The sequence below is a fragment of the Salvelinus fontinalis genome, chromosome 12 (assembly GCF_029448725.1).
Source record: "Salvelinus fontinalis isolate EN_2023a chromosome 12, ASM2944872v1, whole genome shotgun sequence".
Classification (NCBI taxonomy): domain Eukaryota; kingdom Metazoa; phylum Chordata; class Actinopteri; order Salmoniformes; family Salmonidae; genus Salvelinus; species Salvelinus fontinalis.
In genome coordinates, this window is record NC_074676.1 from 34,998,282 (window position 1) to 35,142,460 (window position 144,179).

General features: G+C 43.0%; 5 protein-coding genes across 8 annotated transcripts; 3 read left to right on the forward strand and 2 right to left on the reverse strand.

Moving 5' to 3' along the window:
* Positions 1-2,640: 2,640 nt before the first annotated feature.
* Positions 2,641-16,383, forward strand: LOC129867240 (transmembrane protein 161A-like). Its single transcript, XM_055940516.1, has 12 exons — positions 2,641-2,976; positions 3,635-3,738; positions 3,963-4,049; positions 4,165-4,256; positions 4,375-4,531; positions 5,159-5,310; positions 8,387-8,450; positions 8,621-8,764; positions 8,863-8,976; positions 13,014-13,188; positions 13,651-13,747; positions 14,902-16,383. The coding sequence occupies exons 1-12, from the start codon at positions 2,974-2,976 to the stop codon at positions 15,198-15,200; spliced, it is 1,488 nt and encodes a 495-aa protein (XP_055796491.1). The 5' UTR covers positions 2,641-2,973; the 3' UTR covers positions 15,201-16,383.
* Positions 16,384-18,002: 1,619 nt separating this feature from the next.
* Positions 18,003-42,711, reverse strand: mef2b (myocyte enhancer factor 2b). Its single transcript, XM_055940517.1, has 9 exons — positions 42,434-42,711; positions 29,676-29,759; positions 29,357-29,560; positions 28,909-29,043; positions 28,458-28,647; positions 27,443-27,588; positions 22,453-22,564; positions 22,265-22,373; positions 18,003-21,909 (listed from the first exon to the last, which is right to left on the reverse strand). The coding sequence occupies exons 2-9, from the start codon at positions 29,727-29,729 to the stop codon at positions 21,582-21,584; spliced, it is 1,278 nt and encodes a 425-aa protein (XP_055796492.1). The 5' UTR covers positions 29,730-29,759; positions 42,434-42,711; the 3' UTR covers positions 18,003-21,581.
* Positions 42,712-54,495: 11,784 nt separating this feature from the next.
* LOC129867242 (transmembrane protein 221-like) lies at positions 54,496-59,076 on the forward strand. Its single transcript, XM_055940518.1, has 3 exons — positions 54,496-55,184; positions 55,739-55,824; positions 57,038-59,076. The coding sequence occupies exons 1-3, from the start codon at positions 54,892-54,894 to the stop codon at positions 57,556-57,558; spliced, it is 900 nt and encodes a 299-aa protein (XP_055796493.1). The 5' UTR covers positions 54,496-54,891; the 3' UTR covers positions 57,559-59,076.
* Positions 55,628-63,333, reverse strand: borcs8 (BLOC-1 related complex subunit 8). Of its 4 annotated transcripts, none has more exons than XM_055940521.1 (6): positions 63,165-63,333; positions 62,898-63,010; positions 62,643-62,707; positions 58,657-58,764; positions 58,207-58,298; positions 55,628-56,834 (listed from the first exon to the last, which is right to left on the reverse strand). In XM_055940521.1, exons 1-5 carry the CDS (start codon positions 63,199-63,201, stop codon positions 58,229-58,231), a joined length of 393 nt encoding a protein of 130 aa, XP_055796496.1. In that variant the 5' UTR covers positions 63,202-63,333; the 3' UTR covers positions 55,628-56,834; positions 58,207-58,228. The 4 variants fall into 4 exon arrangements, with proteins under 4 accessions (XP_055796496.1, XP_055796495.1, XP_055796498.1 ...); XM_055940520.1 differs by having other exon boundaries at positions 55,628-56,837; XM_055940523.1 differs by lacking the exon at positions 58,207-58,298.
* A 103-nt stretch (positions 63,334-63,436) lies between these two features.
* rfxank (regulatory factor X-associated ankyrin-containing protein) lies at positions 63,437-66,994 on the forward strand. The gene is made up of 9 exons (XM_055940519.1): positions 63,437-63,671; positions 63,875-64,003; positions 64,197-64,319; positions 64,601-64,666; positions 64,801-64,901; positions 65,013-65,138; positions 65,241-65,307; positions 65,429-65,509; positions 65,638-66,994. The coding sequence occupies exons 2-9, from the start codon at positions 63,880-63,882 to the stop codon at positions 65,688-65,690; spliced, it is 741 nt and encodes a 246-aa protein (XP_055796494.1). The 5' UTR covers positions 63,437-63,671; positions 63,875-63,879; the 3' UTR covers positions 65,691-66,994.
* Positions 66,995-144,179: the final 77,185 nt, after the last annotated feature.

Consider the following 144,179-nt stretch of genomic DNA (forward strand, 5'->3'; position numbering starts at 1 on the left):
ACACTTGAATAAACAAACACATACCTTTGAGTAGAATTGACCACACCCCAAACATTGGGGGTCCTCAAATGGCTTTCAAACAAATTACTAGCACAGCAACAACACATCCATAAACACACAAATAACCCTTAAGTATACTGAACAAAAATATAAACGTAACATGCAAAGATTACAGTTCATACAAGGAAATCAGTTTATTGAAATTAATTAGTTTGGCCCTAATCTATTGATTTTACATGACTGGGAATGCAGATATGCATCTGTTGGTCACAGATACCTTACAAAAAAGGTTGGGGTGTGGATCGGAAAACCAGTCAGTTTCTGGTATGACCACCATTTGCCTCATGCAGCGTTACACATCACCTTCGTATAGAGTTGATCAGGTTGATGTTGTCCCACTTCTCTTCAATGGCTGTGCGAAGTTGTTGGATTTTGGCGGGAACTGGAACATGCTGTCGTACACGTCAGTCCAGAGCATCCCAAACATGCTCAACGGGTGACTTGTCTATTGAGTATTTGTATTTCTTATGGATCCCCATTAGCTGCTGCCAAAGCAGCAGCTACTCTTCCTGGGGTTCAGCAAAATTAAGGCAGTTAGCAGGCCATGGAGGAACTGGGACATTTTCAGCTTTCAGAAATTGTGTACAGATCCTTGTGACATGGGGCCATGCATTATCATGCTGAAACATGAGTTGATGGTGGTGGATGAATGGCACTACAATGGGCCTCAGGATCTCGTCACAGTAACTCTGTGCATTCAAATGGCCATCGATAATGCAATAGTGTTCCTTGTCTGTAGGTTACGCCTGCCTATACCATAACTCCACCGCCACCATGGGGCCCTCTGTTCATAACATTGACATCAGCAAACCGCTTGCCCACACGACACCATACACGTGGTCTGCGGTTGTGAGGCCGATTGGACGTAAGGACAAATTCTCTAAAACGAATTTGGAGGTGGCTTATGGTAGAGAAATTAAACATTCCAATCTCTGGCAACAGCTCTGGTGGACATTCCTGCAGTCAGCATGCCAACTGCACACTCCCTAAAAAATGTAGACATCTGTGGCATTGTGTTGTGTGACAAGACAGCACATTTTAGAGTGGCCTTTAGAGTGGCCTATGCATACAGCCCATCATGTCCAAACCGATGCTGACATAAGGGAGGCACCTGAAAATGTAGCCAAACTTTAATGAGACGTTTTATTACATAAACTCAACATGCAATAATTTCAACGATTTTACTGAGTTACAATTCATATAAGTAAATCAGTCAATTTAAATAAATTCATTAGGCCCTAATCTATGCATTTCACATGACTGGGAAGATGCACAGCCATGGGTGGGCCTGGGAGGGCATAGGCCCACCCACTTGGGTGCCAGGCCCAGCCAATCAGAATGAGTTTCTCCCCACAAAAGGGCTTTATTACAGACAGAAATACTGTCCAGTTTCATCAGCTGTCCGGGTGGCTGGTTTCAGACGATCCCGCAGGTGAAGAAGCCAGATGTGAAGTTCCTCGGCTGGCGTGATTACACGTGGTCTGCGGTTGTGAGGCCAAATTAGCTAAAATGACATTGGAGGTGGCTTATGCTAGAGAAATGAACATTCAATTACCTGGCAATAGCTCTGGTGGACATTCCTGCAGTCAACATGCCGATTGCATGCTACCTCAAAACTTGAGACATCTGTGGCATTGTGTTGTGTGACAAAACAGCACATTTTAGAGTGGCTATTTATTGTCCCCAGCACAAGGTGAACCTGTGTAATGAGCATGTTGTTTAATCAGCTTCTTGATATGCCACACCTGTCAGGTGGATGGATTATCTTGACAAAGGATAAATGCTCACCAACAGGGATGTAAACAAATTTGTGCATACAATTTGAGAGAAATACACTTTTGGTGCTTATGAAACATTTCTGGGATCGTTTATTGCAGCTCATAAAACATGGGACACAATTTACACGTTGCGTTTATATTTTTGTTCAGTGTTCATAAGTCTCACCTGCAGTACTAGCAAATATGGTTTAGTATGGGTACTAGCTGGTCATGTCTAGAAGCGATACAGCTTCGGTCAAATTGATGTCAAAAGTAGATTTTTTTTTCTTCTTGCATTTTAGCTAACCCTTTTATTAACTTTAATCTCATTCACCTAACTTGATACGTTCATTTTCATAACCTGCTGCATATGTTCAATTTTGACAAGTGTTGCGCTTTCTAGATAAAGTCGTACTAGATGTATTTATACATTGTCAATGTTCATCCCTAAATTAGGATCCACTGAGAAACACTGACACACACTTTGGTTCCGGTCACCTTAAAACCAAAGTTTGTAAATTATCTTTGCTAAAACATAGCGAACAGACTAAGCGTCTTGTCACTTTGTATAAGAAAATACAACTCCCACAATAATAAGCCCAGTTACAGTGTGATTGGTTTGGACAACTGTGAAAGTCGTCTACGTGTACTTAGCTTTATGATACAGTATCTATAAAAGTATGATTTTATTGCTAAGCAGGTGCAACTATTTATTTTCTACATTAGAAAATACATTATTGCGATTAAGGTATATTTTTACTAGGCGTCTTCCACCACTTTTGGCATAGTTTGTAACGGGATCCCAAGAAATCGTATACAGACATCTATTCGAGCCAATGAAACCGCTTGTTTTCTGCGGTTTGTGGAACCCAAATCCAGGCCTGCCTACAGTAGCATAATGTCATCAGCTCAGAGACGGAAAAGGAAGCGTTTTCCCCCCTAGTTAAATGAAAGTCAATGAATTAAGAAGACCAGACCCATCTGCTATTGCATTGGTGTCAGTTAAGTAGACCTGAACTTACAATTGATGTTCAATGGTAAACGGACAGAGTGAACAGTCTTAATTTATCTGCCATCTTTGATCAGCTGTCAAGACACTTAAACTACACGCGTGTGTCGTTAACGCTACGAAAATAGACTTCAGTTCGTTGAAAAGATGGTGAGTAGTTAGATGTTTCATCTGTGCCCACTTGCAACCAGAATGTAGAGCTTCGCTAGCTAATTCAAATGCCTGTAGCTATAGCGTTTAGCCTCTACCGCAGGTACATTTTGGCTACAAAATAGCTAGGTAGCTAGCTTAGAAATGTCAGCTACCGGTAAAATGTCGTTAGTGGTCACAGTTACTGCTTCAGGTTCTCTTCAAATTGAGAGCTGGCTATATGTCAGTTTGAAGTTAGCATAAATTGCCCTTGCATTCTATTAGCCATGGACACGTTGCACACCGTTAGCTAGCTTACTTGGGCTGCTAGCATGGATGGTAACCTTCACAGCCAGCACTTCCCCCCCATGTCATGGCTATCTTGGGTAATTTCTTTCCTTGGCTTAAGAGGACTTCGTTCCTTCCTTGAAAAGTTGAATGGCGGACAGTTGTAGGAGGGCAACTGTCCGCCCCCACCCCACCCACCCACCCACCCACCCACCCACCCACTCTCGACACGTGTAGTAGCGACACCTTTGAGATACGCAGCAGTTGTGTCGGTTGAAACAATTCTCAGGAAACTCCATGTTGGTTGTCTACAAACGTTGGGTTGACCCCTTTTTGTACTGTAGCTACTTTGATTAACCAGGTGTGTGTCTCTGTCTGTCTGTCTGAACAGGCGCTAATTGGAGTGCAGCTGGTGGTCAGCTTGCTGGTTGCTAGCGTCATGCAGAGAATGACTCCACACTGTTCTTTTGCTCGCTGGCTTCTATGCAATGGCAGGTAAAGTAATGTACACAAATGTCATGCAGAAGTGGATTTGGAGGTTGGGTGTAGAGACATCCTGATAGTGGTTAGGGTTTGGAGTTATTCCTTGTCAGATCATGAGGGCAGGAGAAACTGCCTAATCATAGTGAATAGATTTGAGTTAAACAACAGTCATACTACTAGCCAACTACTTGCAATGTGTATATATGTTTAAAACAAATATAAATTGATCCTTTCAGTCTATTCCGGTTCAAACACCCCTCTGAAGGAGAGCTGTGTGCCCTGGCAGGCAAACAGATGCCCAGCAAGCCCAGCAGGAGAGACAGGTGTGAGCTGAGGGAGCATGATGATACAGTACAACTGGTGTCTTTTCTTTTGTATCACTGTTATGATAGTAGACTGTGCTGTTACAGGGAAGGTTTGCTGACTTCTTCTTTGTAGGAGACAGAATGGGGACAGCAAGCCTCTCACAGTGCCGAAGGACATCGACCTTAACTTGGAAAAAGCTCCAATTGGCCTCCTTGATGCCCTTGGTAAATAAAACAAAAGCATGACCACTACTGCTGACTGAAATGCCCTCCAAGCCCTTGCATTTAGGCCTTATCTTTTCCTTACAATATTTTTGCTTTGTCTCTCCTTTCCCATTCTCAGTTCTTCGATTCTTCCTGGAGTACCAGTGGTTGATTGACTTTGCAGTGTATGCGATGGGCATATACCTTTTCACCGAGGGCTACTTCTGTGTAGTTGACCCTGCCATGGAGGTCCACATTGGGGCCTTCTGGTGTGTGCTGACTGTTCTCTGCTGCCTGTATCCTTCAGTTCACCTTCTCTGAGATCCCATAGTTGTATTACAATTTTAACTTGAAAATGGAATTGAACTTATTCCTAAGAAGACTGAAGTTGTACTCACTGTACTTGTCAATGTTATCATCATGTAAAAACTGTTAGTGTCAATTTCTACAAAGTGGGCCCCTTGTATACATCAATAACCCTATGAAAGTCCCGCCTACTTCCTGTTGCAAGTCCCATACTGTTTTTGAATGGGCTTCAAGCTTATAATCAAAATCATGAAAACGTGGTCATTTTAACATAAAATGATATTTGTATTTTTGAATTAATTTGCTTCAACCTAATGCCTTTCGTGAAGGTTTTCGATTATGGAAAAAAAATCTAAATTCTGTCAAACCTTCATGAAAAGCATCAGGTAGAAATTAATCCACAAATATAATTTTACATATATCTTAAGTGACTACGTTTTCATGAATTTGATGATATAAGCTTGGGGCCTTCCCATTCAAAAACAGTATGAAACACCCAAACATGCACTGTTGCCAAAAAAACACTCAGATGCACCTGTTGTGCTCCTCCTTGATTGGAGTTGTTTGTTGAGGGACTGCCCGATTGTCCCTGTGTTGCCCTTAACCCTCTCTCACAGGAAAACCCTCCACTCCCTGATGGGCCACTATTTCCGGTCTGATGAGGGGGGTGAGCGTTCGGTGTGCTTGGCCTTTGGTTTCCTATCTCTGCTGGTGGCCATGTTGGTGCTAGTGGTCAGAGAAGACTACCTGGAGTTTGGCCTGGAGCCTGGTATGTTCACTACACTAACCCCTACATTTACATTTACATTTAAGTCATTTAGCAGACGCTCTTATCCAGAGCGACTTACAAATTGGAAAGTTCATACATATTCACCCTGGTCCCCCCGTGGACCAATTGAACCCACAACCCTGGCGTTGCAAGCGCCATGCTCTACCAACTGAGCCACACGGGACTACAGTAGTCCCGTGGGGATGTACACTGTGTGTACTAAACATGAAACACTTTCATAATATTGAGTTACACCCCCCTTTCCCCCTCAAAACAGCTTCAATTCGTCAGGGCATGAACTCTACAAGGTGTCGAAAGCGTTCCACAGGGATGTTGGCCCATGTTGACTCCAATGCTTCCCACAGTTGTCAAGTTGGCTGGATGTCCTTTGGGTGGTGGACCATTCTTGATACACAGGAAACTGTTGAGTGTGAAAAACCCAGCATCGTTGCCGTTCTTGACACACTCAAACTGGCGTACCTACTACCATACCCGGTTCAAAGGCACTTAAATCTTGTCTTGCCCATTCACCCTCTGAATGGCACACGTACCGTTGAAGTCGGAAGTTTACATACACTTAGGTTGGAGTCATTGAAACTCGTTTTTCAACCACTCAACACATTTCTTGTTAACAGACTATAGTTTTGGCAAGTCGGTTAGGACATCTACTTTGTGCATGACACAAGTCATTTTTCCAACAATTGTTTACAGAAAGATTATTTCACATATAATTCACTGTATCACAATTCCAGTGGGTCAGAAGTTTACATACACGAAGTTGACTGTGCCTTTAAACAGCTTGGACAATTCCAGAAAATTATGTCATGGCTTTAGAAGCATCTGATAGGCTAATTGACATCATTTGAGTCAATTGGAGGTGTACCTGTGGATGTATTTCAATGCCTTCCTTCAAACTCAGTGCCTCTTTGCTTGACATCATTGGAAAATCAAAAAAAATCAGCCAAGACCTCAGAATTTATTTTAGACCTCCACAAGTCTGGTTCATCCTTGGGAGCAATTTCCAAACGCCTGAAGGTACCATGTTCATCTGTACAAACAATAGTACGCAAGTATAAACACCATGGGACCACGCAGCTGTCATACCCCTCAGGAAGGAGACGCGTTCTGTCTCCTAGAGATGAACGTACTTTGGTGTGAAAAGTGCAAATCAATCCCAGAACAACAGCAAAGGACTTCTTGAATGTGCTGGAGGAAACGGGTACAAAAGTATCTATATTCACAGTAAAACGAGTCCTATATCGACATAACCTGAAAGGCCACTCAGCTAAGAAGAAGCCATTGCTCCAAAACCGCCATTAAAAAAAGCCAGACTACGGTTTGCAACTGCACATGGGGACAAAGATTGTACTTTTTGGAGAAATGTTCTCTGGTCTGATGAAACAAAAATAGAACTGTTTGGCCACAATGACCATCGTTATGTTTGGAGGAAAAGGGAAGGGTTGCAAGCAGAAGAACACCATCCCAACCGTGAAGCACGGGGGTGGCAGCATTATGTTGTGGGGGTGCTTTGCTGCAGGAGGGACTGGTGCACCTCACAAAATAGATGGCATCACGAGGGAGGAAAATTATGTGGATATGTTGAAGCAACATCTCAAGACATCAGTCACTAAGTTAAAGCTTGGTTGCAAATGGGTCTTTCAAATGGACAATGACCCCAAGCATACTTCCAAAGTTGTGTCAAAATGGCTTAAGGAGAACAAAGTCAAGGAATTGGAGTGGCCATCACAAAGCCCTGACCTCAATCCTATAGAAAATTTGTCGGTAGAACTGAAAAAGCGTGTGTGAGCAAGGAGGCCTACAAACCTGACTCAGTTACACCAGCTCTGTCAGGAGGAATGGGCCAAAATTCACCCAATTTATTGTGGGGAACTTGTTGAAGTCTACCTGAAATGTTTGACTCAAGTGAAACAATTTAAAGGCAATGCTACCAAATACTAATTGAGTGTATGTCGACTTCTGACCCACTGGGAATGTGATGGAAGAAGTAAAAGCTGAACTAAATCATTCTCTCTAAAATAAAGTGGTGATTCTAACTGACCTAAGACAAATTTTTAATCGGATTAAATGTCAGGAATTGTGAAAAACCTGAGATTAAATGTATTTGGCTGAGGTATATGTAAACTTCTGACTTCAACTGTACACAATCCATGTCTCAAGGCTTAAAATGTATTCTTTAACCTGTCTACTCTGATTTGAAGTGGAATTGTGGCATCAATAAGGGATCATAGACTGACCAGGTGAATCTGTCATGGAAAGAGCAGGTGTATGGGATCAGTAATATGCCAAATGTATTGTGTATACCCGTTCATCGCCCAAATAAGGCATTGACTACTTTTGCGGTGAGCTTTACGAACGGGTGTACACCGCAATAGTGTTGCAAATATAGAGTAATCTAGGGTTTCGATTCTTTACATTGGACATACTATGGTTACACATATGGTTAACATTATGGTTACCATACTATAATTTCTAAAGCCTTGAAAGGCAGGCGTCAACATGGCCGAATGAGAGGCTGCCAGCGATTTATAGAAATCGCTTCCTACGGATACAAACACTTTTTTCCCCTACGACTACAAATCGCTTTCTAAGTTTGATAACTTTTTGTATTTTTCTTGTCAAATCCCTGACAAAATTCAGGTGACCTAAGCTCTTCCAAATATGGAGTTGCAGGTTTGCCGTATCTGTCAAGTTTGCGCATATCTCTATGTGCAAATCTTTATGGCAGTCATTTCCTTAAGGTTCTTGGAAATAACCTGCATATCTGCTGTTCTAAAAAAATTCTAATCCCATATATCGATATACATTTCAAAAGTTGTTTGTTTTTGGATAGTGATTTACATTTGTGCGTTGGTACTTATTTGTACAGATCATGATACACAAATACAAAATGCATGCTGTGTGTTCACAATACATTTGGCATGATATTGATCCCATACATGTGTTCCTAATGTTCTGTACAGTGTGTTTGAAATAAATAATATATATATATATATATATATAACTTAACAGTGAGTTGTTTAGTTAATTTGATCATTTTTATGCTTTTGTATTGCAGGTTTTAACAGTCTTTTTAACAACCTTGAGGTTTTCGCAAAACGGCAAGGCTTTGCTGAGTGGTCGTAAGTATCTCTTCATTGGACAGTTTAAATGTATTTAAAATAAATATGTAAATCACAACTTGGGTCCATAGAATAGTAGCCAGTCATTCATGGACTGATGATATGCTTTTAGTGATCTGTGTGTCGGCAAATGTTCTCCCTAATGTTTATTATATTTGGGCTCCCATCAGAGTCCCGGTGACCAAGCTGACTGTGAAGTTGGGTCTGGCTGCCATCTGTGCTTTTATTGGTGCTTTGCTGGCCTTCCCTGGCCTCCGCCTAGCCCAGACCCACCTGGACGCAGTTCAGATGAACTCAGACCGCCCATTCATCCAGTAAGAACACTAACACAGATTTAGCTGTGAAACCAAATAACCACTTGGCTCCACTAGTAATGTCTTCCTGTTCGGGTGTTGTTTTCTGCTCCCTGTAGGATTCTGTTGCACATTAGTTTTCTGGCTCCAGTGGTGGTGATCGTGTTGTGGATCAAACCCATCGCTAGGGACTTCCTGGGGAACGCTCCAATGGGGAAGACCTCAGTCACGCTGTAAGTGTGTGTCTTGGTACTCTATATGTACAAAAGTGTGTGGACACCCCTTCAAATTAGTGGATTCGGCTGTTTCAGTCGCACCCGTTGCTGACGTGTATAAAATCGAGCACAAAGCATGCAATATCCATAGCTAAACATTGGCCTTACTGAAGAGCTCAGTGACTTTTAACGTGGCACCGCCAAAGAATGCCACTCTTCCAACAAGTCAGTTCGGTCAACTGTACGTTCTTTTATTGTGAAGTGGAAACGTCTAGGAGCAACAACAGCTCAGCCGCGAAGTCGTAGGCCACACAAGCTGACGGAACAGGACCACCGAGTGCTGAAGCGCTTAATTGTCTGTCCTCGGTTGCAACACTCGCTACCAAGTTCCAAATTGCCTCTGGAAGCAACGTCAGCGCAATAACTGTTTCTCTGGAGCTTTATGAAATGGGTTTCCATGGCTGAGCAGCTGCACACAAACCTAAGATCACCATGCGTAATGGCAAGCATCAGCAGGAGTAGTGTAAAGCTCGCCGCCATTGGACTCTGGAGCAGTGGAAACTGCCAACTGTAATGTCTGGGGCTGTTTTTCAAAGTTCGGGCTACGCGCCTTAGTTCCAGTGAACGGAAATCATATGGCTGTAGCATACAATGACATTCTAGACGATTCTGTGCTTTCAACTTTGTGGCAACAGTTTGGGAAGGCCCTTTCCTGTTTCAGCATTACAATGTCCCCATGCATAAAGCAATGTCCGTACAGAAATGGTTTGTCGATCGGTGTGGAAGAACTTGACTGGTCTGCACAAAGCCCGGACCTTAACCCCATCGAACACCTTTGGAATTAATTGGAACGCCGACTACAAGCCAGGCCTAATCGCCCAACATCAGTGCCCGACCTCACTAATGATCTTGTGGCTGAATGGAAGCCAGTCCCCGCAGCAATGTTCTAACATCTAGTGGAAAGCCTTCCCAGAAGAGTGGAGGCTGTTATTGCCGCAAAGGGGGACCAACTCCATGTTAATGCCCATGATTGTGGAATGAGATGTTTGACGAGCAGGTGTTCACATATTTTTGGTCATGTAGTGTATGTATATACTTGCTGTATTCCACTCTTGTGCATCCCCTGATTTCCTATACTTCAATGATGAAATATTACAATTATGACTGTTTGGCACCCTTGTGCTCATTCCTTGTTAGGGCTGTGGCGGTCATGAAACTTAGTCAGCTGGTTATTGACATGTAATTGACTGGCGGTCTCACGGTAATTAACATCAGCACGTTTAGCGTCTCCACACATACAAACCGCTGATGCTAGCCTTTGGAACATTTCAGTACATTTTAAAGAAGTTTAACAAATCCATTTAATATACACCATCTTAATAAATTAATTATTTATTTTAGGTAGGTCTAAAGAAACATATTAAGAAAATGTACAGTATTTCAGAAGAACCGATTATGAGTGGGCCTACTGTATGTTTTCTGTCCATGCATAGGTTCTAGGATAGTTAATTTAGCAGACAAGATATGCTTTTTAGTCCTGTGCCATTTTATATTAAATGATTTTATATTAAAAAATGATATAATAGAAAGGATATTTTTCCCATTCCGGAGCTGAGTGTTCATATGGAGTGTACAAGTGATAATTTGAAAGGTCCTATACTTTGATTTTAGAGTTAATCTAGTTTTGAATGATACAAACCTTTAGAATGTCTAACATTTATGGGCTGCATGATGCAACTATAGACTATTGATGATTTGAGAAAGTCACAAAAAAAGCTTGTGCTCTGTTCTTTGCCTCAGGCTGCACACGCTGTTCTCTCATTAAACTTTAAACATCAAACTATTCTCAATTAACTAATGTCATTTGTTTCGATTTATAATGGCCCATTATCAAATGGGCAGGGGGAAAAAGACATCTCCGTATGCACTCGAATAGCGAATGAAGGCCGCTTTCCCGCGGTTCGTTTTATAACCATGCCAGGTAGACTTCTCTGGTTTTATAGCAGCGCATGTGCTTAATATAAGCAGCTGAGAAATAAATATATTAGCAGCTTGGATCGTCTTTTTAGTGGCAACCATCAAAGCTCTGCTTTCACACAGGATTGCATATAGAGATGTCTGAGCTTATAACACTTATTTCACTCCAAGCAACAGCCACTGTTTGAGGAGCATGCAAATCAAATGTATTTATATAGCCCTTCTTACATCAGCTGATATCTCAAAGTGCTGTACAGAAACCCAGCCTAAAACCCCAAACAGCAATGCAGGTGTAGAAGCACGGTGGCTAGGAAAAACTCACTAGAAAGGCCAAAACCTAGGAAGAAACCTAGAGAGGAACCAGGCTATGAGGGGTGGCCAGTCCTCTTCTGGCTGTGCCGGGTGGAGATTATAACAGAACAAGGCCAAGATGTTCATAAATGACCAGCATGGTCAAATAATAATAATCACAGTAGTTGTCGAGGGTGCAACAAGTCAGCACCTCAGGAGTAAATGTCAGTTGGCTTTTCATAGCCGATCATTAAGAGTATCTCTACCGCTCCTGCTGTCTCTAGAGAGTTGAAAACAGGAGGTCTGGGACAGGTAGCACGTCCAGTGAACAGGTCAGGGTTCCATAGCCGCAGGCAGAACAGTTGAAACTGGAGCAGCAGCACGGCCAGGTGGACTGGGGACAGCGAGGAGTCACCATGCCAGGTAGTCCTGAGGCATGGTCCTAGGGCTCAGGTCCTCCGATCGAGAGAGAAAGAAAGAGAATTAGAGAGAGCATAAGACAGGAGAAATGCTTCAGATATAACAGACTGACCCTAGCCCCCCGACACATAAACTACTGCAGCATAAATACTGGAGGCTGAGACAGGAGGGGTCAGGAGACACTGTGGCCCCATCCGATGATACCCCCGAACAGGGCCAAACAGGAAGGATATAACCCCACCCACTTTGCCAAAGCACAGCCCCCACACCACTAGAGGGATATCTTCAACCACCAACTTACCATCCTGAGACAAGGCCGAGTATAGCCCACAAAGATCTCCGTCACGGCACAACCCAAGGGGGGGCGCCAACCCAGACAGGAAGATCATGTCAGTGACTCAACCCACTCAAGTGACGCACCCCTCCTAGGGACGGCATGGAAGAGCACCAGTAAGCCAGTGACTCAGCCCCTGTAATAGGGTTAGAGGCAGAGAATCCCAGTGGAGCCTCTTGCAGCCTCTTGCTGCGCGACAGGTGATATTGCGCCCACACTTTGTATGCCATGGGCTCTCCAACCATGTTCTTGCAGGTCTCTAGTGCTTAATTTGATAAGGCAAGTTAAATCTGTTAAGGAATATAGGTAGTAAAATGTTTTTACAATGAAACATATTTAATTGAACTGACAGCCCCGATCTCTGTGCTCTCGAAAGGAATTAAGGGGAGAGCGAGGAGATGGAATAGCACAGTGGTGAGATTGTGTAGCTAAAGGAAGTGTCAGCCTATTCATTATGAAAATATAACAAATACAAATTCACAAATTGTAGGCTAACTGTAAGCTGCCTTGCACAATCAATGAACCAACAGTATTACCTAGGCCTATATGTTCTTTCCGAGACTCATGGATAGCATAAGGTAACCGGTCCATCCAGTATCCATAAGGTCTAATATGTGTATGGGTGTTTTGAATTGATCATCACCTTAGAAAGCACTGTCCACTTCATTGTTTGGCTTCGAAACAACATCCACAATGACCATGTTTTCGACTCAGTTTCAACCTGTTATTGAATTTCTTTCTTCAAATTGATCGATCAGTGAGGTGGGTTTTAAAAACTGTTTTGATAAGTGTTTGATATGATTTGAGATCCAATTTGCATTGATGTCAGTGGTTAGAGGGACTATAGAGATCAGAGTACACTGCCATTAGCAGTTGGGTACTAACAACACATGTCCAGAATGCATAAGAGGAGATTAATGTGACCCAATGGTCATGTGGAATTTGACTAACGGTCATGACTGCCAGTGTGGCGGTATTGCAGTCACCGCAACAGCTCAACTCCTAGTGTTGACGTCTCTGTGTGTTATCCCAGTATGTCAAGCGCAATGTTTGACAGTGTTCGTCTGTGGGCGGTGGTGGTGCTGTGCTGCCTGAGGCTGGCCCTGACCCGCTACCACATGCAGGCCTACCTCAACCTGTCCCAGAAGTGGGTGGACCAGATGAAGAAGGAGGCAGGACGCATCGCTGCTATCGACATCCAGAGGAAGGTAAGATGCCTAAACCTCTAAACCAGCCATTTTGTTTTTTCGAAATACCGACAATATGATTTTCAATACTGTTTAAAAACAAGTTATGCATGCCTACATACACTTTTTTTGGGTGGAGGGGTTGGGCTGGGGCGTGCTACGCCACTGCTTAAACTATAAGGTAAGTATAACTATAAGAAATCTAAGGTGTCAAATTATCTCCAGCTCAGGGCTCCAGCTATGCATTTGCTTTGCTAACTTTCTAGCTGTCAAGATCAAGCTTCTTGCTTACAGCAGAGACAAACAATCTCTGGCTCAAGATCCCTGTTGCCTAAATCGTTTTAGAAATAGCGCCCCTTGTGTGCACTTCCGGTAATACCGTATACCCTGGTGTGGTACAGAAACGGTTTGAAAATATGGGTACCCGCCCAACCTTAATTGACAGAGGAAACCTGTATCCATGAGTCTTTGTTGTCCTTCCAGGTGACCCGTGTGTTCTGCTACCTGACCATAGTCACCCTGCAGTACGTGATCCCTGTTCTACTCCTCCTCTTCTCTACCCTGGCTCTGAAGGTCCTGGGTAAGATATGTACAGCACCTAACAACATAAGCAACAACTCTAATCTCAGTGAGGCCTTCAGTGACTGCTGAGAATCTGCATTCTAAAATTTAAAAATGGGGAGTCATGATAATTTACCAACAGCTTCACCTTAATAATGCCTGATGTTACAGGTAACTGCCAAAATAAAGGAAACACGTGTGTAAATGAGGGATGCAAAGTATATTGGAAGCAGGTGCTTCCACACAGGTGTGATTCCTGAGTTAGTAAAGCAATTAATATCCCATCATGCTTAGGTTCATGTATAAAAATGCCCAGTTGCCCATTATTTGGGCTACCATGGCTAGAAGAGCTCTCAGTGACTGAAAGAGGGATCTCAAAGGAGCATGGGTGTTTATTTTTTATTTTTTATAGAATGTCACATTTAGAAAATCTAGTATGCTTTAAATGACATTGTTATACTCATTTCGGCATTTCATTTAGTAGACTTTGCTGTACACTTTTGAGGAAGAGAATCCTCTTTCTAGACTCACGCTTGTTTGATAATCCGTTGATAGAGAGAAAAAGGGACGCGCTGTACCCAAATGAACAAATGGCGGGAACCAACACAATTGTGCGTTAGATGATACATTCTCTGGATTGATGAGCCTATTTTGTGGATATTTCTTGGTTACTGTGTTCATTTTGACTAAACAGTGCGTTCTGAAGAGGTGTGTGTGTGTGTATATAGTACGATTAGTACACATGCGCTACTGGTCAAACGTTTTAGAACACCTACTCATTCAAGGGTTTTTCTTTATTTTTACTATTTTCTACATTGTAGAATAGTAGTGAAGACATCAAAACTATGAAATAACACATGGAATCAAGTAGATTCTAGAGCGGTGCCTGACATGTAGTTTTCCACTACTATCAACAAAACACCAAATTATGGACTTTCTCATGGAAGAATGATGTCACATCCCTCCAGGAGTTCAAGACACTTACAGAATCTATGTCAAGGTGCATTGAAGCTGTTCTGCCTCATGGTGGCCCAACACCTTATTAAGACACTTTATGTTTGTGTTTCCTATATTTTGGCAGTTACCTGTATATGTAGTCTATAAGTTGTTCATTTAGAATGTCTCATGTGGTAACGGCCTTCGTTCCTGCTGTGTTTTTGTTCTATATATCAGGTGACTTCTCGTGGAGTGGTGCGGAACAGGCTCCGGGGGTGACTCCTGCCCTGGTAATGCCCACGGTCACTCCCGTCCTGCCAGGGCTGGAGGAGGACGAGGATGGGGTGGAGTACATGGAGGAGGACATCCAGGCCACGGTGGCTCGTCTGACAGAGGGCTTCTCAGCCCTGCGCTCCGTCCTCACCCCCCTCTTCTTCAGAGGCCTCTTTGCCTTCCTTACCTGGTGGGTGGCCGCCTGCCAGGTCATCAGCAGCCTGTTTGGCATCTACTTCCACCAGTACCTCATGCAGAACTGAGGAAGAATACACAGAACTACATTACCCACAGTACCTAGCTAACACAAGCCCAGTGTGATGTAGGCAGGTAAACCTCTTTAACACAACAGAAGGACAGGATGGGTGCTCTTGTCTTACTGTAACTAAGGACATGTGAGGGTTTCTTCTGACACACTACTACTTTGTTGTCCTGTGGGACACAGATGATGTTGCCTGTGACTGCCTGGGGACTATGATGGAAATGCAGTAAAATGGGGACTGAACTCTGTCCCTTGCTACTTAACACATTTCTCTTAAGCCCAGTGTTAACCTTCTTAATTTTTCATCACACAATATTGTTAAATGCTGCAAATGAGACTTTACTATTAGGAAAAAGGTACCACTACACTACAGCCTAGTTTGTTATTAGACAGATTCAGAAGCTCTTGATGCTTTTTTAAAATTTTCGTTATATTTTCTGCTATATACCGTACCGATTGTCATGAACCCATGGAGTTCAGTCTATTTAGCAGTCATCACCACTTGTGTATGGATTGATCAAACTCGGGCCTCGCCTGTTCATTCTCCTTAATCATTTATACCCACCTTTAAAACGAAGCACTGAGGATCAGTTACTGTGTTTATTTAATGAAGGGATTCAAAGAAGAATTCCAAGTGCCTGGAAACTCAGGGATTTTAAGTCGATGATAAGATCTCCTTTTTTCATTAAATGTTTTTTTCTCTGTAAAATGGTAGACTGGTGATAGACATTTATCTGTATCATTGAATAACACTCCAGAATGGATTTGGCCAAATGTACTTGTTATCAACCATCTTTCAGTCTCAACAAAGTTTGTTAGTTGTTTGAATAAGGTACTTTGTCTTTTATTGCTGCCAAACTATAATTCACAGATGTAGGCTTAGAACAAATCTCAAATCTCTGATTGTAGGGTCAATGGTTTGTTTTTAATTTATTTATTTGCCCCTGGTCATATTATGTTGGAAAGGTGCAGGTGTCGTGCTGCTGTTTGGGTCATGGTTTATGGCACGTGTGATTTCTGTGATTTATTTGATTGAATGTTCGCTAATCATTTCACGGTGTGTGGTTTGTATGAAGATGCTGTTTTTACAATTAAGAGACTTCTGAATGCATGGCGTTAACTTTTTAGTTGTGTACAAGTGTTTTATTTGGTTGTGTGGCTTAATAAAACAATAATTGAATATTTTTATGATTCTTTTCCATCTTTAGTTTTTAGTATGCCAAAATCACGTTTTGATTATCCCAGCAAAATGTACATTTCAGATTTTATTTTCTCCCAATGACTTTTCTTTATTATAAAGCGTAGGAGATAAGGGTGATAAAAGATGGGGGTCCTTCAAAGTAAATCATTTGACAAAAGACCATGCATGACAATGGTTTGTAGCTGCTGAATTGGGCATTCACCTCTGACCTTAATCATTGATAATTGCCCTGCACTAATTCTGTCTCAACAATCTGATATAGACAAATATTTTTTTGTAAATATATTTAGATTTTTCGATCTTAGTATGTGTAATATCATATAGCTTTGTAGCAATGTGATGCAGTGCAACGTGTCACAAATGTAATGCCAACTTGTCAAATTTCTCAAATGGTATATTTTTGTGGATATCACTTTTTGTGAAATAATATTGGTAAAAATCAGCTTGCTTTTGTATAGCTCTAAGGAACATGACCTTCCCTCAGATGTGACACAGCCAGAAAGGCCCGTGGAGCGTTCGTCTGAGCTGACATGATTTATTGAAGATATTATTTGACTTCCTGATCCAGTCAAAACCCACAAAGATGCCCAATTTAGGGAGGGACTGACTTATCTGAGCCTTTATGTTCTGGTGAGGTGGGAATGTTTCATTGGAGGATATCGATGGTGCTCAAGCACAGAACTAGATGGGACCAGATAACACCTTGGAACTTTGTGTTATGGATGGCTGAGATTCTGATCTTGAATGTTTGTTTCACTAACAATCTTTTACTGTTTGACAACATATTTTTATGTGATATGATTTTTTATAATTGTTGAGTGATATTTCTGTAAAAGTTGTTTCCCCACTTGTTTTATCTTGTCATGCATTTGCCTTGATGCTTTTCAGATCACAGAACATTTTACAATGATGTCAAAACAGCTATTATGAGTACTTTGACTTCCATCTGAGAATTTTCTACCTAACCCTCTATTGCCCCTACTGGTATAAGGCCTATATAAAATGTATGTGGCGGGGCTTGCTTTCCTCTTAAGGCCAGGCAGATGCAGGCCTTTACTGGCCTCTGACAGGTCTGGGAGAGTGTCTGGCTTAATGAACTGGAAGGTGACAGGGTTGACATATCTATATAATCACATTAATTATGTGCATGTGTTTGGAGGCCCCCAGTCTGCAGCCTGCAGCCACCATGGCTGTTGCTATAGGGACCAGGCAGCGACCAGACAACAGAGGCTTCAGTCATGCCCTGCAGACTGGCCCTATCCTCAGGGGAGCTGCCCAGACACCACCCCTGTGACTCTTTTCATTTGGGGAGCAGAGGCCATGCTGACGGGTGGGAGAGGGATAATTCTAGCCAATTTCATCCTGGTTATTCTAAATTGTAGGGAAATGCTCTAGAGGGAAGAAAATATTCACTGTATGTGATGTTCAGCTGTGATTGTAAGGCATTTTGTATTGTATGCACACTGTATAAAGCTTGTCTGGTTTTATAATGTTCCTTCATTCTTGTTCCCTCAGTTGGAACCTAGTGGTTTGACATGATAGTGAGTGACTAGATGTATTAAATGGAACAATCTTGATAAATAAATGGACATATGAAAGATACACGTAGTAGATAGCATTTTATCGGTCTTCAGATAAATATACACCAAAGGAAATGCTGTGACTTCTGAATCAATGTTTTTTTAAATTACAGTCAATTAGATGTACAGCCTTCAGGTCAAAATAACTTACAAATCAAATAATGCTAATTGAAAGGCAGCCACGTCATTAAAATAAGTATAAAGCCATGGGTTGTTTTGATAAATACTACCAGTGCTGACACTACCCACTGGGCATAAATGTCATTTCAACATATAGTTTTGATATACATTTGGTTGTGTTGTCAACTAATGTAAATTCAACATGAAATCAATAAAAAATGTCACAATGTCATTGTATTTAGGTTAAAAGTTGGGTGAAATAAAGACGAAATTCCTTTACGTTGATGACTTTCTGCAAATCCAATCAGTTTTCCACGTTAATTCAATGTCATCACATTGTTTTTTGTTGTTGAAATGACATGGAAACAATGTTGATTCAACCAGTTTTTGCCCAGTGGTATTGATGTGCTGGAATAACCTGTGTGGTTTTTACTGACAAGTGCTTATATTCAAAAATATGTCAAAAGAACTTTAATGTATCTGCGAGAATACTGTTTGTAACTGAAGTTACTGTTTTTCACTTTCTACATTTATCCACAGTTTAAATAGTTTTGTGTCAGACAAATAAACATTTATCCTGGCAATAATTCCAGGTTGTCAATCAGAACCTGCCCATATACCCTCTGTGTATGTCTTCAATACACTAATTATGCAGTTTTATCTGAATACCATCACAGTGCACTGCATTAACTTGTCACTTTTGCCATGGAAAATCAGATAATTCATTGCCAGTTGTAGCACTAATGGCTGATTCTTTCTGCATTGTCTTGCCTTCAGAGTGATAGTGTGAAATACATTGACCTCTTGTGGACTAAGGAGTTCACTTCAATCTACACACAAACCCACAAGAAACAAAATTATCTTGTATCCATTTTACATTAACTATTTTCAGACTTTTTAAACATAAAATGGATAAATGAAACAATAACACACCACAAATGATCTGCATAAAACACAAAAATCATTAAAAAAATATATATAAAAAACTCACACGAGCAATAAAATGTGTCGTAATGTTTTTTTTCCATAGACAAAAGTTAATTTATGCAGTTTATTTGATAGGTGTCTGATTGTCAACATACCCTATTCCCATTGCCCCACTGAAAATGTGTTTCCTTTTCAGGAATTAATAAATAACTGGAATTTATTTAAACAAAATACAACAGTGCTGAAAGTAGTAAAGCTCAACTTTATAAAATGGTTAAAGTGAATATGGACCTTGAGCATCACAAGCAGGAATAGATTGAAGATGTATGATGATGACTAGTAATGGGGTATTCTTATACGCCATTATATGCTAAATGTTGACTTGTTTTAATTAAATTAAACACAATATCCATTTATAAGAAATAAAGCACATGTTACATTCCCTTTAGTCTTAAATTTGTCATAATTTTGCATTACTAAGGCCAGTGTCCAGAAATAAAGACTTTAACTATGCAGTATATAGTGCAAAAACAAACAGCTTTGCTCAGTAATTTTCTAGCCTTTAAAGGCAACACTAACCCTGTATAATGGAACCAATGATCCAAATCCCTGAGAGACTTATTGATGCACAGATTTTAAATACAAAAATCCATAAGTGCAGATTGCATTTTTGTTTTTCTTTAATCAATTCCTATCCAGACCAACTTCCCACTCACTATCACAGAGGACGTGCCACTATGATAGATGAGTAGGACTGTGGTGCTCCCTAATCGGTCTCCTGTGAGCTCACCACTTCATTGATTTTGGGCTAAAGGCTAAAGCATTAAAGTTATATACAGTGCCTCCGAAAAGTATTCAGACCCCTTGACTTTTTCCACATTTTGTTACATTACAGCCTTATTCTAAAATGTATTAAATAGAAAAAATCCTCAGCAATCTACACACAATACCTCATAATGACAAAACAGATATACCTTATTTACAAACCAAGCCATGAGGTCAAAGGAATTGTCGGTAGATCTCCGAGACAGGATTGTGTTGAGGCACAAATCTGGGGAAGGGTACCAAAAAATGTCTGCAGCATTAAAGGTCCCCAAGAACACAGTGGTCTCCATCATTCTTAAGTTGAAGAAGTTTGGAGCCACCAAGACTCTTCCTTGAGCTGGCCGCCTGGCCAAACTGAGCAATTGGGGGAGAAGGGCCTTGATCAGGGAGGTGACCAAGAACCCGATAATCACTCTGATAGAGCACGAGAGTTCCTCTGGAGATGGGAGAACCTTCAAGGAGGACAACCATCTCTGCAGCACTCCACCATCAGGCCTTTATGGTAGAGTGGCCAGATGGAAGGCACTCCTCAGTAAAATGCACATGACAGTCCGCTTGGAGTTTGCCAAAAGGCACCTAAAGACTCTCAGACCATGAGAAACAAGATTCTCTGGTCTGATGAAAACAAGATTGAACACTTTGGCCTGAATGCCAAGCGTCACGTCTGGAGAATACCTAGCACCATTCCTACGGTGAAGCATGGTGGTGGCAGAATCATGCAGTGGGAATGTTTCTCAGCGGCAGGGACTGAGAGACGAGTCAGGATCGAGGCAAAGATGAACGGAGCAAAGTACAGCGAGATCCTTGATGAAAACCTGCTCCAGCGCACTCAGGACCTCAGACAGGGGTGAGGGTTCACTTTCCAACAGGACAACGATCCTAAGCACACAGCCAACACAATGCAGGAGTGTTTTTGGACAAGTCTCTGAATGTCCTTGAGTGGCCCAGCCAGAGCCCGGACTTGAACCCGATCTAACATCTTTGGAGAGACCTGAAAATAGCTGTGCAGCAACGCTCCCCATCCAACCTGACAGATATTGAGAGGATCTGCAGAGAAGAATGGGAGAAACTCCCCAAATACAAGCTTGTAGCGTCATACCCAAAAAGGCTCGAGGATGCCAAAGGTGCTTCAACAAAGTACTGAGTAAAGGGTCTGAATACTTATGTTAAAAATGTCTAAAAACCTGTTTTTGCTTTGTCATTATGGGGTATTGTGTGTAGATTGATGAAAAAAAACAATTTATTCAATTTTAGAATAAGACTAATCTAACAAAATCTGGAAAAAGTCAAGGGGTCTGAATACTTTCCGAAGGCACTGTAACTGGGGACCTGAATGTAAAGTACTACTCTGAAACACGGTGCTCTAAGAACATGGCTAAATGACTGATACTCCCTCACCCTCTGCTCTGTAGCTCAAACAGGATGAGAGAACCACACTGATATGTGGTTTGACATAACCTCTGACCCCAACACACAGACAAACCAACAAAACCCAACAACAACACACCCAGACAATATATCAGGATCAGGATCAGAGAGGCAGTGACACATGTTCATCACCAACAAGGGAGATTCCAGCCCAGCTCTAAGGGGGGTCTTTCTTTCCTCTGGGATGATGTGAATGAATAAACCTCATCTCCCCATCCTCCTCTCTCTGTGAGTGGGCAACCATGTGGCAGGCTTGGCTTGGCTTGAAGGAGAGTGGGTGGTGTGTGGTAGTTGCTGCCAACTATCTCTGCCATCCATCGCTAATTTCTAATTGCCTCAGGGGCAGCCCCCCTTTCTCCTCTGCCCCTTGCTGAGCCGGGTAGGGAAAACCTCCTTTGGAGAATTCCTCTCTCTCATTGGCTGGGTAGGGTTCCTGGGGGGTGGGGAGAGCAGAATCGGGGGTGCTCATTGGAGAGTGCTGCCTCAGATGTTGCAGCGGCGGAGAGGTCGCAGAGCAGATGCGCTCCGGGGAGGCTCGCTCTGATTTGATGCTGAGGTTGAGGGAGGGGTGAGGAGGAGTGGTGGGGGTGGAGGCCTGAGAGGGGAAAGAGCACCCTCCGCTGGACATCCTGGTACACAGCAAGCAGAAAGAGAAAAGGGAAGAGAATATGCATCACATAGAGCGGGGGTATTCAACTCATACCCTACGAAGTCAGAGGCCTGCTGGTTTTCTGTTCTACCTGATAATTAATTGCACCCAGGTCTAAATTAGTCCCTGATTAGAGGGGAACACTGAAAAAGCGCAGTAGAACTGGCTTTGAGGTCAAAAGTTGAGTTTGAGGGACATAAAGCATGAAATAAATCCACACATGCTATTTTTCCTATAAAGGGCACTAGAAGACTCATAACAACAGCATCATGGTCCATCCTTGTTCAATGTTTAACACTTAGTAATTGAATAAGGTTTTATATCAGTGGTCTTACACTGGGCTGAGGTGGGGTACATGTTGCTCCTGTTGTTGTGCTGTCTGCCACGGGTTTACTGTACCACGCTGTAGACTCACAGCATGGGAGAAACCTGGGTGGCTGTAGTCTGGGACAGAGAATGATTATTTTATATCACTAACCAAGAAGCACATACAGATGTCAGAAGAGCAGAGCTGCAGTCTTACCAGATGGTCCAGCAGTAAGGCCGTAGCCCCCAAGACTCTGGCCCAGCAGACCTGCCTTCCCCATGGTCAGCATGTGGTTCCCTGGGTGCATGCCCTGGTACAGTATGCCTCTCTGAACATTACATGGAGAGAGAAGCATTTACTCAGTTCAAAACAATATAAACTGGGTGGTTCGAGCCCTGAATGCTGATTGGCTAAAAGCCGTGGTATATCAGACCGTATATCATGGGTATGACAAACCATTTATTTCTACTGCTCTTATTATGTTGGTAACCAGTTAGCAACAAGGCACCTCAGGGGTTTGTGATATATGGCCAATATACCACAGCTAAGGGCTGTGACCTAGCACTCCGCGTTGCGTTTTACCTAAGAACAACCCTTAGCCGTGGTATATTGGCCATATACCACACCCCCTCAGGCCGTATTGCTTAAATACAGGCCATGTGAGTAAGTGTGAGAGTGAGAATTATAGTGTACAAGCGTGAGTGTGGTTGGTCCTCTGATTGGCCTTTTGTAATAACATCGTCATTACCCTAATCTCTGATTGGTCTCCTCATAATGACATCATCATAATGACATTGTCATCACTCTGCTCTCTGATCAGTCCCTTCATTATGACATTATCATTAGGAAGTCATCCTAACTGGGGCTGTGGCAGTCATTGCATTTTGTCAGCCGGTGATTGTCAAGCAAATAACTGCCGGTCTCATGGTAATTGACCTTTAATTAACATAAACACATTTAGCATCTCCTGGCTTCCACGCATAGCCTACAAGCCACTGATGCAGACCTTTGGAACACCTACATTTTAAAAAGTCAAATCAATCAATTTAATATAGCCTACACCATCACAATGAATCCATTATTTATTTTAGACAGGTCTAAAGAAACATGGTATGAAGAAAATGTAGTATATTTCAGAAGAACATACTCGGAGTTGTCCTTATGTTAGGACCTGATCTGGCTATGCCATATGGCTGTGGGCTACTCTAGTTCATTTAGCAGACAAGAATTGCTTAGAATTCCGTGGCATTATTTTATAGTATGAATAATACAATTGAACAAAGCTGAATAAAATAGAAAGGATGTTTTCTCCAAATGATTTCTAAGGGCGTGCGCACACGCGGCTATTCTGTATTGAGTGGTTTACAAAGAAATAGGTCCCACTATATGCTTAATTTAGAGCTATTTATGCAACTTTAGTTGTCATACAAACATTGAGCTATATGTTTAGATTTTTAATACGTTCTAAGGCTGCATGAAGCGACTCTAATGATGATAAAAGTTGCATGAAAGGCATGACCTCTGCATTGTTTCTTGCACAGGCTGCACAAACTTCACAGTCTCTCATTCACAATTTGTCAAGCACTTGATAATGCCTCAAATAACTTGACAGAAACCCCCTAGTGTGGCTGTAATGCCTCCTAAAAGAATAAATGCCTTTTGCGGCCAGTGGCCGTTGTGCCCTTGGGCTGAATATAATAATTATAATTCACTTCTCCTGGCTACATGTTCTGATGCACCTCTCACTCACATGGCTCTTTCAGATATCGCAATTCTTATTAGCCAATGCCCTTCACATGATCGGGTTCTTCTCACAGGCATCTATCTCAGCTCCAAAGTAGGCTACAAGTGAAGACAGACACATCGGGGTTGCAACTGTGCGCGTTCTTCTTATCGAATTCCAAGGCGTATATTTAAGATGCTAGAAGAACTCTACACGTTTACTTTTCGTCAGCCAACAAGATGAGTATGCCTAACGAACAGCAAAAGCTTTAGCCTATGTCAATCTACTATCCACCATAGTACAACGGTTGACGTATTCTATTGGTCAACTTGTCCTTCTGTGCGAGAAATAAATATTCCAAACATTTTCTGGGGCAGTTGTGGGTGTAAGGACAGATGCTGGAGACAAGAAGCAAGTGCAGGGAGTGAACATTTAATGAAACACGGACAGGAACAGAATACGGACAGCGTCTGGACAGGGGAAAACAAAACAAAAATAATGTGACACAGGGAAAAAACTGAGGAGCAGACAGATATAGAGGGGCAATCAACAAAGTAAGGGAGTCCAGGTGAGTCCAATGAGTCTTGATGTGCGTAATGATGGTGACAGGTCTGCGTAATGAAGGGCAGCCTGGCGCCCTTGTGTGCCAGAAAGGGGAAGCGGGAGCAGGTGTGACAGTACCCCCCTTCTAGGGGCGCCACCCTGCATCCCACCAGGGCGAGCCTGACGGGCTGGCCGAGGCATGGCGCTGGACTAGCCGGCTGAGGCGTAGAAGCCCGACGAGCCGGCTGAGGCGTGGGAGCCCGACGATCCGGCTGAGGCGTAGAAGCCCGACGAGCCGGCTGAGGCGTGGGAGCCCGACGATCCGGCTGAGACATGAAAGCCTGACGATCCCGCTGGGGCGTGGGAGCCTGATGGGCCGGCTGAGGCATGATGTGGGATGGGAGACTGATGAGCCGGCTGAGGCGTAGGAGCCCGATGAGCCGGCTGAGGCATGACGTGGGATGTGAGCCTGCCGATCCAACCGAGGAAAGGAAACCTCTCGAGCTAGCTAAGGCGTGGAAGCCCGACGAGCCAGCTGAGGCAACCCCTGTTCCATCGGTCACCACCAAAAACAAAAAACAAGAACTCCCTGATGCTTCAAATAGTGGTGTCAGCATTCTGTAAGGACAGGCGCTGGAGACAAGAAGCAAGTACAGGGAGTGAACATTTAATGAAACACGGACAGGAACAGAGTACGGACAGCATCTGGACAGGGGAAAACAAAATGACAATAATGCTGACACGGGTAACAAATTGAGGAGCAGACAGATATAAAGGGGCAATCAACAAAGTAAAGGAGTTCAGGTGAGTCCAATGAGTGCTGATGCGCGTAATGATGGTGACAGGTGTACGTAATGAAGGGCAGCCTGAGGCTAAGTGGGAGCAGGCGTGACAGTGGGATGCGATAGATCCCAGATTAATACAACCACTCACATCAAAAACCTTTTAAAAGAGGCTGATGCATCAGATTAAAACATGTATCTTATAATGCTGATAAAATATTAGGCTATTTCTTCACATCATAAGTGCAGCAACACCAGTTGTAAGCTGATGAATGTGCTTAATTTTAAGAAGTTATTTGGCCACTTTAGTTGTGATACAAACCATATCAAAACATATAGGCCCATGGGCTAGGCTACATGTGGGACTATGATTTCTTTCCTTAATGCACACAAGCTGGACATTATTCACAAATGATAATATATCATCAACAAGTGATAGGCTAACATTGTCACCCATCAGACTATTCTTAATTTAATCTTGTCTTTACATATACAAAATCATATTTGTGTGAAATTAGTTTTGATTTAGAATGGACCATTATCATGCACCTGTCTCGGAACAGGGGCAGGGGAAAAAAAGAGTGCATTCGGAAAGTATTCAGACCTCTTGACTTGTCCCACATTTTGTTAAGTTACAGGCTTATTCTACAATCTAAACACAATACCCCATAATGACAAAGCAAAAACAGGTCTTTAGAAATTTTAGCAAATGTATAAAATAAAATAAATTAAATATCCCATTAACATGAGTATTCAGACCTATGTCCAATCAATTGAATTTACCACAGGTGGACTCCAATTAAGTTGTAGAAACATGTCCCTGAGCTCAATTTCGAGTCTCACAGCAAAGGGTCTGAATACTTATGTTAGTAAGGTATTTCAGTTTTTTATTTTTTATTCATTTGCAAAAATGTCTAAAAAACGGTTTTCACTTAGTCATTATGGGGTATTGTTTGCAGATTGACGAGGAATTTATTTTATTTTATCCATTTTAGAATAATAAAATGTGGAAAAGGAGAAGGGGTCTGAATACTTTCCAAATACACTGTAAATAGCAAATGTAGGACGCTTATTCCATGGTTAATTTTCATGCCAGCCAGACAAGTTATTCTCCTGCTGTAAAGCGAAGCAATGTGCTTAATATTAGGAAAGTTGAGAAATAAACTGATGGGATCCACCTTAATAGAGGCCATCAAAACTCTGTTTCTTATGCAATTGCATAGCCTACAGAAATGTTGCACAACATGAGCTCATGGGCTCTCATAAAGTGTTTGATTTGATTTTCGAATACATTTGCATTGATGTCAGAGTGACTAGAGGGACAATAGAGTGCTGAGTACCAGGCAGTTAGCAAGTTTGGTAGGCTACTATTGACCATCAGCAGCATCAGAGCTTGGAGAAGCCTAGTTACCGTGACTAAACGGTTACATGGAATTTGACTGCTGTCATGACTCGTGACTGCCGGTGTGGTGGTAATATGGTCACCGTAACATAACCCTGATCTCTGATTGGTCCCTTCATAATGACATCAACATAATGATACTGTCATTACCCTGCTCTCTGATTGGTTCATCCTAATGACATCGTCATAACCCTACTCTCTGATTGTTCCATCATAATGAAATCACCATAACCCTGCTCTCTGATTGGTCCATCATAATGATATCATCATTACCCTGCTCTCTGATTGGTTAATCCTAATGACATCGTCATAACCCTACTCTCTGATTGTTCCATCATAATGAAATCACCATAACCCTGCTCTCTGATTGGTCCATCATAATGACATCATCATAACCCTGTTCTCTAATTGGTCCCTAGGTAATGGCATCGTCTTAACCCTGCTCTCTGATTGGTCCCTTCATAATAACATTGTCATAACCCTGCTTAACCCCCAGTAAGACTAGCTGTCGCCATTGGCTTCGGGTAATGGGGATCCTAATAATACAAATTAAAATGTATTTGTTATTGGTCCCTTCATAATAACATCCTCATAACCCTGCTCTCTGATTGGTCCCTTTGCAATGACATTGTCATAACCCTGCTCTCTGATTGGTCCATGAGTGATAGTGAAACTATATTCTGTAGCCTGCAGTACTGCAAAACCTCCTGCTAACCTCTTGTTATGACTGACAAGTAGGATTAAAGAGATCCTTACAGCACTGTTGAGGTTGGCGCGAATGCCACCCATACCAGGGTGGCTCTCTGCCCGCCGGTTGTCATTGCCCAGGTTCAAAGGGGGAGGAGTCTTCATCTCCAAGGCCCGGCTCAGGTTGCCATGGGAGAACATGGAGTAGCCAATACCTTTACAGAGAGAAAACAAATAGGAAGTGAAAAACAGATGTGGGTAGAATAATGTTTCACTCACAGACAGTACACTCATTCACTCTCTCTCAATCTCTCACACTCACTCCACCTGTAAAACAGAAGTTCTTTTTTAGGATTAAACTTTATCTCTTATAGACATGGGGCACTTCAGATTACCAAAACGTACATTGTTAATGTTAACCTCATAATGAAAAATGTATTCACACCTTGATAATAACTACTTTAAGTCAGTAAGCATAATAAGCATTTATTTTATTTTTTTACATACGTTTTGCTCTGATATGTATTGATAAAAAAGGAAAATTACAAGATTCATAATGTACAGTGTAAAGCATTTCAAAATGCAGCGTTAATTGACTAGATAGTTCAGTTGAGATGGCAAACCATTGAGTGGCATTCCTACTACTAACTATAGAGTATGAAAAGTGGAGTTGAGCTCAACTGAGATGACCAGCAGGTGCAACACACTCACTGCTCAGAAACCAAAGATCAGCCTCCAGATGCTGTTTCACTCGTGGAGGGGGGGGGGGGGGGGGGGGGGGGCTGTTTCACACAGCACGTATGCATGCACTCGCACACGCAAACACACACACACACACACACACACACACACACACACACACACACACACACACACACACACACACACACACACACACACACACACACACACACACACACACACACACACACACACACACACACACACACACACACTTCCTGTTTGAACAGCCAGCTGCACAGCACTGAGGTGGCCTCACATTCTGTAGGCAATCAATGACAAGAATGGTACCTCTAACCCTCTAGGAATGTTTGCAAATAAGAACTAGGGGGCCAGGTCTTACCTGAGTGTGGAGACATGAAGGCAGCGTGGCTGTGGGGCCCTGCAGGGCTGGCTGAGCCTGGTCTGGGGCCCAGGGGCTTGAAGGCAGGGGGTCTGTGGGAGCTCAGGCTGGGGTTGGATGAGTTGGGGTATCCATTCTCACAGCCAGCAGTCACCAGGAACTGGGCCTCGGGTGAGAGCAGGGAGGGGGCCTGAGGAGAAATATGGGAGAGTGTCTGTTTCAGTTGAGATCAGAAAGTTAGGTCTATTGCAGCTGCATTGTACTGCTAAAGTGTCTCTTTAAGTACAAAATGTGCTCACTGAGTCAAATTAATGGTTCGACCGTTCAATAGAATCATTTTCTCAAACTGCCATTCTTCACTGAATACAATAAATCAATGAAACAGCTTTAGTCCTTTTACAGCCTTTGGCTCAGACAGCATGTGTTTCATAAGACAAGTGTGAGTAGTTACGTAGTAGCGCTGGCGGGCCAGGGAGAGGTCCATGCCCTCGCTTAGTGAACCGAACTTCTCTGCTGTCACCAGCATTGGCTCTTCAGTGTCCAGCAGCTCTGTCCCGTCCAGACCCAGGCCTTTCCTCCGCAGAGTCTACAGCAACAGGACAGAGAAAAGAGCAGCACACAGACATTACCTTAAGGATACCACATACTACAGCCTGTTTATACTATTGCCTATTTGGGATGACCTAATGATACAGAAGTGGACTGTACCAACATTGTTTTTTCAATGCATTATAGGTTTGCCCAAGTAAGCATTTCATAAGCTTAAGCATTTAAAAATCAAAGCTATCTCAACTTCATTGGGAATTAATGTAATTGGAACCTTGGATATAACAAATGACTATACATACTATATAGGAGAACATGTTGAGTAATGTGTGGACCTAGTAATGTATTTATACCTCCATTATGTCTGTGTTGGTCCTACTCTCGTGAGGCTCGCTGTACTCTGTGTACTTGAGTAGGACCTTGTCCATGTCAGTGCTGGCGTACTGGAACAAACGGTTGGTGCTGTTGAAGATGATGAGGGCAATCTCACAGTCACACAACACACTCAGCTCATACGCCTTCTTCATCAGGCCAAACTTACGCTTGGTGAACGTCACCTGGGGACAGAAACATATTGGTTCAATGTATTTTTTTATCATGTGGGACTGTTTAACTAAACCATGGCAAATACAATAATGATGGAAAGTGATAGAAATAATCAAAGAGTTGTACCTGTCTATTCCGCTGGTCCAGGATACGAGAGATTTGTATTTTCTTCCTTCCCATTGTGATCGCTGTCTGACAGGTGGCTTTACACTGTGAAAAAATATCACATTTTCATCAAAACTCAATAATTTTAACTCATCACCTTTTCATCACATAATAGAGAGAACATTTCACCAGGATATCCCATTGCAATAAATAATCTCTTGTAGATCTCATGGCAACATCAACAAACCATTACACACTCAAACCTGACAAACTTTCAAAAAGCAAACCATATAGTTGAGACCACTGCACTTTGGTATTTTATTAGCATCTCCATTAGCTGTTCAAAAGAGGCAGCTACTCTTCCTGGGGTCCACCCAAAACATGAAACATAATAAAGAACATTAACAGACAAGAACAGCTCCAGGACAGAACTACATACACATAAAAAAGGCACACGTAGCCTACATATCAATACATAGACACAAACTATCCAGGTCAAATAGGGGAGAAGCGTTGTGCCGTAATTTTTGAAACCAGGTTTGCTGTTTATTTGAGCAATATGAGATGGAACGGAGTTCCATGCAATAATGGCTCTATGTAATACTGTACGCTTTCTTGAATTTGTTCTGGATTTGGGGACTGTGTAAAGACCCCCTCTTGTGGGGTAAGTGTGTGTGTCAGAGCTGTAAGTTGACTATGCAAACAATTTGGGATTTTCAACACATGAATGTTTCTTACAAAAAGAAGAAGTGATGCAGTCAGTCTCTCCTCAACTCTTAGCCAAGGGAGACTGGCATGCATAGTATTTATATCAGCCCTCTGATTACAATGAAGAACAAGATGTGCCGCTCTGTTCTGGGTCAGCTGCAACTTAACTAGGTCTTTCCTTGCAGCACTCGACCCCAAGACTGGACAATAACCAAGATAAGAGAAAAAAAGAGCCTGCAGGACTTGCTTTTTGGAGTGTGGTGTCAAAAAAGCAGAGCATCTCTTTATTATGGACAGACCTCTCCCCATCTTTACACCCATTTAATCTATATGTTTTGACAATGACTGTTTACAATCTAAGGTTACGCCAACTAATTTAGTCTCCTCAACTTGTTCAACAGCCACACCATTCATTACCAGATTCAGCTGAGGTCTAGAACTTAGGGAATGAATTGTACCAAATACAATGCTCTTAGTTTTAGAAATGTTCAGGAGCAGTTTATTACTGGCCACCCATTTGACAACAGACTGCAACTCTTTGTTAAGGGTTTCAGTGACTTCATTAGCTGTGGTTACTGATGTGTATATGGTTGAATCATCAGTGTACATGGACACACATGCCAGTGGCAGGTCATTGTTAAAATTGAAAATAGTAGAGGGCCTAGAGAGCTGCCCTGTGGTACAACACACTTTACATTTGACATTAGAGAAGCTTCCATTAAAGAAAACCCTTTGAGTTCTATTAGATAGATAGCTCTGCATCCAAGATATGGCATAAGTTGAAAAGCCATAACACAAGTTTTTCAACAACAGGTTATGGTCAATAATATCAAAAACTATACTTAAATCTAACATTACAGCTCCCACAATCTTCTTCTTATCAATTTATTTCAACCAATCATCAGTAATTTGCGTCAGTGCAGTACATGTTGAGTGCCCTTTTCTATAAGCATGCTGAAAGTCTGTTGTTAATTTGTTTACAGAGAAATAGCATTGTATTTGGTCAAACACCATTTTTCCAACAGTTTGCTAAGAACTGGCAGCAAGCTTATAGGTCTGCTGTTAGAACCAGTAAAGGCTGCTTTACCACTCTTGGGTAGTGGAATTATTTTTGCTTCCCTCCAGGCCTGAGAAAAAAGACATTCCTCTAGGATCAGATTAAAATATGACAGAGAGGAGTGGCTATAGAGTCAGCTACTATCCTCACTAGATTTCCATCTAAGTTGTCAATGCCAGGAGGTTTGTCGTTATTGATCGATAACAATAATTTTTCCACCTCTCCCACACTAACTTTACAAAATTCAAACTTGCAATGCTTTTCTTTCATTATTTGTGTTTTTATGTATGAATACCATGGCTCACTGTTCGTTGTTTGCATTTCCTGCCTAAGTTTGCCCACTTTGCCAATAAAATAATAATTAAATGGTTTTGTGATGAATAAGCCATCTGATTCGATGAAAGATGGAGTTGAACTTGTCTTTCTGCCCATAATTTTATTTAAAGTACAATGTTTTTTTCCATCATTCTTTATATCATTGATCTTGGCTTCATAATACAGTTTCTTCTTTTTGTTGAGTTTAGTCACATAATTTCTCAATTTGCAGTAAGTCAACCAGTCAGGTGTGCAGCCAGTCTTATTAGCCACTCCTTTTGCCCCATCTTTTTTAACCATACAGTTTTTCAATTCTTCATCAATCCATGGAGCCTTAAGGGTTCTAACAGTCAGTTTCTTAACAGGTCCATGTTTATCAACAATTGGAAGAAGCAATTTCATAAATTCATCAAGTGCAGCATCTGGATGCTTCTTATTAATCACATCAGACCAACAAATATTTTTAACATCATCCACATAACTCACAGCAAAATCTTTTGTATGATCACAGCTTTTGGAACTTTGGCTTACCTGGATATAGCCACTATATTGTGATCACTGAATCCAATGGGTACGGATACAGCTTTAGAACAAAGTTCTACAGAATTAGTAAGAATGTGATCGATACATGTGGATAATCTTGTTCCTGTAGTGTTTGTAAACACCATGGTAGGTTGATTAATAACCTGAACAAGATTACAGGCACTGGTTACAATGAGAAGCTTCCTCTTGAGCTGACAACTTGATGAAAACCAGTCAATATTCAGGTCCCCAAGAAAGTAGACCTCTCTGTTTACATCACATACACTACCAAGCATTTCACACAAATTATTTAGATACTGACTGTTAGCACTTAGTGGCCTATAGCAACACCCCAAAGAAAAGGCTTTAGATATGCCAAGAGTCCTGCAACCACAACACTTCAATAACACTTGACATAAGATCCTCTCTAAGCATTATATGGATATGGCTCTGAATATACACAGCAACACCTCCCCCATAAGCATTGCTGTCTCTTCTATAGATGTTTTATCCTTATATTGCTACTGCTGTATCATCAAATTAATTATGTAAGTGAGTCTCAGAAATGGCTAATATATTCATATTATCTAATGTCAGCAAGTTATTGATTTCATGAACCTTATTTCTAAGGCTAAATATATTATTTTCAGCCCTTTCCTGGTAGCTTTTTAGAGATCGACATTATATGTAAAAGAGCTAACAAAGCAAGAGAAATGTCTCTGTGCAGGGTAGGCCCCTACACAGTGGTGTCACTCAACCTTATCAAAATAAGAGCACCAACCACCATACAGTATGGGAAAATGTCATCTGTTTTCCCCCTCGTCATTGCAGCCTATTTATTTATACCCTGATGAGGCGATAGGGGCTAAAGTTAGAGCAGGCCCATGCAAGGCTGGCACTCCCTTAGTCTGGGTTACCCCGGGACCAGTGTACACCAGCCAGCTCCCTGTAAGGTGGAATAGAGCAAAATAAAATAAAAAGTGTGTTTTAGACCAGGAAAAGTTGCAAACCACCCCCTCTTCTCCCATGTTCAGGCAGTTCTGGGGGTGGGGTGGGTCCAATGGCAGCCTATTTGCAAAGCTGGGAATGACAGTTGAGAACACTGTAAAGCGATCTAAATGACTTGTTTCAAGTAAAAAACTAAGTGAATTGTTGAAACATTTGTTTGTTTTTTAAAGAGCAATCCAACCACTTTTCAACCTCATTCTTATTTCCTCCAGCACAATACCAGTGTCTATATATGTAAAAACTGTGACTTTCTACATTTTGTAGAAAAAAATATAACGTTATCAAAGTCATCAAAAGTTACAACCTTTTTTTCTTTTTTTAACACTATGAGATTCGAGGTGACGTGGAGAGCAAGAAAATACCTCTTTCCGGGGAGAAACTCGTTGCAGGTTTTGGAAAATCACTGTTTTTCTTACTTTCAATTCTACCCTGTGATTTCACAGAGAAACATTTTTTAAGACCATTTTTTTCGTTTTAACCACAAATCATAGAAACACGCCGTTTTCACATACAGTGCATTCGGAAAGTATTCAGACCCCTTGACTTTATCCACATTTTGTTATGTTAGTATTATTTTAAAATGGATAAAATAAAATAAAATCCTCATCAATCTACACAAAATACCCCATGATGACAAAGCAAAAACAGCTTTTACGTTTTTTGCTCATTTATTAAACTTAAAATGGAAACATCATATTTACATAAGTATTCAGACCCAGTACTCAGTACTTTGTTGAAGCACCGTTGGCAGCGATTACAGCCTGGCACACCTGTATTCGGGGAGTTTCTCGCATTCTTCTCTGCAGATCAGATTGGATGGGGAGATTGGACGGGGAGCGTCGCTGCACAGCTATTTTTAAGTCTCGCCAGAGATGTTCGATCGGGTTCAAGTCCGGGCTCAGGCTGGGTCACTCAAGGACATTCAGAGACTTGTCCCGAAGCCACTCCTGCGTTGTCTTGGCTGTGTGCTTAGGGTCGTTGTCCTGTTGGAAGGTGAACCTTCACCCCAGTCTGAGGTCCTGAGCGCTCTGGAGCAGGTTTTCATCAAGGATCTCTCTATACTTTGCTCCGTTCATCTTTGCCTCAATCTTGACTAGTCTCCCACTCCCTGCCACTGAACAGCACCCCCACAGCATAATGCTGCCACCCCCATGCTTCACCGTAAGTATAGTGTCAGGTTTTCTCCATACGTGACACTTGGCATTCAGTCCAAAGAGTTCAATCTTGGTTTCATCAGGCCAGAGAATCTTGCTTCTCATGGTCTGAGAGTCCTTTAGGGGCCTTTTGGCAAACTCCAAGCTGGCTGTCATTTAGGGGCCTTTTACTGAGGAGTGGCTTCCGTCTGGTCACCATAAAGGCCCGATTGGTGGAGGGCTGCAGAGATGGTTGTCCTTCTCGAAGGTTCTCCCATCTCCTCAGAGGAACTCTGTAGTTCTGTCAGAGTGACCATCAGATTCTTGGTCGCCTCTCTGACCAAGGCCCTTCTCCCCTGATTGCTCATTTTGGCCAGGTGGCTAGCTCTAGGAAGAGTCTTGGTGATTCGAAACTTCTTCCATTTGAGAATGATGGAGGCCACTGTGTTCTTGGGGACCTGTAATGCTGCAGACATTTTTGGTACCCTTCCCCAGATCTGTGCCTCGACATAATCCTGTCTCGGAGCTCTACGGTACACCTGCTTTGAAGGGCTGGTCATGGCTCACATCAACAGCATCCTCCCGGATACCCTAGACCCACTCCAAATAGCATACCGCCCCAACAGATCCACAGATGACACAATCTCAATCACACTACACACTGCCAGTTCACACCTGGACAAAAGAAACACCTATGTGAGAATGCTGTCCATTGACTACACCTCATCATTCAACACCATAGTGCCCACAAAGCTCATTACTAAGCTAAGGACCCTGGGACTAAACACCTCCCCATGAAGAGGGCACGACAAAACCTTTTCCTCCTCAGGAGACTGAAAAGATTACGCATGGGTCCCCAGATCCTCAAAAATTTCTACAGCTGCACCATCGAGATCATCTTGACCGGTTGCATCACCGCCTGGTATGGCAACTGCTCGGCATCTAACCGTAAGGCACTACAGTAGGGTAGTGCGTACGGCCAGTACATCACTGGGGCCAAGCTTCCTGCCATCCAGGACCTATATAATAGGCAGTGTCAGAGGTAAGCCCATACAATCATCAGAGACTCTAGTCACCCAAGTCATAGACTGTTTTCTCTGCTACCGCATGGCAAGCGGTACCAGAGCACCAAGTCTAGGACCAAAAGGCTCCTTAACAGCTTCTACCCCCAAGCCTTAAGAATGCTGAACAATTAATCAAATGGCCACCGGACTATTTACATTGACACCCCCCGCTCCCCTCCAGTTGTTTTATACACTGCTGCTATTCACTGTTTATTATCTATGCATAGTCACTTCACCCCTACCTACATCTGCACTGTTGGTTAAGGGCTTGTAAGTAAGCATTTCACAGTAAGGACTACACTTGTTGTATTCGGCACGTGACAAATAAAGTTTGATTTGACTTTTTTCCTTCGACCTCATGGTTTTGTTTTTGCTCTGACATGCACTTTCAACTGTGGAACCTTATATAGACAGGTGTGTGCCTTTCCAAATCATGTCCAATCAATTGAATTTACCACAGGTTGACTCCAATCAAGTTGTAAGAACATCTCAAGGATGTTCAATGGAAAGAGGATGCACCTGAGCTCAATTTCGAGTCTCATAGGAAAGGGTCAGAATACTTATGTAAATAAGGTATTTCTGTTTTTTAGTTTTAATACATTTGCAAAAATGTATAAAAACCTGTTTTCGCTTTGTCATTATGAGGTATCGTGTGCAGATTGATGAGGAGAATTATATATTTCATCCATTTTAAAATAAGGCTGTAACGTAACAAAATGTGTAAAAATGGAAGGGGTCTGACTACTTTCCTAATGCACTGTATTATAGACATTGGTATGGTGCTGAAGATAATGAGTTTGAGGTTGAAAAGTTGCGGAGTTGCCCTTTAAGGTACAGTATATGCTTGCATTGTTAGCACACCAATAAGTTACAGATCAAGATCAAGAAATCACATTCAGCACCTTACTGCAAAGTAAGTGATAACAATACCGGTCGTATATCACACAAAATGTTTGTGTTTTATTGCTTGAGATAAGTTGATTGTTGAGATCAGAAAGTAAGGCCTATTGCAGCTCTCTGCATCCCTATCCTCAGCTGGATTGGCCGTAGCTGCAGGCTGTCTAAGCAGCTGACTGAACTGTACTGTCTCTACTGATGCAAAGCCCAGAGGAGTATTCCCCTCGTTTTCCTCTCATATTGGGCATGTATGACCTCCTCTATATTTAGAGGCTACATCCAAATTGTGAGTGAACGGATATGGTGCCGGTGTTCCCACGACCCCCAGAGTCCCCCAGAGTGCCTGCTGCCCCCTCGCCCATGCTTGGCAGACAGGCACTATGGGCATTTCTGAGGAATCCACCTCTGTGCACCTATCATTACCTTATAAAGTATCCACTGGACTTAGCCTCTACAGACAAGACACTCTCACCTATCACACTGTAAAACGCAACAGAATCAATGTTTTAATTCATACATCGTTGGCACTCACAAAATGTTCTATGAATGAAAACTCTTTACGAATAATACCGCTTTATTAAGACTGCCAGAATTAGAAAGTAGACAAGTCTAATAAATCTATAGTGCAGCGTACTAGTAACAGGTACTGGGCCAAATTAGTGGTAACTGCTCTGATATTGGATTGCATAAACAAGACGTCCACCAAGAACACACCAAATGACTGCACCATTTATGATTGCATCACCTTGCATTGTAATGAATGAAAATAACTGTGGCGCCATTACACTATACAACCAACTGTTGTGACATCCCTCCCACTCTGTCTGCTGGGATGCTTTTTGCAGGAGCCCAGTGGGCAGAGCTGGGAGGATTGTCAGTTGATGTGGCGCACCTGGGAAGCCTTGGCCTGCAGGCTATTAAGGGTGAGCACATCAGCCAACATTCTCTCTTCCCTGACTGGCAGGTTGGCTTCCACCACCTTTTGGGTTTTTAGTTGGTTTTCACCATACAACACCCTGCATACACTACTGATCCTACAGACATCCATAGCTTATGTTATATTTTTGTATTTAGCATTATTTAGTTTAATACATGTATTACTTTTAACATTTAAGTCAGGCGTGGTTTCTTTTTGTTGTTACGAACTATGAGCCAGGTCATAACACTGCACCCAATTTGGGTTATTTGGTAATCCAGCACTGGTTAAATAGTGGACAGAACACATCTTATTTTGACCCAGCTAGTTGGGTTGCGTGAATAACCCAACATGTTGAGTTGTTGGGATTACCCAAACATGGGTTAATTTAAGCATAATTTTGATATTTTTTACTCTCATGCTGGGTTGACCTAGCAGCTGTTTCTTTTTTAATGCAATCTTTGGTGTAATTTCAGGTGGTGTGGCTTGTAGGGGCGTGGCTTTCAGCAAGCTCTTATTGGCAAGCCATAAGAGTAAATGTAGGTTAAGTTTGCATAATGCAAAGAGCATTGTTTATTATTTTTTTTACACATTCTTCTTTAATATTTTGATGATTTATTACGGATTATAATAAGATATACCACCTTATTGCATCCCAACAATGGGATTTACATAGACTTTCAGGAAGCTCATACACTTCTGTAAGCATCATTGAAACTACAAACATTTTAATATCCAACCTTCACATGTGACAACTATGCAACAGAACAGATGAACAGGAATGACATTTACACTCATGGGTGGTTAAAAAGAATTGTCTGAATGCCAAGCCCCTACTAAACTACGCCTCTAGTCTACTGATCTGACCCGCTGGGTCATAGCTCAATAACCCAGCACCAATAACCAAGCAGTTTTTATAGAAAAGAACCCAACTAAGTGAACCAACGCCTGCAACCCAGCAGTTGGGTCAACCAAACAACCCAGCAGTTGAGTCAACCAAACAACCCAGCAGTTGAGTCAACCAAACAACCCAGGAGTTGAGTCAACCAAACAACCCAGCAGTTGAGTCAACCAAACAACCCAGCAGTTGAGTCAACCAAACAACCCAGCAGTTGAGTCAACCAAACAACCCAGCAGTTGAGTCAACCAAACAACCCAGCAGTTGAGTCAACCAAACAACCCAGCAGTTGGGTCAACCAAACAACCCAGCAGTTGGACCAACCAAACAACCCAGCAGTTGAGTCAACCAAACAACCCAGCAGTTGGGTCAACCAAACAACCCAGCAGTTGAGTCAACCAAACAACCCAGCAGTTGGGTCAACCAAACAACCCAGCAGTTGGGTCAACCAAACAACCCAGCATTTTTTTTGGAGTGTAGCAGGCCTACATTTTCTTCTGCAGAAGATAGTATCTCACCTCAAATGTAAATTAAGAGAATAGAGGGAAGTGGGAGATCTGAGCTAAAGAGAAGCCAGAGATCTTTATCACATAGGGGTTTACAGAAAGTTCCTTTCTCTCAAATATAACTTCTCACCACAGACAACCCCTACCTCTCACAGCCAGGCAAATATTGCATTTACCTCCCCTAAACGGTGAGGACTTGGCCTTCTCAGAGTGGTTTCGAATGTTTCTCAAACCACTACAGCCAGTAAACCCGCACACGCCTAATGTCACCTAATTCTGGATAATGCAGTCTGTATGACAACTGCCGCTCAATGTCACAAAAAGGCTAAAAACAGCCAAGGAGGACAGCAATGTAGCTGTCAGCAAGAGTTTCACTGTCTGTAAAATCATTAGTGTTGATGAGAATATACATTTAGCTGCCTTGGGAGCTAATGACCACATTTTATTGTCTTAATTTCTGATGACACTATACATACACTTTTTTACACTCCAGAGATCCTGGTATCTACGACCAAGACCAGCTAAGATCCTTTATTGATGTCACTTGTTAAATCCACTTCAATCAGTGTAGATGAAGGGGAGAAGACAGGTTAAAAAAGGATTTGTAAGCCTTGAGACAATTGAGACATGGATTGTGTATATGTGCCATTCAGAGGGTGAATGGGCAAGACAAAATATGTGTCTTTGAATGGGGTATGGTAGTGGGTGCCAGACACACCGGTTTGTGTCAAGAACTGCAACGCAGCTGGATTTTTCATGCTCAACAATTTCCTGTGGGTATCAAGAATGGTCCACCACCCAAAGGACATCCAGCCAACTACACACAACTATGGGAAGCATTGGAGTCAACATGGGCCAGCATCCCCGTGGACCAGTTTCGACACCTTGTAGAGTCCATGCCCCGATGAATTGAGGCTGTTCTGAGGGAATAGTGCAATAATTGCACGCATACAGGGTCTACAGCTCCTAGGGACCGAGAGCAGCTTCCTCTGACATCTTCCCAAAGGCCAGACAGTGGAAACGAGACCATTACACACTAACAGAGCAGGCCTCTAACACAGTCAGGCTCTCTCTCCCAAAGACACCCTGCAGTCCCTGGAGACAGGGACAGACTAATTGCTGAGTGTCTCACTGAGACAACACGGGGTGAACACCAACAACAAACTGTTGTGTCATTACCAGTCAACGCTGTAGCACTACTTCATGAGTGGGGGACTTGATACAGAGGCGTTACTTCTCACTAACACACTGAATGTTAATTCCAGTGAATGTTAAATGGGAACTTACTCATGAACACTGATACTTACTGTATCTTTACACGACGATAATAACTGTGTCATGCACATTCCATTAAAAATAAATATGTTTTGTGCTAATGTTTACTCTTTGCAATAACCATATATTTACCCTTTTAGGCTTATAACTTTGAATAGAGAAACATAGATTTAGGTTACAGTATGATTCAACTACCATACAATATTAGCTGGAAATAAGCATACAAGCAGAGCATATGGCACCTGACCAGGCCAAAGCCCAACACATTTTTTCAGTATTAGTTGTTGATGCTTCTGCCAGTCATTTCAGCTCAATGGCAAGATGAGAAACCAGGTCTCAAAATAGAAGGCAGAAATCCTATTTGCATAACCCAATACATAAAGCCCCTAAGCCAAGGCAACCATGCCGACGCAAACATTTATTGACTCTACACAATTATCATCAACAAACCTCAACTATAAAAATTTGAAATTAAAAAAAATACTTGTGAGGCATGAAGTTAACACTTAATTTATTGTGTGTATCACACATTTATGTATCACACATTAAGGTTTGCATGAAATCTGGGATAAAGACAGATTTTATTTTATTTTATACAGTATACATTTGTGAGACTGATTTATGGTTGAAAAATCAACATTTTACCCCATGTGTATTTAAAATGTAGTGATATAGCAGGGTCAGACAGTTCATACGCTTCGTTACATTCAATCACTCCCTGGCTGGACCTTTGCAAAACTGAGGTGTGAAAATATTTGGCTAATTTTAACAGGAGATAATTCAATTTCCTGGTTATTTTGGATTGAGACAGAATAGAAACACACTATGGGTAGGACAACTGATTATTCAGGACTGGCTTTTGGGATTTTTGATGACCATAGAGACCATAGTGTCATGTCAAGACTATACTGTCATTTCTCAGCTTAGAAAACGTAGAGAGAGACAGTGAGGTACTCATGATGACTGCACAAGGGTCAACAGGTTCAATACTGAGTGACCAAGTTTTGTGGTTTTATTATGAAACCAAGAGGTCAAAGATGCTCTCTTTCAGAACAAACATATGCTGTCCATGGAAAATCAACTTGACCACAAGAATAACAAACACAGAGGTTGTCAAGTCATGCAAATAATTTTAACTGTTCAGTACGCAATAAACACATATTTATTGCAATTGAGCATTGGAAATATTTCCGTATTTTACAGAAAACGGTTGATTCTTAAATATTCTACTTTGAATACATGTTTTTCTTTATGGATCCTAACCACATAATGTGTGTCTTTCTATTGCTGTTTGCACATTCTCTGTTAGCAATGCTTTGATGCAAGTTTAGATTTTTGCAAAGCTGAATGAGATTAAAGTGTAAGCATAAAGAAAATGAATTTAAACAGCCACTGGACCAGATTCCACTGAACATATTTGCAGCACAGAGAATCTTTCCATCAGGATAGAAAAGCCTGCCTCCCTATTGTGACAGTATCATTTACACCCACTAAGCCACTGGCATCATCTAAAATAGATGTAGTGCTTACAAAAAACAGTGTATAAATGTTCTCTAGCATTTAAAAATGCACCATAACATGTGCATTACTTAACAAAATGTTGTACATGCAATGGGAATGAAATAACAACAAACACAATACACCCCTCACCCCAAATATCCATTATTTATGCACACTATAAATGTTATATTTGTCAGTCATTATTATGATGTGTAGATAAATTAGCTGAAAGTTTCATGTCTTGTTGGGTATACTTGGCGCATTATATGTTCCACAACTGTAAATATGCATACATCTTGCTATCCCTTTCCTTTCATCTTCAATTTTCACACAAATATTATCTGACTGAGGTATGACTCAGTGGGATACAGCTATAGAATGAACATGTATTACTATTTATCATGCAAACATTAGCCTAGTTCTACTTTTTCCATTACTTGCTTCATTGGATGAAATCTCACTTTTCAACTGCTTGAACACTACTATTAGCTTCTTGCTAACATTTAGAAAAATCATATATTTAATCCTATCAGGGGGTTATAACTATCTCTTTTCGCCAAGAGGAAACCATCAATAAAAACAGACCTACTGGTGATTGCCCATTAAATGTATCAAGTGAAATTCTGTGTCAAGCACAGCATAAGCAGGCACATGACAGTCTTACATAATTATACAACTGGGCAACAGCACTATAAATACAGCTGTGAGGCCTGCGTGTGTTGTTGCTAATAATAAATAAGACTGCCAAATAATGACTGAATTGCTTACGTCATTCAAAAATACTCGGTTAATAATAGCCCTGTCCCAGAGTTAGGCATTCCTAAGTATCTATCTAAGTTACTTACATAGTAATAGCATGTGACTATGCAATAACTTACAGTATCCTCAGAATATAAAATGTATTTTAGGCAACTCGGAGAGTAAATGTGTTAAATGTTGTTTTGACAGAGGAAAACAACAAAGGTATGCACTCAGCTCACCTATTCTTTGATGTTTCTCCAGTGTCACGTTTTTCCCTTTTTCTTTACTGTAGGCTCTGCGTTTGACCCGGTATTTAGTGAGAAATTACGACAGCAGAGTATATTACTAGTTTGTTTCCTGTCTCAAAATTATTCAAGAGCTCTTCCGCCGCCTCGTTGAAGTGAATAGAATACGCAGTTCCGTAGAGGTGTCCACTTGATGCTCGAGGACGATGATTCAGGAGCGCTTCTTCCAACCGCGCGCACATCTCCGGCAGCAACAGCTGGCTGCAGCCCATTTGTAAATTACCATGTATACCGCCCCTCGTCTGTGCCCATTGGCTTAGCGCTGATACACTCATCCGCCTCCGCTAGCCAACATTTCAGTTGACGAGAGACTACAGAACTAGGCTACAATTCAATGAAGGCTGTCACAACTGATGCTCCAAATAGTTTGTGTCAATATGACATGCTTGCTTCTTACTTTTTATGTTATTGTTAGATGTGATATTTTCATCATACGCATTACTGTACATGACAAGACATGGACATGTTATATTATAACACATGGTAATAAATTAGGAAAATGTTTTATGAGATTAAAGAGCGACTGGCCCTAAAACCCAACTTATCATTTTGAAAACGGCCCATGTGGCATCAAAATGAGTCAGAAACATGTATTTTAATGTAAAAATGTACTAAAAAGTGTAAATAGGATAACTTTGGTCATAAAGTCAGTCTCAGTGCGTCACAAGTAGGCCTAAATTAAGGTTGGGGTTGGATTACAAATATGTCATATGCCAAACTCCTCCTGCAAATCGCCTCTCAGCCCACTTCGCTTCCCTTCATTGAATGGGGCTCCTTTGTTTCATCGCCTCCAATGCGTTCAAAGGATCATGGCCTTTTTAGACTGAAAGCCCTATACTGATTGACCATGCATGCTTCCAGCAGGATGCAGAGCTAACTGGGTTGCATGCCCTGCCAAAGGACCAGTGGTGGAAAAAGTGCCCAATAGTCATTCTTGAGTAAAAGTAAAGATACCTTCATGGAAAATTACTCAAGTAAAAGTGAAAGTCACCCAATAAAAAACAACATGAGTAAAAGTCGAAAAGTATTTGGTTTTAAATATACAAAGGTGGGTATCTTAACATGTCCAGCAATATGATTGCAATGGTTTAGCAACCTCCAAAAATAATTCCATTCACTGTTCACTTGCTATTTTCACAGTTTGTCAGGCAAGACCTCAGAATGAGTGGTTCATGCGACACAAGTACCCTTGTTACACCTCCTATGTTGTTGCCAGTCCCCCTCAACTCCTATGAAAAGGATACGCCATCATGAGGCCTCTAATAGGGACCCGAGTTACTTCCCTGATGACACAGCGGCTTCATCAACAATGACAGGTAATGTGTGTTATGTGAAAAGTTGTAGTCAAAAGTTGTATTCAAAAATACCTTGCTTGATAAACTAGTTGGCTAATTCCCCAGCCAAGCAGATACAACCAGTAGAGTAATTTTGGTTGTGAAGTGCATTAGCAAAAAGCTTTGTCCTTTCTTTAGAACAAAATGCTATTTACCACTTGGCTGTCTATTATATAATCCTGTCACAGGCCCTTCCAGTCAACACCACCTCATAAGATTGCCTGCTGCAGTTGTTCGAGAGATGTCCAGTTTGCAGCCGAACATGCAGCATAGAGAAGACCAGCAAGGGGGCCCTAATCAGCATCATGCCTTCGCTGTGAGCCTTCGCTGTGAGCACTCCTATGAATGAAATAGTCAGCCACATGTTGGCTGTATCTGGCCAGCAGCCTTCACCAGTCAGCAGCAACAGCTTTCACAGGCTCATCATTTGTACAAATACAGAAGTTAACCCACTTCATTACTTTGATAACCCAATTGTGAAACATAATTTATGTAAACTGACATCATTTGTTGCTTATTTTCTACTTCTTAGATGCATATAAAATCCAGGGCATAACCTGGTCTGATGGAACCAGCCTGATCACTGTGTTCACCTGTCACGCCCTGGCCTTAGTTATCTTTGTTTTCTTTATTATTTTAGGTCAGGGTGTGACATGGGGGATGTTTGTGTGTTTTTTGTCTAGTCTAGGGTGTTTGTATTGTATAGGGTGTTTTGTAGAGTTCATGGGGTTGTGTTCAGTGTAGGTGTTTAGGTAAGTCTATGGTTGTCTGGATTGGTTTTCAATCAGAGACAGCTGTCTATCGTTGTCTCTGATTGGGAGCCATATTTAAGGCAGCCATAGGCATTAGGTAGGTTGTGGGTAATTGTCTATGTCTATGTTGCATGTTAGCACTTAGTTTGTATAGCTTCACGTTCGTCGGTTTGTTGTTTTGTTAGTTTGTATAAGTATTTGTTTCGTCTTCATTTTATTAAAGAAATGTATTTATATCACGCTGCGCCTTGGTCCACTCATTCACCTAAAGACGATTGTGACAGAATTACCCACCATACCAGTACCAAGCAGCGTGAGAAGCGGCAGCAGGAGCAGTGCAAGGAGGAATGGCAATGGGAGCAGAGTCTGGACTACACTACGTGGGAGGAGATCGACAGGTGGGCGATCGACCCAGGGAGAATGCCAGAGCCCGCCTGGGATTCTCTGGAGCAGTGTGAGGAGGGATACCGGCGAATGGAGGCAGCACGGCGACGCGGTAGGAAGCCCGAGAGTCAAGCCCAAAAATGTCTTGGGGGGGGGGGGGGGGGGGGGGGGGGGGGTGGCACAAGGGAGTGTGGCGAAGTCAGGTAGGAGACCTGCGCCAACTCCCCGAGCTTACCGTGGAGAGCGAAAGTACGGGCAGACACTGTGTTATGCGGTAAAGCGCACGGTGTCTCCTGTACGTGTGCATAGCCCGGTGCGGTACATTCCAGCTCCACGTATGGGCCGGGCTAGATTGAGCATTGAGCCAGGTGCCATGAAGCCGGCTCAACGCGTCTGGTCTCCAGTGCGTCTCCTCGGGCCGGCATACATGGCACCAGCCTTGCGCATGGTGTCCCCGGTTCGCCAACACAGCCCAGTGCGGTTTATTCCACCTCCCCGCACTGGTCGGGTTACGGGGAGCATTCAACCAGGTAAGGTTGGGCAGGCTCGGTGCTCAAGGGAGCCAGTACGCCTGCACGGTCCGGTATATCCGGCGCCACATCCCCGCCCCAGCCCAGTACCACCAGTGCCAACACCACGCACCAGGCTTCCAGTGTGTCTCCAGAGCCCTGTTCCTCCTCCACGCACTCGCCCTGTGGTGCGTGTCTCCAGCCCAGTACCACCAGTGCCTACACCACGCACCAGGCTTCCAGTGCGTCTCCAGAGCCCTGTTCCTCCTCCATGCACTCGCCCTATGGTGTGTGTCTCCAGCCCGGTACCACCAGTTCCGGCACCACGCACCAAGCCTCCTGTGTGTCTCCAGAGCCCTGTGCGTCCTGTTTCTGCTCCCCGCACTAGCCTTGAGGTGCGTGTCCTTAGCCCGGTACCTCCAGTCAGGAGCAGCCAGAGCCGCCCGCCAGTCGGGAGCAGCCAGAGCCGCCCGCCAGTCGGGAGCAGCCTGAGCCGCCCGCCAGTCGGGAGCAGCCAGAGCCGCCCGCCAGCCGGGATCTGCCAGAGCCGCCCGCCAGCCGGGATCTGCCAGAGCCGCCCGCCAGCCGGGATCTGCCAGAGCCGCCCGCCAGCCGGGATCTGCCAGAGCCGTCAGTCAGCCGGGATCTGCCAGAGCCGTCAATCAGTCGGGATCTGCCAGAGCCGTCAGTCAGCCGGGATCTGCCAGAGCCGTCAGTCAGCCGGGATCTGCCAGAGCCGTCAGTCAGCCGGGATCTGCCAGAGCCGTCAGTCAGCCGGGATCTGCCAGAGCCGTCCGCCAGTCCAGAGCTGCCCCTCAGTCCGGAGCTGCCCCTCAGTCCGGAGCTGCCCCTCAGTCCGGAGCTGCCCCTCCATCCAGTGGCGCCCTCTAGGATGGTATTCAGTCCAGGACTCGCTGAAAGGGTCGCCGCTCCAGAGGCGCCACCAAAGCGGGTAGTGCCTATGGTGAAGTGGGGGCCACGTCCCGCACCCGAGCCGCCACCGTAAGAAGGCCCACCCGGACCCTCCCCTTCTGTGTCAGGTTTTGCGGCCGGAGTCCGCACCTTTGGGGGGGGGGGGAGGTGGGTACTGTCACGCCCTGGCCTTAGTTATCTTTGTTTTCTTTATTATTTTAGGTCAAGGTGTGACATGGGGGATGTTTATGTGTTTTTTGTCTAGTCTAGGGTGTTTGTATTGTATAGGGGGTTTTGTAGAGTTCATGGGGTTGTGTTCAGTGTAGGTGTTTAGGTAAGTCTATGGTTGCCTGGATTGGTTCTCAATCAGAGACAGCTGTCTATCGTTGTCTCTGATTGGGAGCCATATTTAAGGCAGCCATAGGCATTAGGTAGGTTGTGGGTAATTGTCTATGTCTATGTTGCATGTTAGCACTTACTTTTTATAGCTTCACGTTCGTCGGTTTGCTGCGCCTTGGTCCACTCATTCAACTAAAGACGATCGTGACATCACCATTATATTTCACTTCCATTTTATGATATCTGAAGTGAAATAGAAAGGTGAACGCAGCAATTAGGTTGGTGATGAAGTCCAGACTGACAGACAGGCTTGATACTGATGTCTCTGAATGGAGAGAGACTTGGCACTCTACAGTTGTGGCCAAAAGTTTTGAGAAAAACACAAATATAAATTTTCACTAAGTCTGCTGCATCAGTTAGTATGATGGCAATTAGCATATACTCCAGAATTTTATGAAGAGTGATCAGATGAATTGCAATTAATTGGAAATTCCCTCTTTGCCATGCAAATGAACTGAATCCCCCAAAAACATTTCCACTGCATTTCAGCCCTGCCACAAAAGGACCAGCTGACATCATGTCAGTGATTCTCTTGTTAACACAGGTGTGAGCGTTGACGATGACAAGGCTGGAGATCACTCTGTCATGCTGATTGAGTTCGAATAACAGACTGGAAGCTTCAAAAGGAGGGTGGTGCTTGGATCATTGTTCTTCCTCTGTCAACCATGGTTACCTGCAAGGAAACACGTGCCATCATCATTGCTTTGCACAAAAAGGGCTTCACAGGCAAGGATATTGCTGCCAGTAAGATTGCACCTAAATCAACCATTTATCGGATCATCAAGAACTTCAAGGAGAGCAGTTCAATTGTTTTGAAGAAGGCTTCAGGGCGCTCGAGAAAGTCCAGCAAGCGCCAGGACCGTCTCCTAAAGGTGATTCAGCTGCGGGATCGGGGCACCACCAGTACAGAGCTTGCTCAGGAATGGCTGCAGGCAGGTGTGAGTGCATCTGCACGCACAGTGAGGCGAAGACTTTTGGAGGATGGCCTGGTGTCAAGAAGGGCGGCAAAGAAGCCACTTCTCTCCAGAAAAAACATCAAGGACAGACTGATATTCTGCAAAAGGTACAGGGATTGGACTGCTGAGGACTGGGGTAGAGTCATTTTCTCTGATGAATCCCCTTTCCGATTGTTTGGGGCATCCATAAAAAAGCTTGTCCGGAGAAGACAAGGTGAGCGCTACCATCAGTCCTGTGTCATGCCAACAGTAAAGCATCCTGAGACCATTCATGTGTGGGGTTGCTTCTCAGCTCACTCACAATTTTGCCTAAGAACACAGCCATGAATAAAGAATGGTACCAACACATCCTCCGAGAGCAACTTCTCCCAACCATCCAGGAACAGTTTGATGACGAACAATGCCTTTTACAGCTTGATGGAGCACTTTGCCATAAGCCAAAAGGGATAACTAAGTGGCTTGGGGAACAAAACATCGATATTTTGGGTCCATGGCCAGGGAACTCCCCAGACCTTAATCCCATTGAGAACTTGTGGTCAATCCTCAAGAGGCGGGTGGACAAACAAAAACCCACAAATTCTGACAAACTCCAAGCATTGATTATGCAAGAATGGGCTACCACCAGTCAGGATGTGGCCCAGAAGTTAATTGACAGCATGCCAGGGCGGATTGCAGAAGTCTTGAAAAAGAAGGGTCAGCAAATATTGACTCTTTGCATCAACTTCATGTAATTGTCAATAAAAGCCTTTGACACTTATGAAATGGTTGTAATTACACTTCAGAATTCCATAGTAACACCTAACAAAAATATCTAAAGACACTGAGGCAGCAAACTTTGTGGAAATTAATATTTGTGTCATTCTGAAAACTTTTGGCCACGACTGTACATTAAAATGTTACTAGACAAAACTTTTATTTGTATTGTCTTTTTTAAATTATTGAATTGAATAGTATCAGTCAATATGAGGTGGGAGAAACACTGTGTATTCTGTACCAGGATCAGGGACCTCCTGTTGTATACAGGACACCACACAGGAAGATATTTACCAAGGTTTGCCAACTCTGACATGTTTGCCAAGGTAGCCTGATTACCGCTAGACAAAATGCAGATAGGCACAGTAACTGTATCGGCTGGGAAACAGCTGCGGGCAAGGTTCTGACAGATGGGCTTGGCTTGGTGGTGGCAAGGACACACCCAAGAAACACCCACATACCCCCAAGTCAACTCACGTTTTGCTTCTGTCATGGCCGCCAGCATGTCTTGAGGAGCAAGCCAAAAAATGAGGCAAAATCAGCAGGTGTAGTTCCCCTTTAAAATTGTTGGACACTTATTCCATTTTACTCAAGCTATTGATGGCCATACCAAATGATGCAATGATATAAAACAATTTCTCTGACAAAAGTTTGGTGATGCAAGTGTGACAAAGAGATGCTAGACCTGGACACTGTAATTGATTAAGAATCTATCTATTGTGCACGATATACCTAACTTTGCAAACACTTATCACACAGGATTTAACTGTAGTCCTTTGTTACTGTAATATACAGTTACGTTTCAACTTCACAACATTTTTGTATTGTAAATAATAATATTCATGAGTTCACGCTTTATTAAAGTTGCATATTAACAGCTTAGGCTGGTGTTGCACCAAGTAACATGCCATTTCACACACTCCATATTTTCAAGCATTGTGGTGGTGGCTGCATCATGTTATGGGTATGCTTGGAATCGTTAAGGACTGGAGAGTTTTTCCCAGAAAGACACAGCTGTAATCACTGCCAAAGATGATTCTAACATGTATCGACTCAGAGGGTTGAATACCTATCTAATCAAGATTTATTACCGTTTTACTTTTCATATAAAAAAATAAAATAAATGTTCCCCCAAAAATTCCACTTTGACATTTGAGTATTTTGTGTGGGCGTGTGTAGTCTTTGTACAGTATGTGTGTGTCGGGGTGTCAGTGTAAGTATGTGTGAGTGTGTGGGTAGAGTCCAGTGTTTGTATAGAGTCAGTGCAAGAGAGTTAGTGAAAAAAGGGTCAATGAAGGTGGTCCGGGTAGCCATTTGATGAGCTATTTATCAGTATTGTTTAAAAGTCTTATGGCTTCGGGGTAGAAGCTGTTCAGGGTCCTGTTAGCTTCCAGACTTGGTGTATTGGTACTGCTTGCCGTGCAGTAGCAGAGAGAATAGTCTGTGTCTTGGGTGGCTGGGGTTTTTGACAGTTTTTGGACCTTCCTCTGACACCACCAGGCATAGAGGTCTTGGATAGCAGGGAGCTCGGCGTCAGTGATGTACTGTCTGGGCCGTATGCACTACCCTCTGTAGTACCTAGCGGTCGAATGCCAAGCAGTTGCCATTCCAAGCGGTGATGCAGCCAGTCAAGATGCTCTCGATGGTGCAACTATAGAACTTTTTGAAGATCTGAGAACCCATGCCAATCCTAAACAACACTGTAGGCCCGGTCTTGGTCTGTGTCGTTCATAGATATGCTATTAGTATACTTTTTGTGCCTTGTTCTGAAGAAAACATAGATAAACCACAGAGTAGACATATATTTCTGTTCACTGTATTGGGTTTTCAAAACAACATTTTATTGGTCGGAGATGTTCTAATGAAGGCCTACCATTGGTATGACGAGTTCAACTCAAGTTGGATTGTGGATAAAAATTACCTATTTTCTTTACATGAAGAAAAGTGAAATAATCCTTTCATTTTGGCCCACGGCAAATTCTAGGAGCTCCCTATTTGCTGACTTGCTTGCTAACTCAATTACATTAGCTGTGTGTCAGTAAAAAGGTAATTCAAAATGAATGATGTCAATAATACAGCCTAAGAACAGAAGTGGATAGTGGTGGATAAAATTACAAAAAATATAATAAAATGCTCCAAAGAGAGGTACACTACTGTACTCAAAACGATTTGATAGGTAACTTAGATCACCCTTTGCCTCCTACTGTTTATATTTAGGTTAAGTTCAATGGGTGAGTGTATAGACTGGCAATAAGAGCATCCAATATCCAATACCTCTGTCCTTAATGTCTCACTTTCTCACAATCTGCATTGAATCTCACTGCATACTTTTCCAGCTAGTATTACTTACATTGGTTGTGCTTGCTTTTGTTAGATCTACAATACATTTTTCACCATTTTACTGAACTCACACAGCTAATCAAGGCTTATTACTCTTCAATAATCTAGCCACATCCCTTAGGCCAAACGTAGTACTGTCATGGTTTATTATATATAGCATGCATTTGTCACTTCAAAGATGTCAAAAGTTAGTCCACATACTATCTTAATAGATACTGTATATTTAGAGGTAATTACTCAATCATTTATGTGAGCTACACTATTCTTGACTATTTTGGGAGGTGGCACATTGCTTTGGACACTCCTAAAAAGTATTTAAGGACAAGTGTTATTAACATCGAACAATCACAGAGACACACACACCCACACACCCACAATGATCTCCAAGGAGGCCTTTCATGATGCAAGTGTTAGCAATATCCCAGAAGGCCGCTTCCACCCTGGCGATAGGCTACATCCCTGTGTGCAGCTGGATTCACCCAATCAGTGGGGAAAACACACAACACCATCACCTTTAAATAAAAGAGTAAACCACCTGCTAAGAATCATAGAAGCTGTGTTGACCTTTTGTCTAAAAGTTATTCATTATGGAGGTTTAGGTTCAAACACAGGGCAGAGGAGATCTGTTATGTTACATTCAGTTACATTATAAATGGAATAATGGTCGACATTATCATGTGAATTAATGCATGTATAGTGTCATACATCTTACACGGTTGTCCAATAGCATATGACTTGGATGACGTGTAGTATTGCACATCTTTATCTGAGACCAGGTTGCTTCTTGCGCTCTAACAACATAAGAGAATTAGGGGGAGAATTTACATTGGAGGTTAGGGAAACTAAAGACAAAGGTTAGGAGAACTAAAAAGACAATGGTTAGATGAATTTACGTAGCAGGTTTGGTGAATTGGGTTAAGTTTAGAATCAGGGTTAGCTAAAATGCTACAGTTGTCCCTGACACCACTCAAACATGCAACCTTTGGATTGCTAGACTGTTGCGGATTTCACCCACCCATCCTCGCTGACCAACCTCCCTAAACTAGACCATTAGTAGGTATCATACATCTTGGAGGTGTTCAGAAATAAGTAAAATATATTTTGCATGCCTCTGAGGCCAGACTGCAGTGTTGTGACCAAAGAGTGTTTCCCCTTATGAATCACATGAAGAGAGTGTATTCTAAGTCAGATGAAGGAGCCTTTGGAAAGAGTTCACATTTAGACTTATTTTTTGTTTTCCTGAAACTGCTCACTTCTGCTTTCGACAACATCAGCGGCTGCCATTTTAGTATGTGTGGTAAGGCTGTCAAATTCAGAAATAGACTTCATGGTCAGTGTGCATATGTGAGAGCAATTCTTCGTTCTGTGTACTTTTATAGCTGCAAGCTTATCTCCATCAGAACAGCTTTAGCTGCACTACAGGTGTCCTGCTGTCTTTAAGACAGTCACATGCAGATAACATTTCCCTTACCTCTTATTACTATAGATCAGCATCAGTACATACACATATATAAAAGTATACCTGATTAAGCTTTGGTTTTCTTGGAACTTTTGTTGTTGTAGGGTTTTAACATGTGCTATACACTTCAGAACGGATAAAATACAACCATGTTTGTTTGCATGAAATCAAAAAGGTATTCTATTTGTATACTAGGGAGGTATCCATGTAATTAAAGTAACTACAGAAAATGGAGGCATAGCCATAGTCTAAATATGGATGATGGAAAGAAATAGTAGGAATATTAATTAATCAAACTGTAGGCATAATATAACTTTTTGTTAAGTGGTGCAATTCATGGAGGTCCCAATGATCACCAATAGGAAACATTCACTGTCAATCGAGTATTTTCTGAAATTCAATATACTGTAAACTGAACAAAAGTATAAACGCAACATGCAACAATTACAGTTCATATACAGAAATCAGTCAATTTAAATAAATCCACTAGGCCCTAATCTATGGATTTCACATGACTGTGAATACAGATATGCATCTGTTGGGCACAGATACCTTAAAAAAAAGGTAGGGGCGTGGATCAGAAAACCAGTCAGTATCTGGCGTGACCACCATTTCCCTCATGCAGCGTGACATATCTCCTTCGCATAGAGTTGACCAGGCTGTTGATTGTGGCTTGTGGAATGTTGTCCCACTCCTCTTCAATGGCTTTGCGAAGTTGCTGGATATTGGCTGGAACTGAACTGGAATACACTGTCATACATGTCAATTCAGAGCATCCCAAACATGATTAAATCACTCGCTCACATCTACCCGGTACAGCTGAAAACGGGATTCATCCTTGAAGAGCACACTTCTCCAGCGTGCCAGCGGCCATCGAAGGTGAGCATTTGCCCACTGAGGTTGTTAAGACGCCGAACTGCAGTCAGGTCAAGACCCTGGTGAGGATGACGACTACGCAGATGAGCTACCCTGAGACGGCTTCTGACAGTTTGTGCAAAAATTCTTTGGTTGTGAAAACCCACAGTTTCATCAACTGTCCGGGTGGCTGGTCTTAGATTATCCTGCAGATGAAAAAGCCAGATGTGGAGGTCCTGGGCTGGCTGGCATGTGGTCTGTGGTTGTGAGGCCGGTTGGGCTTAAACGACATTGGAGGCGGCTTATGGTAGAGAAATTAACATTAAATTATCTGCCAATATCTCTGGTGGACATTCCTGCAGTCAGCATGCGAATTGCATGCTACCTCAAAACTTAAGACATCTGTGGCATTGTGTTGTAACAAAACTGCAAAAGGTGCACCTGTGTAATGATCATGCTGTTTAATCAGCTTCTTGATATGCCACACCTGTCAGGTGGATGAATTATCTTGGCAAAGGAGTAATGCTCACTAACAGGGATGTAAACAAATTTGTGCACAACATTTGAGAGACATAATATTTTTGTGCAGTATGGAACATTTCTAGGATATTTTATTTCAGCTCATGAAATCAATACTTTACATGTTGCATTTATCTTTTGATTCAGTGTACAATAACAGGTCAATAGTGAAATGAATTACGTTTTTTAGAAGCAAAACATGAAAGGTGGGTAAGTGAAAGCACAGGGGAGTAGCCTCAAATCAACAGAGCAACAGCAGTGCGCTCTCTGGGTAAACAGTGTTTGTTTCCAAGGCAACCACTGAAAAGTTAATTGGATTCAAAGAGGGAGATTTCGGGGAGAATGAATGGGAGGGCAGGACACTCCATTTAAAATTCCCAGGAACACTTGGGGCGTTGCACAATCGCCAGCTGATGGCATTGCGTCATCTTTTGGCAATTTAAGACGCTCGTGCATGATAAGCGAAACAATAACTAATGTAGACACTTTTAGTTTGATTATTTTCAGGAGGCTACTATTGATTCCTTAAATAGACAATGCCTAATTAAAGAGCTATTGAGAACTAAAGAATGTATCTTGATGGATCCTTATTCATTTTAATAGCATGTCTGCACCAAAAATATGACGGTGGCCTAGTCAACCCAACATAAATAAAAACCAAGTCATAATATACAAATACAAATATTTGTTTTCTGGAGCATGGTTTCTTCATATGTAAAATGTATTTGAGGTTTAAATTCAATGCGCACTACTGCAATTGTGTTAACATTCCCAAAATGCCTTCATGCCGGCGTAATTCATGTTTTGGAAAGGAAAGTGAATAGTTTCTAACTTGTATAAATTTGTATAGTTTCCCCCCGGCTGTGGACTGCTTCGGACAAGCACACCAACGCATTGTTCCGGAGAATCCAAGTGAAAAGTCCATTGTTGTTGCGAAGTTTCTAATCTGGGGATTTAAAGAACATCACATGCTCGGCTGGGGGAGTGGGTGCTCGCGCACAACACGCAAATAACACTCTAATTCCATGATCGGACTCTCAATCACAGGTTTCTTACTATTTCAAAACATTTTTCTACACTTAAAACTACATTTTATGTTAGATTGAAGCCTTTGGAAAAGAGGATCGCAAGAAGGATCCGGAGGATAAAGTGGATTCCCACCGCGATAACTTTTTCCAAGACAAGTGCGTCGACGTCAGTCCGTGATTTATTACCCAAATATGACGGTTTACAGCCAGCGGTCTTTGATGGTCCTTGCTTTATTAGGGATCCTATCAGGGATTATGTCTCTGCTATCGGTCAATCTGATTTTCCATTTACAAACACAACAGATTGCTGTGAAGGAATCTCCCCCCACCATCTCCATCGTGCCAACTAATGTTTGGGCAGTGCTGATGCCAGTGTCTACAGTGCTTTCTGCTCTGTCTCTCACGCTCAATTTGAGCTCTGTCGTGGTCTGCCTTCTGCACAGCTACTTTACAACCGAGATATGCAGAGAAGATGATACGGAAAGGTAAATCCATCAACACACCTATACTTAGGATGTTATTTGTTGTAGACTAACATTTATCACTGATACACCAGTAGTTTATTTGGTTGAATAATGTGCTTTAATTATTCTATATTAATGTTTGACATTGATAGAAATTAAAATAATACTACATTCTTATAAATTCATAACTTTCAGTGTGTGCTGAGGCTACTTCACTGACCGACCCCTATCTCTAAACTCGGTATGAATCCTGGACAAACAATAGCATTTCCTCATTATGCACCCAGTGCACAAGGCCCCTGGGCTCAGTGGCCCTGCTCTTTCCCACTTTATCTTATAAATTTACTCTCATTTAGCTTCTGTGCACTCCAGTGTAAGTAATGACAAAGAATACTGTTTAAAACAATCTATTTTGAGCAGAAAAGTATCCCACATGATAGAACAATTATGGACAGAAGGCCTAATTCCAACCTTGATTTATTTATTTAGGTCAAAATACATAATGCGTAATTTAGCACTTTCCACAAATAGCATGATCATGTCACTGATTGCATTTGCTTAATTTCCTCCCACAGAGCAGACTGGTTCCTATTGGATAGCCGAGCTGTCCGACATGTGACCATCGGACTATTTTGCCTTGGTGTTTCAGTATACTTTGCAGGTAAGACCAACAACAAATAACAGTAAGGCCTAGTTAATGACCAGAACATATTGTGGACTAAAGCAATCGGCATCCAGCTGGTCTTAACACTTGTCACCTCAAACTCATTGGCAAAATCAAAAGTAACAAACTGCTACATATTTGGTAGCATTATGTACACAGTAGTTAGCCCAAATAACTCTATTCCACATCAAGTAACTCAAAAAGACAAATACACCTTCCGGAACAGTGAGGACTGAAGGGTCACACACATGGGTACATATGTACACACACAGGTACACTACACGCACATACAGGTACATACACACACACACCTGGATAGTGTGTTGCATTAGAGTAGTGGCCTGCAGAGAGACAGTTAATATATTGTGAAATCTGTTTTAACATTTATTTTAATGTTTAAAATTATATTCCTATATATTACTGCATTCATTTTTGCTGGACCCCAAGAAGTGTAGCTGTTGCCTTGGCAGCAGCTAATGGGGTTCCACAATAAATACAAATGAACCTCACGTGCAATCACTTAAATGAATCTGCTTTAGCTAAATTATCAGACATTACATACGTTTAGACCAACGGCTAATCAATTAACAGCTTCTACCAAATAGTTGTGACCCTAGAAAGGAAAACTTCATTTAGATTCCTACAGATATATTCCAGTTCATTTGCAGCAGAGGCAAAAGTCACTACTTTCAGAGTCCCTCCAATTGATTGATACACAAGGCCCAAAACAATGACGTCTTTGACGTTCATTTTCGGAAGTGTGTTAATGCAAGTCCTGGCAAAGCAAAGCTGCTGGCTTTCCATTCCATTGAGTCCCTTGTTGAGGCGGTGGGGGCAGTGCAACATTGTGATGGTAGGGTGAATGACTTCCTGACCCCACAGCTCCCTTTCAAAGGGAACTTAGCCAGAGCCTCACTGCAATGCCACAATGTCGTCGTCATCATCATATCCCAGAGCTGTGTTTCTCTCCTCCTTCCTTCAGCACTCTTGGGTCTGTGGTTCTTCTCCTGCTGAGAGATGTCCAATATAGTAAAATAGGTCACAAAAACACAACCGTGGAAATGCACTACATTATTTAGAGTTATTCACCCCAGGGAGAAAAATGGATCTTTCTTACAGTGTATAGACTCATCTTTCTGTACCTGGCACTGTGTCCATCACCCTCTCATCTGTTTATCTTTCTCTCTCTATCCCTCCCTCTCTGCTGCAGCTATGTCCATCTACATGCTGCTGGTGTTTGAGGTAGAGACAGGCATCGCCAGCGCATGCGTACTGGCCTCGGGCATCCTGATTCTGCTGATGATCGTGATTCACTCCCTGGTCAAAGCCGCCCGTACCGCCCAACACTACCGCGGTGGGGAACACACTGACACTCTGTACCAGAACCAGCACGGTGGGAGCACCCCTGCCGCCCGGCAAGGCAAGCTCCAAGACGGGGAAAAACCCAGGAGGCACCGAAACAACTCCCAACTCCACCGGCATTTGTCCTACCCTCCTCCCTGCACCGACCCTAAGCAGCATCACCAGCACTCCCCATCCCACAGCCCTCAGAGCCACAGCAGTGACAAGGAGGGCTACAGTAGTGGTGGGAGTGGTTCTAGAATGCACAGGACCCTGTCAACAGAGTTGCTGCAGTCTCCATCTAAGCCCTGGAATGGCATTAACAATGAGATGCGGAGCGTGCTGGCCCGCAAGTCAGGAGCCTCCTGTAAAGACTCTACTCTGGTGTGACCTGACCTGCAAAGTCTTAGCAGTTCGTACATTCCTACCTAACAATCAAACGTTCCGAAGAACAGTATGGATAGAAAATAGCTGAAGCTATTTAAAAGCTCTGAGCTATCCCTTCATTTTCCAAGCACCATTAAAACTATTACTGTACATTTCAATACAGACATACAGTGAAACTGTCATTTTAATACACCTTTCCTAACATCTCGTTCCCTTATTGCCTTAGTATTGACTTTTTACACAGAAACCATCATTATTAAACCCTCTCTAGAATGTTTACTTACTGGTATTCCAATGGAAAATGTTAGTAACTTATAGCTAATGCTATAGTTGCTACGTGATTATACAATTTAACGAGTGGCAGAGAAATGCTTTATATTTTCAAGTGTTTGGTATGTGGTCTTTGAAATATATTGCCAAAACTGTTTAGTCTGCATACTGTAAAACAAACATATTTCATAACTTTGAATAAAGGCGTGAGTATGTTGTTACAAAACACTCTGTGGTAAAAAATAAAGTGGAACAGTTTAAGTAAACCAGTATTAGCACATTCGGGTTCATTCTAGTGCACTTACTTGAAAGTCAAGAGAGTGCCTAGAAGTCCTTGAGGCCAAGTATAGCTTTGAGTGTGATGCGTGAGGAACGACTAACCTTGGACAGTGTCTTCCAGAGGTCAGGAGGAAGTGGATGGGGGATGTGGTGGAGTGGCAGGGGGAATGGGAGAGGGGGTCGCTTCATGTGCGCTGCATGCATGTGCCAATGGAGGGAAATAATTAAGAAAACAGAACAGAGACAAAAATGGCAAATAAAATAATGCAAAGAAAGGAGGATGATGATTGCAAAGGAAAATAACTACAAACAAGAAATGGTGGCCCACGTCTATGAAAAAGTTACCTTGGCTTTCACTCAAAAGGAGTTTATAAGCCTCATCAACTCCACCCTTGAGCAGGGAGATTGTGTTTTTTCTCCTCAGCAGTGATGAGTGGGTTGTGGGCAATCAGACAAATGAAGGATACAGTGTTGTTACGGTGTCAAGGACACAGTGTTATTATGGTTTCCCAGAGCCAAAGTGAGAGGAATTGGATGTTTACTGCCTCTTACCTACGCCCCTGGGAGGTGCTGATCTGTTCCTTCATGCTGATGGCTTGACGAAGGAGGCCATCGATGCTTTTGAAGTACAGGCTGCTGTTTGTCATGCTTTTCACTGCACTGGAAATAAAAATGTGTTAACAAATACAACATTGAATTGCCAATCAATGTTTTCAATATAATTAAAATCCTAAAAAGTAGACTTTAGACCATGACTCCAATTCCATCGCATTACATTGGGTCATTGGACCTTTAGCCTTGTGAGGGAAATGTCCTGGCACTGCCCGATGCACCTGGCTGTGTTGAGTAACACTTACCTAATAAATCTGACTTTTATACCAATTCTTGGTATACAGTCTGAAAGAAAGCACTGCAAAATCGTAGAGAGTTTCATGACAAGCCAGAATGTTGAATAAATGACATTTGAACTTACTCTACCGGTTGTCTGTGTGGTTGGTCCTTCAGCTGCTCAACATTTTAAACAAAATATCTACAGAAAAGTATTGTTTCCCCAACTTTTTAGAGCACTGGTACTGAAATGTATATCACCTGGCACATGCGCAAAACCATGTACAGTTGAAGCCGGAAGTTGACATACACTTAGGTTGGAGTCATTAAAACTTGTTTTTCAACCACTCCACAAATTTCTTGTTAACAAACTAAGGTTTTGGCAAGTCGGTTAGGACATCTACTTTGTGCATGACACAACTCATTTTTCTAACATTTGTTTACAGACAGATTATTTCACTTATAATTATTGTTTCACAATTCCAGTGGGTCAAAAGTTTACATACACTAAGCTGACTGTGCCTTTAGCTTGGAAAATTCCAGAAAATGATGTCATGGCTTTAGAAGATTCTGCTAGGCTAATTGACATAATTTGAGTCAATTGGAGATGTACCTGTGGATGTATTTCAAGGCCTACCTTCAAACTCCGTGCCTCTGCTTGACATCATGGGAAAATCAAAAGAAATCAGCCAAGACCTCAGAAAAAAATTGTAGACCTCCACAAGTCTGGTTCATCCCTGGGAGCAATTTCCAAACACCTGAAGGTACCACGTTCATCTGTACAAACAATAGTACGCAAGTATGAACACCATGGGACCACGCAGCCATCATACCGCTCAGGAAGGAGACTCGTTCTGTCTCCTAGAGATGAACGTACTTTGGTGCAAAAAAGTGCAAATCAATCCCAGAACAGCAGCAAAGGACCGTGTGAAGATATTGGAGGAAATAGGTACAAAAGTATCTATATCCACAGTAAAACAAGTCCTATATTGACATAACCTGAAAGACTACTCAGCAAAGAAGAAGCCACTGCTCCAAAATCGCCATAAAAAAGCCAGACTACGGTTTGCAACTGCACGTGGGAACAAAGATCGTACTTTTTGGAGAAATGTCCTCTGGTCTGATGAAACAAAAATAGAACTGTTTGGCCATAATGACCATTTTCCTCCAAACATAACAAAGGGGGAGGCTTGCAAGCCGAAGAACACCATCCCAACCGTGAATCACGGGATTGGCAGCATCATGTTGTGGGGGTGCTTTGCTGCAGGAGGTGCACTTCACAAAATATATGGCATCATGAGGCAGAAAAATTATGTGGATATATTGAAGCAACATCTCAAGACATCAGTCAGGAAGTTAAAACTTGGTCACAAATGGGTCTTCCAAATGGACAATGAACCCAAGCATACTTCCAAAGTTGTGGCAAAATGTCTTAACGACAACAAAGTCAAGGTATTGGAGTGGCCATTACAAAGCCCTGACCTCAATCCTATAGAAAATGTGTGGGCAGAACTGAGAAATCGTGTGCGAGCATGGAGGCCTACAAACCTGACTCAGTTACACCAGCTCTGTCAGGAGGAATGGGCCAAAATTCACCCAACTTATTGTGGGAAGCTTGTGGAAGGCTACCCAAAACGCTTGACCCAAGTGAAACAATTTAAAGGCAATGCTACCAAATACTAATTGAATGCATGTAAACTTCTGACCCACTGGGAATGTAATGAAAGAAATAAAAGCTGAAATAAAATCACTCTACTATTATTCTGACATTTCACATTCTTAAAATATAATGGTGATCCTAACCAATTTTTACTAGGATTAAATGTCAGGAATTGTGAAAAGCTGAGTTTAAATGTATTTGGCGAAAATGTATATAAACTTCCGACTTCAACTGTAAACACCTGTTAGTATGCATGCATCGCGTGCATGTACTTCCATCTTGTGCACCTGCCTTCGTTCATGAGTAAACATCCGGATTGCAATACATCGACCTGCGTTTAGGCCCTCTACTATTTTCTATTTTTACCAGTGACCTGCCACTGGCATTAAACAAAGCATGTGTGTCCATGTATGCTGATGATTCAACCACATACACATCAGCAACCACAGCTAATGAAGTCACTGAAAACATTAGAGTTGCAGTCTGTTTTGGAATGGGTGGCCTGGTCCTGAACATTAAAACTAAAAGCACTGTATTTGGTACAAATTATTCCCCAAGTTCTAGACCTCAGCTGAATCTGGTAATGAATGGTGTGGCTGTTGAACAAGTTGAGACTAAATTACTTAGTGTTACCTTAGATTGTAAACTGTCAAGGTCAAAACATAGATTAAATGGTTGTAAAGATGGGGAGAGGTTTGTCCGTAATAAAGAGATGCTCTGCTTTTTTTACACCACACTCCAAAAAGCAAGTCCTGCAGGCTCTAGTTTGATCTTATCTTGATTATTGTCCAGTTATATGGTGAAGTCCTGCAAAGAAAGACCTAGTTAAGCTGCAGCTGGCCCAGAACAGATTGTCACGTCTTGCTCCTCTTTGTAATCAGAGGTCTAATATTAATACTATTCATGCTCTCTTGGCTAAGAGTTGAGGAAAGAGCTCGTCACTTCTTGTTTTTATAACAAACATTAATGTGTTGAAAATTCCAAATTGTTTGCATAGTCAACTTACACACAGGACTGGTACACACAGTTTCCCCACCAGACATGCCACCAGGGGTCTTTTCACAGTCCCCAGGTCCAAAACAAATTCAAGGAAACATACAGTATTATACAGAGCCATGAGTGCATGGAACTCCCTTCCATCTTATATAGCACAACTGAACAGCAAACCTGGTATCACGGCACAACGCCTCTCCCCCATGTGACCTACTTGTGTGTATGTACTGATATGTATGTGTAACTGATAGATGCACACACACACACTACATGTTGTTTTTAAATGAATGTCAATTGTAAAGTCTTTTGTATGTGATGTATTTTTCGTTATGCGTCGGACCCACGTAAGAACAGGCTTTGTTACAGCCAGGCACAACTTTGCTAAAATGCGTACAGTAAGTGTATTTTTTTTGTATTTGAAATATTCTCTCTCATTGGTCTGAAAGTTCCAAAGGTTTCTAAAACCGTATCACAAGCGAGGATTATTAACATTTCTATTCGTTAAAACAAAGTGTCAGAATTGTAGTTCACATGGAGCCAGCTGTGGTCCATACCAGCTGAGAACCCAAAAGGGGGTTGACTCACAGTTCTATTAAAATTACACATAAGTCATTGGACGAAGGCGTTTTCTGTACGGGGGAGTTTTGTTAAGACACCCGACGCTTGGTCTGAACATTAACACACATCACTTGCGGTACGGGTTTGGAAGCATAAGGACCTTATCTTTCATATCAGCGAGAAATACTTTAATTGATACACACCTTTTATGGTTTCCACACGGCCACATCTCCATGTTACTGCGTATGTATGCGAAAGATAGAGGGTCCAGCTGTGCTAATTAGCTATCTAGCATGCTCCAAACACCAGTTTGTAAAGGAAGAAGGCCACCAAAAACATGTTGTCACTGAAAAATACTGTTGGCTGCAACTGTAATAAAGCCAGTTAAAACAGTGTAGAGTAAGTGTATTTGTGATGTGAAATGAAAGTAAAGGACTTTATGTTTCTAGAACCGTATCGCAATTGAGGCTACTTAAGAGTACATCTTGGGCTAGATTACCTGCATGCATATTCCACAGTGTAGATTGCTCCTTGGCTTTGCTCCTCCCAGCTCTGCATATCTGTCTGAAAGAGATGATCAGAGAATAATATTATGAATTACGTTATTCCAAAAGTAGCTACCGGTAAACATTTACTTTTTAGACGTGTTTTTGGACAGCCCATTATAACTACTGTAAAGTAACATAACTACATTTATTCTCCTTAGCAAGTTAATTTGTAGCTCAGCTGCTTTGGATTCACTAACGTTACTTACTTTGTGTTGTACTAACTCTGGGAGGGACCTTCTAACGTGTTCTTGCAGTCGATAAAGAGCCACTGATGGCTCGTTAGCCAACACGTACATGTTCTCCGTGAATTTTTCAGTCACTGCAGAGATAAACATATAATAATATAATATATATTGTTATGACAAGTAGCTACGTTACCTGTTTAGCTAATGCAGCTACTAGCTAAGGTTAGCTAGCTGGTGATGACAGTTGACTTTAGCAAACAATTGTACTATAAAGTATTCGCTAAATACCTCTTTTAACTTTCAGTTGCATCTCCTGGTCCTCCATCTTATACACATTAAACGATATACAATTAAATATTTGCAACGGTTTAATTCGTGTTAAAGCGTTATCAAAAATAAAAATGCAGTTTCCGTGTTACTGTCATGCGCATCACAAATCATGTTCGGAATGCAACACGAATTTAAAAATAGTTCCTAAATATTTATTCTCTCGACATATTTCGCGTTTACTGGTAGATTGCACAATTATCGTAGATAAAATCAGTCAACCAATTTCATACATTACACATGCACACATTCAAAAACACTTAATTGGATAAAGTTATTTATAAGAAATGTAATGAATGGATGAACAGTTCGGGCGGCTTACCATTATCAATTGCATCATGGGATTTTGTAAATAAACTCACTTTCAGTTTTGATATCAGGAAGTTGGATGGAAGAATAAAACATTGATGTTGCTATTTTATCCGATATTGTGAGCTGGACATATAAACCATTGCTTGCGACATAAAGGTAAAAATGAATCTCTTTATAATGTGCCATTGAGACTTTCCTATTTTGCAAGAGCTGATGTGGAATGGTTTTCCATCATTTCAGCTTTGAAAAGTAAGAGATAGTGAGATAATCATAGACATTTGTTCCATATTTGTTCTCTTGACTTCTGTTGGCTAAAGCTAATCTATATAGTAATATATATATATCTACTTTGATTCAAGAGACCATGGATGGCACAGATGGTGGTGAGATACCAGATCTTGCAGCCAGTTTACACATATTCTCAGATGGCCTAGCATTGGAATCCACTACATGTCTACCAGGGGAGGCCAGAGGAGAGAGGTTAAATGGTATGACTGTCAGTCCTACAACTCTTTGCTGGTTTTGCAAGGTCTATAGGCTTTCTCATACAGTAATCACACCTGTCCATTTATCTGCAGTGAATGTATCAACACCATTTTCAGTTTGCATAAAGTCTCATATGATTATAGGCATTGGGGTATGCAAATGTGATGAAATATCTGTATTGCTCCTTGCTACCAGGTGTGAGGGTGACTACAGAGAACACGGGTGTGGATGAGGAGGAGAGCCTGTTGAAATACTCCACCACCCTCACGAATAGGCAGCGTGGGAACGAGGTCACAGTCAGACCAGCTACTTTAGACAGTAAGTATGTCTGTCTGAACTCAGAAAACACAATCAACTCTTTGTTCACGGCAAAATACCTTAAACACTGCTGTGTATGCACTCTCATTCATAATCTATTAGATAATGCACAGGAATGTTACAGGAATGACCCTAAAACATCTCTGTGGTTTTATGTACACTGTATATGTATATGCCTGTGTATTTGTATATAACTGAGGGAGATTAAGGTATATTATGCATATCATTTAGTGTATGGACAATTAAATGTACAAAACACTGACCCTTTGATGTCTCATCAGTTCTGTCCATCCACCAGCTAGCTGCCCAGGGGGAGGTCTTACAGGTGGCCACACACCTGAGCAAAGGTGAGAAATGTCCATATCCACTTACCAATGGTGCAAAGAGTAGAACTTGCCTGACTTGTGTAGCCTTGTGGAACCAGCATGATGACTTGTAGACGGTGTCCTGTGTAATATTAAAATGTTTGTTGACCTTGCAGACAGTTCATTATTAAACCACCAGGATGAACGGGGCTTAACTCCTCTCATGTGGGCAGCAGCGTTTGGAGAGAAAGCCATGGTGGATTTCCTCCTGGAAAACGTTAGTGATATTTCTAGACCCTTGTTTATTGAATTCAATGTTTAGTCATAAACAAGGTGGTGGTTGATTGTAACCTGTGTGGCTGCTATGACCTTGTGTGGTGTGTCTTAGGGGGCAGATCCTAGTACGATAGCATGGGAACGGGAGAGTGCCTTGACCCTGGCGAGCTCAGGAGGCTATGCAGTCATAGTGAAACGTCTTCTTGAACATGGAGTAGATATCAATGCTTATGACTGGGTAAGGGTGTAAATTAGGATTCTTGATTTCTTCAGAAATATCACACATCAGTCTTCAATATGTTTTTAGGTGATTTTATTCATTGGATGTTTTATGTTTAAGAATGGTGGTACTCCTCTCCTTTACGCTGTTAGAGGGAACCATGTAAGGTGTGCTGAGGCCCTCTTAGGTACGTTGCCTCATACCCCTGCACACAGTTCATTTTAATGAATGATTTCCAAATCCAAAGTACTGTAGTCATCTCAAAGTGGCAGAAATACACATGATATGGTCTTATGATTGTAATTCAGATAAAGGGGCAGACATGAACATTGAGGCAGATTCTGGGTATAGTCCAATGGCCTTAGCTGTTGCCCTCGGACACAAACAAGGTAAGCACCCTCTCTAATCTGTCATCTTCAACAACAAAAAAGTTTTTAAAAATTAAAAAAAAATCCCTGGCAAAAGTAAATCATGTAATCAAGTAAAAAAAAGTTTTGTAAATCATGTTTCGTTTCAGTCCAAAAGGTGTTAGAGGACCATATTCTGAAACTCCTGAAGAAAAAAGCATGACACCAGCTAAGGGCACCAGGATGTGATTAGAGAGGACGTTGTGCTGAACAGAGGATCACCTGCTGGCATCAGTGGTGAGGTGGTTGACCAAAACACTGAAGCCACAAAAGGCGGTTGGTAGCGAAGACACTTGGAACGGAAGCTCCAACGTTAAGGGACACTGTGGTTCCTATCTTGTACATTTATTCAACATGTTTTTTATATTATGTAAATGCTTATATTTCTTTTTTGGAGGGGACAAACTATCTTTAAATATATATTTTAAAAAATTGGAGGTATAGCACCAATGGATAGTAAACAAATGTTCAAAAACAAAATGCATACACATTTTACGATGTTCATTTGGAATGGGAAATTAAATGCAAGGCACAAGCATTTGAATATGCAGGTGGTTGCGTGACCTTAAAGCCTGGAAAGCTGCAATAAAATCCAGATTCTTTGTTGAGGCCAAATCATCATTTTTCCCCTTGTTGTTTGTGTGCGCAAGGAGGTAACCAATTTAAAATGTCCTCACCAAAAGCAGTCAGATATGGTTCCCATTCAAAACAATTAATTTGGGGTGGTACAGTCTTCCAGCAGTCATGTTCTTCAATGGCACTATATCCTCTCTTTCCCTATAAGTCTCTCTCTCTCTCACGCAGAAACAGAAACATCACAAAGCTCTTTCCCCCAGGATGTCCAAGGAGTAAACAATTATTCGGCCAAAGAAGTGTTCTCAAACACTATTTATAGCCTGTGCACCGTGGGGACCTCCTGAATGGGAAATCTGTGGGTGTGGAGTTAAGAACCAGATAAGCAGAGGAGTAATGAAAGAGAACGGCACAGAACAATATTAATTGAAAGCTGCTCTGTAGCTACTATGCATTAAAATCAACATTTCTGTATAACAGGATTCAGGTCCAGGCATACCTTTTCTGTACTATTACAACTTATTTAAGCAACTATTACAACTAAGACTATTGTTCTGTCCAGGCGGTGTAGTTCTACATCAAGCTGCCTCACGTTTGAATTAAAAGGCCATTCCGTCTCGAACAAGATTTACAACAACTAATTTGAACTGGTATGATTTTAGAGACATTTAATAATACATTGAAGGATATTTGTAGTGAGCTGCTGTCTTCTGGGTAAAAATCTATGATTTTAGCCAAGTCTCCATCTTTTGGGCATCCTGACGGGAACACAAGTGGAAGCCTTTTCAGAATCATTGACAGTCTGTCTCTTTTTTTCACATATGACGTGTTATATCATAGTATGACAATGAATCATTGAAAATAACACCTTAATAATAAATAATTTGATGAGTACTTATTTGTCCTATTTCATGTGTGTATTATTCTTCATGGAGGTACACTGACCAAAGGAGTTATGGGTGTGTGTGTATATACAGTGGGGAGAACAAGTATTTGATACACTGCCGATTTTGCAGGTTTTCCTACTTACAAAGCATGTAGAGGTCTGTAATTTTTTATCATAGGTACACTTCAACTGTGAGAGACGGAATCTAAAACAAAAATCCAGAAAATCACATTGTATGATTTTTAAGTAATTAATTTGCATTTTATTGCATGACATAAGTGTTTGATACATCAGAAAAGCAGAACTTAATATTTGGTGCAGAAACCTTTGTTTGCAATTACAGAGATCATACGTTTCCTGTAGTTCTTGACCAGGTTTGCACACACTGCAGCAGGGATTTTGGCCCACTCCTCCATACAGACCTTCTCCAGATCCTTCAGGTTTCAGGGCTGTCGCTGGGCAATACGGACTTTCAGCTCCCTCCAAAGATTTCTATTGGGTTCAGGTCTGGAGACTGGCTAGGCCACTCCAGGACCTTGAGATGCTTCGTACGGAGCCACTCCTTAGTTGCCCTGGCTGTGTGTTTCGGGTCGTTGTCATGCTGGAAGACCCAGCCACGACCCATCTTCAATGCTCTTACTGAGGGAAGGAGGTTGTTGGCCAAGATCTCGCGATACATGGCCCCATCCATCCTCCCCTCAATACGGTGCAGTCGTCCTGTCCCCTTTGCAGAAAAGCATCCCCAATGAATGATGTTTCCACCTCCATGCTTCACGGTTGGGATGGTGTTCTTGGGGTTGTACTCATCCTTCTTCTTCCTCCAAACACGACGAGTGGAGTTTATACCAAAAAGCTCTATTTTTGTCTTATCAGACCACATGACCTTCTCCCATTCCTCCTCTGGATCATCCAGATGGTCATTGGCAAACTTCAGACGGGCCTGGACATGCGCTGGCTTGAGTAGGGGGACCTTGCGTGCGCTGCAGGATTTTAATCCATGACGGCGTAGTGTGTTACTAATGGTTTTCTTAGAGACTGTGGTCCCAGCTCTCTTCAGGTCATTGACCAGGTCCTGTCGTGTAGTTCTGGGCTGATCCCTCACCTTCCTCATGATCATTGATGCCCCATGAGGTGAGATCTTGCATGGAGCCCCAGACCGAGGGTGATTGACCGTCATCTTGAACTTCTTCCATTTTCTAATAATTGCGCCAACAGTTGTTGCCTTCTCACCAAGCTGCTTGCCTATTGTCCTGTAGCCCATCCCAGCCTTGTGCAGGTCTACAATTTTATCCCTGATGTCCTTACACAGCTCTCTGGTCTTGGCCATTGTGGAGAGGTTGGAGTCTGTTTGATTGAGTGTGTGGACAGGTGTCTTTTATACAGGTAACGAGTTCAAACAGGTGCAGTTAATACAGGTAATGTGGAGAACAGGTGGGCTTCTTAAAGAAAAACGAACAGGTCTGTGAGAGTCGGAATTCTTACTGGTTGGTAGGTTATCAAATACTTATGTCATGCAATAAAATGCTAATTAATTACTTAAAAATCATACAATGTGATTTTCTGGATTTTTGTTTTAGATTCCGTCTCTCACAGTTGAAGTGTACCTATGATAAAAATTACAGACCTCTACATGCTTTGTAAGTAGGAAAACCTGCAAAACGGCAGTGTATCAAATACTTGTTCTCCCCACTGTATATATATCTATATATATATCTATAATAATATATATATCTATCTATCTATCTATCTATCTATCTATCTATCTATCTATCTATCTATCTATCTATATATCTATATATATATATATATTTAACACCTTCCAATCCACGTTTTACCTGAAAAGCCACCTTGGAACTGCACCTTTAATTCTGACTTTGAAGGACTGTGGGAATTCCAGAGTAACCCACTGAGAATCGCCCTGTAAAAAGTTAACATACAGTAGGTGCTAGTGTCATGTGTTAGTCTGCTACAGGCTTTCACCTCACCTTTTGTGTGTGTGGTGTAGTGCGCACACAAATACACACACACACACACACACACACACACACACACACACACACACACACACACACACACACACACACACACACACACACACACACACACACACACACACACACACACACACACACACACACACACACACACACACAGCATTCGACAAGTATTCAGACACCTTAACTTTTCCACATTTTGTTACAGGCTTATTCTAAAATTGATTTAAAAAAAATACAAAATGTTCCTCATCAATCGAAACACAATAGCCCATAATGACAAAGCAAAAACTGTTTAGACATTTTTACTTTGTTGAAGCACCTTTGGCAGCGATTGCAGCTTTGAGTCTTCTTGGGTATGACACTCCAAGCTTGGCACACCTGTATTTGCAGAATTTCTCCCATTCTTCTTTGCAGATGCTCTCAAGCGCTGTCAAGTTGGATGGGGAACATCCCTGCACAGCTATTTTCAGGTCTCTCCATAGATGTTCGATCAGGTTCAAGTCTGGGCTCTGTCTGGGCCACTCAAGCACATTCTGAGACATGTCCCAAAGCCACTACTGTGTTGTCTTAGCTGTGTGCTTAGGGTCATTGTCCTGTTGGAAGGTGAACCTTCGCCCAAATCTGAGGTCCTGAGTGCTCTGGAGCAGGTTTTCATCAAGGATCTCTCTGTACTTTGCTCCGTTCATCTTTCCCTCGATTTAGACTAGTCTCCCAGTCCCTGCAGCTGAAAAACGTCCCCACAGCATGATATCGTCACCACGCTTCACCGTAGGGATGGTGCCAGGTTTCCTCTAGACGTGACGCTTGGCATCCAGGCCAAAGAGTTCAATCTTGGTTTCAATGGATCGAGAAGGGCAAGAAAGAGACAACAATACATCACACAAAGCAGCCACAACTGTCAGTAAGAGTGTCCATGATTGAGTCTTTGAATGAAGAGATTGAGATAAAACTGTCCAGTTTGATTGTTTGTTGCAGCTCGTTCCAGTCGCTAGCTGCAGCGAACTGAAAAGACAAGCAACCCATGGATGTGTGTGCTTTGGGGACCTTTAACAGAATGTGACTGGCAGAACAAGTGTTGTATGTGGAGGATGAGGGCTGCAGTAAATATATTATATAGGGGGGAGTGAGGCCCAAGGGTCTAAACCATTTGACCCAGATGTTTTTTGGGGGTCGAGTTTCAGGAGCTCCTTTAGCACCTCGGACTCAGTGACTGCCTGCAGGGAGAAACTTTGTAGTGGGGCAGGGGAAAAAGAGGGAGAAGCATCAGGGATAGTCGCATTAGAAGGGGTGGGAGATGAGGAAATGTTGGACTGGCAAGGAGGCATAGCTGAGTCAAATTGGAATCCTGACTTAATGAAGTGGTGATTAAAGAGCTCAGCCATGTGCTTCTTGTCAGTAACAACCCCATCATCAACATTAAGGGACATGGACAGCTGTAAAGAGGAGGGTTTATTCTCCAGGTCTTTAACTGTTTCAGAACTTCTTGGGGTTAGACCCACAGAGAGAGAACTGCTTCTTAAAAGTAACCAACTTCGGCCTTCCATATAGCCTGAGTGCACTTATTTCTCATTTGCCTGAGCCAGTCAGCCTGAGTATGCGTGTGCCGAGCCTTTCACCAAATGCAATTCTTGAGGTGGAGTAACTCTGCAAGATCACGGTCGAACCAGGGGCTGAACCTATTTTTTAATTCTCATTTTCTTTATGGGGGCGTGTTTGTTAACAATACCACTGAAAATATAAAAAAAGAAGAGGGGATGAAGCTGATTCTATACCATTTTACAGAGGCCAGTTCATGAAGGAAGGCGTGCTCATTAAAGTTTTTTAGCAAGCGTCTACGACAAATCAGGACTTGTCATTTCACTGAGCAGCCATTAAGAACACAGGCTGTAAAACTGTGATCACTAAGGTCATTACAGAAAACACCAGACTGATACCTATCAGGATTATTTGTGAGGATAACATCGAGGAGAGTAGCCTTTTCTGGGTGTTTGGAGTCATACCTTGTGGGATTGGTAATAATCTAAGAAAGATTTAGGGAGTTCCATTGCTTTAGGACTTGGTCAGGTGTATTAAGCATGTCCCAGTTTAGGTCACCTAGCAGGACAAATTCAGACTTAGTGTATGGGGTCATGAGAGAGCTTAGGGCAGGTAGGGTACAGACCGGTGCTGATGAAGGATGATAGCACCCAGCAACAGTCAACAAAGAGCCATTTGAAAGTTTAATGCTTAAAACCAGCAAATTAAATTGTTTGGTGACAGACTTGGTGGAGACAACTGAAGGTGATCCTTGGTAAAGATTGCCACTCCCACACCTTTGGAAGATTGGTCTTGCCGAAAAAGGTTATAACTAGAAAGGTTAACATCAGTATTCAAAACACTCTTCCTTAACCCTTTCACACGTACCATCACACGGGTGTGATCGTTCTAAAGTGGTCGCTGAAGCGTACGATCACACCCGTGTGATTAGAATGCTTATTTAGAACGGCCAGTTTCGAATGACGCAACAATCATCATTTGAGCTGGCCACAATTTTTTCAGAAACTATTTACACAAACACAGTCCTCACAAAGTTATGTCCAGAATGTGAGCAGTTTATTTTTGGATGCAATGTTCAGACACTCACAGATATTCCTTAGCATAACACAATCATCCAAATCAGAAAAATGTAGGCTACATTTGTCCTAGCGCTAACTGAGGAAAGATTGACGCAACGCAACACAAGCGGTCATATTTTATAACTCTCGACTGACATAAACTACAACATGAATTGGCTTATAGCAATTACTATGCTTTTTTCCCTCAAAGGAACCAAAGATAATAAAAGAAGACAAGATGAGTTTGGTCTGTTTATAGTATGCATGTTGAAGGGTTGTGTCGTCTACCATCATTCACATCCCACCATTCACTTCCTGAAGTTCTCAAAAAACGAGTAAACCTTTACTCACCTCATTTTGTTATAGCATCTTTGGTTCGATAGACAATTACGTGAAACCCAATATGCATTTTATGTCAACAAACATGGCTCCACACATAACTGGAATTAGCTTAGCTCATCATAATCAGTACAACCTTCAAAAAAGTATTTTACACACATAATATATGTGCCCATCACAATCTATGCAAGAATCAGAATGCATGATTTATCACCGGTACTTGAAAAACATGTGAATAAAACAGTAAATACATCAATAATTACCACACAAAACATTTTCTGATGGTGATTTATTGATACAAATGGCACGTGCAGGCAGTCAATCACATAACCTCTCACTCCCACTCTGAGCCATTCAGTGTTGTTGTTTATGTATGTAGCTAGTGAGCTAAGCTGTAGCATTAGCAATGTCTTTCAAAAGGAGACAACTCACAAATGTGGAAATTCTGTAGATATTAAAAAAATCGGAAAATGAGTCTGAAAGTTAGGAATCAGATTCTGACAGTGACAGTGAGGAGCTGCCCCCCAGCCATTGAGACCCCTGAATCTGAGGGCCACTTGTCCACTGACAAAGTCCCAGTTCTCTTAGAAGATTCTGGTGGTGATGGAGGCAGACCGACAGTGGATGGAGTACAGGAGTTCTGTGGTAGCTGGAAGGCTGCCAGCCATTTCAACCCTCCTCCCTGCTGTTTGCGTTGATGAGTCCCAGTCTGGAGTGCAACACCCCTTGCCATTTCCATCTGAGGCAGAGTGCTTCAAGTTGTTTCTGACAGAGGAGCTGGTGGGAGACATAGCAGAGACCAATCGCTATGCAATTAGTGAAATGTATACCTTCCTTGTGACAGTCCTTCACATGGGGATAGTAAAGAAGAACTCCCTAAGAGAATACTGGAGCACAGATCCTATGTTTGCAACTCCCTTCTTTTCCACCCTCTTTTCCCAAGACCGCTTCCTAGTTCTGCTGCAATACCTGCATTTCATCAACAATGCTACTGCCATCCTAAATGACCCGTTATGCAAAATAAGCAATGTCAACAGCTGGCAGTAAAGTGGCATGACAAACGAGAAGTCTTTGTCCTCTCCACTGTCCATACAGCAACCATGTCCGCCACAGGGAAGGTGGACCACCTGACGGGAGAGAGAAAAATCAAACCAGACTGCGTGCTTGACTATAACCTCAAAATAGGGGCAGTGGATAAGGTGGACATGATAAACAGCTTTGTGGAATGCACTCGGAAAACGACCAAGTGGTATAAGAAGATATTTTTCCATCTTATCAACACTGCTGCCCTCAATGGCCACATAGTTCACTGCCAAATAACAGGTGAGATGATTACTGAACAAGGGATTTTTTGTAATTGGACATATAGTTCACACGCAAATCACATACAGAAACTATTAAAGTAATAAGGTACTTACTTTGATAGAAACGCAGCCTGGATTTGAACCAGGGTGTCTGTAGTGACACCTCTAGCACTGAGATGCTGTGCCTTAGACAGCTGCGCCACTTGGGAGTCATAAGGCCAGGGCAAAATACAACAAGCCAATACTTCTCTGACGCAATTAGCATTGTTTTACAGAGCTACTAGCTACATAAGCATTGAATATAACAGCATGAAGGTTATGAAATGAGTAACGTTAACCTCGCGTGTCCGCGGTTATAAGGAATATACACAAAAATATTATGCTACAGTAGAAACAACATAACACGGCATGCAAAAACTATTATAACGTAATAAGGCACTTTGATAGAAATGCACACATTTCCAAAGTTATTATTGGTAACGAAAACAACTATGACTGCGATGCAGGCAACAGACGGAGAATGTGAACACGTGTGTGCAGGATGGGAGATGAGCAAATGTCTGCGGACTTGAACTGCACAAACAATTGGGAAGTGTTTGGGGAATTTTGTCCGGGTCAGAAATGTCTATCAAATGTATTGGTCCGCAAAAGTAAAAATGACTACTTTTATGTGAATGAATGAGGCGGAACACACCTCAATTCAAACTGTTCTTAGAAAATAAAAAACCTTTTAGAAAATCATTTGAAATTGACAACTTGAAAACAGACTATAAATAAAAACAGGCTGCGTGCCTTGGTTTGAGGGCAGCACGGATTAAATGTACTGCTGCGTAACAATCACATTCTGGAATGGAGAGAACATTATAACGTCACGTGCATAAAAAAACTCATGCTGGGGACAACCGTTAGAGGTACTTGGAACTCACACATGAAAAGGTTAACCACGTCTCAGTAATGACCAACACATCTGGATTGGAGCTGTGAACCCACACTATCAATTGATCCATTTTAGGTAATAAGCTTCTAAGTGTTAACGTGCAGAAAATCCAGGCTTTTACTAGAGCAGAAATCAGTGAAGCAGATATCAGAGCACAAGTCAGAATTGGGGCTAGCAACAGTAGATGGGCCAGGGTGTACATGCACATTTCCAGATAACAGTAATACAATCAAGGCATGGCAAAGGACAGGGAGAGCTCTGCAGTGCTGATTTATGACATCTGAATGTGCATTAGATGGGAACAAGATCATATTTCAACAGGTAACATGAATACAAAGCCAACGAGAGGTAGTTAGAATTAGGATGGGAGGCCAAAAGTCTGTGCAACCAATAGAGAGTCAGAGTCCAGAGTGTGGGAACAAACAGTCTGTCCCACGGTTGGGTAAAGAAAGTTCATAGTCAACAAAGCATGCAGGAGTCATGAGACAAATAACAAAATGCACAAGAAAAAATAAATAATAATATATATATATTCTTTTTATGACTTGGGGTTGGCCATTGTAAGTTCAGAGTCACTCGCCCCAACAGTGCGTGTGCTGGAGCTCCGGAGAGGGGGGGGGGGGGGGGTACCTGTACCTGACAGGGGGAGACAGGCCAGGGCAGACAGTGAACAGATCACCAGGTGGAATCCATGCAGCGGTGCAGCAGGCAACGGGAGTAAGTGTCACCGCTGGTCTTTGAACAGCAGGAAAGGAGCTTCATAGACTCCTGCCACTTGTTGGGCCCAAAGGCCTCGACACATCTCACATCGTCACACCTCAGTGCTAATAGAAGTTGCATCTGGTTTGTCCTTGCAAGCCTGGCAGCCTTAACTCAGCATTCAGTTCCCATAAAGTAAAATATATCATTGTAATGTACTTTATTTTTTTTTATTTTTTTTATTCTTCTTTGCTTTCAAAATAGCATCAGACCAAACACTATTCGCTCCGTTCCAGGTTGAATGGTGTCCTCACGTCTCTGCTGTTTGTTTGCTAGAGCACCCTCCGTATAGCTTGGGAAAAGGACACCTTGGTAGCTGTAATCCCTTCAGTTAATTTTGGCCAAAATTGTAGAGGGTAGCATCCTGCATATGTCCCTGCCCGAAAAATCCAAGTTGATCAACTCCAAATCTATCCTTTTGTAAAAAACATGTTGAAAAATGAGAGAGCTCACATGCAGCTGTGTCTCTCTCTCTCTCAAATAGAGGTGTGCCAAGCTTGTACCGTCATACCCAAGAAGACTTGAGGCTGTAATCGCTGCCAAAGGTGCTTCAACAAAGTACTGAGTAAAGGGTCTGAATACTTATGTAAATATCATATTTCAGTTTATTTTAATTTTTTACATTTGTAAAAAAAGACAAAAAACAGTTTTTGCTTTCTCATTATGGGGTATTGTGTGTAGCTTGATGAGGGGAAAAAACGATGTAATACATTTTAGAAGAAGGCAGTAACCTAAAAAAAATTGGAAAAAGTCTAGGGGTCTGAATACTTTCCAAATACACTGTATATGGGGTAGCCTTATAATAGTAGTAATATCATATACCCACAGGGTGCCTCCCAATAATTTACATTTTGGTAATTTAGCTCGGATTCAAAGCAACTTACACTGAGTGTACAAAACATTAAGGACCTGCTCTTTCAATGACATACACTGACCAGGGGAAAGCTATGATCCCTATGATCTCAGACTATTTGCATTGCCCCCCCTCTTCTACACTGCTGCTACTCTGTTATTATCTATGCATACACTTTAATAACTCTACCTACATGTGCATATTACCTCAATTACCTCGACACCGGTGCCTCCGCACATTGACTCTGTACCGATACCCCCTGTATATAGCCTCGCAAATTGTTATTTACTGCTGCTCTTTACTTATTTGTTTTTCTTATCTATTACTTTTTTTTAGGCCTTTTCTCAAAACTGCATATTTGGTTAAGGTCTTGTAAGTAAGCATTTCACTGTAAGGTCTACTACACCTGTTGTATTCGGTGCATGTGACAAATAACATTTGATTTGATGTCACCTGTTAAATCCACTTCAATCAGTGTAGATGAAGGGTAGGAGACAGGTTAAAGAATGATTTTTAAGCCTTGACACAACTGAGACATGGATTGTGTGTGTGTGCCATTCAGAGACAAAAGATGTAAGTGCATTTGAGCGGGGGAATGGTAGTAGGTGCCAGGCGCACCGGTTTGTGTCAAAAACTCAGTTTTTCACGCTAAATAGTTACCTCTGTGTATCAAGTATGGTCCACCACCCAAATGATATCCAGCCAACCTGACACGACTGTGGGAAGGAAGCATTGGAGTAAACATGGGCCAGCATCCGTGTATTGCTTTCGACACCTTGTCCATGCCTCGACAAATTGAGGCCGTTCTGAGGGAAAAAGTGGGGGTGCAACTCAATATTATAGGAAGGTGTTCTTAATGTTTTATACACTCAGTGTAGTTATTGCATTAATCTTAAGATAGCTAGGTGGAACAACCATAAATTACATATCACAGTCATAGTAAGTACATTTTTCCGCAAAAAAGTAGCTATCAACAAAGTCAGATATTGTGAGAGGGAAAAAAAGTCAAGTGCAAGTTCACGAAAGGCTGGTCATTTTATTTGGAGCACTTTTCACTACTTCCCACAAATGTAAAATAATTGGATTGGTCTTGGCATGGGCTAAAGGGAGTTTCCATATACCAGTAATTTCCTTTCAAATCCATGAAGAGCAGTGGTGCATACTTCAGAAGAAAGGAGAGATGATTGGGTAGCCTGGTCCCAGATCTGTTTGTACTTTTGCCTACTCCATTGTTATTGTTGAGCAAAACATTGGCATTAAAAATTCCATAAGGAGTTGGCAAGAGAGTAGAAACAGACTGGCACCCAGTCTAATAATTGGGACCCACTGTCATCATTGTTGTTGTCACACATGCGCCAATACTGTCCCTCTTGAGAGCATGCGCACCTGTCATGTAATTGTAGTTACCTGGTCAGAGTTCCAGCACGCTTCTTCATTTGAGTCATGTACTTCTTCCCGAATTGCTTAACATCTCTGTTCAGTACAGACCTTATGTAACGGAGGTCCTCCTCCTCTTCGCCCGAAAAGGAGGAGTATTGATCGAACCAAGGCGCAGTGGAGTTTGAACACATATTTATTTAACGAAAACACGAACTTAACTAAACTAACAAAACAACAAACGGTGTAGACAGACCTAGACGACGAACTTACATGAAACAAGAAGAACGCACGAATAGGGAACAGACTACATAAACCGAACAAACCATAAACAGTCCCGTATGGTGCAAAATTATACACAGACACGGAAGACAATCACCCACAACGAACACTGTGACAACGCCTACCTAAATATGACTCTTAATTAGAGGAACGCCAAACACCTGCCTCTAATTAAGAGCCATACCAGGCAACCCAAAAACCAACATAGAAACAGAAAACATAGAATGCCCACCCAAACTCACGTCCTGACCAACTAACACATATAACAAACTAACAGAAATAGGTCAGGAATGTGACATAACCCCCCCCATAAGGTGCGAACTCCGGGCGCACCAGCACAAAGTCTAGGGGAGGGTCTGGGTGGGCATCTGACCACGGTGGTGGCTCAGGCTCCGGGCGAGGTCCCCACCCCACCATAATCAATCCTAGCCTCCCTCTCCCCCTAAAAATGTCCACCCTCAATTTACCCCCACAAAATCCTCTTAGTAACATCAATGACAGGGACAGCACCTGGACAGAGAGATAAATCAAGACAGAGGGATAGCACCAGACAGAGGGATAGATCAGAATATAGAGGTAGCTCAAGATAGAGAGGGAGATCAGGATAGAGGGGCAACTCCGGACTGAAGGGCAGCTCCGGACAGAGAGACAGCTCTGGACTGAGGGGCAGTTCTGGGTATATAGCCGTTTCTGGCTGAAGGGCAGCTCATGGCTGACTGACGAATCTGGACGCTCATGGCAGGCTGACGGCTCTCGACGCTCATGGCAGGCTGACGGCTCTCGACGCTCATGGCAGGCTGACGGCTCTCGACGCTCATGGCAGGCTGACGGCTCTCGACGCTCATGGCAGGCTGACGGCTCTCGACGCTCATGGCTGGCTGACGGCTCTCGACGCTCATGGCTGGCTGACGGCTCTCGACGCTCATGGCTGGCTGACGGCTCTCGACGCTCATGGCTGGCTGACGGCTCTCGACGCTCATGGCTGGCTGACGGCTCTCGACGCTCATGGCTGGCTGACGGCTCTCGACGCTCATGGCTGGCTGACGGCTCTCGACGCTCATGGCTGGCTGACGGCTCTCGACGCTCATGGCTGGCTGACGGCTCTCGACGCTCATGGCTGGCTGACGGCTCTCGACGCTCATGGCTGGCTGACGGCTCTCGACGCTCATGGCTGGCTGACGGCTCTCGACGCTCATGGCTGGCTGACGGCTCTCGACGCTCATGGCTGGCTGACGGCTCTCGACGCTCATGGCTGGCTGACGGCTCTCGACGCTCATGGCTGGCTGACGGCTCTCGACGCTCATGGCTGGCTGACGGCTCTCGACGCTCATGGCTGGCTGACGGCTCTCAACGCTCATGGCTGGCTGACGGCTCTCGACGCTCATGGCTGGCTGACGGCTCTCATGGCTGGCTGACGGCTCTCGACGCTCATGGCTGGCTGACGGCTCTCGACGCTCATGGCAGGCTGACGGCTCTCGACGCTCATGGCTGGCTGACGGCTCTCGACGCTCATGGCTGGCTGACGGCTCTCGACGCTCATGGCTGGCTGACGGCTCTCATGGCTGGCTGACGGCTCTCGGCGCTCATGGCTGGCTGACGGCTCTCGACGCTCATGGCAGGCTGACGGCTCTCGACGCTCATGGCTGGCTGACGGCTCTCGACGCTCATGGCTGGCTGACGGCTCTCGACGCTCATGGCTGGCTGACGGCTCTCGACGCTCATGGCTGGCTGACGGCTCTCGACGCTCATGGCTGGCTGACGGCTCTCAACGCTCATGGCTGGCTGACGGCTCTCGACGCTCATGGCTCGCTGACGGCTCTCGACGCTCATGGCTCGCTGACGGCTCTGGCCGCTCATGGCTCGCTGGCGGCTCTGGCAGATCCTGTCTGGTTGGCGGCTCTGGCAGATCCTGTCTGACGGACGGCTCTAGCGGCTCCTGTCTGGCGGGCGGCTCTAGCGGCTCCTGTCTGGCGGGCGGCTCTAGCGGCTCCTGTCTGGCGGGCGGCTCTAGCGGCTCCTGTCTGGCGGGCGGCTCTAGCGGCTCCTGTCTGGCGGGCGGCTCTAGCGGCTCCTGTCTGGCGGGCGGCTCTAGCGGCTCCTGTCTGGCGGACGGCTCTAGCGCTCCTGTCTGGCGGACGGCTCTAGCGGCTCCTGTCTGGCGGACGGCTCTAGCGGCTCCTGTCTGGCGGACGGCTCTAGCGGCTCCTGTCTGGCGGACGGCTCTAGCGGCTCCTGTCTGGCGGACGGCTCTAGCGGCTCCTGTCTGGCGGACGGCTCTAGCGGCTCCTGTCTGGCGGACGGCTCTAGCGGCTCCTGTCTGGCGGACGGCTCTAGCGGCTCCTGTCTGGCGGACGGCTCTAGCGGCTCCTGTCTGGCGGACGGCTCTAGCGGCTCCTGTCTGGCGGACGGCTCTGTAAGCTCATGGCAGACGGGCGGCTTTGCAGGCTCATGGCAGACGGGCGGCTTTGCAGGCTCATGGCAGACGGGCGGCTTTGCAGGCTCATTGCAGACAGGCGGCTTTGCAGGCTCATTGCAGACGGATGGCTCAGACGGCGCTGGGGAGACGGATGGCTCAGATGGCGCTGGGGAGACGGATGGCTCAGATGGCGCTGGGGAGACGGATGGCTCAGATGGCGCTGGGGAGACGGATGGCTCTGGCCGGATAAGGCGCACTGTAGACCTGGTGCGTGGTGCCGGAACTGGAGGCACCGGGCTAAGGACACGCACCTTCATGCTAGTGCGGGGAGCAGGGACAGGGCACACTGGACTCTCAAAGCCCACTCTATACCTGGTGCGTGGTACCGGCACTGGTGGCACCGGGCTGAGGACAAGCACATCAGGATTAGTAGGGGGAGAAGAAACAGTGTGTACAGGGCTCTGGAGACGCACAGGAGGCTTAGTGCGTGGTGCCGGAACTGGAGGCACCGAACTGGATACACGCACTACGGGGAGAGTGCGTGGAGGAGGAACAGGGCTCAGGAGACGCACTGGTAGCCTAGTGCGTAGTGTAGGCACTGTAGGTACTAGGCTGGGGCGGGGAGGTGGCGCCGGAAATACCAGACCGTGGAGGCGTACTGGCTCTCTTGAGCATTGAGCCTGCCCAACCTTACCTGGTTGAATGCTCCCGGTCGCCCTACCAGTGCGGGGAGGTGGAATAACCCGCACCGGGCTATGTAGGCGAACCGGGGAAACCATGCGTAAGGCAGGTGCCATGTATGCCGGCCCGAGGAGACGCACTGGAGACCAGACACGTTGAGCCGGCCTCATGACACCTGGCTCAATGCCCAATCTAGCCCTACCAGTGCGGGGAGGTGGAATAACCCGCACTGGGCTATGCACTCGTACAGGAGACACCGTGCGCTCTACTGCGTAACACGGCGCCTGCCCGTACTCCCGCTCTCCACGGTAAGCCTGGGAAGTGGGCGCAGGTCTCCTACCTGCCCTTGGCCCACTACCTCTTATCCCCCCCCCAAGAAATTTTTGGGTGTTACTCACGGGCTTTTTGGGCTTCTGTGCAAGAGGAGTCCCCTCATAACTCCGGTTCCTCTCTCTCTTTTCCTCCACTCTCCGAGCTGCCTCCAGCTGTTCCCATGGACGGTGATTCACTTTAGCCCATGGTCCTTCTCAGTTAAATATTTGCTCCCAACTCCACAAGTCCTGTATACTTGCCCGTTGCTCAAAACTATGCTGCTTGGTTCTGGATTTTTGGTGGGTGATTCTGTAACGGCGGTCCTCCTCCTCTTCCCCCGAAAAGGAGGAGTATTGATCGAACCAAGGCGCAGTGGAGTTTGAACACATATTTATTTAACGAAAACACGAACTTAACTAAACTAACAAAACAACAAACGGTGTAGACAGACCTAGACGACGAACTTACATGAAACAAGAAGAACGCACGAATAGGGAACAGACTACATAAACCGAACAAACCGTAAACAGTCCCTTATGGTGCAAAATTATACACAGACACGGAAGACAATCACCCACAACGAACACTGTGACAACGCCTACCTAAATATGACTCTTAATTAGAGGAACGCCAAACACCTGCCTCTAATTAAGAGCCATACCAGGCAACCCAAAAACCAACATAGAAACAGAAAACATAGAATGCCCACCCAAACTCACGTCCTGACCAACTAACACATATAACAAACTAACAGAAATAGGTCAGGAACGTGACACCTTACTCTGTAAGATACGCTGTGGCAATTTTACAGTCATTACTTCATCCTGCTGCAGAAGGACTATGTATCTATTCCAATGATTTATATATACACTAGCTGACTGATAGGGGCACTGTGTTGAAGCCACCATGCATCCATCTTGGCACTCCCTCACCAGTGTAAAAAATATTTTGGTAGCTATAGAAATGCATTTATTAATGTTTACATTTGTTTTTGCCACATTTATTCTAGTACAGACACCTTAATGCATACTTTTAAAATATATTATGTGAGCTAAGCATCATTTTAAATTTAAAAAAATCTAGAAAACATTGTCCTGAAAGTATAATTTTCAAATCAAAGTTTTTTGGTTGTGTACATAGTTTAGCAGATGTTCTAGCTAGCGGATGCAGTGAAACTATTAAACTAGAAACGGGCTGCAGTACAAACACATACATTTTACCCCCTCAGCCCTCGTGCTAGCCACTTTCCCTTATCAAAACTGGATGCAGTTTGATGGCCATCTTTAGTGGATGTACAATTCATAAACGTTACCCCTTCGGCCCGCGAATTAGCTTGAGGGAGCGAGTGAAGAGCTATGTTCTTATACCCATACTAACATACTGTATACAATTAGTTCATTTGAGTATACTGTAAATGAACGGTAGCTGTGTTCGAATACCCACACTAAAAATACTGTATACTACATACTTAATGAGTATATACACTACATAAGTAAATTTTAGTATACTGTAAACGAACGGTATCCTTTCAGTTAAGCATACTAGCGCTACACCTGTCTACCGGAAGTCGATTCTGTTGCTATGTAATCACCAAAGTCAGGTGACCTAAGCTTTTCCAAATATCTGTCATGTTTGCGTATATCTCTCTATAGAAAGGCCCATGGAGTTGGTGGAATCATCCTTTAATTCATGGCCACATGCTCAGCTGGGCCAGGGGCGCTTTAATTAGGCGAGGTGAAAATGTCTGACAGACCTCAACTCATTAAAAAGGAGGAAATCGCCACCGCCCGACCTCGCTGCTTTCTCTTCCTCAACTCCTTCTAATCCAGACATTCTGTGCGTCTGTGAATCAACGTAAATCCACCGAATCTGTTACCTTTCATCTGAACTATCTGTTGCGATTGGGAGAGCCGGCCATCAGTTATTGTTTATAGTTATTGCAGCTTGGAGAGCACGCTTCAAACATATTGTGTTACGTAAATGGAAAATGATCACAGCCCTACAGATCATCACAGGCCAATTATGCCATTGAAATATGGTTCAAATGTAATGAAATGACATGTACATATGAAGACTAACCTGGAAGGATGAAATATAATTGTTTGCTGAACTGATAAATTCTGATATCAACTGGAAATGATAGATTGAATAACTGATAACAGATTGATTTATAAGCATTATCCTTCTCATTATTATAATGAATGGATATGATCCTAAATGACTCCATTCTGCTTCAAATTGAATTCCGATGGAACCTTATTTCTGAATTGTCTCATTCTGTTAACAATGAGAATGATTCTGATTTGAATTTGATTGGATACATGTTATTCTGTTTCTTTTGTTATGCAGCAGACAAACTACCCAGTAAAGATACCACTTTGTGGTTAAAGGAATTCCTGCCTCAGTCTCATCCATTCCTCTGTCACATGACCTGTTCACCTTGGCTATTGTAACGGTCCTGACCTGTTTTATGTTGTTTTTGTATGTGTTTAGGTCAGGGCATGTGTTTTGGGTGGGCAGTCTATGTTATCTGTTTCTATGTTGGTTTTGGTTGCCTGGTATGGCTCTTAATTAGAGGCAGGTGTTTTGCGTTCTCCTCTAATTAAGAGTCATATTTAGGTAGGGTGTTCTCACTGTTTGTTTGTGGGTGATTGTCTCCTGTGTCTGTGTCGAACCATACGGGATTGTTTCGGTTTTTGTAGTAAGTACTTGTTCGTTCGTTCTGCGTGTGTTATGTCAGTTCGTCGTACTAAGTCTCTACTTTCGTTTTGTTATTTTTGTTAGTTTATTCAAGTATAGTTTGTTTCGTTTTGTCTTGTAAATAAAATTCATCATGTATTCACAACCCGCTGCGCCTTGGCTCGATCACTACACCACCTCTTCTTATGAAGAGAGAGAGGAACGCCGGTACAGCTATTTTCAGTCATCCTACCTGTCCAGCTACCCACACAGATCTCACAATAATCTTTCACTCTCCTATATGCAAATCTCAATGGCAGTCATTTTTCTTAAGGCCCTTGGAAATGACCTGCATATCAGCAGCTATAAAAAAAATAATCTAATGCAATATATCTATTTACAAATACAATTCAATGGGTGTTTGTTTGTGGATAGTAAATTGCATTTGTGGATAGTGATTTACATTTGTGCAAAGTGATTTACATTTGTGGGTTGGTGATTTACATTTGTGGGTTGGTACACACATACATTCATATCTTTAGGTTTGTTGTTTTTAAGATCCATTTCAAGATTTCCACCAAAGACGTTGCCTCTCCGATCACTTTACCTGGCTTGGACAAGAGACATTTAAGGTACACTCAGATGTGACGATGTATAACGTCAGTTTACAATTGGCTCATTCATCCCCCTCCTCTCCCCTGTAACTATTCCCCAGGTCGTTGCTGCAAATGAGAACATGTTCTCAGTCAACTTACCTGGTAAAATAACGGTAAAAATAAATAAAATTCAAGGGCTGAGCGTTTAAGCCCGACATCCCGTCTACTTTGTGTTTGGACTGCAAAGCATGTAATTTTGTCCTTGAAACATTTAATCTAAGTACTGTAGACTTGCCTTCATTCCTATACGACTGTTCCTACTGGGGAGTGCCAATACGGCCGATCGGTGGCTTCAAAGCCACTCAATGGCCATAACTTCAGCAATCCAGGGTTTATATACATCGGTGGTCTGTTGTGGAATGTTCAAGGGAGATTTCAGCGTTGCATACAAGACCCCTTTTTATTTTTAATTTTTTACATCTACAACACACGTTTATTTTTAACTGTTTATCAAATGTGGTGATATCTAAAAGTCAAAACATCTAACTCGCACCTACATCTGTTAAAATGTCTAACTACAACACGCTTTCTTACCTGCTCTGTGTTTCGCTGCAAATCACTGAGGAACCAATGTCTGATTTCCTAAATGAAGCAAGTTGCCGTATTACAACAGAGATGAAGCACTTCGATGTACGACTATACTGGCAAAGGACTTCAACACGATTACCTCTTTCTCCACTAGATGGCAATCGTGTTCCTTGGCTTTTTTCTTATTCCATTCATGACATTATTTGCCGTTTTGCCAAAGATTAGGTTCATGTGGGGATTTGCTTTTCCATGCAGTGCAGAAGATGGACGAGGTCAGCGCTAAAGGACATCCTCCTTGTTAGAGGAAAGCTCAACAAAAAAAAACATTTAAAATCCTAGGTTGTTACACTAGTATTTCAGTTTGCCCCTGCATCTATTCCTCCCTTTCAGGCCAAGCTTTAAACTCAGAATCAATGTGCGTAGGCAGTCCATATAGGCCTACTGTAGCCAGATATAAATCCCAATTTTATGTGACCATGGTTTATAGGCTATCTGTAATTGAAGAGGTTAATTGGTTTAAAATGGCATTTAAAAATAGTGCGTTCTTCAGACCATTTCATCAATACATTGGTGCCAAGAGATATTGAGGTAATCGATGAAAGGTCATCTAAATTAAAATTGATCAAAGGGGGTTGGAGCTGAAGCAACCAACCACAAACAAGGGGCATTGATCAACAAAATTGCAATCTTCAAGCATCCATTTTAATAGCTAACACAGTTCCATCATATTATGAAAGCTTTAGATGTGGGACAAACTGCTATGGCAGACCTAAGGTTTAGATATGGGACAAACTGCTATGGCAGACCTAAGCTTTAGATGTGGGACAAACTGCTATGGCAGACCTAAGGTTTAGATATGGGACAAACTGCTATGGCAGACCTAAGGTTTATATAGGTAACATTTCACATGTTCTATTCAATGGAGATGTCTTTAAAGCCATTTCGAATAATTAAATACACCCTTTGGAGGCCAGCTTTGTAGCTTTTAAAGCTAAATTAAGTAGATTTGAGGGCTTGCTATATCCTTTACATAGTCTAGGTCTCTTGGTTAATAACACCTAGAAGGAGAAGAGGTGATAGAGGATGTTGTGTTTTCATAGGAGCTCATTATCACCCCAGATTAACCTCCTGCTGAGATTTTGGCATGGTGCTCCTCGCTCTGCAGATAATCAATAAGTCTGAATTGCAAAACCTGATGGAGTCAAGCCTGTATGACAATTGTCATCAATGGGGGATGGGGTTGTAGGGGTTGGACTAGAAAAACTGCAAGGACTTTCATCCTCACATCTTCAGTTGTACCTCACCACAGTGATTCAACAACACAGCGAGTGGCCAGAGTTATGATTCGGCCAGATTGGGGTTGGGTGATTGATAATATGCCAGTCTGGCTCAAGCCAAGATGTCCTGGGGCTGTGTGAAAGAGGTAGTGAGAACGAGATAGAGAATGAGAGATCTAAATCTATGATATTAAATGCTATTCCTTGCAACCTGTGTATTGGACCAAACAAACGGTAGTTGGGGGATAGAGAGAGAGGTTGAGAGAGATAGAGAATAGAGAGAATGGTTGAGAGAGATGGTCTTGTAGATAGAGAGGGAGAGAAAGGAGTAAGGAGTGTGGGTCTGTTTACCCGTCACTGGGGAGATAAATAAGCCTTACAGGGCGGTTTGAGGTTTGATCTATCCCAGCCAGGGTTTATGAGCTGTGGGCCCTTGTGCAGATTGTCCTGATGAGGAGGATCATTAATCCTAGTTGCTTGCTGAGGGACAGAGGACCCTGCCTGGCAGCAGGAAGCAGATTTAGGTCTGCAGCGCCTGGGTAAATGACAAACGAACTCACTAGCTGACAGGTTGAATGAACTAACCCTGTTTGCAGTTCTGCTAGTTAAAAGTCAGCCAGGAGGGAAGACCTGAATGCTTATGAGGGAGTGGGTGTATTAGTGAAGGCTGGACTAATGAGGATTGGAAACACTGTGGGGGAAAAAAAGGTAATGCACCTCCCCTCATGTATTTATTTTAGTTTGGCAGTTGTGATAGTTTTTAGTTAATGAAATAAACTGTGTCTGGGCTCAGAGGCCCAGACGCAGGCCTTTATTGAATCGGGGAAAGAAATGAGAGTGACACGACGATGTTATGCATTTGTAAATAATTTGGTTTAGACAACATTTGCCGTGCTCTGAGGCTCCCCTCTTTTTAACAAAGCAGAAAATGGGCAAAAATGTACGTCACATCTGCTTGTGGTGGAGTCTGTGCTGCTGTATCTGGAAGAGCCACTCGCTCATCTCAACTCTAGAATTTTCTGCTCCAATTTAGTGAGGTTCTTAATTAAACCATTAAGAAGCAAAGCATTTGCACAATATGCTCTGCTGCCTTCATTACAAAGCGCAATCACTTGTAATATATTCGCTTACAACTTCAAGCAATGGATTTTCATGCGTTGTCTGCCTTGTGTGGATGTGCACTCCTGCTTTTCAGAGGAGTAGCAGGCTTTCATTATTGGCTAAGGGTAAAGGGGGACATGCATGCCTAAACTGTTCTAAATTACAAAGAAGACTGATAGACAGCAGAAGAACCTCCTGGTGTTCCATAATTGCCTTTTGTTGTTTACAAAGATGATTTTTTAGGACTATAATACAAGAGAGTACAATGCCAAAACATGGCTAAATCAAGAATGATACATGAAACTGGAAGTGTATTCATGGATGAGATGTTTCTTAATGTTTACAGGACCTTGAACAACTGAGTACTGTGGTGCTGCTGTACACACTTATTAATCCATATCTCATAGTGTATGATACTGAGTCAGACAAAATATTATTTTGAAATTGACAGTGGTGCTTGTACCTCAGTTCACCTAAGGTGAAAAGCAAAATGCTAATTTCAGTCCATTATGGTTGCTGGAGAGCAAGTGGAGTGTGCAATTTTGAGTTACCTCATGTTCTCTCTGAACCTGTAACGGTCCTGACCTGTTTTATGTTGTTTTTGTATGTGTTTAGGTCAGGGCATGTGTTTTGGGTGGGCAGTCTATGTTATCTGTTTCTATGTTGGTTTTGGTTGCCTGGTATGGCTCTTAATTAGAGGCAGGTGTTTTGCGTTCTCCTCTAATTAAGAGTCATATTTAGGTAGGGTGTTCTCACTGTTTGTTGGTGGGTGATTGTCTCCTGTCTTCTGTGTCTATGTTACACCATACGGGATTGTTTCGGTTTGTTCGTGCGTGTTTGTAGTAAGTACTTGTTCGTTCGTTCTGCGTGTGTTAGTTCAGTTCGTCGTGCTAAGTCTGTCTACTTTCGTTTTGTTATTTTGTTAGTTTTTCCAAGTATAGTTTGTTTCGTTTTGTCTATTAAATAAAACTCATCATGTTTTCACAACCCGCTGCGCCTTGGCTCGATCACTACACCTCCTCTTCTTATGAAGAGAGAGAGGAACGCCGTTACAGAACCATGCAATAAATCAGGGTTCCCCAACTGGCAGACCCACCAGTGATTTTATTTGGCCCCCCCAAGTTTTCTTTAAAAAAATAATAAATAAATAAAAATGTGGACATAAGACTGTATAAACACCAGCAAATCAGCTTCAAATGATTTTAATTTTGGAAATCTGTTCCAAAGTATTCCCACGCATAATATAGAGATATATGTGATCGTATACAAATGCAAGCAAGGTTTGAAATTATAATTTTTTTGTCAAATATAACTATTTGGGCTTCTTGCAGTCAGTTTGCAGTTCCGGCCTCCTGTTCATCCGCTCAAGAAAAAATAGTCCCGCGGCTGAATCTAGTTGATGATCCCTGCTATAGATTATAGGAGTAGAGACTGAACTGAGATTCTTTGTGTTTTGTATTTACACATTCATGAACTCAGTAAGGTCAATCCCAAGTTACTGCCTAGTGCCTCCCTCACTTAAACACTAGAATATATAAGTATTACGTGGTAATATTGAACACTGACCTTGTACCAAGCTGTGCTTTACACTGGAAAGCCTAAGAAACCTCGGCTTAGTAATATAATGTTTTAAAACTCTGTAGTATGACAAAGGTTAATCTTGTGTGAAAAAGTAACTTTTATTCCTTGTGCTATTCCTGAATAAAAGCAATGCATGTGCAGAATGTATGGCTGATCTTAATCTAACTTCATGCTCCAGCAACCTAGAATCCCCACTTGTTCACAATGTGGTTGGATGCCCACAGGACATGCCTTAGCCTCAGCTGATGTCTGTGGGAGGAATAGGATCAGTCGTAATGACAGGAGCTCTACAGGAGCTCTCACTTGGGGATATAGCTGAAATACACCTCGTACACCTACATCTGCTGCATGGCACATCATGGTTAGGGCATAAAGGTGGTCATGGGATGTAATATTGAACTCATGCTTGGTGAATTGCACCTGGGTCTATTGGCGATATCAATCCATTCGGAACTAACCGGAGGAGTTATTATGGTATAAGCCTAATTTACCATGATGATCACTGCTTGTTCCTGCAAGTTTTAGCATTGGAAATCAGTTCTTTGAAGTCAATTGAAAAGCGACCTCTGTCATAGCCTCTGTGTCATTCTAGAGTGCCTAAGAACTAACCCTTTCCTCTGTGTTATTATTACAGACAGGGACAACCTCTGTAGCATGGTTTATCCTCTCCTTATTCCCTATGATCTCTTTATATCTCTCTTTATTCACAGGTACACCTTCTTTATACAATCAGCCATGGATACCACCAGACACCCAAAGTCCCTCTCTCAGTTCCTATGACCTCTTGTAAGGTAAGACAACAAAACCCTACCCTAGGCTTGTTTCTTTGCTGTGTTGGGGTAGTTAGAGCATCTAACATTGATAATTGAGGGAGGAGTTGAGCCCCTTCCTGAGATATTAGACATTAGAACCTTAGAGACAGTATAGCTCTCATTGACTGTGACCTTCAGATACCTTCTGCAGGTATTAGTTACATCCTCTCCTCCTCTAATTTCTTCTTGCTCTTCTCTCTTCTTTTCTCCTCTCTCCTCCTCCTCTCCTCTATGCAACTCCCAGCGCCGTTGATGTCCTGATGTCTTGATAGCATTTGATCAACATGTCCTTGAGAAGTGTAACCCTGCTTGGAAAGAAGGTGAGTCGTCATCATGCCCACACACACCAGCCACAGCTAGGTGCAAGATAAACACCTGAGGCATGAAATTCTCTAACACCTATGGATTTATATGGGCAAATCTGTACAATCCAGGGGGAAATGCCGTGGGTCAGGATTGGAAAAATGCATGGAAGATTTTGCAAACCTACCCAAATAGGAGGGGGAAGGTGTACTATAATAGGGCTAGAAGTAGAGTCATGGATACATGGAGGTTATGTACTCTGTGTTATTATGTTATCATGCAAGGCAACACTGTATCCCTCTAGTATTGTAGTCTGTGTATCTTTGTTAAAATTGAAAGATGTATGATTGTGATTAAATACTGACTGTAGAGCAGAATTTCAGTTATACAACCATAAACCCATTGATATTACAAAGGCTATTTATGCAATATCTGTATAATTCACTTTATATTCTTTAGTCCAGGGTAAAAAGCATTTCATCATATTCTGTAGTACACAAGGCTATTGAAAGGTGATGTGTAAATATGAACATTATTATCCGCTTTGTCTTGGGGTAGGCAGAGTTGGATTCAGGTGTCTAGACACAGGTAGTGTTGGATTCAGGTGTCTAGACACAGGTAGTGTTGGATTCAGGTGTCTAGACACAGGCAGAGTTGTATTCAGGTGTCTAGACACAGGTAGTGTGAACACCTGAACCCAACTCTGCCTGCATATTTAAAAAAATGTTTGTACTATGTTTTGTGCTGCTACCATGTTGTTGTCATGTTGCGTTGCTACCATGCTGTGTCATCAGGTGTTGCTGCCATGCTATGTGGTTGTCTTACGTCTCTCTTTATGTAGTGTTGTGTTGTCTCTCTTGTCGTGATGTGTGTTTTGTCCTATATTTTTATTTAATTTATTTACATTTTTAATCCCAGCCCCCGCCACCGAAGGAGGCCTTTTGGTAGGCCGTCATTGTATATAAGAATTTGTTCTTAACTGACTTGTCTTGTTAAATAAAGGTTACATTTAAAACAATAATAATTATAACACACCTCTGCCTGTGTCTAGACATCTGAATCCAACACTACCTGTGTCTAGACACCTGAATACAACTCTGCCTGTGTCTAGACATCTGAATCCAACACTACCTGTGTCTAGACACCTGAATACAACTCTGCCTGTGTCTAGACATCTGAATCCAACACTACCTGTGTCTAGACACCTGAATCCAACTCTGCCTGTGTCTAGACATCTGAATCCAACACTACCTGTGTCTAGACATCTGAATCCAACACTACCTGTGTCTAGACACCTGAATACAACTCTTCCTGTGTCTAGACATCTGAATCCAACACTACCTGTGTCTAGACACCTGAATACAACTCTGCCTGTGTCTAGACATCTGAATCCAACACTACCTGTGTCGAGACACCTGAATACAACTCTGCCTGCTTCTAGACATCTGAATCCAACTCTGCCTGCTTCTAGACACCTGAATCTAACTCTGCCTGCATCTAGACACCTGAATCCAACTCTGCCTGCTTCTAGACACCTGAAATCAACTCTGCCTGTGCCTAGACACCTGAACCCAACTCTGCCTGCGTCTAGACACCTGAATCGAACTCTGCCTGCGTCTAGACACCTGAACCCAACTCTGCCTGCGTCTAGACACCTGACCCCAACTCTGCCTGCGTCTAGACACCTGAACCCAACTCTGCCTGCGTCTAGACACCTGAACCCAACTCTGCCTGCGTCTAGACACCTGAACCCAACTCTGCCTGCGTCTAGACACCTGAATCTAACTCTGCCTGCGTCTAGACACCTGAATCTAACTCTGCCTGTGTCTAGACATCTGAACAGGGCAGCTTAGTTTAACTCCGCCAAATAATATTTGCCGCAATTATCACCAAATAGCAAATTCATTCTCATTAGCGCTGACTCTTGCAGATGGTGTAACAGACAGGAGCACCAGACACCTGCCTTTCTCTCTCTCCCACTATTTCTCTCTCTACGCTGTGTGCAGGCAGAGAGGAGGAGGTGGAGGTTATGGGGTTGCGGAGAGGAGGGGGGAGTTAGGACGGCAGGGGGTTATTTGGCTTGTTCTTCAGCATAGGCAGGCAGCGCTGTAATTGGGAGACTGTGGAGAGGAGAGCCAGGCCAGCAGGTGATAATACAACCACGGTGGGAGGAGGGGGATTTGGGGGCTGAGGACAGGAGTCCTGGGTGAAGGGGGGTTCCTGGAGCTGCCGCCATCACCCACTACGTCATTGTCTGGGTCGATTCCTTCTCAGGTCCCCCCACCTTTATTCAGCTCCTCAATCTGGTCAAATCCAATTGAGATCCGTCTCAATGGATTCTAAGCCCAGGCCATAAGTGCTGCTCCCTCCCTATTTCCATTTGAATGCAATTCAAACAGTTTCACTTTCAATCTAATCCCGGTGCCTTAGCCTCCCATAATGTGGACCTATTCTCCTCTCCCCCCTGCAGCCCCTCGCCAATGGAAAGATGAACACTCCAGACAGGTGCCACGGCTCTGAATGTAAATTTGGGTTTTAGAAATCAAGACAGTGCCCATTGTCCTCTGAAATTGAGTTAGCACAGCAGCAGAGACCCTCAGATCTGTTTCTTAGAGGTCTTACAGTAGGATAAGCTTCTGTACTTGAGCCATTTTCACAACCAAACAAGAAAGAAGGTTGGATTGAGTGGTTGAATATGATGACTATGAGAGAGTTTGTGGTGTATTGGTACTCTGGTGAAAAAGGTTGTACTGTACGCATCCATAAGTATGTTGTGACTGTCACTTTATACACATTTCTGTCACAAATCAAGAAGGAATGGCATATCATATCCCCACAGACAAAATTTGATGGAATGGTTATCTGTAACTACCGGAGAGACTGTGATATTAAGTGGTCTACTGTGGGGACATAGTCTTGCGTGCATCCATCCATATAAGTGTGTGTAATGATACAACTGTCACCTTATACACAAAATACCATTGCGCAAGCACCCTGGTGAAGGCTTTTAGAAATAAGCATGTTCTATTCAACTTCCATTGTCCTCAATGAGTGACTTGCACATCCTGTTGCTTTCATAGACATTACTGCTCTCAATGCCCAGGGTTATCTGAATTCCTCATGTCCACACTCTTGGTAGAGTAGAAGGGAAATTACCTCACATATATCACAAACCTGCAGCATTAAAAGAACAACATGTGAATCATTCAACTCATACCTAAAATAATACTCTAACCCCATCTCCTGTTTTCTTCAATCATCCTCCTATTCTTCTGATGAGCTGAAAATGTGAGCGATTATTCCTGAATGGGTTACAGGGTGGAGGGTTCCCCGTGACAGAGGACCCTTCGGCCGTCCCAGTTAACTACCGCATCAAAAAGCACATGAGCAATCCATCGGGAGAAGTGGTTCCAAGTCTATCTCAGGACCTCTCCAACTATCTCAGGGCCTCTCCTCCCATGCAGCCCAATCAGCGCTTATCACCACATACAAGTCCCCGACCGCAGAGCTTGTTACTGTAACTTGTGGTGAAGGAATGAAGTCATCAACTGGGTAGTGCTGTGCAGTACAGTTAGTTGCATGGCCCATTGGAGCCACTGGGCTGTGAGGTACCGGCAGCCAGTCACATTACGAAACAATGCATCTTGTGACCATGTGGTGAAGGCACTTACTGGATACTGCTGTACAGTACAGTGACTTGTGTAAAACATTGAAGCTATTGTACAGATATTGTCAGTCAGTCACATAACACTTTTCAATTATTGAACTGTGCATTGACTGAATTGAAATGAAATTGCCCCCAACCCTGACTGACATTAATGACTTGGGGCAGATGATGATGTTGTCTTGAAGTGGTCTGTAATAGGTTGTAGGTTTAATTTTTTTTTTTTTGTAGAGGTGGTGTGCTCAGCCCAGGCCATTTAGTTTGACCTGCTCATGTTGGGCTTGGATGAGGATTCCTGTACAGTATACAGACCAGTGGTCTGGAATGGTCACAGAGTGGAAAACTATGATGTGGAAGAAGGAGTGAAATGATTGTAAAGTCCTCCACTTAATCTGAGCTGTTAAAGCATAGATGAGTGTGCACACCTCCCCCTCCCCCTGGTATGTGTGTGTGTGTGTGTGTGTGTGTGTGTGTGTGTGTGTGTGTGTGTGTGTGTGTGTGTGTGTGTGTGTGTGTGTGTGTGTGTAATCTTGTGAAACCTCTCTGCTGACCGTGTATAAACCCTGGGTTCTGCTTGTGTTTCTGATCTAAAGAATCCTTTGATCTCAATAGCTTACATCGTGTTCCCAATTATTAGATTCTGCATTACAGTCATGTGGACAAATCAGTCTGGATTTACATACTGCATTAAGATTGGATTTCTACTTAACAGACATTGCGTTTCCTTCCAGGATAAGTGTTCAAATGTTTGCAAGTCTTGTGAATATATACTGTCATTCTGTTTCAGTCAAAGGCAGTGTAGAGATGAGCTATAATGGGAACATAATCAGATGGATTAATGTGGTTCGTTTGTCGCATGTACAAAAATAGGCCTACATCTTGACACACAATGTGAGAAGTGAAATATAAGATTGATTTCGTACAAAACCAAGAAATCCGATTGATGAGGATTTCACTTTGGCAACATCAGATGGTAGTGAATGAGATTGTCAGGAGAAAGTGGATTTCTACCTCTTATTTCATTGCTTCTGTGACTGAGGTTCACAATCCGATTTCTATGAAACAGGTTTATTGAAAGGATTTTAAATGTGAATTGGAGATTTGGAGTAAAACCAATTCAGTGAGTGGTGGTCACCAACCCTTCTGAAGTCAGTCTCAAGCTGTGAATCATTGTACTGAAATGAAATGGAAGTGGGGATGTAAGTGGACAGAAGAAGAATCTTTCGATACTGGTATCGTCACTGATATCGGCATAGCCCTAATTTACCACAACTCGGAGCCAAAAGCATCTACAGAGAAATCAACAATTACAAAATCAACATTTAAAATAGACACATAAACAGAGATGAAGATGCAGCACACAGTAAAACCAATAAATAAAAGACAACAAAACAAACATGAAAAACATAATTCATTTTTCCTAGGGAACGTGATGATTTACTTTCCCTAATCAACTGTGGCGTACAGCAGGTCAGCCACCAGGGGGAGACTCGTTGAGGCCTGGTGACAGACGGAGTAAACATTACGAGGCGATGGCTTCATCTGCTGGACGTGCCAGGTCTCGACGGGCTCTCCGGCCAGGACTAATTGGGGCTGATTGGGGATTGGTGAGTAATCAAGGGCTGATTGCTCACCAGCTGTACAAGTCCCATAAAGCTGCCAGAAAGGTAGCACATAGGGGAAAGACTGGGGGAGGAAAGGACTCCCGTATTGTTGGGGATGGTACCAGAGGTAACAGGAGGGAGTTCAGTTTTTGATCCCGACAGGATACAGCAAGACCCGGAGCCCAGAAGACGGTATCCCGGAGAGGGTCTCATTGGGGGAGACCTTTTCTTTTGAACTATTATTTTAACCTGTTATGGCTGCAAGCTGAATATTGAAAAAACTGGAAAATGTGTGCACATTTTCAAACGGCCTCCTAAGAAACTTTTTATTTTCCAATATGCATATATTTACTACTGTTGGATAGATAACAGTCTGTAGTTTCTAAAAAGGTTTGAATTGTTTCTCTAAGTCGAACAGAAATATTTTTACAGCCATTTTCCCAGCCGAATTGAGTTTTCCAAAATGCGATGTGTCTCTTTAAGACCTTCTCTATAAAAGGCCCTTTGACTTAGGACCATAGGGACACGTCACAGGCGTTCGTCAGACTGTAATGCGGAAGTGAGAATTGAAAGGAGTCGAATATCTCGTCCATGGACTGAATAACACACCTTCTTGTGAGACCTGCGCAGTTAAAAAAAAATTCCGGGCGCGAAGGATAATTTGTTCTCGGCTTCTGGAACAAGGTAGATAACGTTGAATATGATGCCTGACTACGACATTATTTGATACATGTCACAAAATCATCCTAAAGTATGTTTTTTCAATATACTTTAATTATATTATTGCAATTTATTCTGGACTTTAGTTGTGAAACGACGGAAGAATTTTTTGAAGAAACGCTTTCTAGCGCCGCAATGCTATCGTGCCTGCTAACCAAAGAGGGAAATAATTCGTTCTGGAACCCAACTAAAGACTCTACTGGACATTGGACCCCGTTACAACATTCTGATGGAATATCAAGAAAGATAAGACCCAATTTGGGATGCTTTTTCATATATATGTCGAACTGTTGTATGCTAACTCTGCTAACTGTGCTAGGCTAGCGCTTGACTAGAATCAATGCTGCCTTATGCTAGCTTATGTTGTTAGCTAATATAACGATATATTGTGTTTTCGCTGTAAAACACTTCAAAAATCGGAAATGTTGGCTTTATTCACACGATATCTGTCTTTCATTAGTTATCCACCATATGCTTTTCTGAAATGTTTTATGAGGTGTAATTAGTAGCCGACGTTGGTGTATGTATTTTCTCTGGCTACTCCCGGCTGGATTCAGACTCTAGCTATGTATTAGCATTTTTGGGTAGCATCAATGTAAAACTGATTTATAGCTAAAATATGCACTTTTTATGAACAAAACATAGATTTATTGTGTAACATGTTATATGACTGTCATCTGAGGTAGTTTTTTCTGGGCTCTTTAGGTTGGTTTTAGTTTATTTCGGTTGGCTTGTGCATGCTACTTCAATCATAATTCATACTTCATAATCATAATTGTCACAATGGCGTGTATAAGTGGCAGAGGAAGTCAGGCGCAGGAGAGTCAAATAGAGTGTAGAATGGAGTACTTTAATTAAAGTCCTAGTAATCTGCTCCATAACACTCACGGAAAAAATATAAAACAAATCTGGGTACGAAGACCCGTCGCACACCTATACACAATTAACACAACACATGACAACGAACAATCTCTGACAAACACATGAAGGGAAACAGAGGGTTAAATACACAACAGGTAATGAATGGGATTGACAACAGGTGTGTGGGAAGACAAGACAAAACCAATGGAAAATGAAAAATGGATCGATGATGACTAGAAGACCGGTGAAGTCGACCGCCGAACACCGCCCGGACAAGGAGAGGCAACGACTTCGGCAGAAGTCGTGACAATAATTCATACGTGTCTGTCCACTTTTGTATTTGGTGGTGAGCTAACATAAATATATGTGGTGTTTTCTCTGTAAAACATTAAAAAAATCGGACATGTTGGCTGGATTGACAAGATGTTTATCTTTCAAATGCTGTATTGGACTTGTTAATGTGTAAAAGTTAAATATTTTTAAAAAATAGATTTTGAATTTCGCGCTCTGCAGCTGTTGTCATTTTCGTCCGATTTCGGGCTTGCACCCCAAACAGGTTAATAAACACCTTTGAAATTGAGCGAATCCTACTCTGTCCGTGTCTGATCTGTGTAAACGTTTTGACCCAACCCCCTGGTCTGCCACACAACATTCATCTGAAAGTGTAACTTCTAGCAGTTCCTGCAGTATATTACATCAGAAAAGGAACGATGAAAGTGAGTCTATTGCACGTAAGGGTGCTGTAGTGAGTTTTGCACAGAGGAGGCCTCTGTCCCTCTGCCTCGAAGACACCACCAGTTACCATGACCCCTCCTCATAATACCATCTATTCTTCCTCATTATTCTCTACCTCATCCACTTCCTCATCTTCATAATCTACTTCAGAATAATAATAATCTTCATCATAATAGTCATCTCCATAATAATCCTCTTCATCAGAATCCTCATGCTCTTCAAGCCACTCTTCAACCAACTGTAACCAATCTTCAAAATCCACCTCTTTTTCCTCATTCTCTTCTCTTTAAAAAAATAATAATTCACCTTTATTTAACCAGGTAGGCCAGTTGAGAACAAGTTCTCATTTACAACTGCGACCTGGCCAAGATAAAGCAAAGCAGTGAGACAAAAACAACAACACAAAGTTACACATGGGCTAAACAAACGTACGGTCAATAACACAATAGAAAATCTGTATACAGTGTGTGCAAACGAAGTAAGGAGGTAAGGCAATAAATAGGCCATAGTGGCGAAAAAAATACAATTTAGCAATTAACACTGTAGTGATAGATGTGCAGATGAGGATGTGCAAGTAGAAATAGTGGTGTGCAAAAGAGCAGAAAAAAAACAAAAACAAGTATGGGGATGAGGTAGGTAGTTGGTTGGATGGGCTATTTACAGATGGGCTGTGAACAGCTGCAGCGATCGGTAAGCTGCTCTGACAGCTGATGCTTGAAGTTAGTGAGGGAGATATAAGTCTCCAACTTCAGTGATTTTTGCAATTCATTCCAGACATTGGCAGCAGAGAACTGGAAGGAAAGGCGGCCAAAGGAGGTTTTGGCTTCGTGGATGACCAGTGAAATATACCTGCTGGAGCGCGTGCTACGGGTGGGTGCTGCTATGGTGACCAGTGAGCTGAGATAAGGCGGGGCTTTACCTAGCAAAGACTTTTAGATGACCTGGAGCCAGTGGGTTTGGCGAAGAATATGTAGCGAGGACCAGCCAATGAGAGCATACAGGTCGCTATGGTGGGTAGTATATGGGGCTTTGGTGACAAAACGTATGGCACTGTGATAGACTGCATCCAATTTGCTGAGTAGAGTGTTGGAGGCTAATTTGTAAATGACATCGCCGAAGTCAAGGATCGGCAGGATAGTCAGTTTTATGAGGGTATGCTTGGCAGCATGAGTGAAGGAGGCTTTTTAGCAAACTAGGAAGCCGATTCTAGATTTAATTTTGGATTGGAGATGCTTAATATGAGTGGAAGGAGAGTTTACAGTCTAGCCAGACACCTTGGTATTTATAGTTGTCCACATATTCTAAGTCAGAACTATCCAGAGTAGTGATGCTAGGCGGGTGGGCGGGTGCGGGCAGTGATCGGTTGAAAAGCATGCATTTAATTTTACTAGCGTTTAAGAGCAGTTGGAGGCCATGGAAAGAGAGTTGTATGGATTTGAAGCTTGTTTGGAGGTTTATTAAAACAGTGTCACGTTCCTGACCTGTTTTCTGTTGTTTGGTATGTGTTTAACCTGTCTAGGATCAGCGTGGCGCTAGCGGACCCCCCCCCCCCCCCCCCCCCACTGAAAAACCAGTGCCGCGAAATTAAAAAAAAATAGTTTTTTAAAATATTTAACTTTCACACATTAAAGTCCAATACAGCTAATGAAAGACACAGATCTTGTGAATCCAGTCAACATGTCCGATTTTTAAAATGTTTTACAGGGAAGACACAATATGTAAAGATGTACATCTATTACCTAAAAACACATTAGCATAATCCACCATCTTTTATTTGTCCACCAACACCAGTAGCCATCACCAATTCGGCTAAACTAAGATATTTATAGCCCCTAACCAACAAAAAAACTCATCAGATGACAGTCTGATAACATATTTATGGTATGGGATAGGTTTTGTTAGAAAAAAGTGCATATTTCAGGTAGATGGCATAGGTTACAATTGCACCCACCGTCACAAATGGAATAGAAAAACTACTTAGAGCAACGTATTTACCTACTTACTAATCATCAAACATTTCGTAAAAATACACAGCATACACGAATCGAAAGACACAGATCCTGTGAATACAGACAATATTTCAGATTTTCTAAGTGTCTTACAGCGAAAACACAATAAATCGTTATATTAGCATAGCATATAGCACATAGCAGCCCAGCATTGATTCTAGCCAAAGTGAGCGATAAAAGTCAACATCGCCAAAAGATATTAATTTTTTCACTAACCTTCTCAGAATTCTTCCGATGACACTCCTGTAACATCATATTACACAATCCATATAGAGTTTGATCGCAAATGTTTATATTTAGCCACCAAAATCATGGTTAGACAATGTGAAATGTAGACAAGCTGGTCAGAAAAATGTCCTTGCGCCACTTAGACAGTGATCTACTCTTATACATAAATACTCATAAACGTGACTAAAAAATATAGGGTGGACAGGGATTGATAGACAATTTAATTCTTAATACAATTGCGGAATTACATTTTTTAATTTATCCTTACTTTTCAATACAGTTTGCGCCAAGCGAAGCTACGTCAAAAAACATGGCGTCCTAAGCCACTAAAATGTTTCGACAGAAACACGATTTATCATAATAAAAATGTCCTACCTTGAGCTGTTCTTCCATCAGTATCTTGGGCAAAGGATCCTTTCTTGGGAGTAATCGTCTTTTGGTGGAAAGCTGTCCTCTTGCCATGTGGAAATGCCAACTGCGTTCGGGATGAACTGAAAAGCGTGCCCAACTATTCACATCGTTTCAAAAATAAATGTCCCAAAATCGCACTAAACGGATATAAATTGCTATAAAACGCTTTAAATTAACTACCTTATGATGTTTTTAACTCCTATAACGAGTGAAAAGATGACCGGAGAAATATAACAGGCTAAACTAACGCTTGGAACAGGTGCGGGCCGGTGTCCTCTAGGCGCATGACGCAGCTCCAAAAGAATGACTAGCCTCAGGGTTTTTTCATTTGTAGTGCCTGTGAACGCGCAATCGACCCCATTGGAATCGTCATCACGTAAAGGCATCCAGGGGAAGACGTAAGAAGTGTCCGTATAGTCATAGCAATAACAGTGCCCTTTTAACTGACTTCAGAACAGTGGCCAACATTTCTCAAATCTGACTCCATGTCAGGGAAATTGCTGTAGAATGGGCTCTGTTCCACTTAGAGACAAAATTTCAACTCCTATAGAAACTATAGACTGTTTTCTATCCAATAATAATAATAATATGCATATTGTACGATCAAGGATTTTGTGGGAAGCCGTTTCAAAAATTACCCAATTAGCATAAATAGTCTAAACAGCGCCCCCATCCCCAACAGGTTAATTGGTCAGGGCGTGAGTTTGGGTGGGTAGTCTATGTTATGTGTTTTCTATGTTGGGTTAATGGGTTGCCTGGTATGGCTCTCAATTAGAGGCAGGTGTTTGGCGTTTCCTCTGATTGAGAGTCATATTAAGGTAGGTTGTTCTCACTGTTTGTTTGTGGGTGATTGTTCCTGTGTCTGTGTAATTCCACATGGGACTGTTTCGTTTGTTTGTTCGTTTTAGGTAGTCTGTTCCTGTTCTTGCGTCCTTCGTCTATATGTAAGTTCGTTTGTTTCAGGTCTGTTGCCTTCGTTTATTGTTTTGTAGTTTGTTCTAGTGTTTTGTCAGTGTTTCGTCTGTTTGTAATAAATAGTTATGTATTCATCACCCGCTGCGCCTTGGTCCGTTAATACACCACCAGACGAACGTTACAAACAGTGTCCAAAGAAGGGCCAGATGTATACAGAATGGTGTCGTCTGCGTAGAGGTGGATCAGAGATTCACCAGCAGCAAGAGCGACATCATTGATATATACAGAGAAAAGAGTCGGCCCGAGAATTGAACCCTGTGGCACCCCCATAGAGACCAGCTCGATAACCGGATTGCATGGCCTCCTCCTCAGTGTCCTCTTCCTCAGTGTCCTCATTCTCTTCCTTTTGTCCTCTTCTGTCCTCTTCTTCCTTTTCTTCTCCCTCCTCTTCCTCATAGTCATCACCTTTGCCTCATAGTCCATCACGTCTTTCTCATAATCCATCACCTCTTTCTCATAATCCCTCAAACAGTGATGCGGTTTGGATCCCGGACACAGTTCTTTTCCAGCCAACTGTGTACCATGCCACAGTTAGGAGGAACCCAGGCAATGTTGTAACCTGGGTCATGCCAGCTCTTCTGCAGACCACCTTTGAGAGACATTTTAAGTTAGCCTAATTTTTTTAACGTGTACCCCCCAAATATGTGATGTTTTCTTGATTCATCAGGGATCCTTGTACACCCTTTTTTGTTCAGGTAGAACTCTTTTGGTTTCCATGTAGAACCCTTTCCACAGAGGGTTCTACATGAAACACAAAAGGGTTTTCCTATGGGGACAGCAGGATAACCATTTTGTAAGCCTTTTTTCTTAGAGTGTAATGTAAGTAGATCTAATTGAAATAGCAATGCTTCTAACGTACGTTTGTAAAGCAAATCAAATTTTATTTTAACTTGCCTTTTTTTCCAAAACTCATGTGTCCTGATTCAACAGACACCTCCCTTTGTGAGTCATGTAAAGCTTCTCCCATTTCTCTCTAACTCATTCTTCCTGTCGTTCATTCAAACTCACGTGTGCACATTTGCAGAGAAGAGGAAGAGATTAGCCAATTACAGTCATTTCTAACAATGATTGTTGCAGGAATGATATGACAGACACATCACTTTTGATAAAGACGATATTTGGTTGTCTCTTTAATGCCTCTTTACACATACTTATATTTTTGCATTTACTTTTCTTGGGGGATTCTTTGTCCGGGGCAATGTCCTCAGGATTATGGAGCAATGTGTTTATGTAAAGTTGTTTGAATATTACAACATGTTTTAGGATTAAGCTAAACTTTGCCATTTAGAGATTAGTTAAAAATGTTAATTATCCAACTACTACTGTCTAATTTTGATATCATCTTTCTTAAAATGTTTCAGATTGATGATCAATGAATGTCACGACTCCCACCGAAGGTGGCTCCCCTGCCTGTTCGGGCGGTGCTCGGCAGTCGTCGTCGCCGGTCTACTAGCCGCCACCAATCCCTTTTTCCTTTTCTGTTCGTTTGGTCTTATTAGTTGCACCTGTTCCTTATTGTGTTTCTTGCGGGTTTGGCGGGATTGTTTTTCTGTTAGGTTGTGGATATTCGTTTGTATTCTGTTTTCCCGGACATTTTGGGTCCTGTGTAGGGCCGGTCAGTTTATGCGCCTTGTGTTTGTGGCGTGACCATTTTTCCCGGGAATAAAATCTACATTTATTCGAACCCTCTGCTCTCTGCGCCTGACTCCAACCCACTGTTCTTCAAGGACTCTGACAATTAATTAATGTCCCACTTCAATATGAGGGGACAGAGGAGCGAACATGCCTTTGCTACCACTCGTGTGTTCTCCATTGTAATTGGTAAGTAAATGTGAGCAGTTGAGACATTTGACATAGACAATGAGACATTTTTTGTAGATTTTACTGTGCGTTACTGTTCTGTCTTGTCCTGTATATACACATTATGCAAATCATTATATTATTTTCTTAGTTTTTGCAAGCCCTCTTGAATGTCCAAAATATGCCCCTGACTGCCAGGGTGGAGGAGGAGTTGCTCATTTTTGAAGACATCTCTCAGCTATAACTGACACAAACTTCTTCAACTAGTACCATGGAAATACTTTGGAAATACTTTTAGCCAGCTGAGTCCACAAAGTGTCTTCAGGAATGTCCTTTTCTAGTTTTCTTTTAAAATCTCAAATTGGTAAAGTTGTAATTTACTGATTGTCTTCACTGCAGATCTGACCCATCGCGCCACTCGTATTAATCAACAACCTGCCTTTATATACTCTGTGTCCCAGTCTTTCTATTCATGTAATGTCTGTGGGTGAATTATGAAACAATTACTGTACGCAGATGTGCAAAAAATTGTGATGTAGAATTGTTTTTGCTATTTCTTGATCTAAACCGAACAGAAATATAAACATAACATGTAAAGTGTTGGTCCCATGTTTCTTGAGCTGAAATTAAATATCCCAGAAATGTTCCATATGCACAAAAAAGCTTATTTTTCTCAAATTTTGTGTACAAATTTGTTTACATCCCCTTTAGTGAGCATTTCTCCTTTGTCAAGATAATCCATCCACCTGACAGGTGCGGCATATCAAGAAGCTGATTAAGCATGATCATTACACAGGTCCACCTTGTTCTGGGGAAAATAAATGGCCACTCTAAAATGTGCAATTTTGTCACACAACACAGCGCCACAGATGTCTTGCAGAGTTAATTTCTCTACCATCATTTCTCGACCAACGTCGTTATAGAGAATTTACCAGTACGTCCAATCGGCATCACGACCGCAGACCACGTGTAACCATGTCTGCCCAGGACCTCCACATCTGGTTTCTTCACCTGGGGGGTCGTCTGAGACCAGCCACCCAGACAGCTGATGAAACTGAGGAGTATTTCTGTCTGTAATAAAGTGCTTTTGTGGGGAAAAACTCATTCTGAGTGGTTGGGCCTGGCTCCCAAGTGAGTGGACATATGCCCTCCCAGGCCCACCCGTGTGAAATCCATTCGGGCCTAATGAATATATTTCAATTGACTGATTTCTTATACGAACTGTAGCTCAACAAAATTGTGGAAATTGTTGCATGTTGCGTTTATATTTTTGTTCAGTATATTTTAAATGAACGAATATGTTGCAGCTTTTAACTTTATTGGTTACTATGGAAACAAATCGAAATGTAATGAACAAGGTTTTCAACACCCAACTTTATTCTCTGTTATACTTTATACAGGAGGTAATGAACTGTAGCCAGGTGGTCATTACCAGGTTATGATGAGGTCCTAACTATGACCAGTAGGCTACATAACATAGCACATAATATAGTGATCAGAATTATATGACTAGCTGGTCAGATAGAGGTCACAATTATGACCAACTGGTTGTATGGTGGTCAGAAAAAGACACCATACAGGTTTTGCCCACAGTGTAGGTTATACTCCCACTGTATCTGCAAGCTGTTGGCTAGAGTGCATGTGCCAATACCAGAGTGGGCACGTACACTATGTAAAGCAACATTTCTGGTGACAAAACCATCAGTAGAAAATGTGATGCAAACCCATTTAACTTGTATTTTTTATTTGGTACAATTTAACCGCAAAGGTTATTTTTATGTGCACCATGTCATCACTCACAGACTTTTATCAGCAACAAGTCAATTTGTTTTTGTATTTATTATGGATCCCCATCAGCTGCTGTCAATGCAGCAGCTACTCTTCCTGGGTTCCAGCAAAATGAAGGCAGTTTGATGAAACACATCTCTGGTGGGAAAATACGCATATTTTTTTTACGCTGATTTTAGAATATTCACATGAAAATCCGCCACCAATTGGATGGAAACCTAACTACAATGAACAAAACTGCAAAACTATCATTTTGATAGTCTGACTACATATAAAGATGGAAAGAAACACACATTTTCTATCTTGAATGTCAAATCAAATCAAACTTTATTTGTCACATGCACCGAATACAACAAGTGTAGACTTTACCGTGAATGCTTACTTACAAATGTGCAGTCCAGCCCTTAACCAACAGTGCAGCCCTTAACCAACAGTGCAGTTCAAGAAGAGTTAAGAAAATATTTACCAAGTAGGCTAAAATAAAAAGTAATAATAAAAAGTAACACAATAAGGGTAACAATAACGAGGCTATATACAGGGGGCACCGGTACCGAGTCAGTGTGTGGGGGTACAGGTTAGTTGAGGTCATTTGTACATGTATGTGGGATGAAGTCACTATGCATAGATAATAAACAGCGAGTAGCAGCAGTGTACAAAAAGGGGGGAGGGGGTCACTGTAAATTGTCCGGTGGCAATTTTATTGATTGTTCAGCAGTCTTATGGCTTGGGGATAGAAGCTGTTAAGGAGCCTTTTGGTCCTAGACTTGGTGCTCCGGTACCACTTGCCATGCGGTAGCAGAGAAAACAGTCTATAACTTGGGTGACTGGAGTCTGACAATTTTATGGGCTTTCCTCTGACACCGCCAATTATATAGGTCCTGGATGGCAGGAAGCTTGGCCCCAGTGATGTACTGGGCTGTTCGCACTACCCTCTGTAGCGCCTTATGGTCAGAGACTGGGCAGTTGCCATACCAGGCGGTGATGCAACTGGTCAGGATGCTCTCGATGGTGCAGCTGTAGAACCTGGGGATCTGGGGACCCATGGATCTGGGGACCCATGCCAAATCTTTTCATTCTCCTGAGAAGGAAAAGGTGTTGTCGTACCCTCTTCGCGACTGTCTTGGTGTGTTTGGACCATGATAGTTCGTTGGTGATGTGGACACCAAGGAACTTGAAACTCTCGACCAGCTCCACTACAGCCCCGTCGATGTTAATGGGGGCCTGTTTGGCCCGCCTTTTCCTGAATGTGGAGGTTATAAAGCAGCAAATTGATAAACCTTTCCAGGATAAAATACCCACCAACAAAATATAATTATAGGATACTCATGTGATGATGTACATGTGCTATCGAGTTGTTCGACATTTCCCTTAATCCTCCCCACATGAATTCACTGTTTGCAAAATTAGCTACAAATGAATTGCTAGGTCTTGTTAACTGCTACTGCTGGTCATGTTTAAACACTGTGCATAGTAAATTCAAAGAACACAGACCAGAGTAACATTACGATATTCATTTAGAAAATGTCTTTAAGAAAAGTTTAACTTTGTTTCCTTTGAAACGCAAAGTTTACCTACCATCACGTGTTTTGACCAGACATCTGTAGCACATGGCGGTAACGTTATTACTTTTAATTAGCAGGTTGTCATTATTTGTATCTTTTGACACCCTCAAGCTACCAATGCCTAGAGAGTTCTAATTCCTAATACTGTGTACAGAACAGTTACTGTATAATTTTATGCGAGTAGGCCTACATGGGAGGCTCAATCCGCAGGTGACATTTGGTCAAAATCACTGATACAGGTTGCTGATAAGGTCCCCCTCGTCCACTCTCTGATTTGGTATGTCTCCAGAGAATCCTGGATTTGAAAAAATATACTATATTTTTCCAAATACTGTAGGTGGAATGTTATGTTATTGGTGCTGGTGAAAATGTCCATATTGAAACACTAAACAATGGTAGGCCTATAGATTTAAAAGGAACACGTTCATGAAAATGGGACGGATTGAATAAATAAACCGCATTTGAGAAATGATAAAAAATATATACATCTGGGGCCAAAATAATGACTTTTGAAATAATTGAGTAACCCAAAATGTGTTAGGAGAAGATGAATACAATAGTTGTTTGCTATTGGGCTCCCCCTGTGAGAGGCAGCTCCAGACTGATCTGCACATCAGATGGTAGCGAATGAGATTACCAGGAGAAAGTGGATTTCTACCTCTTATTTCATTGCTTCTGTGACTGAGGTTCACAATCGGATTTCTCTGAAACAGGTTTAAATCAAATCACATTTTATTGGTCACATGCGCCGAATACAACAGGTGTAGACTTTACAGTGAAATGCTTACTTATGAGCCCATTCCAAACAATGCAGAGTTAAAAAAACAAGACAAATATTAGCTAAATAAAAAGGAAATTATAACGCAATAAAAAATATAACGTGGATAAATACAAGGACTACAGTACCGAGTCAATGTGCAGGGGTACGAGGTAGTTGAGGTGATACTGTATGTACATGTGGGTAAGGGTAAAAGTGACTAAGCAATCAGGATATATAATTAACAGAGGAGCTGCAGCATATATGAAGAGTGTGAAAGTGTGTGTGTGTGTGTGTGTGTGTGTGTGTGTATTGGAATGACAGTGTAGTATATGTGAGTGTGTGGCTAGAGTCTAGTGAGTGTGCATAGAGCCAGTGGAAGGAGGTCAATGCAAAACAATTAAGATAAAGAAATAAGTAATAAAGGGGGTCAAGGTAAATCAACTGGCTCTCACAGTCTCACGTCAGGATTAGACGTTCATCCATGTTTTTCAAACATCAAATTTCGAAGAGTTTAAGTTTAGGTATTAACTACACATTTTTAAGGTTAGGGTTAAGTTTAGGCATTAACTCCGAAATCTTAAGGTTAGGTATTAACTCTGAATGGTTAAGGTAAGGGTTAAAATTTGGGATAGGCTTAAAACAAAAATCTAAAAAATCTCAAAAACACCCTTTCTATCACTGGAATTGAACCTTTGGAATCAGAGGCAGATGCTTTGAACTTGTAACCTTTGGAATCAGAGACAGTGTCACACCCTAATCTATTTCATCTGTCTGTGGTTGTCTCCACCCCCCTCCAGGTGTCGCCCATCTTCCCCATTATCCGCAGTGTATTTATACCTGTGTTCTCTGTTTGTCTGTTGCCAGTTCGTCTTGTCAAGCTTAAAAGTGTGTTTTTCCGTGCTCTTGTTTTCCTAGTCTCTGTTTTTCTAGCCCTCCCGGGTTCCAACCCATTCTGCCCAGACACTGAGCCCACCTGCCTGACCATTCAGCATGCCTTGATCTCGAGCCTGCCTGCCCCCACTGTACCTTTTGGACTCTGACCTGGTTCATGAACTTCTGCCGGTCCCCGACCTGCCCATTGCCTGCCCCTTGTATTTCAATAAATATCAGAGACTCAAACCATCTGCCTCCTGTGTCTGCATCTGGGTCTTGCCCTGTGTTATTATAGGCAGATGCTTACGCCCATCTGCCATCCCTGTCCACAAAGCTGTAGCAAAACCGAAACCTATTTGAAGGTAACAGCGCTCACTGTTGCCCTGGTGGCCGGTTTCTACGTTATCTCTCGACGTCCTCAGACACAGATGGACGTTGAATACTGACCTTTATCACGGGTGACCTGGCTGTGTAAATAGTCCATGTAGCCATTTGATTAACTGTTCAGTAGTATTATGGCTTCGGGGTAGAAGCTGTTCAGGTGCCTTTTGGTCCCAGACTTGGTGCTCCGGTACCGCTTACCATGCGGTAGCAGAGAAAACAATCTATGACTTGGGTGGCTGGAGTCTTTTTTCGATTCCAGGCTGTGTCACAGCCGGCTGTGGCCGGGAGCCCCATAGGGCGGCACACAATTAGCCCAGCATTGTCCGGGTTAGGGGAGGGTTTGGCCAGGGGTCGTTCCATGGCTCATCGTGCACTAGCGAGTCCTTGTAGTCCTTGCGGTGGACACATTGGTGCGGCTGTGAAAGTTGACATTGTGTTTCCCAATGACAGCACCAAGAGGTAGCATATATGGTGAAAACAATAGTGGTCATAGAATGGAACCTTGAGGAACACCAAAACTTACCATTTGACTTGTCAGAGGATAAACCATCCACAGAGAGTGACTGATATCTTTCCGACAGATAAGATCCAATCCAGGCAAGAACTTGTCCACATAGGCCAATTATGGTTTCCAATCTCTTCCATATAATGTGGTGATTGATTGTGTCGAAAGTGACAGTAAGGTTTAGGAGCACGATTATAGATGCAGAGCCTTTGTCTGATGCCATTAAAGAGTCATAATATTTCTCATAATAACGAACAACCGGATAATTTCGTAATAACGATGACTTTCTCATTATCACGTGATCTTTCTCGTAATAACGAGATAATGGATTATCTCACTATAACGAGTTATTGAATTACTTCGTAATAACGTGATCTTTTAACTTCTCTAGGATATGTGGGATGCTACCATCCCACTTGGCCAATAGCCAGGGAAAATGTAGAGCGCCAAATTTTAAAAAATGATCTAAAATCAAACTTTATTTAAATCACACATGTAAGATACCAAATTAAAGCTACACTCTTTGTGAATCCAGCCACCATGTCAGATTTCAAAAAGGCTTTCGGCGAAAGCATAAGATGCTATTATCTGATGATAGCACAACAGTAAACAAAGAGAGTGTTGCATATTTCAACACTGCAGGCACGACACAAAACGCAGAAATAAAATATAAATCATGGCTTACCTTTGACGAAATTATTTTGTTGGCACTCCAATATGTCCCATTAACATCACAAATAGTCCTTTTGTTAGATTAATTCCGTCCATATATATCCAAATTGTCCATTTATTTGGCGCGGTTGATCCAGAAAAAAACAGCTTCCAATTTGCGCAAAGTCACTACAAAATATCTCAAAAATTACCTCTAAACTTTGCCAAAACATTTCAAACTACTTTTGTAATACAACTTAACTTAAGGTAAGATCAACAAACTAACTCTACTTTTCTAGTCTTGCGCAACTCTCAAACAGTACACATGACGTTACACTGTTTCCAGGTGGCCTCACTTCTTCATTGCACAAAGGAATAACCTCAACCTATTTCCAAAGAGTGGTGACATCCAGTGGAAGCGGTAGGAACTGAAAACAGGGTGATTAGAAATCCAGTATTCCAATGAAATCTCATTGAACAGACAGTGACTTAAAAAACAAAAAACAAATTAATGGTTAGTCCTCGGGATTTTGCCAGCTACATAAGTTCTGTTATACTTACAGACATGATTCAAACAGTTTTAGAAACTTCAGAGTGTTTTCTATCCAAATATACTAATAATATGCATATCTTATATTCTGGGGATGAGTAGAAGGAAGTTGAAATTGGGCACGCTATTTATCCAATAGTGAATTTGCTGCTCCCTATCCTAGAGAAGTTTACAAAAAGTATTTAACCCCCTTTTTCAGAATAGCCAATTGCGATCTTGTCTCATTGCTATAACTCCCCAATGGGCTCGGCAGAGGTAAAGGTCGAAAAGTGACCCGCCAAGCCGTGCTTCTTAACACCTGCTCACTGAACCCTTAACCCGAACCCCAGGCTGTAGTTACACTGCAACATTGTGATGTAGTGCCTTAGACTGCTGCGCCACTCGGGAGGCCTGTAATAACATGATCTTATCTCGTAATAATGATAAAACAAATATATTTTTCTGAGTGGAAGCAATATGCTACCATACTAAAGGAACTCACTTCTGCCACAAATGTATGCATCGATGCACACAACTGTAAAACGGGATGTGAGAGAAAGGGGGAAATGATAGTTTGACTATTTATAAAGATGGAAAGAAACACTTTTTTATCTTGAATGTAGTGGTTACACCTTCAAGCTACCAATGCATATATGAGTTCTGATTCCTAATTCTACAGTATGTATTGAACAGTTACTGTGTAATCTTATGTGAGTAGGCCTACATGGGAGGCTCTATCTGCAGGTGACATCTGGTCAAAATCACTGACACAGGTCTCCCTCTTCCACCCTCTGATTTGGTATGTCTACAGAGAAACTTGGATTTTAGTAAATATACTATATTTTTACAATTACTGTAGGCAGAATTTGATGTTATGTTATGGTCAAAATGTCCATATTGAAGCAGTAAACAATGGTAGGCCAATAGATTGATTAGGAACACGTTCATGAAGTAGGAAAAATGGGACAGATTGAATAAATAAACCACATTTGAGAAATTATCAAAAATATACATCTGGGGCCAAAATAATGAGTTTTGAAATAAATGAGTAACCCAAAATGTGTTAGAAGAAGATGAATGCAATTAGGTCCAGTCTAATAGTTGTTTGGTATTGGGCTCCTGCTGTGAGAGGCAGCTCCAGACTGCTGCTGCTAACCTCTAATGGGCTCTAGCTGGGTAAATGGGACAACACTCCTCAATTAACAATGCTTCATTTATGTCTGCACCTCACTGACTCGCCCATCTTTCTGAGTGGAGCCCACCTGTGCTCTACAGTATGAAGCTCTATTGGCACATAGATCAGTGGGCCATAAGCAGACTGAGTTGATATCTCTATATCACACTACGTCTGTGCACTGCCAGGCTGTGTTTTCAGATTATAGATTGTCTAGAGGTTTAATCACTGAATGGAGATCCTCTATTATTCCTATAGTAACCATGCAGAGCGCTCTCTGTCTCTGTCTCTGTCTCTCTCTGTCTCTCTCTCTGTCTCTGTCTCTCTGTCTCTCTCTCTCTCTGTCTCTCTGTCTCTGTCTCTCTGTCTCTCTCTCTCTCTCTCTCTCTCTCTCTCTCTCTCTCTCTCTCTCACACACACACATACACACCACGTTAGCTTGTCATGAAAGATCTCTGGTTTAACAGAAATCAACCCATCCTACCCCTGTATTATGCACTATTCCACCTCAAAGCTCCTTTGTGATCTTCAGAAGTGCATAGTGGCAAGAAAAGGTATTGTAATGTTTATGTATGTGTGAAAATTGGTTTGTTTGTGTGGATGAATGTTTGAGCATGTAGCTATGCAGGTTAGATCGTGATCACAAGGTTATGTGTATGTATGTCTGTGTGGGTGTTTGTATGAGTATGTTTATATATATATAATATTTATATGTTTGAGAATTAAGAATTTTGAGCATGTACAGTAGCTCTGAGTGGGTATTTGTGTGCGTGCTTGTCACGTCAGGTCAGCGTAGTGCTTCATACATACATGCATTTGGTCATAAATGGAAGATATAGTTCTGGATGGGTAATGGGCAGGGGCATGGCAGGGCTATGACACTAGCTCTTTTCCCCAATCAAGCAGCCAGGTTTGAGTCTGTGTGTTCCATAATGTGGGGAATTGGGCCCTCCTTCAAAAACACGACTAAGACCTGCATAATTCTGAGACATACTTAGCCTTCCATCCTTTCTCTATCTGCTTCTCATGCTATTAGGGATAAATCCCCTTCGGACTGCGCTCCTTTTCCTCAGGGATTCTTTTGATTAGCGTGAAACCAGACTGTTGAGTTGGCTACATAAATAAAAGAAAGAAAGAAAGAAACAAGTCTTATACATCCTTAATCATCTTCCTCTGTGATACTTCAAACATATCGGCACACACAGCCTTTGCAATGGGGTCTTGAAAGAGAATTCATCCATAACTTCAAATGTGTACAAATGGATAAAGAAAGAAAGAAATCAGTGAGGTAAGCTGATAAGAGAAGAGAAACAGGCCTGTCTGCTTTAAGAGAACGCCAGCCAGCTCATCCGATCAAGTCTGCCACGCCAACAGGTAAACAAACGAAGGACGAAGGCAATCAATTCGGTTCCGGATTCTTCTTCGCTCAATCATGTTGCTACAGAACATATTGTGACTAGAGGAAACTCGCAATGATATATCCTGTCTTTAGAACAGATACCATAAACTCTACAGCCCTGTTTTACTCCAAAAATAGTAATGTATTTAATTGCCTCCAGCAGAGGCGCCAATTTGGAATTTAACCTGTCTAGCCCCGGGGTGCCGCTAGCGGAACACCCCCCCCCCACCCCCACTGAAAAGGCAGAGCCGCGAAATTCAAAAAAAATATTTTTTTTAAATATTTAACTTTCACACATTAAAGTCCAATACAGCTAATGAAAGACACAGATCTTGTGAATCCAGCCAACATGTCCGATTTTTAAAATGTTTTACAGGGAAGACACAATATGTAAAGATGTAAATCTATTAGCTAAACACATTAGCATAATCCACCATCTTTTCTTTGTCCACCAACACCAGTAGCTATCACCAATTCGGCTAAACTAAGAAATTGATAGCCACTAACCAAGAAAAAACCTCCTCAGATGACAGTCTGATAACATATTTATGGTATAGGATAGGTTTTGTTAGAAAAATGTCCATATTTCAGGTAGATGTCATAGTTTACAATTGCACCCACCGTCACAAATGGACTAGAATAATTACAATGAGCAACGTGTTTACCTAACTACTAATCATCAAACATTTCGTAAAAATACACAGCATACACTGATCGAAAGACACAGATCCTGTGAATACAGACAATATTTCAGATTTTCTAAGTGTCTTACAGCGAAAACACAATAAATCGTTATATTAGCATAGCACATGTGCAAACATTACCCCAGCATTGATTCTAGCCAAAGAGAGCGATAACGTAAACATCGCCAAAATATATTAATTTTTTCACTAACCTTCTCAGAATTCTTCAGATGACACTCCTGTAACATCACATTACAACATACATATACAGTTTGTTCGAAAATGTGCATATTTAGCCACCAAAATCATGGTTAGACAATGAGAAAAGTAGCCCAGCTGGTCAGAAAATGTCGTGCGCCATATTAGACAGTGATCTAGTCGTATACATAAATAGTCATAAACGTGACTAAAAAATATAGGGTGGACAGCGATTGATAGACAATTTAATTCTTAATACAATCGCGGAATTACATTTTTTAAATTATCCTTACTTTTCAATACAGTTTGCGCCAAGCGAAGCTACGTCAAAAAAGATGGCGTCCTAAGCCACTAACATTTTTCGACAGAAACACGATTTATCATAATAAATTGTTCCTACTTTGAGCTGTTCTTCCATCAGAATCTTGGTCAAAGAATCCTTTCTTGGGTCTAATCGTCTTTTGGTCAAAAGCTGTCCTCTTGCCATGCAGAAATGCACATTGCGTTCGGCATGAACTGGAACGGTGCCCAGAGATTCACAGTGGCTCAGAAATAAATGTCCCAAAATCGCACTAAACGGATATAAATTGCTATAAAACGCTTTAAATTAACTACCTTATGATGTTTTTAACTCCTATAACGAGTAAAAATATGACCGGAGAAATATAACTGGCTACACTAATGCTTGGAAAAACAGTAGGTCGGTATCCTCCGCGCGCATGACGCACCTAGAAAAGAGTTCCTACCTACAGGATTTTTTCATTTATAGTGGCTGTGATTGGGCAATCGATACCATTCAAAGCGTCATCACGTAAAGGCATCCAGGGGAAGACGTAAGCAGTGTCCGTATACTCATAGGAATAACAGTGGCCTTAAAACTGACTCCAGAACAGGGGCCAAAATGTGTGAAATCTGACTCCATGTCAGGGAAATTGCTGTAGAATGAGTTCTGTTCCACTTAGAGACAAAATTTCAACGGCTATAGAAACTATAGACTGTTTTCTATCCAACAATAATAATAATATGCATATTGTACGATCAAGAAGTTTGTAGGAAGCCGTTTCAAAAATTACACGTTTTCCATAAATAGTGACAACAGCACCCCCTAGCCTTAACAGGTTAAACTCAATTAAATCATTAGTGTGGAGTTTGTATTGAAGTTTTATTATAGTACAGTTCAGACAGGAGCCGCTGCAGTGAGTAAAGTCATTTTCTTGTAAGCATTGTTGCATATTTGTCTAATTATCCTCTCTCTGGCGGTGTGGGGGGAGTTCCATAACCTATAGACCTAGGATCTTCATTTGACCACCTTGTTGCAGGAGAACTTTCCTTCAATGCAGGAAATTTGAAACTTGTAGTATAGTTGAGGTTTGAAAAGGCATCCATTTCAGACTAGAATTTCCCCTAAAAAAATTCTATTCATTATAATCATCATAATAATTCACATTTCCTGTTCCTGCAGGATTATATTCCTGCTGTAGAAAACTGGCTCAAATTAAAATCCTATAACTTTACGCCTCAGCACAGTGTAACGATAGTCTATATCGTCCTCCTCATCGGACGAGGAGAGGCGAGAAGGATCGGACCAATATGCAGAGTGGTTCGTGCTCATGATGATTTATTAAAACCGAAACTGAACACTGAAATACAAAACAATAAACGAAGTGCAGAAAACTGAAACAGTACCGTGTGGTGAAAACACTAACACGGTAGACAAACACCCACAAATCAAACGTGAAACCCCGGCTGCCTAAGTATGATTCTCAATCAGGGACAACGATTGACAGCTGCCTCTGGTTGAGAATCATACCAGGCTGAACACACAAAACCCCAACATAGAAAATAACACATAGACAACCCACCCAACTCACGCCCTGACCATACTAAATAAATACAAAACAAGGGAAAACAGGTCAGGAACGTGACAGAACACCCCCCCCCCCCCCCTCAAGGTGCGAACTCCGGGCGCACCACCTAAAACTCTAGGGGAGGGTCTGGGTGGGTGTCTGTCCGCGGTGGCGGCTCTGGCGCGGGACGTGGACCCCACTTTAACAATGTTTTTGTCCGCCTCCTTAATCGCCTCCGTGGCCTCCTAACAACAACCACCCTCCATATCAACCCCACTGGACCAAGGGGCAGCACCGGACTGAGGGGCAGATCCTGGCTGGCGGGCGGCTCTGGCAGATCCTGGCTGGCGGGCGGCTCTGGAAGATCCTGGCTGGCTGGCTCTGGCAGCTCCTGGCTGGCTGGCTCTGGCAGCTCCTGGCTGGCTGGCTCTGGCAGCTCCTGGCTGGCTGACGGCTCTGGCTGGTCATGGCTGGCTGACAGCTCTGGCTGGTCATGGCTGGCTGACGGCTCTGGCTGGTCATGGCTGGCTGACGGCTCTGGCTGGTCATGGCTGGCTGACGGCTCTGGCTGCTCCTGTCTGGCGGACAGCTCTGGCTGCTCCTGTCTGGCGGACGGCTCTGGCTGCTCCTGTCTGGCGGACGGCTCTGGCTGCTCCTGTCTGGCGGACGGCTCTGGCTGCTCCTGTCTGGCGGACGGCTTAGGCTGCCCCTGTCTGGCGGACGGCTCTAGCTGCTCCTGTCTGGCGGACGGCTCTGGCTGCTCCTGTCTGGCGGGCGGCTCTGGCTGCCCCTGTCTGGCGGACGGCTCTAGCGGCTCGGGACAGACGGGCAGCTCTGACGGCTCGGGACAGACGGGCAGCTCTGACGGCTCGGGACAGACGGGCGGCTCTGACGGCTCGGGACAGACGGGCGGCTCAGATGACGCTGGGCAGGCAGGCAGCTCAGACAGCGCTGGGCAGACATGCAGCTCAGACAGCGCTGGGCAGGCAGGCAGCTCAGATGGTGCTGGGCAGGCAGGCAGCTCAGACAGCGCTGGGCAGGCAGGCAGCTCAGACAGCGCTGGGCAGGCAGGCAGCTCAGACAGCGCTGGGCAGGCAGGCAGCTCAGACTCTGGCTGCGCTGGAGAGGAGGAAGGCTCTGACAGCGCTGGACAGGTGGGAGCAACTGGAGAGAGAACCCGGAGAGACAGCCTGGTGCGGGGGGCTGCCACCGGAGGACTGGTACGTGGAGGTGGCACCGGATATACCGGACCGTGAAGGAGTACACGAGCTCTTGAGCACCGAGCCTGCCCAACATTACCTGGTTGAATGGTCCCCGTAGCCCTGCCAGTGCGGAGAGGTGGAATAACCCGCACTGGGCTATGCTGGCGAACCGGGGACACCATTTGTAAGGCTGGTGCCATGTACGCCGGCCCGAGGAGACGCACTGGAGACCAGATGCGTTGGGCCGGCTTCATGACACCCGGCTCGATGCCCAACCTAGCCCTACCAGTGCGGCGAGGTGGAATAGCCTGCACTGGGCTAAGCACGCGTACTGGGGACACCGTGCGCTCCACCGCATAACACGGTGTCTGACCAGTACGACGCCCTCTCACTCCACGGTAAGCACGGGGAGTTGACTCAGGTCTCCTACCCGGCTTTTCCACACTCCGCGTGTGCCCCAAACCCCACAATAAATTTTGGGGTCTGAATCTCAGGCTTCCAACCACGTCGCCGCGCTGCCTCCTCATACCAGCGCCTCTCTGCCTTCGCTGCCTCCAACTCCGCCTTGGGACGGCGATATTCCTGGCTGAACCCAGGGTCCCTTGCCGTCCAGGATCTCCTCCCAAGTCCAGGAGTCCCGTGTCTGTTTCTGCTGTTGCTGTCGCTGCCCTTTTCCACTCTGCTTGGTCCTTTGTTGGTGGGTGTTTCTGTAACGATAGTCTATATCGTCCTCCTCATCGGACGAGGAGAGGCGAGAAGGATCGGACCAATATGCAGAGTGGTTCGTGCTCATGATGATTTATTAAAACTGAAACTGAACACTGAAATACAAAACAATAAACGAAGTGCAGAAAACCGAAACAGTACCGTGTGGTGAAAACACTAACAAGGTAGACAAACACCCACAAATCAAACGTGAAACCCCGGCTGCCTAAGTATGATTCCCAATCAGGGACAACGATTGACAGCTGCCTCTGATTGAGAATCATACCAGGCCGAACACACAAAACCCCAACATAGAAAACAACACATCTACAAATACACCATGACAGCGCAATACACAAGGGGTGGAACAGTGGCAAAGGTACCCACAGGACAAACAGAATAATATTAGTCTGAGGAGAGATTAAATAGCATTAATACAACAAAAATAATTCTAAACACACCTTTACTTTACAAAGTTAAACAGATGTATTTTTTCTTCATAATAAGCAGGAGTAATATTCTTAGATCAGAATGACAGCAGACTGTACTTCTATCCATGTCACTAAAGACTAACAGAAACAAAAGACAAATTTAACTAGAATGGCTTATCTTTTCTCCCCCAACTCACGCCCTGACCATACTAAATAAATACAAAACAAGGGAAAACAGGTCAGGAACGTGACACACAGTAAATAGCCAACATTCACATGGCTAGCAGCATGTGTCCACATCTACAATTGGATAATAAGGTCAAGCACTTTCTACTGTGCATCATTTGCTGCCTAGAGGTTTGATGTAAAATGAGTAGGAGTGAGCAATATATGCCTCTGCTTTAACAGGCAAGCATTCATGGTTAGCTTAATCATTAATTGACATTGAGTTTGCTCATTTATTCCTCTGCTTTACACAGAAATTGAGATTAATGAGTGAGTTTGTAATGGCAAACCAAAAGTAAGTTGATTCCCCAGTTCCTTTGGGTTATATTGTGTTTCAGGCTTGGTGTGAAGACCTGGGGAATTGTTCTGCTTTTCATTCTCTGACATTTGAGGCATTAGCCTCAGAACTTCTTGGACCTGTTGGGTTGAACGACAAAGAGCACAGGCTAGTCCCAGTGGAACGACTTCCTTCAGCCCTCTTCTCTCCTCTTCCCTATCTCATCCTCCCCTCTTCTCCTCCCTCTCTCCTCTCCTCATTTGACATTCAAGGAATGTTCCCCTGGTCTTCTGAAAACATTTCTAGACTTTTCCTGGAGTGCTATGAAAGAAAGGAATTTTCTCAGAATACTCAAAAGTGGACAGAGACATTAGAAAACCTAGGTTTCCGTTACCCATAACCGACCAAAAATATAACGGGATCGAATAAGAGAGCTACGTGAAGGGAATGGAGATGTAGTCTCACCTTTCCTCCCACTTTCCTCTAGACTCACTCTCATATCATCACCACCAGTCTAACATTTCTCTTCTCAACAACATGAGTCATGACAGGGTGGGATCGGCTCTACTTTACATGTGTTAGGAGGCATAGAGCACCAGGAGACAGATGCCATTTACTTCCCATTATGTGTGATTCATATATCGTCAGACTCACGGGGGGGGCGTGAAGGGAGCAGTCAGGTGAACAAAGGCCTGGAGACAAGCAGCATGAGACAGAAGAGACAATGCCATTGTCATGTCTGGCACGGAGGCAGAGGAAGAGTAGGGGGGGGGGCTAGGGGGTGTTTTGGTTCAGAGCAGCATGTGCAACAGTCTTCAACATCTGCCTGTGGTATATAACATGAGTGTCATGGATGTGTACTGAAATGCATACTAAATGTACCATATCATCTTTGGTGTCCAAAGTCCATTCTCTACTGAGGGTGAATGGATGACTGCTTGGATTGGGAAAGATGAGGAGGAACTGATGAATAGGACCATGGATGGTACCAAACATTTCTGGCAAGCTCTCCTGCTTCTGTGTCCGTAGCCCTTTCAGATCTTTACAGGATGAATGATTGATAGTCTCAATCATGGAAATATTTAAGGAAGGCAGAACATATGGACAGGATGAATGCAGCGAGAACAGTACAGGAAGTAGCTAGGCTTCCATATGCTGCTCATTTTAGTACAGTCTACTATTTAGACAGGGATCTGCTTCTCTACCAATAGGGATGCAGCTGTCAGGACCAGGCAGGACCTCACATGAGCTGAATGTCAATGCTGGGGCTGACACTTCAACAGGATATCACCTTTCATTTGACGCTCCATGAACATGTTGATATGTGACTGGAGCAAATATAGAGAGTGTTTGTGATGTATTTCAGAACTCAGTAAGATGACGTCTTTATTGGCTCTGTGCTGTTCTCGCTTTTCAGTGTCTTTAGAGTTTGTTTGACGTGTTTTCTCTTTGAATCAATATCATGTTAATAATGTGTTTCTAGATCAGAGGCTTTGTCTTTAGTGTGAGAAAGGAGAAACATTTCTAGGATGATAGCATGTCTTGGATCTTTTTCACGTTTAACATGTGATGTTATATGTGTGATGTTGAGTCACATTCACCACACTGAAGAAACACAGTGCTTTACAAACAATATTACCAAACAAACAGAAGGATTTTGCAAGCAAATGAAAACAAAGCTATCAGGAGAAAACGAGCAGGAGTCAAGGTGAGAAATGAAACGATCAAACTGGCAGTGCTATAACAACAGCAATGTGATAATTGTGTCTAATTGGTGCTTTCCCTGCTGTACATTTTTCACTTGAACCTCAGCACATGATCTGTAGCATATACACTACCGGTCAAAAGTTTTAGAACACCTACTCATTCAAGGGTTTGAAGAAGTTCCCACATATGCTAAGCACTTGTTGGCTGCTTTTCCTTCACTCTGCGGTCCGACTCATCCCAAACCATCTCAATTTGGTGGAAGTTGGGGGATTGTGGAGGCCAGGTCATCTGATGCAGCACTCCATCACTCTCCTTCTTAAGTGTGCCTTGAATTAAAAATAAATCACAGACAGTGTCACCAGCAAAGCAGCCCTACACCATAACACCACCTCTTCCATGCTTTACACATGCAGAGATCATCCATTCACCCAAACCGCGTCTCACAAAGACATAGCGGTTGGAACCAAAAACCTCAAATTTATAAAAAGGACAAATTTCCACTGGTCTGATGTTTGTTCGTGTTTCTTGGCCCAAGCAAGTCTCTTCTTCTTATTGGTGACCTTTAGTAGTGGTTTCTTTGCAGCATTTCGACCATGAAGGCCTGATTCACACAGTCTCCTCTGAACAGTTGATGTTGAGGTGTGTCTGTTACTTGAACTCTGTGAAGCATTTATTTGGGCTTCAATTTCTGAGGCTGGTAACTCTAATGAGGTTATGCTCTGCAGCAGAGGTATATCTGAGTCTTCCTTTCCTGTGGTGATCCTCACATGAGCCAGTTTCATCATAGCGCTTGATGTTTTTTGCGACTGCACTTGAAGAAACTTTCAAAGTTCTTAAAGTAATGGTAGACTTTTGTTTCTCTTTGCTTATTTGAGCTGTTCTTGCCATAATATGGACTCTTTTACCAAATAGGGCAATCTTCTGTATACACCCCTACCTTGTCACAACACTGGCTCAAAGTCATTAAGAAGGAAAGAAATTCAACAAATTAATTTTTAAGAAGGCACACCTGTTAATTGAAATGCATTCCAGGTGACTACCTCATGAAGCTGGTTGAGAGAATGCCAAGAGTGTGCAAAGCTGTCATCAAGGCAAAGGGTGGCTATTTTGATTTGTTTAACACTTTTTTGGTTACTAAATGATTCCATATGTGTTATTTCTTAGTTTTGATGTCTTCACTATTATTCTACAATGTATAAAATAGCAAAAATAAAGAAAAACCCTTGAATGAGTAGGTGTTCTAAAACTTTTGATCGGTAGTGTACCTATATCTTACCTTTCATCAATGGCAGAATAACCAAACAGCTGCATGACACTCATTTTATATTCCTCTATCTAAAAAGACATAAACATTACAAAATGACACATCTATCATAGTGACTTTCCCATTGCCTAGGGGTTTGCCTCGGGGTGTTTAAATCTGCATCAGAGCCTGATAATATGATGTCTATTTCTCTGCCCCCCTGAGTCAATTTGTTAGACAGGGAACAAGCTGTAGCCATGGACACGTGATGGGAGGAGAGTGAGAGGCCTTTTTGAGCTGTTGATATTTACTGACAACCTTTGTTATCAATGTGAACATTTGCACAACAAATGCGAGTAAATATTTTTCATGTCGTTTTATTTCGACATTTTGTGTCTCGCCACGTTTCAGGAAAAACAGAACTGTGGGAACTGAATTGTGGGAACTGAATAGGCTATTGTTGATGTCGAATGATCATGTGAAAGCAACTTACAGACTTGCAAATATAGCTTTGTGTATATCAATGGCCTCAAAACATCTTGTCACCCTAGTCAGGGAGGACGAAGCAACCATGCCTATAAAGCTCTTTGCCTGGTCAGCCATGGTGACAGTGTTGAGGCCATGGTCCTCCTCGCTCTGCACATTCTCTTTCTCTCCTTGGTGCTGATATATTCTGGCCAGTCTGGCAGAGCAGCTGCCACAATCATGTCAATTCAACAGTGACTTATTGGCATGAAATGCAAAGGTATTTAATATTTTCAAAGTAAATTCTAACAACAAACATCGTAAAACATCCAGGGATATTTCGTAGACATTGGCTGTAAGCTAATATACAAAAGGTAAAGCTGTGAAAAGCAAGGGATAAGCTGCATATTATGTTGTTACAGAAAAGCAAAGTTGTATGATCGCCGACAGTAGAGAGTGATAGGGAGAGAAACAAAGTTGTAAAAAGGAGCTAAATTATATGCATGAGATAATTACAGCTTCCTAGCTGAATTGAGAAAATAGGCTCCCGTCTGAATAAGGGCTCACAGAGGGAGAGAGCAGTCCTCTGCATGTGAAAAGTGTCCCCCTTTCTGCCCCCCAATTGTACAAATTGTTCACACTAGTCTATTTAAACATGCTGGCTTTTCAGATAAAGCCGGGGCCCCCGCCCTCGGCCCCCGGCCCCGCGTTCTGTTATTCTGTTCTGAGGCTTGATTATACAGCACAGAAGATTGAGTGTGGTGCCTGCATGCCTCTTGGAGGACAGATCACTTCTGGTTCTCCACTGCTGTTTGTTTGCTGTTTGTTTACTTTCTGAGCTGGCCAGTGGGGAGCCACTTACAGTGGAGTAGAGAGGGGAGTAAGAGGGAGGTAGTGGACAGAAAGAGAGAAGAGAGGAGTGAGATGGGAGAATGGGAGTGGAGAAAGAGATTGGGGAGAGAGAAAGGAGATGACAGGAGAAAGAAGAGGGAAGGGAAAAAGGGACTGAGAGTGGAGAGCTATTGGGATTTAGTGGTCTGTTAACCACTGAAAGAGTTAGGACTGTTCTTCTGTCACATTAGATGACCACTGCTATATCAGAGTGGAGTGATTGGAATGATGAGAGCATCGCCTTTCAGAAGCTTTCTGTGTTATATGCTCTTTATTGGTCCTGTAAAAGGTTTCCTTTGCTGTCCAAGGCTGCATCCTCCATTCTGCATGTCCTCTGGATCGGTGCCAGCCTCTGCCTTGCCTTGTGTTGATTTCTTTAAAGTGGCAGTTGACACAATAACAAAGTGTTTCGGTAAAGAGCTGAAGGATTGGGCTGGACAAATGTAACCACTCTCAAATTCATAGACAGCTATGTATGCTAGGACTGACCATCCAAAATCTTAACATTATAGTTTGAACCATGTTCTGAGGCTATACATTGTTTGTTTACATTTCCTTTGTAAACAAACACTGGAGAAAAACAAGTTTATATTTTGGGTTATGATGGAGTGTGACAATTGAACTAAGCTCATTAGGCATTTATAAGTTATATTCTCCAATAATCAATGCCTCCGCTCCTTCAGTAGATGACGTGTGTGTGGATAAGCTTTCTCCCAGAAGGAGTGACAGTGACAGGCATGATTCATCAGTCTGAGGGCTGAGCATTTATAAAAGTTACAGCGCTAGGGGCCACTAATGACTAGGAGAGAGAGATAGAGACAAACAGACAGAGACAGAGAGATGGAGAGAGAGAGAGAGAGAGAGAGAGAGAGAGAGAGAGAGAGAGAGAGAGAGAGAGAGAGAGAGTAGGAGGAGTAATAGGCCTAGATAATGTATGTTATGTGCCATAATGCATTAGTCAGCGATTCTAGTCCCATCCATTTCCCCATATGCTGATTAATGCTGATCTAATGCTTCATTATGTTGCTTAATATAGCTAATGTGCTGACAGACCAGAGGCACAGAGGGTTTCACTTTAGAGATATGGTAGTTGTGTGCTCAATGAAACCAGACCCATACTGCAGTACTTACGGAAAGCATTTTTCAATGTTAAAATAAAATCATTGAACTTTTTCGGTACTGTAAAACCCTTCTACTGTACTGTTACCAGGTAGATTCCCTCACTGGTAGAGACATCCAGTTTTCAGAAATGCAAGTGTGTGTAGTTTGTGAACAAAGACAGTAATTCAGCTCGTGTTTTTGGCTCAACTATTGGCAGAAATGTCTTCTCATGGACATGGTAATCTCAGACACCATAGGCACATACAGCAGAGCTGTCAGTGTTGTTCAGATGTTGTTAAGTGTGCAGCTCACAACTCTCGCACTGACCCTCTTGTGATATTCTCTGTGCTCCTCTTGTTTCCTGACTTCCTGCTTCCTGGTTTCCTGGTCCGTAACAAACACTTCAGAGGAGGGAGGGTTTCATTGAACTAGCAGCTTGATCCTTTACTGTCAAACAGAATACTGGTGGTTTTCAAGGCTACTTGATGGCTGGGCCCAGGTTTTAAGTTCGCTCTCTCACAAGGTTGTTTGTTTAACAGTTTCCTTTAAATGGTGTGGTTAAAAGGAAATATGTTCCACTATCTCTCTGTTGAGGTTTTAGATGGCCCAGGGAGAAATGATACAGAACAGAGACCATTACCTTGCCTTTGAAAGGGGAGACTTCTCTCACATGAGCAACCTTACTGAGTGTATCATGTCTCATTAACTCTTCATCTCTCCCTGTCTCCTCTCTCTCTCTCTCTCTCTCTCTCTCTCTCTCTCTCTCTTCCTCTCTGCCTTTATTTCTCTCTCTTTCTTTCTGTTTCGCGTTAAGGGTTTCTAATGTCAGTGCTGACGGCCAGTAAAGCTAAGCATCTCCCTCTGCTTGTAATACAACCTGTCCCCAGGACTCTCTCTCTCTCTTTCTTCGATGCTGACATTGTCTCTGCCACCGGCTATTGTTTGGAATTGAGTTTCAGTGACGCAATGAGATGAGCTCTGTCAATTATTGTTTGGCCGTCTGGCATTGGGCAACATTGGACTCTGTTACTGGCTCATCATATAAGGCCTTGGGTTTCCATGGAGACCCACTGGTTTGGCTTGAGAATGTGCATTCTCTTTTGCTTCTTGTCACAATAGACCTTTTGCACAACGTAGCAATGCCCACTTCCGCTCAACTTCCTACCTGATACATAGCTTCCTGTCCCGATCGCATTCTGTCAGCCTGATTGTAGCCATACTAGCCTCGAAGTCGCTTTTTTTATCATTACCTCAGTATTTTAATATAATCACATTTCTATAGCGTTTTTATTATCATTCTTGTTGAATATTCTGTTAATCCGTTCAATTAGTGACTTTTGTAATTCGATTGTGTTCAGTGTTTTTTTGTTTCTTTAGCTAGCAAACGTTAGCTACCAGTACCTAGCTAACGTTAGTGCTAACGACGTTAACGTTATTAGTTGGTGCGGCATCTTTATTGAAAGAGAGCAGTACCTTTGCTATTCCAGTGGAATATTACCATGTCCAAGAGATCCACCCATGTCACATCCATGTCACATCCATGTCACATCCATGTCATTGATGGGAAGCATCAACTGCATTTGGGCTGTGGCTTGCCTTCTCACTGGGTCTCTATATCTTCTCTCACCTGAAGAAACTATGTGTAGCTGGTCTTCTTCACTGAGCGCAAATGTGCAGCCTTGAAAGTTGCTCTCCAGTTTGTAGCCATCCAGGGGCATTGAAGGGAATGGTGGTGTCTCCTTATGGTGAACTATGTGTCGCGTTGTGATTGGAGGCTGCTGGTAAGACAGGAGGCTCCCCACCTGTACCTTTCCAACGTGGGAGTCTAAAAGCTTTTCAGCAGACATCCCCATGTTGCAGATCAATGGCTTGGATAGAGGGTTAAAGTTCTTGTATGCCTCTTCTATCTGGAGAACTGAGAGGCCAGGGAGCGGTCCAAGAAGGGTGCTGTAGAGGGTACTTCTGCAAAGCAGCCGCTGTGGTTAGCCAATCTAAACAATGTACTTGAAACCACCTGAAATTAAATATATAGTCAAAGTGTAATAGGATATGACCAGCTACTACCTACTATAACTGGCTATTAGGGAATACTCACCCAATCCCTCCTTCCGCCATGTACTTTTTGGTGGGCTTGGTGATGGTCATTTTGCCTCTGGGCCCATGTTGTAGACCCTGTAAAAAGACAGTACAAGGGCATTATTCTAAATCTAATCATGAGATGATTTAAGTTTTTATTAAATCATTTCTTAGCATTATGATGTGATTATAACAATATGATGTTGATATGTGGTATAGCTATTAAAACATACCATAGTCCTTGGCTTAAGCCACTGCTGCTCGGCCTCTGTGCAGCTGTGCATAGGTGGAACGACTGATGATTCCATCTGGGAATGCAGACTGGAATAGTAATGTAACTGTGTGGTTGCATAATGCAGTGCCAGCAACACATGAACAGTGATGTTGTGTCATTGTTACTGGCTTCAGTACAACCTACGTAGGGATATAAAAATAAAATGATTAGACTATAAAATCACTCAACATGTGTCACGACCAGCAAAAATAAGTGACTGGCGCAACATACAACAGCCACTAAATGCATTACAGCAATACGGGTTTCAGCTTTTCTATTAACCTGTCTAGGATCAGCGTGGCGCTAGCGGCACACCCCCCCCCCCCCCCCACTGAAAAACCAGTGCCGCGAAATTCAAAAAAAATATTTTTTTTAAATATTTAACTTTCACACATTAAAGTCCAATACAGCTAATGAAAGACACAGATCTTGTGAATCCAGTCAACATTTCCGATTTTTAAAATGTTTTACAGGGAAGACACAATATGTAAAGATGTACATCTATTACCTAAAAACACATTAGCATAATCCACCATCTTTTATTTGTCCACCAACACCAGTAGCCATCACCAATTCGGCTAAACTAAGATATTTATAGCCCCTAACCAACAAAAAAACTCATTAGATGACAGTCTGATAACATATTTATGGTATGGGATAGGTTTTGTTAGAAAAAAGTGCATATTTCAGGTAGATGGCATAGGTTACAATTGCACCCACCGTCACAAATGGAATAGAAAAACTACTTAGAGCAACGTGTTTACCTACTTACTAATCATCAAACATTTCGTAAAAATACACAGCATACACGAATCGAAAGACACAGATCCTGTGAATACAGACAATATTTCAGATTTTCTAAGTGTCTTACAGCGAAAACACAATAAATCGTTATATTAGCTTAGCACATAGCAATTAGCAGCCCAGCATTGATTCTAGCCAAAGTGAGCGATAAAAGTCAACATCGCCAAAAGATATTAATTTTTTCACTAACCTTCTCAGAATTCTTCCGATGACACTCCTGTAACATCACATTACAACATGCATATACAGTTTGATCGAAAATGTTTATATTTAGCCACCAAAATCATGGTTAGACAATGTGAAATGTAGACAAGCTGGTAAAGAAAAAGTCCTTGCGCCACTTAGACAGTGATCTACTCTTATACATAAATACTCATAAACGTGACTAAAAAATATAGGGTGGACAGGGATTGATAGACAATTTAATTCTTAATACAATTGCGTTATTACATTTTTTAATTTATCCTTACTTTTCAATACAGTTTGCGCCAAGCGAAGCTACGTCAAAAAACATGGCGTCCTAAGCCACTAAAATGTTTCGACAGAAACACGATTTATCATAATAAAAATGTCCTACCTTGAGCTGTTCTTCCATCAGTATCTTGGGCAAAGGATCCTTTCTTGGGAGGAATCGTCTTTTGGTGGAAAGCTGTCCTCTTGCCATGTGAAAATGCCAACTGCGTTCGGGATGAACTGAAAGCGTGTCCACCTATTCACAGCGTTAAAGAAATAAATGTCCCAAAATCGCACTAAACGGCTATAAATTGCTATAAAACGCTTTAAATTAACTACCTTATGATGTTTTTAACTCCTATAACGAGTGAAAAGATGACCGGAGAAATATAACAGGCTAAACTAACGCTTGGAACAGGAGAGGGTCGGTGTCCTCCACGCGCGTTACGCAGCAAGAAAAGACTTGCTAGCTACAGGGTTTTTTCATTTGTAGTGCCTGTGAACGCGCAATCGACCCCATTGGAATCGTCATCACGTAAAGGCATCCAGGGGAAGACGTAAGAAGTGTCCGTATAGTCATAGCAATGACAGTGCCCTTTTAACTGACTTCAGAAGAGTGGCCAACATTTCTCAAATCTGACTCCATGTCAGGGAAATTGCTGTAGAATGGGCTCTGTTCCACTTAGAGACAAAATTTCAACTCCTATAGAAACTATAGACTGTTTTCTATCCAATAATAATAATAATATGCATATTGTACGATCAAGGATTTTGTGGGAAGCCGTTTAAAAAATTAGCCAAATTAGCATAAATAGTCTAAACAGCGCCCCCATCCCCAACAGGTTAAGGGTATATGCCCTTGATTAAATGTAATCTAATGCGTCCAACATAACAGAGCTTACATAAACAGCAAGGAAGACAACTGAACAAATACTATACTAACAACGGTTTCATAGACATGGGTTAACCTGTTTGGGCTGCAAGGGGCAGTATTGAGTAGCCAGATAAAAGGTGCCCATTTCAAACGGCCTCGTACTCAATTCTTGCTCGTACAATATGCATATTATTATTACTATTGGATAGAAAACACTATCTAGTTTCTAAAACCGTTTGAATTATTTCTCTGAGTGAAACAGAACTCATTCTGCAGCACATTTCCTGACCAGGAAGTGGATAGTCTGAATTTGATGCTCTGTTCTTCTTCCTGCCTATAAATGGGCACGAGACCTATTAGTATACATGCACGTCATACACCTTCCCCTGGGTGTCAAGAGGCTGTGAGAGAAGAAATGAGGTAATTATCTTGGTCTGAGATGGAACACATCATCTTGGAATGACGTGTCCCCCATTTTCGGTACTCTGAAGAGCGCGAGGTGGACAGTGGGATTGCCTTTTGTTTAGCTGTCGTTATAGGCGACTATTATCTCCGGCTTTGATTTTATTTGATATATGTCACCATATCATCGTAAAGTATGTTTTTTCAATATAGTTTCATCAGATTATTGAAATTTTTTCCGGAGTTTTGCCGTGTTCCGTTCTCTTCCGTTTGTTGACATGGAGAGCTTTGTGCCACTAGGCTAGCGCGCTTGCTAAATGAAGAGGGAAAGTTGCCGTTCTAAATCCAAACAATGACTGTTCTGGACAAAGGACACCTTGTCCAACATTCTGATGGAAGATCAGCAAAAGTAAGAAACATTTTATGATGCTATTTCATATATATAGTCGTCGGCGCCCAAGTGTTTCTGGCTATTGTGCTAAGCTAATATAACGCTACATTTCTTTTCCGCTGTAAAACACTTAATAAATCGGAAATATTGGCTGGAATCACAAGATGCCTGTCTTTCATTTGCTGTACACTATGTATTTTTCAGAAATGTTTTATGATGAGTAATTAGGTATTTGACGTTGGTGCCTGTAATTATTATGGCTGCTTTCGGTGCAATTTCTGATTGTAGCTGCAATGTAAACTATGATTTATACCTGAAATATGCACATTTTTCTAACAAAACATATGCTATACAATAAATATGTTATCAGACTGTCATCTGATGAAGTTGTTTCTTGGTTAGTGGCTATTTATATCTTAACCTGTCTAGGATCAGCGTGGCGCTAGCGGCACACCCCCCCCCCCCCCCACTGAAAAACCAGTGCCGCGAAATTCAAAAAAAATATTTTTTTAAAATATTTAACTTTCACACATTAAAGTCCAATACAGCTAATGAAAGACACAGATCTTGTGAATCCAGTCAACATTTCCGATTTTTAAAATGTTTTACAGGGAAGACACAATATGTAAAGATGTACATCTATTACCTAAAAACACATTAGCATAATCCACCATCTTTTATTTGTCACCAACACCAGTAGCCATCACCAATTCGGCTAAACTAAGATATTTATAGCCCCTAACCAACAAAAAAACTCATTAGATGACAGTCTGATAACATATTTATGGTATGGGATAGGTTTTGTTAGAAAAAAGTGCATATTTCAGGTAGATGGCATAGTTTACAATTGCACCCACCATCACAAATGGACTAGAATAATTACAATGAGCAACGTGTTTACCTAACTACTAATCATCAAACATTTCGTAAAAATACACAGCATACACGAATCGAAAGACACAGATCCTGTGAATACAGACAATATTTCAGATTTTCTAAGTGTCTTACAGCGAAAACACAATAAATCGTTATATTAGCTTAGCACATAGCAATTAGCAGCCCAGCATTGATTCTAGCCAAAGTGAGCGATAAAAGTCAACATCGCCAAAAGATATTAATTTTTTCACTAACCTTCTCAGAATTCTTCCGATGACACTCCTGTAACATCACATTACAACATGCATATACAGTTTGATCGAAAATGTTTATATTTAGCCACCAAAATCATGGTTAGACAATGTGAAATGTAGACAAGCTGGTAAAGAAAAAGTCCTTGCGCCACTTAGACAGTGATCTACTCTTATACATAAATACTCATAAACGTGACTAAAAAATATAGGGTGGACAGGGATTGATAGACAATTTAATTCTTAATACAATTGCGTTATTACATTTTTTAATTTATCCTTACTTTTCAATACAGTTTGCGCCAAGCGAAGCTACGTCAAAAAACATGGCGTCCTAAGCCACTAAAATGTTTCGACAGAAACACGATTTATCATAATAAAAATGTCCTACCTTGAGCTGTTCTTCCATCAGTATCTTGGGCAAAGGATCCTTTCTTGGGAGAAATCGTCTTTTGGTGGAAAGCTGTCCTCTTGCCATGTGGAAATGTCAACTGCGTTCGGGATGAACTGAAAAGCGTGCCCAACTTTTCACATCGTTGCAAAAATAAATGTCCCAAAATCGCACTAAACGGATATAAATTGCTATAAAACGCTTTAAATTAACTACCTTATGATGTTTTTAACTCCTATAACGAGTGAAAAGATGACCGGAGAAATATAACAGGCTAAACTAACGCTTGGAACAGGTGCGCGCCGGTGTCCTCTAGGCTCATGACGCAGCTCCCAAAGAATGACTAGCTTCAGGGTTTTTTCATTTGTAGGGCCTGTGAACGCGCAATCGACCCCGTTGGAATCGTCATCACGTAAAGGCATCCAGGGGAAGACGTAAGAAGTGTCCGTATAGTCATAGCAACGACAGTGCCCTTTTAACTGACTTCAGAAGAGTGGCCAACATTTCTCAAATCTGACTCCATGTCAGGGAAATTGCTGTAGAATGGGCTCTGTTCCACTTAGAGACAAAATTTCAACTCCTATAGAAACTATAGACTGTTTTCTATCCAATAATAATAATAATATGCATATTGTACGATCAAGGATTTTGTGGGAAGCCGTTTAAAAAATTAGCCAAATTAGCATAAATAGTCTAAACAGCGCCCCCATCCCCAACAGGTTAATTTGGTCGAATTTGTGATAGCTACTGATGGAGTAAAAAACTGGTGGAGTAAAAAAAGTGGTGTTTTTTGCTAACGTGGTTAGCTAATAGATTTACATATTGTGTCTTCCCTGTAAAACATTTAAAAAATCGGACATGTTGGCTGGATTCACAAGATGTGTACCTTTCATATAATGTATTGGACTTGTTAATGTGTGAAAGTTAAATATTTAAAAAATATATATTTTGAATTTCGCGCCCTGCACTTAACTTCTACTGCCTCAGAAACCCGGATCCGGGAGCACCCCCCACCCCCCACACACTGTTTAGCATAGCTAGCATAGCTTCACAAGTAGATAGTAGCATCTAAATATCATTAAATCACAAGTCCAAGACACCAGATGAAAGATACAGATCTTGTGAATAAAGCCACCATTTCCGATTTTTAAAATGTTTTACAGGGAAGACACAATATGTAAAGATGTACATCTATTACCTAAAAACACATTAGCATAATCCACCATCTTTTATTTGTCCACCAACACCAGTAGCCATCACCAATTCGGCTAAACTAAGATATTTATAGCCCCTAACCAACAAAAAAACTCATTAGATGACAGTCTGATAACATATTTATGGTATGGGATAGGTTTTGTTAGAAAAAAGTGCATATTTCAGGTAGCTGCCATAGGTTACAATTGCACCCACCGTCACAAATGGACTAGAATAATTACAATGAGCAACGTGTTTACCTAACTACTAATCATCAAACATTTCGTAAAAATACACAGCATACACGAATCGAAAGACACAGATCCTGTGAATACAGACAATATTTCAGATTTTCTAAGTGTCTTACAGCGAAAACACAATAAATCGTTATATTAGCGTAGCACATAGCACATAGCAGCCCAGCATTGATTCTAGCCAAAGTGAGCGATAAAAGTCAACATCGCCAAAAGATATTAATTTTTTCACTAACCTTCTCAGAATTCTTCCGATGACACTCCTGTAACATCATTTTACAATATACATATACAGTTTGTTCGAAAAGGTGCATATTTAGCCATACAAAACCGTGGTTACACAATGAAAATAGTAGCAAAACAAGCCTGAAAATGTCGGTCGCCATCTTTCAGAGTGATCTGGTTTAATTAATAGCTAATCATATACTTGACTAAAAAATACAGGGTTTACAGGAATCGAAAGACAAATTAGTTCTTAATGCAACCGCTGATTTACATTTTTAAAATTATCCTTACTTTTCAATACAGGGTTCGCCAAGTGAAGCTATACCAAACAAAATGGCGAAATGTGCGTTTAAAATATTTCGACAGAAACACGATTTATCATATTAAATATTGCTTACTTTGAGGTGTTCTTCCATCAGATTCTTGGGCAATGTATCCTTTCTATGTTATAAACGTCTTTTGGTCGATAGATGTCCTCTGTCCTTCGAAATGTCCACCACCAACGACCGACACCCCAAAACGTGTCCAAAGTTTCAGAGTGCACAACAAATAAATTCCTCTAAAATCGCACTAAACGGATATAAATTGCTATAAAACGGTTCAAATTAACTACATTTTGATGTTTTTAACACCTAAAACGAGTGAAAACATGACCGGAGAAATATTGCTGGTTAGAAAACGATTTGGAACGAGGCAGGTCCGATGCCCTTCACGCTTCAGGCGCACGACGAGAAAGGGCGGTCTCTATACATTTTGGTCTTTTATACTGGCTGTGAATATCCCATCGATTCCATTGAAAGCGTGATGACGTACAGACACCCAGAGGAAGACGTAGGCAGTGTCGGTTTCTTCATAGCATTCACTGTCGCCTTAAAAACAGACCCCAGATCAGAGGTAAAAAAAATTGAAATCTGAACCCTGTCATGAAAAGTGCTGTAGAAATTGTTCTGTACAACTCAGAGACAAAATTTCAACTTCTATAGAAACTAGAAGGTGTTTTCTATCCAATAATAACAATAATATGCATATTGTACGATCAAGAATTTAGCACGAGGCAGTTTAATTTGGAGACACAAATATGCTAATGCGGAACAGCACCCCCTATAGTTCCAAGAGGTTAAGGTGGCTGTTGTCATAAGTGTACCGACGCCGGGCTTCAGCCATGCCTAGTCCTAGTCCTTGACAGGAACTTCTTAGTCTAAGACTAGGCTTCATCTCTGACTGTGTAACCGGCATGTAGTGTGTCACAAACAGCTGACTTTCCACCCTACACTCAAACTGTGTGGTTTCTCAGTTTTCCTCATGGACCTGTAGCAGCAAGCCCTTATGCAGACCTCTCCTGTCACTTTGTCCCTGTTTGAAACTGTTTGGAATAAAAAGAATGAGCAATCATAATGTTAGCTAGCTACTGTAAAAGGTATGTCTTAATTAACTCTGGGATAGGTGTCCCGCTAGTGAAACTGGAGGGCCTGCAATTCAAACAAATAAACATAACAATTATGGCTACTAAACATGTATGTATTAATACTTGTTAATCTAACTGTACTGTCTGATTTACAGTAGCCATTACAGCGAAAGCATGCCATGCGATTGTTTGAGGACGGAGCCCCACATCAAAATATTTTTCCACCGGCATAGGTTTCATTAATTCACAAATAGCAATTAAATATTAACTTACTGTAAGGGTGCGTGCTGGTGGCAGGGAAGTCAGGCGCAGGAGACCGTAGTAGCACCAACGGAAACCCCTAAACACCTACTTGAGCACTCTCGCGACCACCCCGTGAGAGCCCTCTGTGGCCAAGAAACAGTGGGGTTATGACAAGCTAACCAGGGTAGGCCCAACACCACGGGAAACACAGGAGAGTCAATAAGGAAGAGACTAATTCTCTCCGTATGACCCCCCTGCGTCAGCATGCCCAGAGGAGCAGTGACCTCCCTAATCAACCCTGACCCTAATGGTCGACTATCTAAGGCTTGAACGGGGAAAGGCACATCCACGGGAACGATGGGGATCCCTAAACTATGGGCTTAAGCTCTGTCAATAAAATTCCCAGCCGCGCCTGAATCGACGAGCGCCTTATGCTGGGAATGCGGGGAAAACTCAGGGAAAATGACAAACACAAACATCTGTGCAACAGAGGGCTCTGGGTGAGAATGGTGCCGGCTCACCTGGGGTGACGCCAGAGTGCCCTGCCTGCTGCCTCGATCCCCAGAGAAAACAACCCGACACCGACCGGCAGTGTGACCTCTGCGGTCACAGATGGTGCACGAGCGGGAACCCCGTCCGGTCTCCCTGCGCACCGCCCCTCCCAGCTCCATGGGTATTGGAGAGGGGGTGTGGGAGGATGGAACTACCGGACCCCGATCAGAACGTCCGCGGGTAGCCAGCAGGTTGTCCAGCCGAATGGACAAGTCCACCAGCTGGTCGAACGTGAGGGCGGTGTTTCTGCAGGACAACTCCCGACAGACGTCCTCGCACAAACTGCAGCGGTAATGGTCGATCAGGGCCCTGTCGCTCCATCCCGCGCCAGCAGCCAGGGTCCTAAACTCCAGGGCGAACTCCTGGATGCTCCTCGTCTCCTGCCTCAGATGGAAGAGGCGCTCACCCGCCGCTCTACCCTCGGGCGGGTGGTCGAAGACGGGTGAACTCCTCAAACTGGTCCAACGTCGCATCTCCCTCTCTCCACACGGCGTTGGCCCCCCAGTCCAGGGCTTTCCTGGTGAGGCACGAGACGAGGGCGGACACCCTGTCACGGCCCGATGGAGCTGGGTGGATGGTGACCAGGTATAGCTCCAGTTGAAGCAGGAACCCCTGGCAGTTCGCAGCCTCTCTGTCGTACTCCTGGGGCAGGGAGAGACGAATCCCACTGGAACCAGGTGGAAAAGGGGTGCTCAGAGAAGACCCCGGTTGTGCTGGTGGAGGCGCTGGAAGAAGCCCCTGTCTCTCCCAGCGGTCCATTGTCCGGACAACGCGGTCCATAGCGGTGCCCAGATGATGAAGCATTGCTGCGTGCTCCCGGACGCGCTCCTCCCCCCCTATAACCGGGGTACCTGCTCCTGCTGACTCCATAGCCGGTCGGTGATTCTGTAAGGGTGCGTGCTGGTGGCAGGGAAGTCAGGCGCAGGAGATCGAACTTGGTATAAAACGGAGCAGTTTAATAAGTGCTCAAAAACTCCGAAAACCGAAATATACAAAATAATACAAGTGGGTACAAAACCCGTCGTTCACCAGAACATATCTTGCACAAAGCTTACAAACAAACAATCACCGACAAGGACAATGAGGGGGAACAGAGGGTTAAATACACAACATATAACGAATGCGATTGGAACCAGGTGTGATACAAGACAAGACAAAACCAAAGGAAACCCTCTCACAAGGCTCGAATTTGACTCTCACAATATTACCTTACATAGAATATCTCAACAGCATGGGATGTTAGGTGAGAAGGACATCTCCAATAAGAATCCCTATTGTAAACTATCTAGGGTGATGACAAACTAGGGTATTAACTTCAGATGGAATGATTATAGATTTTTGTTATTATAAAAAGATATGCTTTCCCATTAATTAAATGAAACTGGAACAGTAAATGACTCCACCAATGCAACAGACATACGGCTCAAGATCTATATTATCACATCTTCAATGTACCACATCAAAAGAAATCAATAATAAACCCAAGTGCACAACCCATGGCCAAATCACTCCAAGCGTCCTTAAAAAAGTTGGCTCGCGTTGGAGCTAAAAAATGACGACAGACATTAAGTCCCTGTCACGTTCCTGACCTGTTTTCTGTTGTTTTGTATGTGTTTAGTTGGTCAGGACATGAGCTGGGTGGGAATTCTATGTTGTGTGTCTAGTTTGTCTGTTTCTATGTCAGCCTAGTGTGGGTTCTCAATCAGAGACAGATGGTAGTCGTTGTCTCTGATTGAGACTCATATATAGGAGGCTTGTTTTGTGTTGGGATTTTGTGGGTGTTTGTTACCTGTCTCTGTGTTTGTGTTCTGCACCAGATAGGTCTGTATCGGTTTTGCACATTTGTTATTTTGTATGTTGTTTGTAGTGTTTCACTTGTTCTTGTATTAAACATGTTTAACACTAGCCGCGCTGCACTTTGGTCCTCTCCTTCACCCCTGGAAGAAAACCTTTACAGTCCCGAAGCACCCTGCCGTTGTGGTTACTCACTACTCGTAGATATTTCCTCAGCGAAGTATAGCAGTTCCGTGCAGGTGTCCTCACAAGATCCACAGCAAGTACAGCTATCAATGCAGACAGTTCTCCTTAGCAGCAACAAATATCCAATGGTAACATGACTCGTTAATCTTCCACAAGCAATTCCCTCCAGGTCTCGCACGTTGCTAGGCTAACCTCGAGGCTGTCAAATACCTCCACGATGAGACGGTAGCTTGAGTCTCTACTAAGTCTTTCTTAACAACATAATAATAACTCTCTTATAAAATAAAATCACTATTTCCCTTCAAAACTCGGTAGGTATAGGTTTTGTTATATTTTTATTGTCTACTTTTATCGTTTTTCTTCACCAACACTGTTAATGTCTCTCCCTACTTTTCCCCAGACCTCCTGTTAACCAGGTCAACTCTGTCATTGGCCACAGTTTAACCAGCTACCTTATTGGTCAAAACTTAAACTTAAAAGTAAACCAAGCTATTCACTTGTACATTAAATAAATACTTATTCAAAAGAAATGCATTAACAACATTACAATTCAGGAGCAATTAGATAACCTTTTAAATCTAATACCAATTAATTATGACAAATAAACTCTATACTTGGTTTTAACAAGGGTATTACAGTAAGTTGTTCCTAGATCTGTGCCTAAGGGCAGCGTGTACCCAGAGAATTGAAGTGACGTGTTCATAGTTCATTATCTTTGATGGAGGTCAGTATCAGGGCAGTCATACAGCAAGCTCACACAAACACACTATTCTTTATTTGTATATATTCTCTTTTATCTATTTGTTTGTCAACCAATTTGTCTGTGTGAGGGGAGTGACTATAGAATATGTTGAGAAGCTTTTCGGGAGGAATATATTTTCTTTGGTCACTGGTTCCATCTGTCAGGTAATAAGACAGAAGGGGAAGAACAAGTTCTGTAATTATTTCATTGGGAGACGGGCTGCCTGCAGAGACGTAATCAGAAAGTATTCAGGATATATTTAGCATAGAATTAAAAGGGCCAGATAATTGTTGGTGTCCAAAAGTAATAGCTCGGGTTCGAGGAGTTTGTATTTTTTGTGACATGCCACCATGAGGGTTCGAGGAGTTTTGTATTTTTTGTGACATGCCACCATGACATGGAATTTGCACGACCCAATGGCTGTTTGGTCTTTGGAAAGTCAGAAGAGATATAGAAAATGGAAGAATAAACTTTATTCATTCTCGTTGTCTCATGCTCTCGGTGCTACCAGTGCATATTAAAGCATACATCAAGTATGTATTTTGAAGCACTTAAGTTCAGTTTCAGCCAGTATTTGAGAAAAAAAAAACATATCGACCTTTCTCCTTGGAGTGTGTTTCTACCGACAGACATGGGCTCTGTTGTGTGCTATAGTTAGCTGATTTGTTTGTGAAGGCTGATTCGTGTTAAAACAGAAGTGCTGTGTACACTTCTTTCCACAACTCACCGCCTGCTCGCCTTATTGACTCCCTTGTCAGAGTGAGTGCTTAGTTTGGAGAGATTTGCTTAGAGGTCCATGCATTTACATTACAGAACCACTGCTGCCCTCTCTGTGAAGCTGGGTAATCGCCTCCCATTACAGCCAAGCGCCAAACCACTTCTCCCCCGGAAGAGATCTTCAAAACCAAACAAAAGCTGCCTCTCATAATTGCTGACTGTGTCGAGCAGAAGCCACTTCATTTTGTAATGTGTTTATTGTTTATCTGACAAGGGCCTGATTAGAGGCCTGTTCCCTCCTCTCCTCACATCCTCTCCTTTCACCTATGGATCAGCAGCCCCCATCTGAGAGGCTTCATTTTGCCCTCATTTACAGCGTCTGGCTGCTCTCTCCATTTTTTCTCTAGTGCCCCATGGCCTCTGTGGCACTCTCACAATGCCTGTCACTGAACTGCCAAACCTCCAATATCATCCCACGCTTTGTCTTTCCTCTTCCTCCCCATCCTCTCCCCTCATTTTCACCCCCAGCGTAATTTAACCCCCTTGCGCATCCCCAGTAATGGCGAGTGACCAATGCAGTTTGTTGATTGCCTCTAAGTACTTCACTTCTGGGTCAATGAGCTGTGGTGGCAGGACCGGCACCAATTCTCCCTCACCTACACTTCCCCCCTCTACCGCAAGCGTACTGTCCTCTCTCATCTTCTCTCCTACTTCCTCTTCTGTCATCACCTCTCCTTTCTCCTCATTCGTCCATTATTTCCTCTCACTGGTCACAGAAGTAAATTCAATGTCTATTCGTTGGCTCAACGTAATTTCATTGAAATGATGTGGAAACAATGTTAATTCAACTAGTGTGTGTCCAGTGGGTCTTCTCTCATCTCCCTCTCCTCTCTTCTCATCTCCCTCCTCTCTTCTCATCTCCCTCTCCTCTCCCTCTCCTCTATTCTTATCTCCCTCCTCTCGTCTCATCTCCCTCTCCTCTCCCTCTCCTCTATTCTTATCTCCCTCTCCTCTGATCTCCCTCTCCTCTCTTCTCATCTCCCTCTCCTCTCCTCTCTTCTCATCTCCCTCTCCTCTCTTCTCTTCTCATCTCCCTCTCCTCTCTTCTCATCTCCCTCTCCTCTCCTCTTATCTCCCTCTCCTCTCATCTCCCTCTCCTCTCTTCTCATCTCCCTCTCCTCTCCTCTCTTCTCATCTCCCTCTCCTCATCTCCCTCTCCTCTCTTCTCATCTCCCTCTCCTCTCTTCTCATCTCCATCTCCTCTCCTCTCTTCTCATGTCCCTCTCCTCTCCTCTTATCTCCCTCTCCTCTGATCTCCCTCTCCTCTCTTCTCATCTCCCTCTCCTCTCCTCTCCTCTCTTCTCATCTCCCTCTCCTCTCTTCTCATCTCCCTCTCCTCTCCTCTCTTCTTATCTCCCTCTCCTCTGATCTCCCTCTCCTCTCTTCTCATCTCCCTCTCCTCTCCTGTCTTCTCATCTCCCTCTCCTCTCCTCTCTTCTCATCTCCCTCTCCTCTCTTCTCTCCTCATCTCCCTCTCCTCTCTTCTCTTCTCATCTCCCTCTCCTCTCTTCTCATCTCCCTCTCCTCTCCTCTTATCACCCTCTCCTCTCATCTCCCTCTCCTCTCTTCTCATCTCCCTCTCCTCTCCTCATCTCCCTTTCCTCATCTCCCTCTCCTCTCTTCTCATCTCCCTCTCCTCTCTTCTCTTCTCATCTCCCTCTCCTCTCTTCTCATCTCCCTCTCCTCTGATCTCCCTCTCCTCTCTTCTCTTCTCATCTCCCTCTCCTCTCTTCTCTTCTCATCTCCCTCTCCTCTCTTCTCATCTCCCTCTCCTCTCCTCTTATCTCCCTCTCCTCTCATCTCCCTCTCCTCTCTTCTCATCTCCCTCTCCTCTCCTCATCTCCCTTTCCTCATCTCCCTCTCCTCTCTTCTTATCTCCCTCTCCTCTCTTCTCATCTCCCTCTCCTCTCCTCTCTTCTCTTCTCATCTCCCTCTCCTCTCTTCTCATCTCCCTCTCCTCTGATCTCCCTCTCCTCTCTTCTCATCTCCCTCTCCTCTCCTCTCTTCTCATCTCCCTCTCCTCTCCTCTCTTCTCATCTCCCTCTCCTCTCCTCTCTTCTTATCTCCCTCTCCTCTGATCTCCCTCTCCTCTCTTCTCATCTCCCTCTCCTCTCCTCTCTTCTCATCTCCCTCTCCTCTCTTCTCATCTCCCTCTCCTCTCCTCTCTTCTCATCTCCCTCTCCTCTCTTCTCATCTCCTTCTCCTCTCTTCTCATCTCCCTCTCCTCTCTTCTCATCTCCCTCTTCTCTCTTCTCATCTCCCTCTCCTCTCCCTCTCCTCTCTTCTTATCTCCCTCTCCTCTGATCTCCCTCTCCTCTCTTCTCATCTCCCTCTCCTCTCCTCTCTTCTCATCTCCCTCTCCTCTCTTCTCATCTCCCTCTCCTCATCTCCCTCTCCTCTCTTCTCATCTCCCTCTCCTCTCTTCTCATCTCCCTCTCCTCTCCTCTTATCTCCCTCTCCTCTCTTCTCATCTCCCTCTCCTCTCTTCTCATCTCCTCTCCCTCTCCTCTCTTCTTATCTCCCTCTCCTCTGATCTCCCTCTCCTCTCCTCTCTTCTCTTCTCTTCTCCCTCTCCTCTCCTCTCTTCTCATCTCCCTCTCCTCATCTCCCTCTCCTCTCTTCTTATCTCCCTCTCCTCATCTCCCTCTCTTCTCTTCTCTTCTCTTCTCATCTCCCTCTCCTCTCCTCTTATCTCCCTCTCCTCTGATCTCCCTCTTCTCTCTTCTCATCTCCCTCTCCTCTCCTCTCTTCTCATCTCCCTCTCCTCTCCTCTCTTCTCATCTCCCTCTCCTCTCCTCTCTTCTTATCTCCCTCTCCTCTGATCTCCCTCTCCTCTCTTCTCATCTCCCTCTCCTCTCCTCTCTTCTCATCTCCCTCTCCTCTCTTCTCATCTCCCTCTCCTCTCCTCTCTTCTCATCTCCCTCTCCTCTCTTCTCATCTCCTTCTCCTCTCTTCTCATCTCCCTCTTCTCTCTTCTCATCTCCCTCTTCTCTCTTCTCATCTCCCTCTCCTCTCCCTCTCCTCTCTTCTTATCTCCCTCTCCTCTGATCTCCCTCTCCTCTCTTCTCATCTCCCTCTCCTCTCCTCTCTTCTCATCTCCCTCTCCTCTCTTCTCATCTCCCTCTCCTCATCTCCCTCTCCTCTCTTCTCATCTCCCTCTCCTCTCTACTCATCTCCCTCTCCTCTCCTCTTATCTCCCTCTCCTCTCTTCTCATCTCCCTCTCCTCTCTTCTCATCTCCTCTCCCTCTCCTCTCTTCTTATCTCCCTCTCCTCTGATCTCCCTCTCCTCTCCTCTCTTCTCTTCTCCCTCTCCTCTCCTCTCTTCTCATCTCCCTCTCCTCATCTCCTTCTCCTCTCTTCTCATCTCCCTCTTCTCTCTTCTCATCTCCCTCTCCTCTCCCTCTCCTCTCTTCTTATCTCCCTCTCCTCTGATCTCCCTCTCCTCTCTTCTCATCTCCCTCTCCTCTCTTCTCTTCTCATCTCCCTCTCCTCTCTTCTCTTCTCATCTCCCTCTCCTCTCTTCTCTTCTCATCTCCCTCTCCTCTCTTCTCATCTCCCTCTCCTCTCCTCTTATCTCCCTCTCCTCTCTTCTCATCTCCCTCTCCTCTCCTCATCTCCCTTTCCTCATCTCCCTCTCCTCTCTTCTCATCTCCCTCTCCTCTCTTCTCTTCTCATCTCCCTCTCCTCTCTTCTTATCTCCCTCTCCTCTGATCTCCCTCTCCTCTCTTCTCTTCTCATCTCCCTCTCCTCTCTTCTCTTCTCATCTCCCTCTCCTCTCTTCTCATCTCCCTCTCCTCTCCTCTTATCTCCCTCTCCTCTCATCTCCCTCTCCTCTCTTCTCATCTCCCTCTCCTCTCCTCATCTCCCTTTCCTCATCTCCCTCTCCTCTCTTCTTATCTCCCTCTCCTCTCTTCTCATCTCCCTCTCCTCTCTTCTCTTCTCATCTCCCTCTCCTCTCCCTCTCCTCTCTTCTTATCTCCCTCTCCTCTGATCTCCCTCTCCTCTCTTCTCATCTCCCTCTCCTCTCCTCTCTTCTCATCTCCCTCTCCTCTCTTCTCATCTCCCTCTCCTCATCTCCCTCTCCTCTCTTCTCATCTCCCTCTCCTCTCTACTCATCTCCCTCTCCTCTCCTCTTATCTCCCTCTCCTCTCTTCTCATCTCCCTCTCCTCTCTTCTCATCTCCTCTCCCTCTCCTCTCTTCTTATCTCCCTCTCCTCTGATCTCCCTCTCCTCTCCTCTCTTCTCTTCTCCCTCTCCTCTCCTCTCTTCTCATCTCCCTCTCCTCATCTCCTTCTCCTCTCTTCTCATCTCCCTCTTCTCTCTTCTCATCTCCCTCTCCTCTCCCTCTCCTCTCTTCTTATCTCCCTCTCCTCTGATCTCCCTCTCCTCTCTTCTCATCTCCCTCTCCTCTCTTCTCTTCTCATCTCCCTCTCCTCTCTTCTCTTCTCATCTCCCTCTCCTCTCTTCTCTTCTCATCTCCCTCTCCTCTCTTCTCATCTCCCTCTCCTCTCCTCTTATCTCCCTCTCCTCTCTTCTCATCTCCCTCTCCTCTCCTCATCTCCCTTTCCTCATCTCCCTCTCCTCTCTTCTCATCTCCCTCTCCTCTCTTCTCTTCTCATCTCCCTCTCCTCTCTTCTTATCTCCCTCTCCTCTGATCTCCCTCTCCTCTCTTCTCTTCTCATCTCCCTCTCCTCTCTTCTCTTCTCATCTCCCTCTCCTCTCTTCTCATCTCCCTCTCCTCTCCTCTTATCTCCCTCTCCTCTCATCTCCCTCTCCTCTCTTCTCATCTCCCTCTCCTCTCCTCATCTCCCTTTCCTCATCTCCCTCTCCTCTCTTCTTATCTCCCTCTCCTCTCTTCTCATCTCCCTCTCCTCTCTTCTCTTCTCATCTCCCTCTCCTCTCTTCTTATCTCCCTCTCCTCATCTCCCTCTCCTCTCTTCTCATCTCCCTCTCCTCTCCTCTCTTCTCATCTCCCTCTCCTCTCCTCTCTTCTTATCTCCCTCTCCTCTGATCTCCCTCTCCTCTCTTCTCATCTCCCTCTCCTCTCCTCTCTTCTCATCTCCCTCTCCTCTCTTCTCATCTCCCTCTCCTCTCCTCTCTTCTCATCTCCCTCTCCTCTCTTCTCATCTCCTTCTCCTCTCTTCTCATCTCCCTCTCCTCTCTTCTCATCTCCCTCTCCTCTCTTCTCATCTCCCTCTCCTCTCCTCTCTTCTCATCTCCCTCTCCTCTCTTCTCATCTCCCTCTCCTCATCTCCCTCTCCTCTCTTCTCATCTCCCTCTCCTCTCTTCTCATCTCCCTCTCCTCTCTTCTCATCTCCTCTCCCTCTCCTCTCTTCTTATCTCCCTCTCCTCTGATCTCCCTCTCCTCTCCTCTCTTCTCTTCTCCCTCTCCTCTCCTCTCTTCTCATCTCCCTCTCCTCATCTCCTTCTCCTCTCTTCTTATCTCCCTCTCCTCTCTTCTCATATCCCTCTCCTCTCCTCTTATCTCCCTCTCCTCTGATCTCCCTCTCCTCTCTTCTCATCTCCCTCTCCTCTCCTCTCTTCTCATCTCCCTCTCATCTCTTCTCATCTCCCTCTCCTCTCCTCTCATCTCCCTCTCCTCTCTTCTCATCTCCCTCTCCTCTCCTCTCTTCTCGTCTCCCTCTCCTCATCTCCCTCTCCTCTCTTCTTATCTCCCCCTCCTCTCTTCTCATCTCCCTCTCCTCTCTTCTCATCTCCCTCTCCTCTCTTCTCATCTCCCTCTCCTCTCCTCTCTTCTCATGTCCCTCTCCTCTCCTCTTATCTCCCTCTCCTTTGATCTCCCTCTCCTCTCTTCTCATCTCCCTCTCCTCTCCTCTCCTCTCTTCTCATCTCCCTCTCCTCTCTTCTCATCTCCCTCTCCTCTCTTCTTATCTCCCTCTCCTCTGATCTCCCTCTCCTCTCTTCTCATCTCCCTCTCCTCTCCTCTCTTCTCATCTCCCTCTCCTCTCTTCTCTTCTCATCTCCCTCTCCTCTCTTCTCTTCTCATCTCCTTCTCCTCTCTTCTCATCTCCCTCTCCTCTCCTCTTATCTCCCTCTCCTCTCATCTCCCTCTCCTCTCTTCTCATCTCCCTCTCCTCTCCTCTCTTCTCATCTCCCTCTCCTCTCCTCTCTTCTCATCTCCCTCTCCTCTCCTCTCTTCTCATCTCCCTCTCCTCTCTTCTCTTCTCATCTCCCTCTCCTCTCTTCTCTTCTCATCTCCTTCTCCTCTCTTCTCATCTCCCTCTCCTCTCCTCATCTCCCTTTCCTCATCTCCCTCTCCTCTCTTCTTATCTCCCTCTCCTCTCTTCTCATCTCCCTCTCCTCTCTTCTCTTCTCATCTCCCTCTCCTCTCCTCTTATCTCCCTCTCCTCTGATCTCCCTCTCCTCTCTTCTCATCTCCCTCTCCTCTCCTCTCTTCTCATCTCCCTCTCCTCTCCTCTCTTCTCATCTCCCTCTCCTCTCCTCTCCTCTCTTCTTATCTCCCTCTCCTCTGATCTCCCTCTCCTCTCTTCTCATCTCCCTCTCCTCTCCTCTCTTGTCATCTCCCTCTCCTCTCTTCTCATCTCCCTCTCCTCTCCTCTCTTCTCATCTCCCTCTCCTCTCTTCTCATCTCCCTCTCCTTTCTTCTCATCT

Bases quoted from the DNA above. Each gene is read 5' to 3' on its own strand.
- borcs8 (XM_055940521.1), bottom strand. From the start codon at position 63,201: ATGGAGGACCAGGAGATGCAACTGAAAGTTAAAAGAG. The intron at 58,765-62,642 runs GTAATCTAGCCC...TTTTATTTCCAG, and splicing joins ACTGTGGAATATGCATGCAG to TGCAGTGAAAAGCATGACAA. The intron at 58,299-58,656 runs GTAAGAGGCAGT...ACATGCATGCAG, and splicing joins AGCACCTCCCAGGGGCGTAG to CGCACATGAAGCGACCCCCT.
- rfxank (XM_055940519.1), top strand. From the start codon at position 63,880: ATGGATGGCACAGATGGTGGTGAGATACCAGATCTTGCAGCCAGTTTA. The intron at 65,308-65,428 runs GTACGTTGCCTC...ATTGTAATTCAG, and splicing joins GTGTGCTGAGGCCCTCTTAG to ATAAAGGGGCAGACATGAAC. The intron at 65,510-65,637 runs GTAAGCACCCTC...GTTTCGTTTCAG, and splicing joins TGCCCTCGGACACAAACAAG to TCCAAAAGGTGTTAGAGGAC.
- LOC129867240 (XM_055940516.1), top strand. The intron at 8,451-8,620 runs GTAAGTATCTCT...GGCTCCCATCAG, and splicing joins CAAGGCTTTGCTGAGTGGTC to AGTCCCGGTGACCAAGCTGA. The intron at 13,189-13,650 runs GTAAGATGCCTA...TTGTCCTTCCAG, and splicing joins CTATCGACATCCAGAGGAAG to GTGACCCGTGTGTTCTGCTA.
- mef2b (XM_055940517.1), bottom strand. From the start codon at position 29,729: ATGGGAAGGAAGAAAATACAAATCTCTCGTATCCTGGACCAGCGGAAT. The intron at 28,648-28,908 runs GTAACTACTCAC...ATTTCTCCTCAG, and splicing joins TGGCCCGCCAGCGCTACTAC to GCCCCCTCCCTGCTCTCACC. The intron at 27,589-28,457 runs GTAAGACCTGGC...CTCTCTGTAAAG, and splicing joins CTTCATGTCTCCACACTCAG to GTATTGGCTACTCCATGTTC.
- LOC129867242 (XM_055940518.1), top strand. From the start codon at position 54,892: ATGACGGTTTACAGCCAGCGGTCTTTGATGGTCCTTGCTTTATTAGGG. The intron at 55,185-55,738 runs GTAAATCCATCA...TTCCTCCCACAG, and splicing joins AGAGAAGATGATACGGAAAG to AGCAGACTGGTTCCTATTGG. The intron at 55,825-57,037 runs GTAAGACCAACA...TCTCTGCTGCAG, and splicing joins TGTTTCAGTATACTTTGCAG to CTATGTCCATCTACATGCTG.